General features: G+C 37.0%; 2 protein-coding genes across 2 annotated transcripts in view; one reads left to right on the top strand and one right to left on the bottom strand.

Moving 5' to 3' along the window:
- The first annotated feature begins 205 nt into the window (after nucleotides 1-205).
- LOC139730611 (N-fatty-acyl-amino acid synthase/hydrolase PM20D1-like) lies at nucleotides 206-61,889 on the top strand. Its single transcript, XM_071641468.1, has 12 exons — nucleotides 206-341; nucleotides 7,361-7,678; nucleotides 11,421-11,653; nucleotides 20,813-20,899; nucleotides 21,243-21,376; nucleotides 22,411-22,533; nucleotides 24,888-24,963; nucleotides 28,085-28,146; nucleotides 33,953-34,034; nucleotides 56,615-56,686; nucleotides 57,500-57,665; nucleotides 61,420-61,889. Exons 2-12 carry the CDS (start codon nucleotides 7,417-7,419, stop codon nucleotides 61,650-61,652), a joined length of 1,530 nt encoding a protein of 509 aa, XP_071497569.1. The 5' UTR covers nucleotides 206-341; nucleotides 7,361-7,416; the 3' UTR covers nucleotides 61,653-61,889.
- A 32,336-nt stretch (nucleotides 61,890-94,225) lies between these two features.
- Nucleotides 94,226-144,179, bottom strand: part of LOC139730618 (6-phosphofructo-2-kinase/fructose-2,6-bisphosphatase-like) — a 148,974-nt gene continuing 99,020 nt past the window's right edge. Inside the window, exons 7-16 of the mRNA XM_071641474.1 lie at nucleotides 141,871-141,992; nucleotides 139,997-140,058; nucleotides 132,315-132,388; nucleotides 128,096-128,314; nucleotides 123,506-123,610; nucleotides 121,454-121,495; nucleotides 119,909-119,996; nucleotides 115,514-115,576; nucleotides 112,833-112,897; nucleotides 94,226-94,972 (exon numbers count right to left, since the gene is read on the bottom strand). Coding sequence (XP_071497575.1) covers nucleotides 94,823-94,972; nucleotides 112,833-112,897; nucleotides 115,514-115,576; nucleotides 119,909-119,996; nucleotides 121,454-121,495; nucleotides 123,506-123,610; nucleotides 128,096-128,314; nucleotides 132,315-132,388; nucleotides 139,997-140,058; nucleotides 141,871-141,992 — 990 coding nt within the window. The 3' untranslated portion in view covers nucleotides 94,226-94,822. The remainder of the gene's footprint in view (nucleotides 94,973-112,832; nucleotides 112,898-115,513; nucleotides 115,577-119,908; nucleotides 119,997-121,453; nucleotides 121,496-123,505; nucleotides 123,611-128,095; nucleotides 128,315-132,314; nucleotides 132,389-139,996; nucleotides 140,059-141,870; nucleotides 141,993-144,179) is intronic.

The raw sequence follows: 144,179 nt of genomic DNA on the forward strand, positions 1-144,179 counted from the left end.
CCATGCTATGCTATTTTGATGGCCCTGACATATACTAGCACCAGGAGCGGACCAGGCTCGCGCCTGGCGCTGATTGAAGAGTTTATGAACGACAGCAGCGCGCCTGGCTAGAGCCAAAGGTCCTTGCGCGGTCAAAGGTCACAATTACCTGGCCATCCCTTACGACAGAGTGCGCGTTCAGTTACCATGGTACTAATCCCTTACGTGGCCAAATTTGTGAATGGGTCCTCATAAAAGTAGCGCGGCTCTGCTATAATTACTGAACGCAATTTTTACTGCCTAGCATGGGTAAATTAGCTCGGGCAAGGAGCTGGCCCAAAATGCATGAGTTACTGAAAGGGGTATGAAGTATTCGGCCCCAAGGTTTGTTGATTAAATTTAGACATGCTTTTAAAAGTAATATGTGTGTCTTTAAAATGTAGCACAGCAAGATATGAATTTATACATACATAGGGACCTACATGTACATACATACACAGTATACATACATTACAAACAATACTGTACAAATATGTACATATAGCTGCCTACCAGTGTACAGTATGCACTTAGTGAAAGCTGTCTTAGTACCAAGTACTCTGTCATGGAGGCAGAATGTAGAATAATAATAACATTCACACAGGTTACTGACCAAAAGTTCATCAGTAATTGCTACTCAAGGTTTCATCTAGCCTGCCATATATGATTATGTACAGGTATGGTCTGGTCTGGATAGACTCACTGGTCATATGATAATGATCTAAATTTAGCTTATACATTTCTTTGCTTTGAAGCTTCCCATGTGGCATGATCTCTGATATATAATTCAATTCTATTCAAGTATATTTGATTTCCATCAGTAAAAGAAAATATATAATACAAAGTGACACATTTGTCATCAATTGTTAAACAATTTGAAAAAGGACAAATCATTAAGTATAATACAAAATATATTTACTCATGATTATGTAACAAGATAAAGCACAATTTGCAACTGTAAAAAAAAAATGAATAAAGCAATAGAAAAGAGTGATCCACTGAGAAACACAGCTAGTAGGACGTGGATCACTATAATGTGATATGCTCCGCATGGGTTCTTTATGTCTTTCTCCTTTTCTCATTTCATTGAGTCCTCATGCATATTAAAAAAAATGGGAGATTTCAACTTGTGTGTATGTCAGGCCTGCACACTTTTATTGCAGCAAAAAATTCCACAAAACTTTCCACAAAATTGACTTTACATTCAGAATCAGAGCTACCTTTCCCATGACTGCCCTCCCAGTTAAAGGGATGGTACAGTATTGGTGGAGATGAGAATTGGGCTTTTATCTTTTTGCGAGATACCAAGAAAACACTTATGATATAGTACAGAGTATACCATTTTAAGAGGAATTCAAAGTTTATTTGATGAAAATCAGGTTTGGAATGACTGAAACATCCAAAAACAAAGTAAAACAAAGCGATCGTAATAAAGTGTGGGTCCCACGCTTATTAGAATCACTCTTTTTTGGATATCTCAACCATTTCAAAACCAGTTTTCATCAACGTTGAATTCCTCATAGAATTACATTCTCTTCCATATTTCATAAGAGGTTTCTCATTATCTCACCAAAAAATGTTAGAAACCTGAAATTAGGTCTCAACCAAAACTATACGATCCCTTTACAAGTTTCAGACTCACTCCCTCCAAGAAAGCGAAACCCTTTACAACTTTAACATCAGATCCTACAGACAAGGTCCATTGCCATGAAGTTGATCCCTACTGTCATTGACTATGTACCAGTGTGACCGGCGATAAACCTGGGATTATGCTTGAAGCGGCCTAAAATTACTGTAAAACGAGGAATGTTCGCGTGCATTTTGATTTTGTGAATTTCGCAAGCGCCAAGATTCGCGCAAATAAAATGCACGCAAAAGTTATTGTCTACACTGCATGCATTGCACACCAGTGGCAATTCGTGAAAATTTCATGCCACAAAAGAGGCCGTCGGCTCAAATTCGCAAAAATTTCATGCCGCGAATATATCATGTTCTACAGTATGCTAAATTGCCATGAAATTATGTCACATCAAGTCCACTGATTGTGGTTCCTCATCAGCTGACAAGCAAGGGTTAGGCCATTCATTTCAAAACAATGTGATCTCTGGCCTGTGCACATGAAAACTTCCATGGCCATGCACATATGCAAAAGAGCTCTTGATCCCTCTTAACGCATGTATATATACACAAGAACTATTTAATTCCTCTGGGAATACAACTTTTTTTTTTTTTTTTTTTTTTTTTTTTGTTCCATATCTTGACAAATCCAAGAAACAGTGCAATCCCCGTAGTCAACTTCACCAACAATCGCATTCCTACCAAATCAAAGAAATGGTACAAGCTGAGAGTCAACTTTACTAACATGATTTAAAGCTTCAATCTTAGTTTCCTATGGGCAATTTGCCCACTCTAAAATTCAGTTGACAACCTAACTCTACTGCTTCTTTTCCACAGAATTGTGATTTACTACACTAGAAAAACAGTACATCTCGATATAGTTTATGAAATTTATCTATGAACATCTTTTGCTATTTGTGATAAACACTCCTTGATTTCTGCTTTTGACCAAATTTTCACAAATATATTGTGCTTATAAAATTTTATTCCCCCTTTTCTAACTAACATATAACTGGTGTGGAATTCCCCTTTAATTCTTTAGTATGAAGTCAGAATGGCAAACCCTCTTTCCTTCAGATGTAGTTATTGTATTTTATCAACTCAACAAAGATGATAGAAAAGGGATCAAACTTTGCTGAATAATTGTAAAAAAGAATATATATTATTTTGTTATTTTTGTTCATTTCATTTATTTATTTTTTTTATTTACACTTTTTATATATCCCTTATGAGGAAGATGAATAAAGAAATTATGATATGGATTGTTCACCTGCTTTCTCTCTTTTTGAAATGAAAAAGAATATCATCCCTTTTCAGAATAAAACTTTGTGATTTATTGAGACCATGATACATGTTTTCATTGTGCTATTAAGTACAGTTCATTTTTGTTATAGAAATCAATATTTTGCAAGGTATTCATCATGCGAACATCAGTAGATGTGCCAAATTCACAATATGAAAACAATGATATGTACCACATACACAGTTGCATGCAATGTTGAAATAGATTATTGAGCTTTTTAGAGTTCTGACAGAATTTGGAAAAGTAATCAAGGTCTGGCAACAAAAAAAAAAAAACTACATCTTGGTAAAGCTCTATTCTGATGGGTGGGTGGCTGGAATCGGTAGCTAAAAGCCAGCAACAGGGTTTTCTCGCATGCGTAACAAGTGAAATCCTCTTGTACATGGTGTTACTATAGGGCTCACACGGGTAAATAATTCCCCATAGAGACGTGTGTTAAAATTCAAATTTCAAAAAATTCTGTAAAATAGCTGGGAGAAATGAGGTGTTTTATCTTCACTAACCTGAATAAGTGAGATATTACCTTTCATCCATCAGATTGCCAGGGTGGGTTGTTCTGCTCTAATTCTGTCCAGGGGTCCGCAAAGCCAGACTACGAGTTCTTGTCACTCAAAAAATCACCTATTTTCCGTACACGTACCCAATGAAATATAGTCCCCTCAAATTCCATCAGAAAAGCTTTCATCTTCCAACCAAAATGCAGTTTGTAGAGGAATTCATACTCAATATCTACAGCTATTCAGTTTTTAGCCAAACTACATCATTGATTTTTAATTATTTTTTTTCTTCATTTATTTTGGTATCTTTGGTACGAATTTGTGAAGGGGTCTGGGACAGTCCATTTTATTTACAGGTGTGAGCCCTATAGTGGAGGTCATATTTCTTATTTGACTTTTAAACATCATAAATGTGTTTTTTATGATATTTGCCCCTACATCATATGAGAAATTACACTTTCAACGATTATAAAGCTTCTCAAAGGGACTCTTTTAGAAAATCATGCCCTTTAGGGGTTTTTTTTAAATAAATCTTGCAGTTTTGATCAGTTCTTCATAAGATGAATACATAGATCCAGGCAGTTATCCTTGATTGTGGGTGTGTCATCATCACCTTATAGCCTACAAAGTACTTGATAAGACTTTGTTTTGTCAAACAGACTAACTTTATGTATTTTGAGCTGTTTCAGTGGTAGCCAAAACAAAGAAATACATTAAAATAACACAGTCATTCAAAGTTATGTGATACTGATGACTGACAGCTATGTACTAAGATCTAGTGACAAGAACATAATATTAAAAAAAGAAATAGTAGCAGGCAGAGTTGAGATGGGGGGGGGGGGAGTAGAGGAGAGAGGTAGAGAGAGGGGGGTAGGGAGGGGAAGGGGAGGGAGGAAGAGATCTGACACAATACAAGATACACAATACAAGATTAACACAGTCATTCAAAGTTGTGTGATACTGATGACTGCTATTTACTAAGATCTAGTACCACAAGAACATAATATTAAGAAAAGAAATTGTAGCAAGGAAGAGTGGGGGGGGGGGGGGGGAGTAGAGGAGAGAGGTAGAGGGAGGGGGGGTAGGGAGCAGAAGGGGGAGGGAGGAAGAGATCTGACACAATACAAGATACACAATACAAGAAGTCATTCAAAGTTGTGTGATACTGATGACTGCTATTTACTAAGATCTAGTACCACAAGAACATAATATTAAGAAAAGAAATTGTAGCAAGATAGAGTTGGGGGGGGGGGGGAGTAGAGGAGAGAGGTAGAGGGAGAGGGGGGGGGGGGGGGAGTAGGGAGGAGAAGGGGGAGGGAGGAAGAGAGATCTGACACAATACAAGATCAACATAGACCAGCAGAGCTGGTATGGGATGAATACTTCCCATAGACTTGCATGTATTGCGTGCATTCTCTATAGTGGCGGTCATATTTCTTATTTGACTTTCAAACATCATAAATGTGTTTTTTATGATATTTGCCCCTACATCATATGAGAAATTACACTTTCAACGATTATAAAGCTTCTCAAAGGGACACTTTTAGAAAATCATGCCCTTTAGGGTTTTTTTTTAAATAAATCTTGCAGTTTTGATCAGTTCTTCATAAGATGAATACATAGATCCAGGCAGTTATCCTTGATTGTGGGTGTGTCATCATCACCTTATAGCCTACAAAGTACTTGATAAGACGTTGTTTTGTCAAACAGACTAACTTTATGTATTTTGAGCTGTTTCAGTGGTAGCCAAAACAAAGAAATACATTAAAATAACAGTCATTCAAAGTTATGTGATACTGATGACTGACAGCTATGTACTAAGATCTAGTGACAAGAACATAATATTAAAAAAAGAAATAGTAGCAAGGCAGAGTTGAGGAGGGGGGGGGGGAGTAGAGGAGAGAGGTAGAGAGAGGGATGTAGGGAGGGGAAGGGGAGGGAGGAAGAGATCTGACACAATACAAGATACACAATACAAGATTAACACAGTCATTCAAAGTTGTGTGATACTGATGACTGCTATTTACTAAGATCTAGTACCACAAGAACATAATATTAAGAAAAGAAATTGTAGCAAGGAAGAGTGGGGGGGGGGGGGGAGTAGAAGAGAGAGGTAGAGGGAGGGGGGGGGGGTAGGGAGCAGAAGGGGGAGGGAGGAAGAGATCTGACACAATACAAGATACACAATACAAGAAGTCATTCAAAGTTGTGTGATACTGATGACTGCTATTTACTAAGATCTAGTACCACAAGAACATAATATTAAGAAAAGAAATTGTAGCAAGATAGAGTTGGGGGGGGGGGGGGAGTAGAGGAGAGAGGTAGAGGGAGGGGGGGGGGGGGAGTAGGGAGGAGAAGGGGGAGGGAGGAAGAGAGATCTGACACAATACAAGATCAACATAGACCAGCAGAGCTGGTATGGGATGAATACTTCCCATAGACTTGCATGTATTGCGTGCATTCTCTATAGGGCTCACACGGGTAAATAATTCCCCATAGAGACGTGTGTTAAAATTCAAATTTCAAAAAATTCTGTGAAATAGCTGGGAGAAATGAGGTGTTTTATCTTCACTAACCTGAATAAGTGAGATATTACCTTTCATCCATCAGATTTCCAGGGTGGGTTGTTCTGCTCTAATTCTGTCCAGGGGTCCGCAAAGCCAGACTACGAGTTCTTGTCACTCAAAAAATCACCTATTTTCCGTACACGTACCCAATGAAATATAGTCCCCTCAAATTCCATCAGAAAAGCTTTCATCTTCCAACCAAAATGCAGTTTGTAGAGGAATTCATACTCAATATCTACAGCTATTCAGTTTTTAGCCAAACTACATCATTGATTTTTAATCAATTTTTTTCTTCATTTATTTTGGTATCTTTGGTACGAATTTGTGAAGGGGTCTGGGACAGTCCATTTTATTTACAGGTGTGAGCCCTATATCATGTCTTCTTTAGTACTGTATGGTAAAGTCAGAACAATATTCCTTACTCTTCATGTGAAGTGTTTCAATTCTGGATACCCTTCTCCTTATCTGTAAAAATTGTCTTGTTAACTGGAGGATACCTTTGCATCATTCTGTATTTTTAACATATTACAGCTGTTCATATCTGTATACAGTATGTGTATTCCTGTATATCAGTATAGCTGTACAGCTTTATTTATCTGTAAATCTTTGTTTCTGTATCTTACAAATTACAGCTTTTTATCATTCAAAATAAATAATCCAAAGATTTCTCAAAGAATTGTGCCATCTACATGCACTTCAAAATCTTGTCAGTCATACATTTTAGACTTGGCATCTGTGTGTATAGTATGCCCATGATTTTTCTCATGGCTACTTCTGAAATACAGAGTAATTGGTGCTTATTTACATTGATGAAGGGCAATTTGTCATTAAGTTTCAATAAACAACTCGACACTAGAGGTCATTAATTTGAATGAGCTGTGTAAAGCTAGTGTACTATGTGGGTGCCTGTGGGATGAGTTACAAAGTGCAATGAACAAGATTGCAGTACACAAATGATGCTGAACAGTGGTGAAATATCCTGTAGGAAAATGTTTTCTAAGCACTGATCAGCATTACAACTAAAATTTGTGTGTTGCTCTCCCACTTTCAGCCTTCTCTAACTATTTCATTAAATGTTGCCAGGAACTTATGATTTTCAAATTTTACCACTAGTTAGACAGACATTCCCAAGCTAACCAACTGAAGAAAATGACATACTTCCTAGTAATATCTTAACAGATATATATAAGTTGGCATAAATAAGTAGCGCAATTATTAAGCGTGTTTACACCTTACAATAGTCCCATATTTATGATATATTGTACTACATGCGATACACAATGAAGTCTATATTGTGATAATGTTTGTATTTCCAAGTGACCTCGTGAAACATTCTTGTAATACATTTTTGTTCACAGATTTATAGATCTTGTCACTCATCCATCAAGACAGTGAGGTGAAGCTTTCAGGAATCATGGCTGTAATATGGCGGATCTGCAAACTCTTGGGACTTCTTGTCCTTACACTTGCTGCCATCTTTCTAATCAGAACAGTCACATTCCCATCAATGCAGCCCCAAGTGACGAAGTGCACCCCTCTAGACACGGACTTCATCCAAGCTGACTCTGGCCTGAAGAAGCGGTTTAAGGAAGCCATACGTTTTCAAACTGTTACATCTGGCATGAATCAAACAGACCTGAAAGAGATAACCAGGATGCATGAGTTTTTAGAAAGAAGCAAGTAGTCATAATGTGGTATACCAAGATGAATGCAGGGAAAAACAGTAGTGACAGGCTTATTTATCCTGGTCACCTATTTCCATTAGCTGATAAGTATGATGGTAGCATTCAGCCATTGTCATGAACTGATTATTAAAATATCTTGTTAGCTAGCATCCATGAACCTAGCTGTTAGGGTTTTCCACCTGACTGATATTGTCAAGAAAGTTGGAAAGTACTGCCATCCAATATTGCACCGTGACCACTGGTCTGTACTATTAGAGGTTAAAGAGAATAATGGGAAATATGTCATACAGAAGAAAAAAAGATAAACTGAAACCTGATGTGTATGACTTGTTCAGCTCTATGGGCTGTCAACCTGCAAATTAGCAATGTATTGGAGCATATGTAAAAAAGATATGAACACATTTATGTCCAGTTCCTCATTCTTTAAGTGCACATGTGCTCTATTACATTGTATGTTGTTTTAAGAATGATGACTCAGTACTGTGTTTTTCATAGCAATAACTATATTCCTGCTACTTGCTCTTGTGAAGTTTGAAGATGTCTCTTCTCATACTTTTATTAATCTTGAGGGATTTTTAATTGATGGAAAGCTGGTGTTACTTGCACTTTATTTGTAAAATGTTTTACTGATCAAGCAAAAATCTACACCATGCTCCAGAAAAGGAAATGCATTTCTGTGTTACCCAAGCCCCATTTGAATTGTGGAAATTAGGCTAATTTGTGCATATGAATTGTTGAAATGCTTCATATGAATCCAAAGAACAGATGAAAACATCTTGCAAGAAAATTACTAAATTGAGAAGCACTTTGTAGATTGAGTTGATTGCTGTACAGTGCACTCCTGTTACAACGAATACAGTTATAAAGAAATTTCGTTATAGCGAAGTAAAACTTCTGGTCCCAAAATTATTACCATTAATGTCTATAGTACAAAATTTGCATGGTTATGGCAAAATTTTCGTTATAACGAAGTCTTTTCCGAGAGCCACTGACAAAGAAAAACAAAAGAAATGTGCTCCGTTATAACGAAATGCAGATCGCTGTTGATAATATGTAGCAGAACAAGCATTTATGGCGTCTCTCCATGGGCGAACGCTTCACATCACTGTGTGTTCGCTCCGTTTGTCACGCACAGTTTCCGAGGGGAATTAGCGTTGTTGTAATACAATAATCTGAAATTAAATAACTATTCGTGTTATTGAGGTTCTGAGGTTCTTTATTACAAAACACACAGATTCTGATACACCTAAAATGTCCGTTAGTTTGGAAATGCAATAGGGTTTGTCATTACAAACATTTTGGCATTATTCCAAAGGTTCATTATCAATAAGGTTCATTAATCCGACAATGAATTGTGGTTCTTATTATGACAGTTCGTTAGTCCGAAAATGATAGAAATTCCAAACGTTCATTAATCGGAACATTTAAAAAAAGTTTCGTTAATCCAAAAGTGAAAAAAAGGTGAGTCCACTAACAAAACTTAGAAATTAGAAACCTTATAATCATCTTAAAACCAAACTTTAGAAATAACTAACCTTTTTCACTTTTTGATTAACAAACCTTTTTCAGAATAACGAACCTTATTTCATTATGCCTCCGCCACGAAGTGGTGCCGGAGGCATTATGTTTTCGGGTTGTCCGTCCGTCCGTCCTTCCGTCCGTCCGTCCGTCCTTCCGTCCGTCCGTAATGAATTTTGTGGACAAGGTAACTATCAAAACCTGTTGAGGTATCCTAATGAAACTTGGCATGTATGTGTATTAGGGGGTGAAGTTGTGCCTATCAACTTTTGGGTGCACATGCTCAAGGTCAAAGGTCAAAAGGTCAAGGTCAAATACATAAAATTTCACCATTTCCACCATATCTATTGAATGCCTGAAGATATTTTCTTGAAACTTAGTGTACACATGTATTACCCAATTAAGATTCTCTGGTGGAAGTTTGGGTCATGAGGTCAAAGGTCAAAGGTCAAAAGGTCAAGGTCAAATACATAAAATTTTACCATTTCCACCATATCTATTGAATGCCTGAAGATATTTTCTTGAAACTTAGTGTACACATGTATTACCCAATTAAGATTCTCTGGTGGAAGTTTGGGTCATGAGGTCAAAGGTCAAAGGTCAAAAGGTCAGGGTCAAATACATAAAATTTCATTATTTCTACCATATCTATTGAATACCTGAAGATATTTTCTTGAAACTTAGTGTATACATGTATTACCCAATTAAGATTCTCTGGTGAAAGTTTGGGTCATGAGGTCAAAGGTCAAAGGTCAAAAGGTCAAGTAAGAATATTAAAACTTCTTTTTTTTTCTCCGTACCTTGGAAAATTGTTCAAGGTATCTTTATAACACATGTACTGACTGGAAGTGATTATCTAGAGAATGTAGAGTTCATGGGGTCAAAGGTCAGGGGTCAAAGGTCAAGTGCAACACTGCAAAATTTTACTATTTCCTTCATATTTATGCAATGCCAGCAGGGTTATTATTTTTTTTTTTTTACACTTGGTGTATGCATGTGTAACCTAATAGAAATACTCTGGAAGTCTTTTTTTTCTTCTTTTTTTGCCTTAAAGGTCAAAAGGTCAAAGATCAAGTGAAAGTGCTGAACTAACTTTTTCCTCCATATCTCGGAAGTGGCTCAAGTTATCTTGAAACTTAGTACATATTATGTATGTTCTACCTGAAAGTGATTATCTTATGAATTTTAGGGTCAAGGGCCAGATGAAAATGGTAACAATTTACTATTCAATTCAGAAATTGCACTTTTTCTCCACACCTGTACCTTGAAAATTACTCAATGCCTAAATGTATGAATGGGTCAAAGTCAAGTTAAAGTCCTTAAATCCCTAGATACATGCTCTCCTATTCATCCAATTAAACCTAGGTCAAGGAAGGTGAACATTCAACACATTTGTGACAAACTTGTCATTTCAATATTTTGCCAATTTTGTGAAAATGTAATCACACATTGTCCACATGTACTATCTAGACCTATTGGGAAAATCATGCATTATGGCGGAGGCATACCAGTCGCCAGAGCGACATTTCTAGTTTTCAGATTAAAAAACCTTTGGAACAACGAACCTTCGGATTAGAGAACCTTTCTCAGTTTTTGATTTACAAACCTCCGAATGACGAACCTCATTTCATTTTCCGATCAATGAACCTTCGGAATAGTGAACCTTTCTCAGTTTTTGATTTACAAATTTTCGGAATGACGAACCTCATTTCATTTTCCGATCAACGAACCTTCGGAATAACGCATCATCGGAAGAGCAAAGCTTCAGGTGAACAAACCTTCAGAATCCTGGGAATGGCGAAACTTCGGAATAAGGAGCCTTCGGAGTAACGAACTTTGAAATGAACCTTTGGAATAGCGAACTGTAGCTGAATCCTAAACCATCATTTTCTATACATGTGTGACAATACAAACAACTTTATGCTCTCTTTTAAACGTAATATTTAAACGAAATTAAAAAGGTACCATCCCATTTCACATAGCTTTTGCAATGTATGGTGTGTATTCATCAAACAGAATGTGATATACCCAGTGGCTTCCTTGTTTTCGTTATATATTGTATTTGTTCGGTTATAATGAAATTTCGTTACAACGAAAGAAAATTGTCGGTCCTGAGCATTTCGTTATAACGAGAGTGCACTGTATTTGTTCCAGGCAGCAACGTTTTTGTGACATAACATGTGATTGGACCTTCTCTCCCAATCCTTGGCTTCAGGTTTTCCTTTGATTCACTCCTCACCACTCATCACCAAAGAGGTTATTGGAGGACACAGCCTTCTGTACATGGTCAAAGGTAGTGAGCCAGGGCTGGCTCCCTACATGCTTGCAGCTCACCTGGATGTAGTTCCAGTTAGCAACCAAAACTGGGATCATCCCCCATTTGAAGGAAAGGAGATTGATGGCTACATCTATGGGAGAGGTACCATTGATGATAAGCACTGTGTCATGGTAAGATCAAAATAGAGGCCTGAATTGCACATACAAGTGTCAAGAGCAATTGAAAATGTCTCACCAGACAATGATGAGCAGATCATTTTCTTTTTAGTTATACCTCTGCCAAGAAGTGTCGCTGGAGGCATTATGTATCCGGGATGTCCATCTGTTTGTCTGTCTGTCCATCTGTCTGTTATCAGTGTCCTTGTTGACATAACTTAAGAATCATTCATGGTATCCAAATGCAACTTGGCACATATGTATGTATGAGTGGACAAAGCTGTGCCTATCGACTTTTAGGCACACATGATCAAGGCCAAAGGTTACTTCCCCTCATCTCTGCAATACCTGAATGTGTTTTCATGAACTTAATATACACATGGATGTAATACCAAGTAAAGATTCTCATGATGTACAAAATATACATTAATCTTGCTCATCTTTTGGCACAGGACTATAATATCAAGCAGGTTACCCAGTCGATGAGAGCCATCCAACCACATTCCTATCAGATATCATACTCAAGAACTGAATCGCATCGTCAGTTGTTCTTTCTGAGAATAAGGAGCTAGAATTCCCTGTCCTCGGAAATTGTTGTAGCACCATCTGAGGGAGCCTTTTGTAATTGACTGACGGTTCATGATAATAGTGGCTAGTCTTTCTTCTTCATTCTATCTAATGTACATCTATGTGCAAGCTTGTAAATATCTGTAAATAAACTGTATTATGATGTACTGTAAAACGAGGAATGTTCGCGTGCATTTTAATTTCGCAAAGTTCGCGAGCGGCAGCATTTGCGAAATTAAAATGCACGCGAAAGTTTTTGCCTCACACGGTATGCATTGGATACCAGTGGCAAGTCGCGAAAATTTCATGCTAAGAGAAAAGCCGTCGCATCCAATTCGTGAATTACCAATTTTCATGCCGCGAGTATATATATCATGTTTTACGGTACAAATAACATTCAAATGGATGTGAATTACGGCAAACACACACTGTCTGCAAGAATCTTCAGCGTATTGAAGGAGGCAGACCTAACTAGAAGAAGAAGAAGTGGCGGGTCATGGGGTCAAGGTAAAATGAAAATGCTTAAATTTCACTTTTTTATGACATATCTTGGGGTAACTTCGTTATACATAGTACACATACATGTAATGCCCAACATTGATTCTCTTTGGATGTTTTGGGTCAAGAGATCAAAGGTCACCTTCATTGCCAAAATTGCACAGGAAATGACTGCCTCTATGTAGTTACTGTTTTAATTAGACTTTGTGTGTGTATGCATACATTACAACACAATGATTATGTAGGGAAAGTTTTAGGGCATGTTGTCAAAGGTCAAGTGAAAGTGCCAAAATTTTACCTGCATTTTGCCATATTTTGAAAGTGGCTCTAAATATTGTTATAATGATAACTGGTTTATAATGAACCTGTTCCTCCCACAATTCAGTGCTCCCAGATGAGATTAATTCCTTTTTGCCCATTGAAAAAGAATAAACAGGTTGGTACTCCACATGTGCTAAAATAGTTTGTACATAAAATTGTGAAATTTCAAGTTTTTCATTCAAACGCATTTATGCCCGAGGCTCAAATCCTCTTATATCTATCTGATCACTATTCTGAAGTTATTCATCCAGGAATAACATCATGTTTCAGACTTCAATGGCAGAAACATTGAATTTTTTTTTTTTTTTTTTTTTTTTTGTTTTGCACACTATCAATGGAAAATTGTGAGGGTACGACATGGTCAGCTCACTCATTTGCATATTCATATCCACTGTCCAAGAACTGTTTTGCAGAAATTAGCCAAACTTCAAAATGTCATAACTTCCTTATTTTTCATCCGATTTCAGTCAAATTTTTACCGTTGAACTTATATATGGATTGAACATGAGATATGGATAGAGCGTGCGCTGATGAGCTCACAAACTCTTTTGTTATGCACCATAAGGGTACCTGAATGAGATCTGCGAAAGTCAATTTCTAGTGAGCCCAGCCTTGATTGCCATGTACATTAATGTGTACATCTTTATATGAATTTTATAGCAAAACAAGTGCACTGCTACATTGAAAAAAAAAAGGTAAATTAGACAAAAATACATGCTGTTTTGAAACAAAAAGAACAGGTAAAGGAAACTCTATCTTGCGATCAAAGTCAATATGCTGGTATGCATAGAACAGATAATCATAAATTTAGGCTACAAATGCTGACATTCTTGTTGACATTTGGGATCATGGTATACCAGGTCAAACAACTAACTTTGAATAAAATTGTGCTAAAATATTGTGGATTGAGCTAACCTTCTAGGTTTTGGAGCATTTGAGTTGATATTTGGCACATGTGACCAATACAATTTTTAGATGTGCACATCTTCTATTAATGTTGAACAATGCATTGCCCTGGTAACAGCATTTTTGTGCATCTGTGTAGCTGGAAGTATTTGGCCTATGTTTTGGGGTTGTCCATCCATCTGTTTATCCATCTGTCCTTCTGTCCTTCACTTCATTCACCCTTCCCTCTGTCTGCCCATAATTGATTTTATGGACAGCATAACTTAAAAATCAGTATGGTTAAGCTTTAGTGTTACCGTACTGGCATACATATACTAAACTATGTATTTTAACATAGTGTTTGCTAAATTTCGGCAAATTGATCTCGCCACTGACATTTTGTGCATAAGTTGTTTAATGTCATGTGTCATGCTTGTGTTTTGTACTTGCATATCCCATTGTGGCGATTGAGTTAATATAGTAAAGAAAAGAAAAGGAAGCTAAACTTAACTATTAAAACCAAATCAGCTTGTCAAGAGAAAACTCAGAGACTTGGGATCCATCACATGGCTGCTGCAGCACACTGTAAATACACTTAGCAAAGAAAGAAAGTAAACACTTTTTCAAGTTTATATTTCTCATAGAATATTTATCTTAAAGTTAATGTATTATGTACCATATGAAAGGCTATCAACCTGGTAGGTCAATAAAAAGGTAAACTTTACGCATGAGTGAACACCTTCATTTTTCTTTTCAAAGGCACAAAAGTAAAAATTTGCAAAAAATTAGCAAGTTTTAATTCATGTGTGCTCTTCATAAGAGCTTTTCCATGTAACAATAAGGGAAAAGAGACAAATTTAAGACAATAAAAAACATGAATGAAGTTACATATATTATGTAAAGCTGTAAAAAAATGAGGAAAATGAAGAAGTCTTCTGCCAAATCCAGATTCAACAGAAATGAGAGAAGAAACAATGTAAACAAAAATGGTAGGAATTTGAATTGATTTCTCTTATCAAAAAATGTAAATAATATTTGACTCTTAAATTTGTCGCATGAATTCTCAAATTACTGAATTGATATAATGAAATAAAGATATTCTGTTTATTTAATCATCTTTGTGCCCTTACTTCCTATGTCATTTGACATTTGAGTTGACAGAAAATTCTTATTTTTCCCTTAAGTTTGAAAATTTGCTATTGTTTGAGGTAATAAAGACATAAAGAGATTGAAAACTTATTTTTGCTATTTCATTCATGTCTCTCATTGTGCTAAACTGGTCATTTGTTATCATTGCTATCTTAGAGGGCATTTCCAAATGAAAGATAACATCTCAATTACCTTTGTGCTTTGGAGGACAAAAACATATGTGTGCACCCATGTGTAAAGGTTCCTTTTATATTAACCCACTAGTTTGATAGCCAATTAGATTAGCTTTAATATGGTACTATATAATACATTAATTTTCATCAAAAAGTATTCGCTGGTCATTGGTTTCCTGCACTCACCATCCATTGGATTGATGCTATGCATGCACTTTCCTTTGTTATATCATATGCTAGTGATACGGAAGGCATATGCTCGTCATTGGTTTCACATAGGTCTTATTGTTGGCCAGTTTGCTGAAAACCAGGTCTTACCTGAGAATTCAAGCGTATCTGGATGTTGCCAAATTTGGCCCCCAAAATCGTGTATGCTAGGCATATACCAGGTACTAGCTATTGCACTATAATGTGTCACCTAAACCACTTGCCATCATCTGTTAAAAGGGCGTTCCAGACGATTTTCATAATATCACATCATGTAGTATATAAATCGACAGCTCCATGTATAAATTCGTGGAATTTATTGTTGTCCTTGAGCAGAGAAACCAATAAACTGAAAATCTTAAACAAATTACACAGAACAGTGTTGATGACATCAGAGCCTCACATATTTCAGAAATGTAGCAGTGTAATTCCATTACGATACTGCTTAACAAGTTCACCTGTGAAGAATCTATGCATGCCTTATTCTTTTGTTCTGCTTCTTTGAGCCCCAACTCATGCATTCTTATGGCGAGGCTGCCATGTCATCATCCTTGTTCATTGCAATTTGTTATAAATTTTGAAAACATTCTCATTCCTCATCCCTATCACTATAAATTCTGAAACTCCGTACTCAGTTTAACTAATTTATAGTTGTTCAAATGTAAAAGTTTGAAAATCATCCGGAGGTCTCTCCTTTTTCTTTAATAGACAATGATGTGATAGTATCTGACACATATTTTGGGTTAGATTTCACTTTTGCATTGAACTTTACTAGAATCTATTTGACTATTGAGAATAGGACATGCAGGGAAAAAAAATGTGCAAGGTATTGGTAATCTGCATTGGGGGAAAAAAGTTATAATTTTTTTTTGGGAAAAACCCACCTCTATGACACTATATACATGATGATAATGATAATAATAATAATGGTGATGATAATAATAATAATAATGATAATAATAACAATAATAATAATAATAAGAATGATAATGACAATGATGATGATTATGATAATAATGATAATAATAACAATAATAATAATAATAATAATAATAATAAAAAATTAATTAGCAATATGCATAATGCATTTTTGTGCGTGACGAAAGAGCCGAGCGTTTCAATATTCACGGTACCTGCGCTGGCCTCCTGCTTTCTCGATCTTCCATCTTTTAGCTTGCAGAGACACTGGGAGATACTAAAGATGATGGTGCAGCGAAATCTCTGACATCTTCCGGCGGACAGGCACGCACACACACAATGTACCTCGCAGAACTCTACACACTCTACACTGTGTGTATAGTTCTGTGATGTACCTTTGCCTCCGCCTGTTACGTGTACTGAATGTATTGACGATGGTTACACGAATCTGTGTGTGCGTGATGATATGGACTACAAGGGCATTTACGTACAGTTCACCATTATTGGCGTCCCCAAATGAAAACAACGAACGTTGTTATGTAATTGTATTTTGCACAACTGCAGAATACTATATGCAGCTCAGGTACGTCATTTAGTTTGCTCGCCGTTTGCTCTCAAGTCCGATGTCATTGTACGCAGACTGTTTAGGACGCGGCTAAATATATTTGCCGATCGTACCCTTCCATATCAGATTACACTCGCAGCTGTGTCCATTCGTTTACTGCAGAGCTGCTGTAATCATACATATTCATAAGATGAGCGGACGTAGAGGAAAACCTCGCTTTGCCGACCGCCTATTTTTAAAATTGCAAGTGGAAATAGAATGTGTGGTTCTATGGTCTATCAAACCAAGTTTTGGTGACAAAAAAAAAGAGGGAGCAAATGAAGACGAATGCAGTGATGTATATTCTTCTTTCTTCCATAACATGGGAAAAATATTAAAGAAAAAAAATATGAGGTCGTGAGACCCTACTCCCACGGGTGGCTATTAGACCTGATGACTATGATCTCCCCCTCCCCAAATAATAACAATAATAATAATAATAATAATAATAATAATAATAATGATAATGATAATAATAATATAATAGTAACTGTAATAGGAGCAATAATTGTAGGCCTAATATTGATTATGATAATGTACAGTCTGAAGCAGATGTAGTTCTATATGATATATCAAGCCAAGTTTTGCTGATTAAAAACAAAAAGGAGGGAGCAAAATTATGAAGACGAAAATATCTTATTTTTCTCTCATAACGTGGGGATAAGAAACATAAAAAAAAACACAAAACAAACCGAGGCCTTGAGACCAGCCGTGGATTCCCGCGGGTGCCCGCGTGGATGCAAGAGCAGGGGGTAATCAAAGTCATAGTGTTAATATCTTCCCGTTTCGACGGGAACAACCTGTGGGCAGAACTTTCGGGGAATCTCATTTGCGTTTTTGGTAATTTTTCCCTGAATGTTTTTGTTTTTTGCCCTGCGGAGGTGGAAATGTGTGTGTGCATGGGGGGGGGGGGGATGGGTGAGGGGCAACAAGACAACTGTTGGACTTCAACGGGTGCAAATAACCCCTCGAAACTCAAGTTCTATAATAAAAGCAAGTAGTGGCGGGAATGATCCCTACCAATGGACCGTATCGCCTAATAATAATAATAGTGATAATACAGGGTACTTATAATGTGCAAATTCCACATGACTAATGTGCTCAAGGCACTGTAGGAAAAGTGAATTATATAATACAAAGATCATGTCACACAATGTACATGAAAATGAATAAAACAATAATGATGCCCCCTCCCCCCCCCCCAAAAAAAAAAAAAAAAAGAAGAGAAGAATTACATAATGTACAATTCTGCCTTGAACTTTAAAGGAGTCAACATTTGAAGTGTAATGGATAGCTTGAGGCAACATAGGAGAAATATACTTATATGGGCTATACATGCTCATGCAATGTGCTTGTACCAGGCCCAAATTGATTCTGCCCGGCACCAGCATGTATCAGTACCCATTTGAAGGAAGCATCAGGCACCACCAGGTACCACCATGATATTCAGGAAGGGGATTATAATTCATTTTCATCTGCAGAAATGTGCCAACCAATGAAATTTCATAATATGAAATGATGTGTTCATTATTTTTCTGTTACTCAAGAATGGATACCATTAGGATAGTTTGTGTGACAGTTTTCTTCACAGTCTTATTTTCAGGTACAAATTGTAGGTACTCCCAAATTTACACTGGTGTGCATGTTATCACACTGGAGAACACAAATATTCAACTTGAGCACTGTTTCTTGATAAGATTTAAAACAGTGATATGGAGCACGTGCAACAGGAAGGTAGCATTTTATACATTCACTCACACAATACACTGACACAAGTGCACACATACAACAAATGTATTTCTAGCATCTACAATCCATATAAGTCCTCTTGACCTTTGATAGGCCCATATATATCAAACATGCTTGTGCATCTCACCATCTCATAGAATCTCAAAATGGTGCAGTCTTCTACTGTTTATTTGCTTCAAGCAAATTCATACCTGAACAAATCTGCGTGAACCCTAAAAGCTAAGAAAGACAAACTTAACTCTGTTTGTAGAGAGAGAATTCCCACAGTGTGCAAAATCTTAAAATGCAAATTTGTCCAGACACTCACGCATGCATTCTATATATCGCTATCTAAATTAGTAGGTATAAACTTGTCTGTATTGTGCAATATCAGGCCCACGTGAGGATTGTCAAAGATTGTTTGCTGGGGTTGACATCTCAGGAAATGTAATGACAACAAATAAATGTCAGTGTAGGTGTGCATTTTTCTCACTTTTCTTCATTGATTTCAATTGTCTCATGTTTATTCTCTTTATGTCATCAGGGATGCCAAGTTCAAAAAGATGTTATGAGTGAGATTTTCATGACTCGGCATCTCGGCATGCAAATGTGCGCGCGACCGAGGGTGTGGGAGGGGTTTTTTCCCCCTGTGGCCTCCCACGGTAGGGAGCTTTTTCAATTTTGAGCTCTTAATGGTCCGATCAGGTGCATACTTAAGTGACTATTTTTTACTTATTTTGAAAGACAAAAGGGAAATATACCTTCAATTGCAACTATCACTTAAATCTTTTGAGCTATGCTCATTATTATAGGCCCAAGTTGCAGACTTTGCCCGATGCGTGTGAAAAATGGGTGTCATACGTGAGATCGTGAGATGGCCCCTAAATGCTTGAGTCTCACGCAGAATGCGTGAGACTTGGTAGCTCTGTGTCATCTACCTGTCAGCTTGCAACAGCTTGCAAGATGAAGTGTTTGAGTATTGTTAGCATTATACCTTATAAAAACTTAATATGTATCCTAATATGTGCATTCTCAATGAGATATTTTCTTCCTTTTTTTTTTTGAAAAGGGAAAGCTGTCCTGAATCAAGGTACCTACATATAGCTACTTTTACCTATAGAGTAAAAGTCAATCTTAACTCTATTTGAATGGAAATATGTGACCCGCTACAACAAAAGGATCCTAAAGTCGCTGACGGGCGAGCCAAGCATGACCCAGAAAAATGCTGTTTTTCAGGCCTTTCCTTTGATCATTTAGCTTCGAAATTTCGGCAGATGATAGAAGATACATTAGACTACAAAATTATGTTAAAAACAGAAATTTGAACGTTTTGACAGATTTTGCTGATCTGACTTCAAACCCGATTTTCTCGGCTCACCCGTCAGCAACTTTAGGATCCTTTTGTTGTAGCGGGTCACATATGTCCTGTCAAGAAAAAATTGCAAGACCATCTTGTCATGTGTACATAGACATAGTATTGAGGATATGGTTACTGAAAAAAAAAAAAACAGAGCTGTGGAAATTTGTTATGATTCATATATAAAGCAATTTCAGTGTACTGTTAAATCTATTATTTTCACGAGGGTTTAATTTTCTTGAATTTTGCAAATCACTGTTAGGCCAACAATTTAACAACACATTAAATTATGAATGGAGAGGCATCAGTGCAATTATGATAGCCTCAGTTAGAAAATCATGAAAACAATACCTCGCAAAAATGTCGATGACCTCATTCATGAAAATATCTGTATGTGAAAATAACATCTTTTACAGTAATATGTAAGCAATCCCATAGTTACATGATAAACACGATGGTGACTTCTTTAATATACCTGTAGGAGGCTAGATGAACATCTTTCTGACATTCAAATGACCCAGACTACTTATATCCAAGTGTGCTTCAATATGTACTGATCTAGCTTACAGGTTGCAATTGTGTGTGTGTGAGTGTGTGGGTGTGTTTTCCCAACAAAGAACACATTGTGTGGTATAAAGTCTCTCATATTTTATTTGCTTTAAAGAGTATAACATAGCAAGAATGCATGCAATTCATTGTTTACACAGACATGTATTTGACATTATGGACCTACACTGTAATTCTATTATTTGTTCCTCCATCTACAGGGTATTATGGAAAGTCTAGAATTTCGTCTCCAGCACAAGCAAGCACTCAAACGATCACTCTACATAGCATTTGGACATGATGAAGAGGTATTAATAATTGAACATGACATATTTCTTGTAAATTATGCAAAAGGACACTAAATATTCTTTAATCCCAACAATTAGCAAAACTTGTAAATGTATTATGTATGTGACAATTTGCCAGCAGTACCGGTCTCCAGTCATGTAGTGCTAGTGAAAGTTGTAATCTTATTAGACATTTGCTTACTTAACTCCTCCATATGCCTTGGTCCTCTTCTCATTTCTTTCCTTAGAAAGCTCCAAACTTTCTAATTCACAGGAATAGATCATGATAGTACTGCTCTTTCTGCCAAACAGCAATAGTTACATTTTTCATCAATATTTGTTCCATGTCTGTGTTGTTTCACAGGGATACGGTAACAATGGTGCAGCAGTTATAGCTCAGAAGCTTGAGGAAAGACACATGAAGTTTGACTTTATTCTGGATGAGGGCACTATTGTGGCACACAATGTTTTCAAAGGTCTAAATACACCAGTGGGATTGTAAGTAGATGTGGCATTGTTCATTTTTATAAGAAAATAAACTGACCAGACAGACATTCTTTGAAATGCTTCAAATCCAAAATTTAGAATTGTATTTCTACATTATCTTGAAGAAGCGATGCTACATAAAGGGGAATTTCCCCTTTTTAGTATGCATTGTACTTGATAAGATATGGGTAAGAATGATAAAAGCAACAGATCAAGCACAGTTTGCTGTGCTGTGCCAGCTAGCATATGACCTATGCAGTGCATAGCACTATTGTTCACCTGTTCTATACTGAATTCTGAAATTCCCATAGACTTAGTACGCAGGCCAACAGGTTCCCGTATGGAACTGGTTAAATGACCTTTATTGGCCAAGTACAGTGCATTGCATATTTTATCTATTCATTTTCTGTCTCTACTCTTTTTTTTTTCTTTTTGGAAAGAATTCTTGGTTTACCCATGATAAAGACAGTTTGTTCTTTTCCTTCTGTGACACGAATGAAACAATTGCTTTTTGCAAGTTGTTTTGAAAGTTGAAGTTCATAGCATTAAAAAAGAAATAGACATAAGATCTTGGGGAAAAATGGGGAGCATTTCCTGAAATATGACCATTTGCAATACTGATGTGTGTAACTGTAAAAATTGATGAATCATATCATAATCATCAATCATATCACTAAAGATTGCAAAAAGGGGCATATTGGCTGAACTTACACAGCCTAATATACACTGTATGTCGGCCAAAATGTTATTCATATGTATCTACCAAGGTGCCTTCTTAACATCATGCTGAAGCTTTTATGTACAACAGTACAACTATAGTTTAATCAGAGTAAAACATAAGAATACTTTCTAGGTAATATTGCAGAACTTTAAAAACTTAATTTCAGCTATACACACATAAATTTACATATTTGCTGTAAACATCTCATCTTAGCATCATTGTAGACATAGCTTGTGTGTATATTTTGTTTATATTGAGCATATGACGTGTGCACAAATGAGCATATTTCTTTTCAGATGTACATGTATACAACTTCACTTTTCAGGATCAGCGTGGTGGAGAAGGGCATAGTGACCCTGAACCTGAGTGTGGATGCTGTGCCCACTGGTCATTCTTCCATGCCAACACCAGAGAGTAATATTGGTATTTTAGCCAAAGCTCTTGACAGGTAGCTGCCTTTACAAATTGTATACTGGTAATGGTTTTATACACCATATTTCAAGGTGTTTTTATTTTCAGTACTAACATGAGTTCTCTCTTATTTGCAAAGTAAAGAACTTGTGAAATATTGCTGTGTGGAACAAATATGTATGCCAGAGCAATGTGCAATGCCAGAGGGGGAGAGGGAGACAGCCAAAGGCCCAAATTAAGGACTCTTACAAATCTTCTTTTCTCAAATCATAAGTGATAAGCTAAAGTAGTGGTTCTATGTGTAATTTGAATTTGTGATGGTTAATTCTATTTTTAGCTCACATGAGCCAAAGGCTCAAGTGAGCTATTGCGATCACTCTTCATCCGGCGTCCGGCATATATGCGTCGTGCATAAACTTTTTCAGTTTTCATCGTCTTCTTGGGAACCCCATGACCGATTTTCACCAAGATTGGCAAGTAGAATCCCTAGGGGAATAGGATCTCAATTTGTTCAAATGGGCACCATGCCCCACCTGGGGGGGGGGGGGGGGGGGGGGGGGGGCAGAGGGGCCCAAACCCCCCAAAATTAAGGAATCTTACAAAATCTTCTTCTCTAGAACCAGATGTAATAGAGCTAAGTTAATACTATGAGTTGGTACATTGATGACTGTAGTTTCGAGTTTGTTCATGGCAGAATCAGTGGTGCCCCCCTTGGGACCCAGGGGAAGGGGGTGGGGAGGGGTCCTAATGGGGCCCAAATTGTACATTTTTATCTTTTTCTTAAAAATGCCGTCTCACCAAACTTGGCAGGTAGCATCCCTAAGGGGGATAAGATCTCATTCCCATCATATGGGCACCATGCCCGACCTGGGGGCCCCAGAGGGCTTAAATTGCGGCATAAATTGTAAATGTTCATTTCTTTCTTGAAAACCCCATGATGAATTTTAACCAAACTTGGCAGGTAGCATCCCTAGGGGGATAGAATCTCAATTCCATCAAATGGGCACCATGCCCCACCTGGGGGCCTCCAGGGGGGCCCAACCCACCCCCATAAGGAATCTTTAAAGATTTTCTCTAGATCAAGAAGTGATTGAGGTAAGTTAATACAATGAGTCAGTATTGTTGTTTCATGTTTGTTCATGGCAGAATCAGGGTTGCCTCCCCCCCCCCCCATGGGATCCAAGGGAATGGGGTGGAATGGGTCCAAATATTGATGTAATTTGTTCATGTTCATAATCATTGAAAACCCTCGATTAATATTCACCAAACTTGACTTGGGGAGGGGTGTGGGGGGGGAGCGATCAAAAGAATCAAAAGTGATAGGGCTTTAAGTCTTTTTTTTTCTTTTTTTTTGCATAGTCCAACATTCTATAAAGTACAGTGTACCTTGCAAGTATGAGTTGCAGTGTGATGGAATATGCAAATGGACACCATGCCCCCATCTCTCAAAGCTACCCCACCACAAGTCTCCAATGTTCTCAGGTAAGAGCCTGCCAGAATGCATGGAAGGTGAACTTGCGATACTCAGGTGAGCGCAGAGACCCCTGGGTCTCTTTTTTTTTTTTTTTTTTTTTTTTTCGGTGGCAGATCGGGGGATGAGGGGGGGGGGGGGTGGGAGGAGACCAACTTGAGGCAAATCTTCACATTTTTATCTTCTTGAAAATGCATGGTCAAATTTTTACCAGTGTGATGGAATATGTATTTGGAAACCATGCCTCCATGGAAGTCCTCAAAGCTGTGTCCCCCGCCCCCAATATTAGTACTCTGCTAGAATGCGTGTTTGGAAGGTGAACTTGAGATATACTCTTGTGATGACCCTTGAAATAGCAAGCAAACTGCATCCATGTCTCTCATGATCATAAGTTGATGCTCTTTTTTATGTTACTCCATAAACCAAGTGTTTACCCACATGATGCAGAGTCAAGTAAAATATATGTAGTGTTATTCTGCTTTGATCCTGAATTAGGATCATATAGTAATCAACATCAAGTGATAAGTGTTCACTCTAGAACCTCTGATGTTCATAAAGAGCTTTATGAACTGCAACTGCAATTGATTCTGTAAGCTTCTTTCAACAAAGTACCACCCAGTTGATAATCCAGGGATCTAGAGGTTCCAAATCAGCAAACATAATATCCTGCAAGTGAAAGGAAGTTGAATATTCGATATACAAATTAAGATTTGTAGGTGTGCAGTGGCATCTTTGTTGCCTAAATCAGGTGGTTAGATATAGGTTAAAATGCTTTTTTTTTCTTTGATATGGCCCATAGTACAGTGTAATTCCTTTGCTATATAAAATGTTAACCCTATAGGATAAAAGGGAATCCATTTCATTAAAATAATCATGATGAAAGATTAGCAGACTGTTTCTGCCGTATTATGATCTAACAGGATTGAAACGCAGAGGCAGCCCATCATGTTTGGATATGGGCCAGAGAGAGAACAATTTGAATATCTGGCAGATGAAGTAAGTTGCAGTTTATCCCTGTAAATGATAGTGAAAATGAGGTTTATGAGATTATTTGATGATGATGATAGTAATGGGAATGATAGTGATAGAAATAATGATAAATTTGATAATGAGCATTTTTAAAGCACTACATTATCTACTGTATACGCCGTATGTTTAGGAAGTCTGATTTTTTGCGAATCTTGACTTCCTGACAATTTCGTGAGTGGTTGAATATGTGATTGTGGAATACGCTAATGAATGGAGAAATGTAAGCTTGCACATCATATTCATGTAGGAATCGGAGTAAATATTTTTGCCCGTCGTTGAATTCGGGAATAGCCTCTGACTAGCAAAATTTATGAAGTTAAAAATCTCACAAAATATATGGCGTATACAGTACCCGTACTCCATGCTAAGATAGTTGCACACTGTAGTGTGTACCCCAATTATGAATTCATGGAAAAAAAAAAGAATGGAGATCAAGTTAGAGGTCAAAATACGGAAATGCGATACTTAATTATATGCTTCTTTGAACCAATGCAATTAGATAAAATTGTGTTTCTGAAGAATCTATCATGGTCCCTTTTTTTCTGAATGAACCACAAATATATCCAGTGTATATATATATATATATATATATATATGTATACACTGGATATATTTGTGGTTCATATATATATATATATATAGACAGTCAACCTCGCGTAAGTCGACATAATCGGGACTGAGCAAAACACGTCGACTTACGCGAATGTCGACTTACGCGTAAGTCGACATTTTGTCGACTTATAAATGAAAAGTAATTTCCCCTGTACGGAGTAAGATTTGGATCACGATGCGGATCGCTACCCAAATCTCCTTTTGCTGTCAAAACAAGCCTACTGACATCAGCAACAATTTTGTTTTAGTTCATGCATAAATCTCACGCGGGTTAGTAAGGACAACGCACAATTCCCAAATCTCTAGGGAGATTTTGAGAGAGTGGGATCAGAAACCTAGGCCCGTTTCTAGACACTTTTTGTTTTAAACTTGATTTGAAATATCAAACGTAAATTCCCCAAAATTGCATTAAACTTTGCGATTTAAATTCCAGTGCGTTGTTGCAAAAATATGTGTGTGATTTCGCATGATTCCGTCGAGAGAATTTGTCAGTGCCGACTGAGTTGAAATATGCATGATTTTCCTTCCCTAAGTCGCCATATTTGTTCTGCTTAAATTTGTATTGCTATACTCTGAAAAGAAATTGTTCTCGTGCTCCGATTCGCAACATTACCGCTCTGTACGGCGCGGGCCCGTCTGAAATAAAGGAAGAAGAAAAGTTTGTTCATCCGAAAACGACATCTTTCGGACTACTGTAACCATCGTAAAAACAAACATCTTTCCATTGTCGAACTAATTTAACTTTAGACTGAGATTTAAACCTTCGGCATAGCTAAATTTGACAATAATTCGTTGTCATTTTTTCATTGACATTCCGTGAAGAAGCATGCGTTTCGGTAGTTTGAAACCTGTAAATGTTGCGATGTCTTTCCCCTGCAAGTGCAGACTAAGTTCGGTCACGGCGAAAGTTCCGTTACGAAATAAACAATAATACAAGCCTTTTCAACAATAACGCACTTTCGTAAATTCTTATGCGTTAAACGCAGTTTCTACTTTCGTACAAAAACCGCAAGGCTTTTCTGCAACTCTCTTACGTTTAAATACAGCGTTGCTTGTGGTTTGACGGACTTGCATTTGGTTTTTAGAGTTGCATTTAAACGCAGTTGAGTTTCAGGTTCGTACAATCATTTTCTAGTTTCATATGATTATCAAACGCAAGTCTTTTCAGCAACGCACTTGTGTTTAAATGCAATAGTTGCGTGTGATTTTATACACCTGCATTTGATTTTTTTGAGTTGCATTATTAGTTGCATTGTAATAAATTTTCTAGAAAGGGCCCAGGTTTTCATACCGCTTGAGAACTAATTAACGTTGGAATATTCGGATTTACAAAAACGCCTATTTCATGTTCGGATAATGAATACCTACTGGGACATAAGTGTACAAAATTTGTGCGTTTTGAGAAAAACGAGAGGGAGAAAAGGGGTAAAGTGAACTGTCTTGGGTACTACATGTAATACTCCAGTGTAAATGAGTGTATGCCCTTTCTATGTTCTGGCATACAAGACAATGGATGCATGGCGCGAACGCTACCACGCCGTACACTAGCAAATTACCAAGTAGAAATGCAGTGAATCGGAGTGGGAAAACGATTCTTTTTCAGAGAATGGCGACAAGATTTTGAGCAAAAAATTACGTCGACTACGCGAGTTGTCGACTTATAAATGTCGACTAAGACGAGGATATTTTCAAGGAATAACAAGGGCAAAAATCGGGACTTTTTTATTGTGTCGACTTAAGCAAGTTGTCGACTTATGCGATGTCAACTTAGGCGAGGTCTACTGTATTTATATATATATATATATATATATCTTTATTTGATAATGCAGCTCATTATTGGGCCTATCAATAGAGAAAACTAGCCTAATATGAAGACTTTTATCTTACTGTAATTATCTTAACATCTTATGTTGTATGCCAGTAAACAAGCATGTTCCCACGCACACATACATAATGTACTAAATGTTGTCTGAGGAGAAATTACATCACTGTACATGTTAAGCATATGATGATGAGGATTGTTTACATGCTTTGTGATACCAAGGGTGAAAATAAGATTCTGGATATATCTTTTGTACTTTGTTCTGACCAAATGAACTCATAATATTAGTACTAAGGTATGTATTGACAGTCTGTGATGTAAAAATGCAATAGTCATGACTTTCAGTTTTCTATTAAAACCAAAAACAAATGAAAAAGGTTTAACCAACTGCATGACAATTTCTAAATCTATAGAAGGTTCAGATAATTTAGAACAGCTTTTCTTATAGTGTGATTTATTACAATTTGAGAGTTTGGAAACACATGACATTATTAGCAAGTTTCCTTGTCGAAAGCATTTTTTGAATCAAAGTCTGTATATTAAATCAGTTTATGGTGAGTGTCTGAATCAAATAGGGTTTCATTTAGAAAAGACTATTTAGATTTTAGGTTTGTAATAAGCTCTATATCCATGCATTTGTTTCTGTGTATCCAGGTTCAGTTTCCTCTGCGTGTAATAGTCACCAACCTTTGGTTCTTCAGACCCTTGTTGGGTTGGTATGTATACTGTCTGTTACACTTCACAGCTCACTGTTACACTTCACAGCTCACATGACTTTAGCATATGAATCGGCAGACAACTCAGTTTGTTTATGTGTTGAGGCAGTGCATGGCAATCTGAAGATCACTCTGTTTCATTGAAGTCTGTGAAGCTGAACTTCTTCAGAAGAACTTGTTCAGCAGAACACAGATATGCTCGCGTATGAGTAGTACCTATCACAAGGCTCGACATCAAATTTTTCTTTTAATGGCGCTGCTAATGTTGAACCCTGCCTATTAATAGTGTCAGACATGTCTTTGATCGAAACCTTGCATGAAGAACAGCAGTAAAAGAGTTGCTCGATAAGATATTTTATGTATGTAAGTTTAGGTTAACTTTCAAGAGATGAGATTATCAGTTTTAAAAGTGAATCGCATCAAATTTATTTTCCCCTTCCACGATAAAAGAGGTAACATGTACAATATACATGATATACAACATTTACATACAAATGAAGATACAAATTACATGAATGATTGAAAAAAAAAGTTAACAATAAGAATGGAAAATGGATGGATCTTCAGATAGTAATAATATATCTTATAACTTGAAGATCCAATGACAATCATAAAGTATAGGTTTTAAAAGAGCACGACAAACAAAGACATGCACATCAAAGACCACAGAGACATTTACATTACACACACACAATAAATCAGCCTAATTTTGAAAACTGTATCAGACATAAACTTTTTACTTTTAACAGCACTGCATTCCTAATATTCTTGGGTGATATATTCCATAATTCAGGTGCTCTGCTTATGATATTAGGATTTGTAAAGGAAGATCTTCTCTATTGCACACGCAAATCATTTGCACATCTTGTATTTTAATTATGAACTGACTTACTTTGCACAAACAAATTATCAAGTAATTCTGGTAACATATTAGTATATGCAAATACATGAAACAGATCACTTGATAATCATAAAGGAAAGATACTGGCAATACTGTGGACTCCTGTTATAACGAAGTCTTTGGGACCGGCAGTTTTCTTTGGTAGTATCGAAATTTCGTTATAAACGAACAAGTAAACAATAAAAATACATAGAGTGGATAAAGTTGCGGCCTGAAATTTTCCTTCGTTGTAATCGCAATTTCGTTGTAACCGTGTTCCTTTTAAAGGGAGTGCACTGTACATGTACTGCTCTTTTCTGTAATAGAAAAATATGATGCAATAAATACACATATTTACTACAAGCACCCCAAACAATAATATTATATAACAAATAAGGAAGAATTAGTGAATTGTTTATGGTTAAAAGAATACATGTCGGCAAACACAAGTTTGATTTACTCATAACTGCGATGATCTTTAACAGTATTTCACTCACAATGAGACTTCCATTTCATATGACAGTCGATAAATTATAAATAACTCATAAGAAAATAAAACATGCATGAAGCAGGATCACTTTGAATGAAAAAAAAGCTTTGAAGTTTAAGGTCTGTGTTGAGGCACACTAACTAGCTCTTTATTGTACACACTCAGACAACGAAAAAAAAATGTAAACTTATACGGCCAAGTAGAAAAAAGAAAGTAGTTTCTTGTCCTCGCTTACATCCGATATTGGTGCCCCATCAATTTTTGTACTATTTACTGTTTTTCAAAATGCCGATGAAAATATAGAAAATTTGGGTTTCCATTTTGCATCTTTTTGAGTTGCCACATCAGCTTTTTGATACTTACTACGTATAGGTGGCTTAAAAACATCTGAAATTCATGATGCAATGCATGCATTTCATTAGAATCTCTGATAATGGGTATTCACTGTCGTACTGCTAGCCAAGAATCCTACAAACCACCGCAGCCACTATGTGCTACTATGGGCTTGGACGGTGCAGTGTTAAGAACATCAGCTGGAATGAACGTCGTGAATGGACAAGTCTCAGCACAAACTTGCACTCATGAGTGTTTGTATCATGAGCCTGGTTTGGTTTCAAGCCTTGCACACTGCTATTGAACTAGGATGCCAGTGCAATTTCTTACCACAAACGTGTAGAAACTCACCCTAAATATTTCACAGCCTAAATACACTTGCATTTGAGTCTTTACGGTATCATACCCCGAGTACGATCATACCCCGAGTACGATCATACCCCGAGTACGGTATCATACCCCGAGTTGCAGCATTGTGAAGCGCTATCTCGTATTCTGAAGACATACAGTTAATACATACTGTTATCGTGGTGGCCAAATATTAAGCAATGGCAATCGTGATCCCAATGCCAATTCATCCCTGTTATGATCAGTGTGTCTGTCATAATCACAATGGTAATCACACAGTGATGATGATGATATTAATGGTAATGATAATAATGATGATGATGATGATATAAATTATTGTTATTATTATTATTATTATTATTATTATTATTATTATCATTATATATATATAATAATAGATTGAATTATTTCTTTATTCGAGACAATGTTTAACATACATAACCAGGTCAATTATCCATTTAGATAATTGCAGGTATACATCAAAACTTGGAAACACAATTTTAAGAACATACTATACTACAGGTAACATCTGTGAAATTAATATGCCGATATCAACAATAATATGTAACGCTAGCAATCATTAAAACAGTTTTATCAAGTTTATAAACCCCCAAAATATATTGATACAAACATGCAAACTTTAGAATATTTCCAGGGAGATTAAATATTATGGATCTCCATGTGAGGTTTTCTTCGTCAAGCAGTAATAACTCTGAAGATTTTCCTTGGCAAAGGAATGGCTCTATCTTTTCCTTCCAACATTTTGCAACATCATCTTCTAATATTTTATGTATTGTCTTCCTCACTGTAATAATAATAATATTAGTAATAATAATAATGATAGTAATAATAATGATAATAATAATGATAATAATAATAACAATAAGAATAATAATGTTACTTTTGAATATTTTTTTTTCAAAGATTTTATTATCACGTCAGACAGTGATTCAGAAAGAGGTCATAATCGATAAGTTTGTCCTTAAATTACAGGATTCATTTGATGTATTAACATTTATTTACTGTGTTTGAATTCAGTAAAACAAGCAAATTTCTTGCATATAACACTGAAAATTACTTTCACCCATTTTTGGGTAACTCAGATCAGTACCATCCCCCCCCCCCCCAAAAAAAAAAAATGATATATGCACATACACACTCACACACACCGTATGTGTGAATAAATATATATATACACACACCAAATACAGCATCATATGTTACATACACTAGTGATGATATGCCATATGTATGATACTGAAATACACCAGTCTTCTCAGACTAAATTTTCCTACAATTCAATATACAAAGTCAATGTCAAAAGAAAGTGGGGGGTTCTGATGATGTTTTGCTTTTTTTTTTCTGTAATCAGACATTGCAATTTGTGTTTGCCACCTCTAAACCCCAAATAGGATTGCAAATAAGTCTGCAGGGAATGTATATGCACTGCAGATTTGGGATATGCAGCATTGTTATCTCTCTGGTGCTTTGTCCCCTGGAGAGAACAAGGGTGTGATCACATATGAACTCAGTCAGATTAATTGGATTTTGTGCCTCCTTTGCAGTGAGTTGCACTTGGACTAAAAAGGAATGGACAAAAGATGAAACTAGAGAAGCACTCTGAGAGTGAGAGTGCAGACCTCTGCCAGCGGCAGCTCATTTCCACCACTGATCTTCTTCCATAGAGATCAGTGATTTCCATCCATCCATATGCGTGCTGAAAGTCACCCGATTTCCCAAATAGAAGCCTTCTGTTACATCATCAACTTCCAGAGCACACACTTTCGTGCACATATGAAAACCTCAAAAATGTGCAGCTATCTGCTTGAACTCCCAAGTTTTTTTACCCTACCTGCCAAATATCAAAAATCCATCATAGATCCACAAAAATTGCCGATCACTACCAAAATTCATCTGTTACTGTAAAACATGATATATTCGCGGCATGAAATTTTCGCAAATTGGAGCTGACAGCCTTTTTTTTGGCATGAAATTTTTGCGAAGTGCCACTGGCGTTCAATGCATATAGTGTAAACAAGAACTTTCGCAAATCTTGGCGCTCGCGAAATTCACGAAATTAAAGTGCACGCAAAAATTCCTCGTTTTACAGTACTTTCGTCATTCTCAACCTTTCCTGTAATTCTAAATAATCCAAATCCGTTACAACTTTTTGAGTTATTTTGCATGTGGACATACAAACAAGCAAACGAACATACAAATGCCGAAGAAAACATAACCTCCTCCCTTCGCGGGGGTAATAATATGATGGGAAAGGAGTGCATGAGTGGTCAGTTTTGTTTTGGGTATAAGACAGAGGTCAGAAGTATGCGTTTTGGTAGTGGTATGCGGGAACATATACGTATTGCAGATGAAAAATTGATGGCATAAGAAATGGGACACATGTGCCCCCTGCATTTCATAAGCTTTTTATACCTTCTTGGTTGTGAGATTACTGTGCTGCTAAGGATAGCTGATGAAGGTATGTTGTAATTTTTAGCTATACATGTTTGTTTAGTTACTCCTATTTGTGATTTTTTTGTCCCCGCCAAACGAGTTCGAGCAGGGGACTATGAAACGGGCTCCGTACGTGTGTGTGTCTGTGTGTCCGTCCGTCTGTCCGTCTGTCTGTGTGTGCATCCGTGTGTGATCAAAATGTTCAATTTGCTACTTCTCTGTCATTTATGAGCCAATTTTGATTCTGTTTGCTTTATATGATAGCACTACATGGAAGCTTTGAAACTTCTACACAGAATTTCAGTTGTGACCTTTGACCTTGACCTTTGACCTATATTGTACATTTTGCTTCAAAATGCTACTCCTTCGCCATTTCTAACCCGATTTCGATTCCGTTTGCTTTATGTGATGGCACTAAGTGAGGGCTTCAAAACTTCTACACAGGATTTTGACCTTTGACTTCTTTGACCTTTGACCTTGATTTTTGACCTATATTGTACATTGGCTACAAAAATGCTACTCCTTCGCCATTTCTAACCCGATTTCGATTCCATTTGCTTAATGTGATGGCACTAGGTGAGGGCTTCAAAACTTCTACACAGGATTTTGACCTTTGACTTCTTTGACCTTTGACCTTGATTTTTTACTTATATTGTACATTTTGCTACAAAATGCTACTCCTTCGCCATTTCTAACCCGATTTCGATTCCGTTTGCTTTATGTGATGGCACTAGGTGAGGGCTTCAAAACTTCTACACAGAATTTTGACCTTTGACTTCTTTGACCTTTGACATTGATTTTTGTCCTGTACTGTACATTTTGCTACAAAATGCTACTCCTTCGCCATTTCTAACCCGATTTCGATTCCGTTTGCTTTATGTGATGGCACTAGGTGAGGGCTTCAAAACTTCTACACAGAATTTTGACCTTTGACTTCTTTGACCTTTGACCTTGATTTTTGACCTATATTGTACATTTTGCTACAAAATGCTACTCCTCCGCCATTTCTAACCCAATTTCACTTCCGTTTGCTTTATGTGATGGCACTAGGTGAGGGCTTCAAAACTTCTACACAGAATTTTGACCTTTGACTTCTTTGACCTTTGTTCTACTTTTCCTTGTTTTTTTTTTAGACATGCAGGAGCATAGGCCAATTGCTGCAAAAGACTTCAATGTAGCTTATGATATACATACATTGTACTGTGATTACAAGATATATTCGTAATGAAGAGAGAGCTATGTGTAGGAGCAAAACTCTGATGGTGATCAAGTAATACAAAATTGATAATTATATCTTGCAGGGTATTGACCAAACTGGGCCCCAGTACGAATGCCTTTGCAAGAACAACTACTGCTGTTACCATGATCAATGGTGGATTTAAGGTGAGTTTCTGTATTTTCCCTGAAAGTTGCTAGTAAGTGAACCTGATCAGTTTAAGCATGGATTAATGCTCTGTTATTTTTTCTTTTAACCAAGGTACTCATTTATATTTGTGAAAGAAAGCTTTTAACATTCATGTTCTACTCTTCATTTCTTTATTTCTAAATCACATCTATTGTGCTTGTTACCATCAAAAGATGAAAAGAAGCCCTAAATTGCTAATAGTGAGCCATAAATGAGATTCATTGCAACTAATGTGTGCACTGAAATAGACAGGCACACATGCACACCCCCCCCCCCCCCCCACACACACACACTCAAATAGAAAAAGTTCTTACAACATACCAATTGAATATGAAATTGTTGAATTACTGTCCATGCTTGGGAGCTAAAATGAATTATGTGTTTGTAGAAGTGATTTTTCAAGCCTGTAGATATTATTGGTATGTACTTGTAGCAAGACTGACAGAGATTTGTGTTGGACTTCAGTTGACTTCAGGTGACTGTGTAAGGGTAAGCAGTTGCAGAAGAGCGATGACAATCGGACATTGAATGGCAATGAGGGAAAGAATTCCAGATGTTTTGCTTTAAAGAAGGAGACATCCTGTAATTGCGTTTCATTATAAAGTGCTTAATTTGTATAGCATGGGAGTGAGAACCTTGACCTGAACAAGATGAGGTGGTGATATGGCTTCACCGTTCTCTCAGTGATGAACACACAATTCCTCATTACATGATGCAAACATTTGAATGCCAAATTTTACATGTGAAAACTCCATATACTGTAAAAGTTGATATTTTCATGTGAGTAATTTTTTGCACTTGGCCGGGTAAGATGAATTAATTTCATGTGTTTTTAATTCTGTGCGATCAGGACATCAATTATTGGAACATATGGCATGCAAAAAATATTTGTGTGCTACTTTCATGCTATCTTCAGGTTTGCGCAAAATGTGTCAAAATTTCAACACAGCAAAAATTTCTGCTTTTACAATGGATGAAATGGGTCAGTCTAATCAATCTGTAGTTTTTTATGTTTTTTCTGAAAGAGCAACTTTTTTGTGCATAATTCTAAAATTTGTGATCATTATGAATGGGAAATTGTCACCTCATGCTTTTTACAGTTTTCCTAGAACAGTTATAGAATAGTGTATAGTAAGTCTTAGAAGCCCCTTTACACACTCTTTGCTAGCCATGAAGGGAATATATTGCTGATAGAGTGCAAAATTTCAGCTGAATTCGATAGTCCTCACATTATGGTTGCTATATGGAGTTTTCCATCCTGCCTTTGTCCCATTCATTGCACATAGTACAACTTGGTGAGATTAAGCACGTGAATAGACCCTAAACTTCAAAACCTCTTTTCCAGTGAACACTTTTCCAGAGTGTGTACTTATGTCTTTCCATTGTTTAGATACATGTAGGTTAGAAGAGTCTTATTTGTATTGAGTTATACATCATATTGAAGCTAATGCTATGCTCCCACTTACCTGAGTTATAGACGTCCTGTGGTACTGTCCTGCGGACAGTGGCATATCTAGGGAAAACGGCGCCCGGGGCAAGCGCGAAAATTGCGCCCCTAATTTCTGAAAAATTGTTCCACCCCAATTCCATCTCGGTAGAGTCTTTAAAAAAGTCCACATGATATGTTTTTTCGAGCACTTAAAAGGAATCTTTTGAGCACAGGGTGATTTAAATATAATAAATTTTGATAAATTTTGGCGAGCGAGCCGAAAATTTTTGTATTTCAGCTTACAAAATATGGAATTCTTGTCATTTTGGTTATTAAATCTTACAGTTCTAATCAAGATATAGTGATGGCCTTATAGATAACAATTTATGCCAACAAACTGAGGACTTGAAAAAATACTCTTAATTAGAACGAGCAAGTGAGCCGAAATTTGTATATATCCGCGTCATCATTACGTTTTGTTCTTATCTTGTTTGATTTGGGTTTTTTTGCGCCCCCCTCCCCCGTACGTTCGAAACCGTTGGCGTCCTCTTTTGATCCATTCGGCGATCGCTTCAGAATGAAAGAAATCGCAGCCGCTGCTCTGTGTAACATTTTGCCTGCTAAATATAAAATGATATGTGTGAACACAATAGACATTGTCATTTTGTCTGTGTCATCATCACGTTTTGTTCTTATCTTCTTTTTCTTTTATATGAATTTTGGCGAGTGAGCCGAAAATTTTTGTATTTCAGTGTACAAAGTACAGAATTCTTGTCATTTTTTGGTTATTCAATCTTACTATTCTAATCAAGATATAGTGACGGCCTTATAGATAATGGTTTATACCAACAAACTGAGGACTTAAAAAATACTCTAGATTAGTACGCACCAGTGAGCCGAAATTTGTATATTTCCGCGTCATCACGTTTTGTTCTTAACTTTTTTTTGGATAAATTTTGGCGAGCGAGCACAGCGAGCGAGCCAAAAAATTCTGTATTTCACCTTACAAAACATGGAATTCTTGTCAATTCTTCAAATCAAGATATAGTGACGGCCCTATAGATAACGATTTATACCAACAAACTGGGGACTTGAAAAAATGAGTACGAGCGAGTGAGCCAAAATTTGTATATTTCTGCGTCATCATTACGTTTTGTTCTTTTCTTGTTTGATTTGGTTTTTTTGCCCCCCCCCGCTTCAGAACGAAAGAAATTGCACTCGCTGCTCTGTTTAACATTTTGCCTGCTAAATATAAAATGACATGTGTGAACACATTTTGTCCGTGTCATCATCACGTTTTGTTCTGATCTTCTTTTCTTGTATATAAATTTTGGCGAGCGCAGCGAGCGAGCCGAAAATTTTTGTATTTCAGCTTACAAAACATGGAATTCTTGTGCGAACATAATAAACATTGTCATTTTGTTAGGGTATTAAGTTGTAGAGAGTGATCGCAAGTTGGATATTACCACTAGGAATGATTTGTGAAGAATTGGTGTGAATCAGGACAACTCCCACTATTCATGGTGACAGCAGGGCATAACTTCCCTGCACTCATGTTTCCAATCTGGAGAGGTTCTAAAATTTTTAAACATGCTAAAAAATTTTTGCCTTTATGGAAACAACTCATCATAATTCGTAGTAAGCTCACACTACTCAAGTTAACCCGTTTCTTTCTGCAATTCTAAGAGTGTCTTAAATGCCCCCAAACGAGATTCTTTTTTGCCCGTCGACAGAGAACGGACAGGTTGGTAATCCACCTGAACGAAAAGCAGTCAAGCGGTACAAAATATCCCCTTTCCACGGTCAACTACATGTGCCATGGAAACAATGAAAATATCGATCTGGTGCATGGTATGAATAGAGCGTGTGCTGATGGGCTCACATACCCTTTTTGTTCTACACAAAAACCGGGCACTTGAATGGGATGACTGGGGTCAGCGAAACACAGATCTAATCGAGCTCAACTTCGATCGCTTGTGTACATGTTTCATACGAGTTTTTATAGCAAAGCAGGCGGAAAACTAAATCAGAAAAAACGGTGATAATGCTGTGATATACACATTTTTTCCAACAGAAAAGAGAAACATGTGGTGATAGAAAAAAAACTCTTATCTTTTATCAAACCCATCTTTCTGGGCATTACAACCCAAAGACACATGAATTTAGGCCACAATAGTAGGCACTCTTATCTTCATCTTGGGAACCTGGTATGCCAGGTTCCTGTATATCAGTTGCTCCCACGGGAACCTGGCATACCAGGTTCCCGTAAGGAACGGGTTAAACTCGCTTATACTTGCACTTCTGGAGTTAACTTGAGTACATTGCGAGTGTCAAAGAGTAGAGTGCAAGCTTTGCAAGTACAATGCAAGTTAAACAGACTCTGAAGTGTTTATGAGTTTTGTGGAAGCTTAGGAGTAGTATTTCATTTCATTTTTATTTTCAATTCAGTATAGTGAGTAAAAAGAAGTTTAGCACAAGCCTTCCTGAAAGAAAACAAGCTTGGTATACACAAGAGTGCTTGACAAGTGTAATTTTCAGCTAGACATCCAGTATTTTCATCACAAATTGTATTTTTCGGTCTAGTGTGGTACAGTATGCTATGTATGTATTTCAACCATGTAATACCAAATTTTAATGATACTGGAACCAATAAGTACTTTCAACCACTTATACAGAACTTCATAGATCAGTCATGTTAAGAATTTTTGTAAAGCAGCCAGGTGCATGTACAGTGGTTGTATTCACTTGTTCCCACTCCATTTCTCCCAACCCTGATAGACCCACTTCACAGACCATCTGACGTCATATACATGTGCATGTATATGCCTGTTTTTATATTGCTTAAGCGGGGTTCCCACTATCGTGCGATCCATTGCGAACGCCACGATTGGACATTCGTAACTGATCGTGGAAAATTTGTTGAACTCGTTTGAAATGTCACGTTTGGATACAAGGTTATGCGAGTCAATACGTGTTGGTACGCTTAGATGCGATATGGTCATCACGACTGGTCTATTTCAAGCGATACGATCTGTCACGATCTGGTCTGCCGTTCAATACTATCCGACAGGATTGTCCTGATTGAGTTCACGATTGGTACCGATCTAACATGACCATTACGATCAGGATCCCCGATCTGGTACGTGCAGCAATGTACTGGTACGTTCCAATACGAATACCGCGAACCAATACGGGCTGCTGAGATAAGATACGATATCTTTTACGATCGGGATCAGAAGCGACCCCCATTTAAGGCGCGATTGAACCCGAATGGGAATATTATAGTCCGGCTGACGATGGATTTCATTGTTTCCCTTAAATCATGCAGAGTGATTAGGCCTATTAATTTTATCCACAACAATTGATGATGGCAAGGCTTGACAGGTTGACGATGATGACAACGTAACCTTTGCAGTATTGCTAATGATGATTATGTTATCAGAGAGAAAGCAGCACCCAGGCCAGCCATAACCTCAGATATTCCCTCGTCTAATATTAAACGTAAAGAAATTAATAGATTATTAAATCGACATGCTCACCCTCCCCCCTCACAAAAAAGAATGAAATAACGAACCCAAATACATAAGATCAGATGATTACCCCTCTTCCCCAGAAAAAAAAACAAACCAGCAAGACAAAATGACCTTTCTCTCCAATACATGAAGAAAATAATTATATGATGAAATGGAAGCTAAGAAAGAGGATGGGATCATTTTGAATGTTATGTAACATAGTATTATGTGATATATATGCTCGATATAAGAAAGTTGGCCAAATGGATAGTATTGCTTATGTGTTCGATTTCATATTCGCAAAGTATATGTATCATATGCCTTTTTATTTCAAAATGTCGTTATCTCATGGGTTATTAAAAGTTTGGTTTATTCGGCTTGATTTAGTGTTTTACTTAACAATGTTTAACATAACTGATACACACACATAACAGATAAGTGACTCCCTAATATCAATGATGTAACTTTTTAACAAAAAAGGAGGTTTTACGCCAAATTATTTCGCAGGGGTATATTGCTACACTTATTGAATAACTAACTTTGAAAAATAATAAGAGTGATCTTCATTGTCATAATCATACGGGTGATCTCACATCCACGACAATGGTCACTTTTACATTTGCAGTAATAATGAGAGTTGAAAATAACCATTTTCCTCTAAAATTATGCTCTACCAAACATACAAAAAAAGACATTGAAAAGTGTCAAAATAGATGTAAAGGGGTGAAACGATGGCTGATGAAACAACAACTCTTAATTACTATGTACAATACACAAACAGCAGGATACTGCACCCCCCCCAAAAAAAATACTTTGTAATATACTTTTAAAAATTAACCATTTGCCTTTGATATGTACCCATTCAAGCACGATTCATTAAATTGTTCTCATCTTTGTACTGATGTTAGTCAATATGTGCAGACATACAATTGCCATTTTATTTTTGCTCATTTTTTGTTTTCGTTACAAAAGTTATCCCATATCCTGTTTTGTGTGTCTGTATAATGGTAATAACAACTCATTAATGAAAACATCATTAACATAATGTATGAAAACATCTAAAAATCTGTAATGCAACTTTCATTTTATGAAATCATTAAAAAAATGATTTTGATAATGTACCTTAAAAATTACGACAATTAACCCCACACTGTCATACAATTTACCGTTTTGGAAATAATAATCTAAAGATGCAGTCTACCACCTATCAGAATACAAAATAAATTAATTTATGAGTAAAATAAGGGCAAATGGGCAAAAAAAAAAAAAATAATAATAAGCGGAAGTGAAGTGAAAAAGTCGATCCCTATCAACACGATTAAGAAGCACGATTAGAAGAGATTTGCTGCGTTTGGATACGATCCTAGACGATCTGATGCGATGATCACAATCAAAAACTAATCGTGTTAATCGTAGAAAATTTTTGAACCGTCCAAAATTTTCCTACGATTAACGCGATTGCCACGATTGGCCTTAAGATCTGATACAATCTGATAAGACCATCACGCTTGCTGCATGATTAAGACCACGATTTCAATCGTGGCGCCAAGCGTGATAGTGGGAACCCCGCTTTAAGGCCCTGTCCCACTATGTAGGGATTTTCCAGCATGCAGGATAATTTTCTGCGAGTGGACAATGACACAATGAACATGGAACAAATACCCAAGCCTCAAAATTTGTAGAGGGAGACAAATTGAAGAAACTTGCATCTGAACCTTAACCCCTCTGAGTAATATCTTTTTTTCATTTGATATGCCTTGTCTGCCTTGCACTACTTAACATAACAGCATCGGAATTTCGGAGCTTGGGTATTTGTTCCATGTTCATCATGTCACTGCTGGCAACCATGGACAGCCTGGTGGTAGTGTTGCTGCTCGGAAAGCAGTAGATGACAGGTTCGAGTCCCCCTTGTTCCTTTTTCCGACATGTTTGTTAATTTACAGATCAGCAGTTGTGATCTTAACAAATTTAATTTGTAGAGGGAGACAAGTTGAAGAAACTTACACCTGAACCTTCACCCCTCTGACTAATATCTTTCTTTCATTTAATATGTCTTGTCCACCTTGGACTACTGAACATAACAATGTCAGAATTTCAGAGCTTGAGTATTTGTTCCATGTTCATTGTGTCACTGTCAGCAACCAGGGACAGCCTGATGGTAGTGTCGCTGTCCGGAAGGCAGTAGATGACAGGTTCAAGTCCCACTGGTTCCTTTTTTCGACGTGTTTGTTAATATACAGATCAGCAGTTGCGATCTTAACAAATTTAATTTGTAGAGGGAGACAAATTGAAGAAACTTACACCTGATATTTCCTCATTGTTTTCGGCATCAGCTTGCATTTAAGTACTCTCAAGGATAAACTCCATATATCCTGAGATAGTCATTCAACTGAGGGTCAGTTCATTAGAAAAGTATCAAAAATTCCAATCCTTGTTCTCAAAACCACATTAAGATGAGAGACAGTGGCAGGGTCTGCCAATTTAAGTTCTCAACTCAGTAATTTTACCAGGTGGAGGATAAACTGAACTTCGTAAGTTCTTGCCAGTCATAAAATTGTGAGTACACTTGTACTACTTATCATCAAAAGAAAATTCCTTCAAATATTTCTTCGCTCATGATACAAGGGTATCCTGAATTATATTTTCATAGTGCCTGTGAATACAGATTAGATTTCTTTCTTTTTTTTGTGGAAAAGGATCTGCTTTCAAGTGCAGTTTTATTGTGATGACAAATGCTGATGTACTCCATCCTCTTTACTCAGCCATAACTAGGGGGCTTCAGTTCACCTACTAGTTCTATGAATTACAGTCTGTTATTCCGAAGGTTTGCTATTCTGAAGGTTTGTTATTCGAAAATGAAATGAGGTTCATTATTCTGAAGGTTTGTCAATCCGATGATATCAGGTTCGTGATTCCGAAGGGTGGTTAGTACAGTGTGCACACCATTTTTGTTTTTTCCATTTTTGGATTTACAGACCTTTGGAATAAAACCTTATTTCCATTTCAGATTAACAAAGTTTTGATTATTGAATGCTTTTTCGTATATGGATTAACAAACATCTAGGTATAGGGGATTTGTGTGTTTCAGAATAACGTACATCATCCGATTTATACGTCGACATAGCAATGCACCTGACTCAGCACATAAAATCATCTTACTCTTTCTTATTTCAGAAGCCCCCCAGTTACGTTCTGTTTTTTTTTTAAAATGCAAGCGTCAGGAAATTTCACTTTTTTGCTTCATATCTCAGAAATGGCTCAAAGTATCTTCATGAAACTTAGTACATACGCATAATATTGCCTTGCAATGATTCTTTTGGGGAATTTTTGGGTGATGAAGTCATAGGTCAGGGATTAAAGTTTAGGTTAAAATGCTAAAATTCTAACTGTTTTATGCTGAAATTACACTTTTTCTCCATAGCTTTGAGATTAGTAAATGCTTGAACTTAATCAAACTTGGTATATACATGCATTACTGTACAATAATTCTGTAAGGAAAGACTTTGGCTATGGGGTCAATGGTCAGGTGAAAATGTTCAATTGTTAAATTTTTCCCACATTTTGAAAATAACTCAAGGAAGGTCAATGAAAATGCTCATACTTACTTGCTTACTTGCAAAATACTTGCTCTCTTAAACAATTCAGCCATCAATCCAAATGAAACCTAGATCAAGGAAAGTGAACACTAAACAAATTTGCGAGAAACACTTCATTTCAATTTTTTGCCAATTATGTGAAACTGCAGTACACTCACATTGTCAAGACCTATTGAGAGAACCACATGATATAGCAAAGGCATACTAGTTCCCATAATGACATTTCATTTCAAACAGCTGTCATACTCTTGTGTAAGTTGTAGCACTTCCCAACAAAGCTGACTTTACTCGCATTACTCTCTAACTCATATCACACTCATTCTTAGGTCTATCACTCAAATTCCATTCTAATTTACTCGTACAAATGACACATACACTCACAAAATCAAGCTCCGAACACTGACAGTTTGCTATTAAGTTTTCAAGAGTTTCTTGCAAGTTGACCCTCATAACATGCTTGCCACAAGGGCCTACTTGTAACTGCAACTCAGCTTAGTGGGAGCTTAGCTTTAGAGTCTGCTCTTTCAGAATCTGCCCTTAACTAAAATTCCATGTCTGGCAACTTTTTCATGGTTTTGTGATGCAAGGTCACATACTGGTACTTCATTTTCTAACATGAACTCAAGTAGAAAAACCTGTCTTTGTGTCTGATTTTTGTTGTGTTGCACCAACCCAGATAATTTTGTGCACAAACCAGTGGAAAGGTTGATAAATTGCTGACATCATCACCTCAGCTAAGTTGTATTTGTGGTTGTAGCCATGCAATGTCACTATTTGATGCAAATGTGTGTAAGCCATGGACTGACTAGTCTTATTGCCCTTTGCACTCAACAAACAGTGATCTGAAACCATTGTGAGATTGACAAACTTGATCTTCACTTGAAATCTTATCATCAGTAGGCCTACCTTTCACAGATCTTAGTAGCTTTTGAGACTAAACTGATTTTTGATAATTGTCTCAGATCTGAGAATATACACACTTATACTCTCAGATGACACTTTGGCATGCATTTTTTATGTAGGCCTATTATATAAGCCTGGATCAAATGGCTGGTAAAGCTTTGTACCCATAAAATATACTTTATCACAACATGTATTCACTGCTGAACACTTTTTAGAACTGAAAGAGGTTTTTGTCCCCGCCGAACGAGTTCGAGCAGGGGACTATGAAACGGGCTCCGTACGTGTGTGTGTCCGTGTGTCCGTCCGTCCGTCCGTGTGTGCGTCCGTGTGTTATCAAAATCTTCAATTTGCTACTTCTCTGTCATTTATGAGCCAATTTTGATTCTGTTTGCTTTATATGATAGCACTACATGGGAGCTTTGAAACTTCTACACAGAATTTCAGTCGTGACCTTTGACCTTGACCTTTGACCTATATTGTACATTTTGCTACAAAATGCTACTCCTTCGCCATTTCTAACCCGATTTCGATTCCGTTTGCTTTATGTGATGGCACTAGGTGAGGGCTTCAAAACTTCTACACAGAATTTTGACCTTTGACTTCTTTGACCTTTGACCTTGATTTTTGACCTGTATTGTACATTTTGCTACAAAATGCTACTCCTTCGCCATTTCTAACCCGATTTCAATTCCGTTTGCTTTATGTGATGGCACTAGGTGAGGGCTTCAAAACTTCTACACAGAATTTTGACCTTTGACTTCTTTGACCTTTGACCTTGATTTTTTGACCTATATTATACATTTTGTTACAAAATGCTACTCCTTCGCCATTTCTAACCCGATTTCGATTCCATTTGCTTTATGTGATGGCACTAGGTGAGGGCTTCAACACTTCTACACAGAATTTTGACCTTTGACTTTTTTGACCTTTGACCTTGATTTTTTGACCTGTATTGTACATTTTGCTACAAAATGCTACTCCTTCGCCATTTCTAACCCGATTTCGATTCCGTTTGCTTTATGTGATGGCACTAGGTGAGGGCTTCAAAACTTCTACACAGAATTTTGACCTTTGACTTCTTTGACCTTTGACCTTGATTTTTTACCTATATTGTACATTGGCTACAAAATGCTACTCCTTCGCCATTTCTAACCGGATTTCGATTCCGTTTGCTTTATGTGATGGCACTAGGTGAGGGCTTCAAAAAACTTCTACACAGAATGTTTGACCTTTGACTTCTTTGACCTTTGACCTTGATCTTTTTGACCTACATGTATATAGTACATTTTGATACTAAAATGCTACTTCCGGCAGGGGACATATTTTTACGCACCGCGTAATTTTCTACTTTTCCTTGTTTTATTTTCTTTTGAATGATGCATCATTGAATAATGAAAATTTTTCTTCTTCCTCCCATGCCATTTTAGTTAGAGTGCTACTTTATGTCAAGCACACACACACGCACATGCACACACAAGAAAAACAAAACTTTGATAATCTCACTTATCATGATACTCAGGTGGCAGATGATTGTCTTATTTGATTGAATATTGTACATCAGAACCTGTTATCAAGGCAAACTCCCTCAATGGAAGGTAGCAGTTCATTTACAAATTTGCAGGGTTATTACAAACTTCATAATCTTAAGTGCCATGATTTAAAAAAAAAGTGAAGTGATGCTAGTATGTGACCTATGGAAGTTAATGCCATTTAAAATGGAAGTGAGTTGCTTGTACTTTGGTCTTGGGAAACAGGAGAGTCTGCCTAGCCCAGCACTTTTAGCAATATTATAGTGGTTCAGGTTGTCTATTTATATGCTGTAGCTGTATACCTTATGCATACTCTAGATGGAAGACACATTATACACAGGCTCATCCTTGACAGAGAAAGGGGGGGGGGGATGGGAAGGGGGATGAGTTAGTTGCACACTCACACACATGCAGGCACACACACACAAATTAGGGCATGCAGTTTTGTACATAACCTTTACTGTGACCACCATAACAACATGATTTGCATGTAAAATAAATCAATTGGCTCAATTTTGTATTGTAGCAACTACAGTTATGACTCTTGCCCTTTTTTTTTACCATGTACAATGGTTCCATATTCATAGAATGACTGTAGGTTTTTCACAGACATGAACAGGTTTATGTGCTGCAAATGATTTCACAGTCACTGATGCATAACTCCTAGTAGTTTCAAGCTTTTACTTGAAATTAGCTGGACAGCAATAAAAAATCCTTTTATGGTGTCCACCCCTTCATCAACTGGCTGCTCACACAATTTGCATAGCACATGTATTTCTTTGGAGCTTCATGCATGATATGTAAAGAAGACAAAAGCATATATGAATATATACTTCAATATATATACATGTATATATATATATATATATATATATATATATATATATATATATATACATTTATATTAAGAGTACAAAACAGTCGTATAAACACCACAGGAGCCAAAAAATTGGACTGACGTTTCGGTCAAAGACCTTTATCACAGTAAGTCTGAACATAAACAATTTGATGCAAGAAACTACGAGGACGCATAAGTTTCCAAGATACAAATAATAATAACAAAAGGCTGGCTGGACACCAGTATAAGCGCTAGGGAGTGACGCCACAAAAGAAAGAAAGAATAAAGTGCAATTTAAAGCAATAAAGTGCGAATGCTATTATGACGCAAGAAAACCTAGGCACGTATTAAAGTAAGCGCATGAGGCAATAAAAGAAAGTATGGATTGATGCCAATTTAAAAAAATTGAAAAATTAAAAAAATTAAAAATTAAATAAACAAACAAATAGACAAAACAAAATGCATGGCATCACAATTAAAGAAAATAGAAAAAGGAGAGGTCCAAGATGAGAAGCGTAAGAAAAGCAACAAGCGCGTCTAGAGAGAGACGTCATAATAGTAATAGCCTTCTTCACCGACCGAGGTTACCCCGCTAAGATTGTTGAAGAGGCAAAGGCTAAGGCTAGCAGGATTACCTGACAACAAGCTCTCACCAAGAGTCCCAACACTTCCAACTCCCGTACCCCTCTGGTCATGACGTACAACAAGACAACAGAGCGCATCGCTCGTGCTGTTCGTGCCAACCTGAACATCCTAGGTTCCCACGAATCTACAGAGAAGGTATTTGGTGTGGATCCTATTGTTACTGCGTACAGGAGAGATCGCAACCTGAAAAAACATCTGGTCCGCTGTAAACTTCTAGCCAACCGAGATGACGCTTCTCCCGGCACCACTACATGCATGCGACCCAGATGCAAGACCTGTGCCCTTGTCTCTTCTGATGATGTGATGGGTTTCAAAGGTACATGGCACATTTGAGGGCAGTACACTTGCGTTACAAGCAATGTCATAATAGGATTGACGTGTACTCTCTGTGGCATGGTGTATAACGGCGAGACGAAAAGACGACTGGCAGATAGGGTCACCGAGCACTTGATGTCTATTCAGTTGAACACCCTTGGACTTAATTCTCGTTGCTCGTCATTTTAACCTCGCTAACCACACTTGCAACGATGTCAAGGTATGTGTACTATGAACCTGCCTTGACGAGAGAGAAAGATGATGGAGGAGAAAATCATCTTCAACCTCGGAACTTTCCAGCCTCATGGGATCAATGCTACATTTTGATCTTTCAAAATTAATCAGTAAACTTTGATTCCACGAACTTTTCACTATGCTCAGGACTTAAACATTACTTTATTATTTTCATATACTTTTTTTTTCGTGATTATCATTATTGTTTGTGTATGTATGCGTGAGCGCATCTCACGTCTTTTGTAATTATTTGGAACTTTATTTTCTCCCCCTTTTTTTTCCTTGCTCTTTTTTTTCCTTTACTACTTTGGGTCATTTTCTTTTTATGACGTCTCTCTCTAGATGCGCTTTTTGCTTTTCTTACGCTTCTCATCTTGGACCTCTCCTTTTTCTATTTTCTATTGTGACGCCATGCATTTTGTTTTTTGTTTGTCTGTTTATTCATTCAATTTTTTTATTCTTTTATTTCTTTATTTTTTAAAGGCATCAATCCATACTTTCTTTTATTGCGTCACGCGCTTACTTTAATACACATCTAGGTTTTCTTGCGTCAGATTTAGGTGTTTATTCCTCGGTCTTTTTGTTCCTCTCTACCGTCACACAGTACACGTGGTATCTAAGTCTATGCCTTGTACCAGGTAACCATACCAATTATGTGCACAAACAAGATGAGTAACCCGATTTTTGCTTCTTCTCTGTGAATGAACTTGGCGGCTGAGGGTCAACCGCAGCAAGGTCGAATGATGAACCTGGGCTTATTATTTTTTTTTATTGTTGTATTCTTGTCGGCGTCATCAGCTTATCATGATGAAGGGCTGCAGTGTATGACTCAAAGCAACTTACTGACAGCTGATTATTTGTCGCTAGAGGAACTACGAGTAGGAATTTGATCTCGATTCTATGCTAGGTTTTTTAGGAACGATATGGGACCTATTGTCATCCCCTATTTTTTTTCTTTTTTTTCTTTTTGTCACTTCGTTCCTCTCTCATGTACTTGAATGCAAAGTCAAAACTGCTAAGCCGGTGGACGCTGTGACCTAATCTTGGTTAATAAATGTATTTCAGCAGCTGATCTTTAATGTGATATATCAAATCAACTTTGCTGCATTTTTACTTTTGATAATTATGGTATGCAATTTTATACGACCGCTACACGGGCCATGACACTACATGGCAACATAATTATGCTTTTTGATATATCTAGCCATTTTTTTCCTTTTATCCTTTCACATACCTGTAATTTGCAGCATCACTAACATCGACGTTGCCATGGTTGTTGAATCATTTATATATTTCCGATAGGTCAATACAAATTTTTCTTTGGTATTTATTCCACCAGTATAATTTTTTTCCCTCTTTTGTATAATTATAGAAATGTCCATGCACCCTTATGTCTAAATTAATACTCTTTGATATGTGTCAAAGGGGGTGGCCAGAAAGAGGAAGAGGAAAAGTGTATTAACCATCTTATTTTATTTTTTCTGTGTATCAGTGTAACAAAGAAACCCGAAATGAATTATTATGTGGGTTTAATGACTGTGTATTTGAAAATGTGGGCAGGGTCGTCGAGTATGACGCTCTGATACATTTTGTATGTATTCAGTAATAGCTAAGCTTTTTTTTAAAGTCCTCTTTATTGGTATTATCCATTACTCTCTCCACACGGCATTCCATTTCGGATATGCCTGTTGCTGGTAACCACATTACAAGTTTTAGTAAATGATCATATCTGTTTGTATACTCTAGGCACCTAAAATGCAATGTGAAATTTTGGTGTTACGTTTCGGTAGACGAGGGAGCTACGCCTGGCCTCGTTTTCTTTTAGTTTTTTTTATGTAACATTGTCTCGTATAATACTTAAAATTGAAATCAAAATTGATGTCGATAATTAACTGGTTTAACCACAGTTTTTTGCGGATACTATGGCGTTGTTGGTTAATCTTATACGTGAGCTAAAGACTTATATCATTCATGAGTGGTATTTTTACTCATGTGTTTCAAGCACGCCGGGAGCTCCGCCTTGTTTGACGTCTGGGTTTAGTTATGTTCTGAGCAATATGTGTGCTTTTGTTGTTTTGTCTGTGTTTTGTTGTTTATGTTTTGTTGTTTATGTTGTCACTTGTCATGCTATCTCTCGTATTCACACTCAGCTGTTAATCTATTTCCAGTCCATGGTTTGGTCCCGCTCTGCTTATGTAAAGTTTGTTATTTTCCAATTAGGAGCCTATGCTCCATATCTAACACTTAATTTTGGTTGTTAATAATGGCGCAGATAGATAATTTTTGCTTTTCATTCTTTAGGGAATGAAGATTTGATTGACGTTTTTGAATCAATCAAAAGGATCAACAAAGTAAAAATACCTCATTTAGATATGAATGCCGTGCAGCAGATACCATTAATTCTATTTTTGATAATTTGAATGTGAATGAAGAAAATACATTATATCAAGGTTCTGATTATCTAACGATTAATCAGTTTCAGTCTTTAGAGATATCGAATGATGATTTTTCCATTGATGCACTCTGAATGTTAGAAGTTTAAATAGTAACTTCGAACATTTACAATCTTTATTAGAAAATCCTATTCAATTTCATTTTCTGTTATTGGGCTCACTGAGATGTGGCTTACTAAAAATTCCCCTAATTCTTTTGCATTTTCTGGTTATGATTTATTACAAATAATAGAACTAATAAGGTAGGAGGAGGGGTTGCATTTTATATTAAACAACATTTTGATTATTTTGTACACACTGAACTTAACTCTATGAATGAAATTTTAGAATCTTTGGTTGTTGAAATAAAATATCCCAAAGTCTAGGAATATTTTGATTACATTGATATATAGACCTCCAAACTCCAGCAGTGCATTATTCTTAGAAGCTTTACAAGATCTCATCCGTACCCAATTTTTGTTAATAAAGAATGCTTTATTATGGGCGATTTCAATGTAGATATTTTTAAATGTCACACAGCAAATGCTTTTCAGAATTTTCGTGATAGTATGCTTCAGGCTTCCTTTATACCACTTATTACTAAACCCACCCGAGTAACAAATAATACAGCTTCACTTATTGATAATATATATTGTAATGTTACGCCCACTCCTAAATCGAATATTATTTTATCTGATATATCAGACCAGTTCCCAATTTTCACATCCATCCCAGTCACCACGAAACCAATTAGTCCCACAAGAGAAGTATTCAGAAAAGTTACACCGGATAATTTACAGAATTTGAAGAATAGTCTGAATGAAGAAACTTGGGGTGAAGTGTATAGCACTCATGATACGGATCTATCATTTGATGTTTTTATGAATATTTTGAATTCTCATTTAGAGAAATATGTTCCTTTGGTAGAAGTTAAACGTGATTACAAAAAGTATCCTAGATCACCATGGATAACAAAATCTCTTTTACGATCTATAAATTGGAAAAATAATTTGTATTATGCAGATAAAATTAAATGCACTGAACAATCTCACACCGTAAATATATTATGTATAAAAATACTCTGACAAGAATATGCCGTTAGGAAAAAAGAAGTATTACACTGATCAGAAATCTTTTTTGAAGTATGATGTGAGTAAGACTTGGAAAATAATAAACAATGCTATAAATAAAAAAAATGATAAGTTTTGTATAACAAAAGTTGTTTCTGATGATAAGGAAATAACAGACCCTGTGTCGATTGCAGATGCATTTACTTTTCTCAGATTTGACATGATCTTGCCAATAAAATCCTACATGTCAAAAGAAATTCTATGAATTTCTTAAATCACCCAATTCAAATTCATTCTTTTGATCCGAGTATTAGCTATGAGGTAAAGGATATTATTATGAGTTTGGAAAGTAAAAGAAGCTTGGGACCTGATTGTATTGATAACGTCATTTTGAAAAATATAAATGAGAATATTGTTGAACCTTTAACTTATATTTTTAATTTGTCATTAAGTACTAGTAGTGGTGTTGTTCCATTACGAATGAAAATTGTCAAAGTAATCCCAATCTTTAAGAAAGGTAACAAGGAAGATATTAGTAATTATAGACCAATTTCATTGTTGTCATCATTTTCAAAATTGTTAGAAAAAGTTGTTTATTCTAGACTCCTTAAATTTCTTGATTTTTATGATATCATTTCTGATTCACAATTCGGTTTCCGCAAAGGACATAGCACTTCTCAAGCAATTCTCTTCTTTATTGAAAAAGTAGCCAAAGCAGTAAATAGGGCTCATCACACAGTGGGTGTCTTCCTGGACCTCTCCAAGGCCTTCGATACTATTGATCATAAAATATTACTTCATAAATTATGTCACTATGGTATACGTGGCAAGGCCTTGGAGTGGTTCAGGAGTTACCTTTCAGATCGTAACAGTACATTTTCTTATCTGGTCAAAACTCCTGCAACCAATCTGTCAACTGTGGTGTTCCTCAGGGTAGTTTACTGGGACCTCTTTTATTCATTTTGTATATAAATGATATATAAAATGCTTCTAATATCTTATCTTTTGTACTTTTTGCTGATGATTCTAATGTTTTTCTTTTCTCATTCAGATCCTCATATTTGGTGGATTTGTTAAATTCTGAATTAAAGAAATTGTTATGTTGGATAAGGTCAGATAAGTTGTCTATAAACCTTCTTAAAACTAAATGTATATTATTTAGTAATACTTTAAATAATCTCCCTGATATAAGAATAGATGATATAGTTATTAGACTGAAGTTTCATCAATGAAGTTCTGTGGGTTTGGTTATTGACAATAAACTTTCATGGAAGTCACATATTGATAGTATTTGTCACACAATATCTCGAAATATTGGTGTTATTAATAGAGTTAAATATTATTTTCTCCCATTCCCACCCTATTACTGTTATATTCAGCTTTGATTTTTACCTTATTTTAATTATGGCATCATGGCTTGGGGGAACACACAATCCAACCTATCTCGACAGACTTTCCCGTCTCCAGAAAAAAGCTCTTTGAATAATTTGTCATGTATCTTGGAGAGCCCACAACCGATGTTTTATTCTCTGAAAATTTTTTTTAAAGATAACCGATATTTATTATTATTGTCTTGGCCAATCTATGTATAAACTCTCTAATAATTTTTTACCATCTGTTTTCACAAGCATGTTTGCGAGAAACCGCTCATTCCATAAATATCCGACTCGTCACTCTGATGAATTCCATCTGCCTTTAACTAGAACTATTTTTACACAATCTACATTTGCTGGGCCTAAGTATTGAAATCTTTTGTAACAGTTTAAGGACATCACCAAGTTTAAGTTCTTTTAAGAGTAATCTGAAGAAAAATATTTTGAACAGTTATAAGAATTTATCTAAATATCATTATGAAAATCAATATTTTGAATATTAATTTTATTGAATTGAAAAATTGTGCTGATTCTTTATTGGTTGCAAAGAAGTGTAAATTCCAACCTTATATTCTGTTGAAATCACAGCTAAGCGGCTTCATCCATCCACTACCTCTCGTCTTCTATTTTTTTTTCTTTTATCTTCTCTCCACGTAATAAGTTTCTTTCTTTCCCTCTCTCTCTCTCTCTCTCTCTCTCTCACACACACACACACACACACACACAACGCACACATCACACAACACACTCTCACTCTCTATTTCTCTCTCCCTCTCTGTCTCTCTTTCTCTCCTCTCTCTTCCAGCATGACAGCGACTTAGTGTAGGGATAGTTATAGGTCTTTTGTCTTAGTTTCTTTGTTTCATCCTTTTCAATGTATATCAGTCAATCAATCATATGATTACTTGTATTACGTGTGGGGGGAATGCACCCTACAAGCCCAGCTTTTTAGCATTCCTCCCCATTTCCAACATTTTCGTATACTTACAATTTTTCTGTAAACTTATCCTTTATTTTGTATTATGATGAAATTTATGTACTTGTATTCAATTTCTGTAATATATTTATATGTTTTTGTTGGAAATGAAAAATAAATGAAAGAATGAAAAAATGAATAACCTTCGCACTTTGTTGCTTTAAATTGCGCTTTATTCTTTCTTCCTTTTGTGGCGTCACTCCCTAGTGCTTATACTATGCGTCCAGCCAGCCTTTTATTATTATTATTTGTATCTTGGCAACTTATGCGTCTCGTAGTTTCTTGCATCAAATTGTTTATGTTCAGACTTACTGTGATAAAGGTCTTTGACTGAAGCGTCAGTCCAATTTTTTGGCTCCTGCGGTGTTTATACGACTGTTTTTTACTCTTGATATCTTTTTATTACACACTGACGCAGAACTTTCATATTTTGATATATATATATATATATATATTTCAATAATTAGGTGATCCGAGTATCCTCTCGGATCACCTTCTGTATCTGTACGGATTCTTTCTTCTTCTTCTTCTTCTTCTTTCTTTATTTCTGGACAAATTTTGTGTATCGATTAGCTCAGAAAGTATTCTTCCTATCAATTTCAAACTTATACCATATATGTATCATGTCCCAAAGACGACGGGTCTAATAAAATCATAGTGATCAATTGACCATGACGTCACTATGACGTCATTATATGAAAACACATTCTCAATCATATCTCATCAAAGGAATGGAATTTTTCAATGAAATTTACGTCACATATATTTCAAGTTATGCGCATTCTACTCATATTCTCAAAATTCATATTTTCTCTTAAAACGCGCACGTTGAAATATGTGTATGCTCAAATTGAGCTCAAATTTTTTTTGCACACGTTTCAGACCATTTGGAGCATTTTTGGAAAAATTGAAAAAATTGGACGGACGCGTACGCGTGCGCACATATACGCACGCACAGCTCATATGCAATAGAAATTTCCCGTTTTTTTACACTTATCGGATGCCTAAAATGTCAAGGAATATTTCTACCAAGTTTCAAGTCAATCTGACCCAATATGACGTCATACGGGCCCGTCAAAGTTGAAATTCCGCGCGTAGCGTCAATGGGGATATACAGTGCAACGATGCCAAAAAAACGCCAATTTTAAATCCGAATTTACTCGTCAGGATGGACGGTGACCCCCCATTTTCTTTACATATTCTGAAAGCTGATGAGTTGGACATGTTATTTCATGGGTTGGCGATGCTGGCAAAATGATTAAAAGATATCAAATTTCTTAATAAAGTAAAAAAAGTAAATTTTCAAAATGACGTCATCAAATTTCAAGTTCACTCGAGCGTATCTCACTTATCCTTTTCCAATTTACACCCAGATTTCAGTATGTTGTAGCTTATTAAATGATCTTTCATTAATATAGTTACAACATTTTGATTGGATGATGGCATCACCTCGTAAAAATGGATTGAAAGTAATATTGTCAAATTTGACCAGTTTACGTGTTATCTCTATGGGAGTGCAGTTTTTCTGGAAATGAAAATTGACATGACTCTCTTTTTCGAGCACTAGCTCACTTATGCTTCGGTGAATTTCTCCCAGATTTTAGTATGTTGTAGCTGAGACTTTGGGCTATCGTAAATGTGCCCTCCTTTTTTTCATACGATGTCGGCATCACGTCGAAAAACTTGGTTGAAAAATGGCACGAGGCTTCGATGCAGCGCCATTTTGCTTGATACACAGGGCCTATGGAGAATGAAATAGGTCATTGCGTAGCGCATCCGACTCGTAATCCTACGGTCCTTGGTTCGAGGCTCAACCCTGCCAATATTTTTTTTTTAATTTTTTTAATTTTTTTAAACACTTTTTTTCTTCTTTTTCTTTAGTTAATCATAATCTCCCTTTCCTTACTTTATCTTTTTCTGATTTTTTCATGCTTCTCCTTCAAATTTCTATAAAATAACAATTTTTTCCTTATTTTTCTTTCTTTTTCTACTACTTTCTGTGCAATAGATGAGTAACAACAATGGCTATCAATCCCATATTTTGCACATGTTTAGTACATGTCACGTACATTATTTCATAAAATAACAACTACTTGATCGGACACCATCTTGGGTATGTAAATTGGGGTCAAAGGTCATAAATGTTTCATCCTGTATCTTGGTGAATACATGTCCTATCTTTCCCATATTTTGCATACGTAAAGACCATGTTACAAAGATCATTTCACAAAATAACCACTTTTTGCTCAGATGCCATCTTGTTTGTGCAAAGTCGGGTCAAAGGTCATATGTACTTCTTTCTTTATCTTCGATATGACGTGTTATCTTTACTGGAGGGAATTTTTCTAGATGTGGAAATTGACATGACTATCTTTATCGAGCACTTGCTCACTTAAGCTTAGGTGAATCTCTTCCAAATTTTAATATGTTGTTGCTGAGACTTTGGCTATCATTAGTATGCATTATGTTTTTTTCTTACGATGTCGGGATCACGTCCAAAAACTTGGTTGAAATTAAAGCTTATCTTCGATGTATTGAAATATTTCTTCTTTTTGCAACTTTCTTTGCACAAACTCAAGAAAAACATAACCTATCACCACCATATTTTGTACATGTTTAGGTCATATCACGTACAGTATTTCATGAAATAACAACTACTTAATTGAATGCCATTTTGGGTATGTAAATTAGGGTCAAATGTCATAAATGTTTCATTCTGTATCTTGGTGTATACATGTCCAATCTTTCCCATATTTTGTACACGCAAAGACCATGTTACAAGAATTATTTCACAAAATAACCACTTTTTGTCCATATGTCATCTTGGGTGTGCAAAGTGGGGTCAAAGGTCATATGTACATCTTTCTGTATCTTCGTTATGACGTGTTATCCTATGGGAGGAAATTTTTCTAGATGTGAAAATTGACATGTTTGTCTTTATCGAGCACTAGCTCACTTACCGTTCGGTGAACTTCCCCCAGGTTTTAATATATTGTAGCTGAGACTGCGCTATCGATAACGTGTCCTCTGTTTTTTTTCGTACGACGTCGAAATAACGTTAGAAAACCTCGCCAAAATAAATGCTTATCTTTGATGTATTTTCATATTTCTTTTTTTAACCTTCTTTGCAATAATTCAAGAAAAACAGCCCCTATATCACCTCAATATTTTGCACATGTTTAGTTTATGTCATGTACATTATTTAATAAAACAACAACTACATGCTTGGATCAGACACCATATTGGGTATGTAAATTAGGGTCAAAGGTCATAAATGTTTCATCCTGTATCTTGGTGAATACATGTCCTATCTTTCCCATATTTTGCACACGCAAAGACCATGTTACAAGAATCATTTCATAAAATAATCACTTTTTGCTTAGACGCCATCTTGGGTGTGCAAAGTGAGGTCAAAGGTCAAATATACTTCATTCTGTATTTCCGTTAGTGTATACGGAATTCGGTACCAAAGATGGCAGGTCTCACTCCCTTTTCTAAATGAGAATCCAAACATCACACGGCCAATGTCCCGTCAACACAGATGAAACCTGTATGGTCATGAATATTTGGATCAGGACTCAAATCATTGATTTTCGAAGAGATCGGATCACCTAATTTGTCAGTGTTGACAAATTCCGGTTTCTAGTTGAAATTGTATCAGATATAAAGCATGTCTATATTGTATTTTATGTGATCCTGCCTCCAGACAAATGTGCTGCCTCCATCAGCATGGGCCATTGTAAATCATCGAATACATCCATCTCAGACCATAGCTCAGGTATTATCAATACTAGTTGTATTCGTCCAGTCCATAGAATAATTTTGTGTGTATGGCCCCTTGCATGTATTTTTTTGTTTTTTTTGCTTCATTGTTGACAATGAGGAAAATGTAAGCATTATTTGATGCCACCAGGTATCACTTGTAACATGAAAAGGGGACTACTAGTAACTTAAATCAACCTATCACTTGTTGATATTAGTGGTGTTGATGCTACTATCGAACCATGAATCAAACTCTTTATTAATTATAGGCACCTCATTTCCACCAATCTTTACTTGAAGGTAGCAACTGATATCAAACTTGCATGATAAAAACATAGATTAAACTGTCTTCTGGTCTGCCAAGACGAGAGGTAATATTCTGCGGCATTTTTTTTTTTTTTACTTGCGTATGGAAAAGTTCAAATGGCCATGAAATCACACTTGGTGTGGGGTATTTATCAATGTTTTGCATTGACTACTACAGCCTACAGTATATCTGTTGTGACATATATTCTGAGGCAGATCATGAACCACATCAAATGTATGAAGTTGATGAAGAACAATGAAGACAAAAATGTGTTACATTTTTTTTATTAACATAAGAAATTAAGCTGAGACAGTGTCACTGTCAATATGTTCAATTGATGGGGCATGCTATTGTCATCTGAAGTACATTATACACTTGTAGATGTGGGATTATGTCATATGATGCTTATTGGGTATAGTAGGCCTACATCTTAGTTACTTGCCCTGCAATAGCCATAGATGTACATACTTATATGAACACCATGTTAATGTTGCAGTGTGATTATTTTTATTAATATTACAGGTTATGGAACATGATAGAAATGTGATCAATGACAACAGGGTGAGAATGTCTGTGATATCTGGTACAGAGCCATCACCCATCTCGTCTTTCGGAGAGGACAGTTTTGGCTTCCAGGTTGTGGCACAAAGTATACGTCAAGTCTTCTCACCAGTCCTTGTAACTCCAAGTGAGCAACACTATATATGGTATAATTTTGTCTGCAAGAAATAAGTTGATATTTCTCATAGAATATTTGGCTACAAGTTAATGTATTATACTACAGTGAAACCCCGTTTATAACGAGGTCCATGGGACCGGCGATATTACCTCGTTATAACCGGTACCTCGTTATGACCGTACGCATCAAAAACAACGAAAAACATAAGCACGACGTCATATACCCGTCAAAGAACATCCTTTGCGTTGTTATTGCACAATTATGAATCATTATTATTGAGAGAATAAATGGAAATTATTTGTGAATTGATAAAAAAAGAAGAAAAAAAGTAGGGATTGTAATGCGTTAATTCCTTATTTTTCTTCCGAAAATCTCTTTGCATAGTAGTTGCACATTATGTTCTTGACAAGTAGGCCTATGTCAAATTCGTGAGTGTTTCTACACCTACCTCTTCCTCTTATATTGAACCATTCTGAAAGAATATTTTTCGTTTTGTGAAATACAGTATAAAATGACAATGAACAAAATCAGATTGTATAAAATGCGTTTGTTCAGTTTTTCGAAACACCAGCGCAAATAGAGTAACATACATGCGTTGTTTACTGCAACTTTCAAGATATTTTACGCTGTTGGTTCCCAGCAGGAATGCGATGATTTCATGAATCATTTCGGCTGTAATCTTATACAATGTATGATCGTTGCGCCCGAAAGGATTAAAAATGCATTCTTCATTTTCTTCCGAAAATCTCTTCTCGTTTTGTACATCCATTCTTGAAAAATATGCGACAGGGAATTTGGAAGGTTGTGATCCTTTTTACGCAAATCTGTACTTCGTAGACCATTCTGAAAGAAAGAAAAATCTTCATTGTGAAATGCAGTGTTAAATGGTAATGAACAAACCCAGATCTATTCAAACTGTTGAATGCATTTGTTTCTTTTTCTGAACACCGACTCTAGTAGGTTAGCATGCGTTATTCAACTATTTGTTTACACTATTGTCACCCGGTGGGATCGCATTGATTTCATTAATTATTTCGGCTTTAATCATACACACTCATATTTACATTATCATATGTTATATGATAATGAACAAAGCCAGATCTATTCAAACTGTTAAATGTTTGTTTGTTTCTTTTTCCGAACACCGACTCAATTAAGTAGATTAACATGCGTTATTCAATTATTTTTACGCTACTGTCACCCGGCGGAATAGCGATGATTTCATTAATTATTTCGGCTCTAATCATACACACTCATATTTACTAGCCAGCAAAACAAGTGAAAGTTGGAAAAGTTGAACAACATGCATTATTCAACTATTTTTACGCAACTGTCACCTGGCGGGATCGCGATGATTTCATTAATTATTTCGGCTCTAATCATACACATTCATATTTACTAACCAGCAAAACAAGTGTAAGTCGGAATAGTTGAACAACATGCGTTATTCAACTATTAGTTGAATAACTAATAGTTGACAAAATAGTTGAATAACATGCTTTATTCAACTATTTTTATGCTACTGTCACCCAGCGGGATCGAGACGATTTCAACAATTATTTTGGCTTTTAATCGTCAAACTCACATTTACTAACCAGCAAAACAAGTGTAAGTCGGAACTAAAAATGGAAAGGATATAATGATTAGTTACACACGCATTCTAAAATTGTCCATTTTTGGCCACGAGTGTCGCTACATGAAAAGTTTTTGAATGTGTTTTTTTTTTTTTCTTGTTGCGGTGTGGTCTGACCTGTTACACATGCGTATCTCGTGAAAAAGAAAATTGAAAGAGTATATTCAAGAACTTAGTCGGAACATCGGAAGGTATTCCTGTGTCTTATTGCGTGGGTTAGAAGAAAACATCGAAGGAACGGTACTCTGCAAAACGGGAAAGAGACATGGATAGCGTGAATTCGGTTTTCAATGTTTTGGAACCTCGTTATATCTGATCAAATTGCTTATGTTTTTCTTTATCATGATGCACCGAAATTGTCCTCGTGATAACCGGAATCTCGTTATAATCGAACTCGTTATAACCGATTCGCTCTGCCATAGGTTTATAAGCAAAAGAAAACGGGACCGATGCGATCACCTCGTTATAAGCGGTTCCTCGTTATAACCGAACTCATTATAACGGGGTTTCATTGTATATAAAAGGTAACTTTGGCTATCCCCCCATCAATAAATTGGGAAACTTTATGTGTGTGTGAACATCTTTGTTTTTCTCCTCCAAGGCACAAAAGTAAAAATTGCAAAAATGATCAAGTTGTCATTCATGTGTAAGTGTTCTTTCATGTAACAATAAGAACAAAAGACAAATTTAACGCAATAAAAAAAAATAATTAGGTTGCAAAAATAAACCTTTGATCTCCTATGATATCTTTGAAGCCCAAAAGATCAATAAAGGCTAAAAATAGGAAAATAAAAACCTTCTATGGAATCCAAATTCAAATGAAATGAAAGCGGAGGCAATATTTAAGAAAAAAATGGTAGCCATTTGAATTGATTTCTCAAATTAGGAAAATAATAAGTAATATTTGGTTCTTCAATTTGTCTCAGGAATTCTGGAATTAATAAATGAAAGAATGAACTAAAAATGTTTAATCATCATTGTGCCTTTACTCCCTATTTCATTTCAAGTTTGAGTTGACAGAAAATTCTTATCTTCTGCCTTTAGTTTCCCACTTTGATTTTGTTTGAGGTTATAGAGTATGAAAACTTATTCTTACTATTTCATTCATGTCCCTCATTGTGTTAAACTGGTCTTTTGTTATCATTGTTATCTTGAAGGGCATTTGCAAATAAAAGACAACGTCAAATTTTGCAACTTTTACAGACTGTACTTTTGTGCATTGGAGAACAAAAATGAATGTGTTCACTCACGTGCAAAATTTTCCTTTATATTGACCTACTAGATCGATAGCCAATTACATTACTTTTAGTATAATATATAATACATTGATTTTCACCAAAACCTTCTATGAAAAATATGAACTCAAAAAAGTATTTACTTTAAATTCTTTTTAATTGCTGAGTGTATGTAAATGAGAAAAGACTGCAGAGTTTCATATCCTTTGATCAGACTTTTCAAAACCTATGGTACAGTCTCTAATTCATGCCCTTCATATTAGATGCCTTGTTATACAGCACTTTTTGAGTACTTCCAGGGGTAATGCAATTTTCCCAAAGCCCATACTTTTTCATCCACATTCAACCTGGTCTGTAACAATTAATTACTGTTAACTACAAGTTTACGTGTGCATGACACTTTCACAAACTTTGTGAGGAGTCAGGATTCCAAAAAGTGAAATGCACATGAGTTTTTTGTCCTTACAATGCATTGAATGCCAGTGGCAATTTGCGAATGTTTCTGGTCTTAAAAAGTATTCTCTCATTTCGTAATTGTGACATTAAACTTGCTTTTCTAAACAGTCTAAAATTTATGAAAGTTTTAGGAGCCAATTATTTTGGGTAAGATTTAGCAAACTTCTCTAAAAATGCTGCATTAGAAACATATCCAGGCAATTACCCCCCCCCCCCCTATAAATACTGGTTAGTGGTAAGGTTAGAGTAAAGAATAGGGTTAGGGTTATGTTTAGGGTTAGGAGTTTAGGTTAGGGTTAGGATTGGGTTCAGGATTAGGATTAGGGCCAGGAGAAGGGTCCGGGTAATTGCCCTAGACCCATTAGAAATTGTATGCAAAAGTGACATCTTCAAAACAAAAGTCTCTCAAGTTATGGTACCGTATTGTTCTTTGTTGAAGGTGTCATGATAGGCAACACTGACACCAGGCACTACTGGAACCTGGCTGATGACATCTACCGCTTCGCACCAACTATTGCAATGGGACCAGAGGATTTGAAACGCTTTCATGGGATAAATGAAAGGATATCTGTCAAGAATTATGAGAAAGCTGTCAATTTCTTCTACCATGTCATGCACAATGCTGATCAGATAACTTTGCATCCCTCACACAGCCATTCTGGGGAACTGTAATTTGTTGTTAAACTACAAGTGTACCTCATACCAGACCTACATGGTGTATCTTAGAATGTCCAGCTACACCCACTCACACAGTTGGGGTGTTCAAGGGCTGCGTTTATCAACTTTCCCCTGTTTAAATAGCTTTCCAAAGCCCTTTCCAAAGCCCTGTACTATTAATGTGCCGCTTGTTTTCTAAAAGAAGGGACGGCGAAAAGCAATTACCATCATAAAGACATATCTTCTTCAAGAGTGACGAGTCATGATGCAATGCCACATGAATCAATTGTCTTCATATCTGTGAGGCAGCTCCAGTTTAGCACATACTTCAAATATTTCTGAGTGGCGGCATGAGACTTTGGCTTCGTTTATCAACTTTCCCCTGTTTAAGCGGCTTTCAAAAGCCGTTTCCAAAGCCCTTTAGAGACGGCTTCCAAAATAGTTGCGTTTATCAACTCTTTGTGAACACGATAACTGGCCTGTCACTGCACAGCTGCATTGCGCAATTCGACCCAAGGAGAAGAGGTCATAATAAGGCGTGCATTGTTCATAACTGCAGTACAATACTAAAAGCCGTTTCAAAACAGCTTTGCATTTATCAACTTCAAAAGGCTTTTACAAACAGGTTTCTGAAAACCTGTATAGGAAACCTGTTTGGAAAGCCATAAATTTGCGGCTTTCGAAAAGGCTTTCCGAAAGGGCTTTTACAAACAGCTTTGCGTTTATCAACTCGTAAAAATTCCTTGAAAGCTGTTTGGAAAACCTGTTTCTGCCGAGAAAAGGAGAGTTGATAAACGCACCCTCTCGAAAAGGCTTTCCGAAAGGGCTTTTAAAGCGGCTTTGCGTTTATCAACTCGTAAAAATTCCTTGAAAGCTGTTTGGAAAACCTGTTTCTGCCGAGAAAAGGAGTTGATAAATGCACCCAAGGTCAACCATGAGGTTAGATACATAATGTACAGTATATGACTGACAATGAAAGCCATCATCTGTAATATGAAAAGTGTCAAATGATATCACCTGTACCTGATGCCAAGCAAAATAGCAAATTTCGCGTAGTGTAAACCTGGAACATGCTTGTCATTTAGATTTCAATGTGAAAAAATTGTTGTTGACAAAGAGCAGTTACAAAGTGTGTTATACTTACAACTGATGGAGTCATGCAGGTAGTTGATTAGAGTCTTTGTTTGGGTATTGAGGTGGATTCAGGTTTTAACATATTTTTGCATGATGTTAACATCTATGCTTCTTTGACTTTTTGCCCAAACCATATGCAAGAGCACTCTGTGCAAGGGTTCTGGCGGTGACTAATTGGCATGCTTGGATGTGAACAGGCATATGAAGTTTTTAGGATATGAATACAGTGTACTCTAGTTGATCTGATTGGAGACTGTATCGTGGTATCTGATATGTATGTATCTTTATTTGGACACTTCTGGTAGAACTGTAAATGATGTTTAGATATCATACAAATTAGCTGTTGTCATTACCAGAATGATGATGATAATGATGATTTTTATCATAATAATTTCTGTGGTGATGATGAATGATGGTATCGCTAATAGTTCTTGTTATTTATCATCATAATTATCATTTTCATTGATGAAATGATGGAATGTGCATTATGTGTAGCATTGCAACAGCATACTCAGGAAAGCAGCAAGCTCTGTAAAAGTCAAAAGTCATAGCTACATTGATATAGCTATAAAAATGCCATGGTCTTTCCTTCAATTGTTTATGCATGACTTACTGATGATTTTGCCATAGCGAGGAACCCAAGCTCTGGATTGCAGGAAAGGACAGGGTCCCCATAGGTCCAATATTAAGGAACCTTTTAAAACTTTTTCTCTATAACCAGAAAGGATTGAGTCAATGCTTTGAGTAAAAACATTGGTGAGTGTACTTTCAATTCCTCTATGGCAGATTAAGGGATGGCCTCATTGGTGCTGCGACCAATTGGGGGCAGCTTTCACAATTAGATTTGTTTTTTAATGGTATAATACTTTCTACAAATTTGGCAGATATAATTGCCAGTGTGATGGAATATACAAATGGACACCATGTCCCCTGGAGGTCCCCCAGAGCTCCCCTCCCCCAACTTCACTGTATTCTTCTAAGCTAACAATATACAAGTCCCAGAATGCTTGGAAGGTGAACTTGTGATACTCTGCAGATGAGCATGAAACCCACTAGGTTTCTTGTTTGAAAGATCAAATATTCCAGTTTGAAAGATAGGAAACCAACATGGGCAAATTTCAGCATCACGGAAAGAAGTTTTTAGGAGGACCTGATTTTCATTTCACTTTAAATGCACACAATTTGAGTAGAAATGTACCCAAGAATTGTTTCCTAAACTTTTCTTAGCAAATTCTTTTATTTTACCAGTAATCCAAATTTTATGTCAAAATACAGCTTAAAGTTCATGGAAATGTGGAACTTTTTCCCCCTCATATTTTGTCTCGGAAATAGAGGATCAGAATGGGATGAAAGCCTTTACAAATACTGTAGGTGGATTACTGTAATGCTTTAGAACCCATCAAACATGCATTTGCATGGATTCCAAACAGTTTCCACTCCCTCTATCTGTAATACTTCACTGTAACAATGCAAAGGTTGTCCTAATGCAACATACATTAAAGGCGAGTTTAGTTGCGATATATTGCTGGGGCATGATGTGGGTGTGTCGTTATGTCATTATGGGTCATGTCCCTGTAGTACACTAGTACCAGATGTAAGCAGACAGTATGATAAAATACATGCATACAGTCAAATTTGTACTATTTCATACCTCATTTGATGAATTCTTGATTCTTATTGGGCGCAAGGTACAGTATCAATTTCCGCTATACTGCTCAGCAGTCAGCTAGTGGCTTTTTGAGATGTGCATAAGTGTATCCTGCGTGCGCATTACACTGTATATTTGCGTATTGTTGCTCATTGTGTATTCCACACATATCAAAGCAAAACGTCCGTTTTATGCAATTTTCAAGAAGTGCTTCATCTATAAAGCAGATGCTTGCAGGAAGCAAGCAATTGCTTGTACTTGCTATCAAAAACTTTTGCTTGCACAAGCAATTACTTATTTTTGTGCATACACATATGCAAGCAAGAGATTAGCACATTCAAGCAATGGCTACTTTTTATGCATACGGCCCATTGACTGAACATTTCTTCTGTATTATCTTAAGTGCAATCAAGCATGTCTTAGTGATAATTTCTGTCTACTTTGTACATACTGCCAGAACATACTCCATCTGAGAAAGCATGTTGCAGACGTCAAAAATAAGAGCCATAATTGTGCTATGTCAGTTGTCATGCATTATTCTGGCTATCCTATTTGCATCTAGTTTGAACCATTGCCCAACATCCAATCCAGCATACTGGATAATGTTTTAGGCCAGCCTTCATTCACATAAAAAGGAGACAGGGCACTGGAGCTAGCTTGTTTTCTTCTTAGCCTGTGAAAGTATAGTTGACTGTCAGAGTGTGAAGAGAAGACAGGTTATGGTCCAAGTTCTCTGGAGCTTCTTTTTATTAGTTTTGGAGATGATGAGAGCTTACGTTTGTTGAACTTTTTGTGTACCACCTGTCTGCAGCTATGAATTCAGCAGACAGTCAGTTAACTAGAGTAGCTTTGGACAAAAGGTATGCTTGTACAATGTATGGATGGAAGACCCTTTATGTAAAACAAAGAGCACTCTGCTGGAAGAGCTGCAAGCATCTGGACTATAGCAGGAAACCAGGCAGACTGGTGCAGGAGCAGCTCTGGGGCTATAGTCAGGTGCTGTCGAAGCCACGTGTCTGAAATGAGGTGGGCACATTTTGTTTTTCATCATGTCATATACAGTGTATAAATAAATACTAACTGTAAACATTTATTTGCAAAGATGATAGGAGAAATGCCCATTGAATTAAAGTTTAAATTTGATATGACACTCATGTACTTGTTGTTATCAATTCTTTGTTGCTGTTGTTGTTGTTGTTGTGTATTTGTGCACACAAATGGCAGTCAAATTAAGAAAGAAAGAAAAGAAAAAAGCTCACTCTGGTAATTACAACCTACCAGCCACCAGCCACAGGATTTGCCTCATATATTCAGTAAATTTACTTTGAGTAAAGAACGAGAACTCCAAGTAAAACAAATTTATTTTGTGTTGCTGAAGTAAATACATGTGCAATGGGAAATTGTCTTTGAACACAATTTCTAGATATATTTTCGTTGTATGGTCGCTGAAAATTATGTGCATTTTACTGTATACTTGCCTTCTGTGCAGTGCCCAAAGCTTACTCTGTGTAGTGACAGTAATGTATACCATTTTGTCTAATAACATATATCATGCCTCCTCTCTGAATGCCCATCATTTGTTTACTCAGTTTGCAGGCATGTCTTTGTTACGGGTGATGTTCGTTCTTCCAAAGGTTCATTAATCCGATAATGAAATAAGGTAATTTCTTTTTAAGATTCGTTATTCTTCAACACACAAAATCTGTATACTTATGTTCATTAACATGAAAATTAAATAAGGTTTGTTATTCCTAACAAGATATGTGGTGTTATGCTAAAGGTTCATTAATGATCCAAAAATGAAATAAGGTTTGTTATTTCAAGGTTGTTGTTGTTGTTTTTTTATCTGAAAGTGAAATAAGATTCATTATTCCAATGGTTTGATAGTCCAAAATTGAAAGAAAGGTTCATTAATCTGAAAATGGGGAGGGGGGAGGACGCATACTGATGAATCTTCAGAATAACAAAATTTTAAATCTTTCATTTTCACATTAAATGAAACTGTGGAATATTAAACCTTGTTTCATTTTGGACAGACAAAACTTTGGACGAGTGACCTTTTGGAATAAGGAACTGCAGCTGTTTGTTACTAAAGCAATTAGGTACCCATTTTTCGACCGCCTAAATTGCGGAAGCAAAATAGCGTGCATGATTCGAACGCCTGCACTGCGATCATCATTCGAACGCCTGCGCTCATTGTTCGACCCCATATGTCCATGCTTCGATTTCGCGATGTACCGCTGTGCGCCGCCTATGAATGGATAAGCGCGCATGCCGTCAACTGCACGATCGCGACGAAAATTCACACACACGTTGCCTATGATGTAATCTAAAGTACCATGAAGTTACATTTTTAAAAATTATCATCTATGCTTAATTATGCTAATTTATGCATAATGATGCATGAAATCAGACAATTTGGTATAAATCACTAAATAAAGCTCAAAATGGGCAAATTTTTTGTGTAAATATTCTTTTTAGTGTCCTGAGCAAATATAAGAGAAAAAAATTGTGCCATCTGAAAAAATTTCTTAAGTATTTTATTGTTTTTGTGAATTTCTTATGTATTTCTTTGTTTTTTCGACTTTATGTTTTTCATTGTTTTTGCGATGAAACTTGTTCGCGACATTGTTCCGAACAAGAAAATATGTTATTAACTGATTTTAATCTGTAAAACCCCAAAGTAATCATGCTTTTATGAAATTTGCCTGTAAGCAGTTTGCATTGAAATTGCACACGAATTCACGTTTTTGAGCAATTTTTGGTCTGACATGCACATACATATTTATGCGCAACTTCGGAACCGAGCGCCCGGGCATCGCAAATTTGGTATCAAAAGATGCGGGAGACTTGAAAGAGAAAAGTCGTGAAACGTCGCGGCGTTAGCTTTTCGCGTTAGCGATACATCGCGCGAAACATCGACGGGGGGGCCTCGGAGGCCCCCCCCCCCAGCCTAGTTAGGGTTAAACACATATCCCAGCACATTTCACGACGCTTAACCTGACAAGTGCTAACAAGTGCTCATGTAACATTAAAGACAACAACTCTAAGGTCACCCTGCTGAGGGGAAGAAATGAATTGCGAATAAGTTGGCTTCTGTGTACTTTGACATATTTTACTGGGTCCCCATTTACATTTGTATGTCAGCTTGGGTGAGGTTGCCTGTACATAGGAATTTCAAATACCATGAACAAGTTTGAATGTTGTTTTTTTTTGTCACTAAAAAGTATCTTTATCAAAGTCTGCAAACAAAAATCAGAACACTAACGAAACGAATGGCACTAATATGATTTTTTTTTTTCAATTCATATGGCATTTGCACGGTGCTGTTACCCAAGAGCTGCAAAAAACTCTGTCCAAAAATAAAACACGTAAAACGAGCACTTGAATAAGAATTCAATTACAGTGAAACCCCATCATAACGAGGTCTGTTTGACCATCGATATTACGTTGCTATAACTGGTTCCTCATAACCTTATACACTAAAAACAAAACAAAAACAGACATTAAGTCATATACCAATCAATCAAACCTATGAGCAGTCTCTACATAGTTATTACACAGTCAATTACAGATCATTATCACATGTATTGGGGAAGAATAAAAACAAATCTTTGTGTGTGTGTGTGTGTGTGCGTGTGTGTGTGTGAATTCATATAAAAAAAGAAAAAGAAAGAAGGGGTTGAAAAATGCAATCTTTCAATGCATCTTCCAAAATCTCGCATGTTGTACATGTAGGCCTACATGTGTTCTTGAAAGGTACACAGCAGGGTTAAATTCATGATCCTTTTTACACCTATGTCTTATTTCTCATGTACTGAACCATTCTGAAAGAATGAAAATATTCATTTTGGAAGTAGTGCAAAATGAAAATGAACAAAATCAGATCAAAGTAAATGCATTTGTTACTCTTCATGAACATTGGCACAAGTAGAGTAACATGGTATTGCATTATTTATCTGACCAGATATTCAACAGTTTTACACTGTTGCCACACGGCGGGATCGTGATGATTTCATGAATTTGTTTCACCCGTTATCCTTTTTTATATAATGTATGCACTAGAAGGGGTTTCAAGTGGATTCTTTACTTTTCTTCGGAAAATCTCATCGCATTTTGTATGTGATCTCTACAAAAGCAGGGTTGAATTGGCGATCCTTTATTACAGCTACCGTAGGACTCCTATCTCTTTCTCATGCATTGAACCATTCTGAAAGAATGAAAATATTCATTTGTGAAATACAGAGTAAAATGATGATTTAAACAAAAACAGGTCATAGTAATATGCATTTTATTACTCTTTTGGAACATTGACTCAAGTAGAGTAACAAGCATTATTTCAGTTATTTACGATCAGCTGTTGTTGCCTGGTGGGATAGCCATAATTTCATGATTTGAGCTTTAATCTTTGAACTAATGTACGCACCAATGTTTACTAGCCAGAAAAATACATGGAAGTCAGAAATAAAATGGAAAGGATAAAATTATAAACTGCTCATGCTTTCCAAAATCATATTCTTCCACTTTTTATCACTAATTCATTTCATTAGATGAAAAGTTTGTAGATGAGTACTTTTTTGTTTTTATGTTACAGCTGGTTAGAGCTAATATCACACACGTGTATCTGAAAACGGCAAGACAACTGAGTCTAACATGTTTGTTCCTTTTTCCCCGCTTCAGGGAATTTATGAAAGGCAGGCAGCATGAGGATTGCTACATGTCTACAATGGACCTATGTGTGTGAACATACAGTGTCTGTTGATGGAAAATCCAACATCTACAAATGCTTTGTTTGAGAAGAACGGTTCTAATGTTGAGGGTCTGTCGATGCATACTGACACATTTTTGACATAGATTATAAAATTATGTCAGGCAAAACAGGATTTAAGATTTCATAACAATACTGTGAAGGGTCAACAACAGTACTGGTATTCTAAATGTTGGAATATTGGTACTTATTGAACCACATTCTATATGTAATCATCGCAGGGAATCATTGCTGCCTGACTGCGAGTGGTGCCAGTTTTCTCGGTCACTTTCACTGATCTTACACAGGGACTTGACTCTCCAACTTTTGGTGGGTGATCTCCCACTTTGATGCCATTTTCTCAAAATCTTCCTCTGCCTGCTTAATAGGGAAATTCCACCCTGGTGGTATGTTTTTCTTGTTTGAAAATAGAAAATTCAGAGAACTAAATCAGTGGAAATTTGGAAAAACAATTGGACCCATAAAAAAGTTAAAAACTGTGAATTTAAAGTTTAGAGAGTAAGACAAACCGGCAACTCTGCGTGATCTAGGTATTGAGCAGCTCTCCACATTTCACTAATGTTCATTTTTCTCATGTGTTTGGACACAGACAAAACTTATCCACTGAAAAGGGCATGCAAAAACATATTACTCATATACCAAGAACAGGTCTGAAGAATTCTTTTTTCCTTGGAGAAAAATGGAATTTGGTGAATTTTGTGTGTAAACCAAATGAAGAGCATCTCACTGCCTATGTCATACATAGTTACCAATTCGTCATACCCTCTAAACTTCATAACTTTTTGTGTGTCTGATTTTTCCCCAAAATTTTCGCTTATCCACTTCTCTGATTTTTCTGCTTTCATACAAAGCAACATGATGTCAGGATGGGGTTTCCATGATCCATGCATCCACTGAAGTTTGAAGTTCTCCCACTCTAGCTGTGTCTCCCACGAAAGATGTATTTGCTCCCATTTAAAATCTAGCTTTCTTCAGTCTTGCTCAACTTTAGTTTTGTCATATATGTTCACAAATACAGCTAACTCAGCACCAAAGAGCAGTCTTAACCCTAAAGGGGCCGGGCTTTTTTGGCTATGCTCAGACTGGGGGGGGGGGGGGGGGGGGGGGGGGTGGATTCCGCCCCCTCCCTCCCCCCCCCCCCGAGATCATAATCTACAAGATTGTATCATAAGATTTTTTGAAACGATCAATTTCTAGTTTTAATTAATTAATTATTCAAATTAAGCTCAAGATCATATTTTAGCCTAATCAAAAGCATTGAGAGTGGATTCCGCCCCCTCCCTCTCCCCCCCCCCCCCCAGATCTCAGCCATTGGTGGTGCGATCGCGATGAAATTTTGCATGCGTGAGACCCGCGTCATAATCTACAAGATTGTATCATAAGATTTTTTGAAACGATCAATTTCTAGTTTTAATTAATTAATTATTCAAATTAAGCTCAAGATCATATTTTAGCCTAATCAAAAGCATTGAGAGTCTAATTTTTGATCTGTACATCTGTTTTAGCATATTCAACAATTGTACATCACAAAAACTTCCAAAACTCATTTCAATTCTTATGTATTTTATTGTTTTAAGAATTTCTTATGTATTTCTCTATTTTTCAACTTTTGTTTTTTCTTTGTTTTTTCATTGGAAATTGTCACTGACCACTTTTCTACCATAATTAGCACAAAACTAATCAATGAAAGTGATTAATTGTAAAAATAATCAGGTTTTTATGACTTTCATGACAGAGCACTGTTTTCCATAGGAAATATACACAAAATCACAAAATTGCGCCTGTTTTGGGGCGACATTCCGTTACAAAAACGGGTGTGGCTTCGCAAAAGTATGCGCGGACGTCGCAAATTTGGTCTCAAAAGTTGCACGAGACTTGAACAAACAAAGTCAAGAAGCCTCGCGACGAGGCCTTCTCGCGTTACAGAATAATAGCGCGAAACGTCGAGGGGCCGAAGGGCCGAAACGCCGGCCCTTTTAGGGTTAAGCGGGCCTTGGAGCCGCAAGTTACATCACACTACAAGGTCTTGATATATGCTACAAGCACACAATATTATTCGTGCAGACAGAGTCTCCAGTTCGTGCTAGGAGGTCATTCAAGCAGGAGACTCTCCTGTTTCAGAGATGCTTGGGGTTGAGTCTCTGCTTACAGCTGGTAATGGAGTAAGCACACGATTCTATGAAACTGCAAACACACCACTATTGAATCTTATCTCATGCTTCCAAACTTCAGATCAAAACACAAGATTACTTTCAGCTACTTTAAAAATGGAAATTTCCATGATGTGGAAATTTCTGCGCATTTCGCACTACCAGAAACTAGTGTGAAAATAAAGGCACGGAAATAGATTTTTGCTTGCCATGCGTTCCAGAAGTTAATGCCTTGATTCTGCCAAATTAAAACCAAGCGAAATTCACATTCACTGGCTGAGTGCAAAAAATTACTCAGGCAAAAATATCCACTTCCATACAGTATTAGAAATAGTGAAACAAAAACAAAACATAACAAAAACAAAAACAAAAACCTGACCTTCAGGGATAGCAGATGTTTGTAGTGCAGAGTGACAAACATGGACAATGAAAATTCAATATATTCCTGTTTTACAAAACTTTATTGTAATTCTGGCCAACCACGAAACTCTCAAATCTCTAAAATCATATATACTTTTCAGTGCATATTGCTATTATATATCCCAGTGTACATAAATTACAAATTACTCCAGTCATCACACTTCAGGCATATGAATGATACATCATCAAAAATAATTCAACAAATCAATAACAAATATATCATGTACATAGTTTTAAAGGAACCTAGTACAGACTGCTGTGATTTAATCATTGTACAGCACAGGGTTCCTTATAACCTTTCCAATTTTGAATATACATCAGGTGTACAGAAGATAAAAAGTTATATTCCTCATGTTGCTTTATCACTGATTTATTTACTGCATGCACAAGAGTATATTATAAGCCAAAGTGTATAACTGCTACATTTTTAACTGAGTAGAGTTACAGAATATGCACTGCTTAATCACTTTTGGAGCATGCAGTAAATACTCAGAGGTAAATATGAGATGTTAGCAGTGGAAGGTCACTGAGGTTAGTATAGTCTTTTTAGAAAAGTTCAAATGGGGTGACTTGCCTTCATTCATTTTTCCCCTATGGCTAGTAACTGATCAGTGGGAATCAGTGGGAATGCTGGGGGAAGATCGTTCCAGTTCTTGTGGGATTCATTTAAGAGTACATTATCTATCTATTGTTGTGTGAAAATTATTTGCTTCAGAATGGTCTCATATTCAAGTAATGTGCAGTTTAATGTTTCCAGGCTAGCATGCCAGTACAGTGACAGGACATTAAAATACACATTTTTGATAAAAGTCCATTTTTTTAAATAAGTCGCACACTCACTGCATGCATTTATGCATTTCCTGCGCAAAAAGTTACGAATTTATTGACACACTTTTCAAAAAATTTTGGTGGCCCGAGGTGGGCCACCAAATTTGCCCTTTTCTGAAATTTGGTGGCCCGACTTTCATTTTTGGTGGCCCCGGGCCACCGGGCCACCGTTAGTGTCGAGCCCTGGTTATACACTATTGTATAATTTTACCCTGCAAATAACTAGCCAAATCTCTACTGGCTATTGTTCTAACAGCCAACTGGGTACAATGATAATAGAGTAGTATTCTACGTGGCATCCCCCAACCACCAAGAGGGGATATACGCCTTTGTATACCTCCATCTCTATGTGTAAAATGGGCTGGAGGCATAATGTTTACAGGTTGTCAATCTGTCTCTTCCTCCGCTGCCTCGGATCTCATTTTTGCAATTTATGAGTGGCTCTATAGTGGATTGTAAAAAAAAAAAAGAAGCCACAGACATCACTAGTATACAACATGAAGTATGGGTGTCCTTATTGTATTCTGAGCAAAATCTGTCAGGTCTAAGGACTATAAGGTCACATATTTTGCCCCAAAAATGTCATTTCCAATACATGATATTGATTATGAATAGTTCAATTGTAATATTGGTAGGAAGGAATACAAAAAGTTAAAGATACATAGCATTAAATGCGGATGGATCAAAGGTTAAAGGTCAAAAGCAAATGCCAATGAACTTTTGCTTACGTATAATTTTTTATCCATATTGCCAGCTATGCTGAACGGTTGGGAATGCTATTTCATAAGGATAAAAATAAATGGGTATATGGTGTTTCTTTCTTGGAATGGGACTAAAGACCAATCTTCAGGTTTGACAGTCATGATGAACCATGTGATATGGCCCTATGCTCGTGGCATAATACAGTGATTGGGTGAGAATAACAGACATCCCTGCCACTGACATGACAGTCAGAGGTCATTTGTTGTTAGTTTTAATGCTCATCTTATTACTGCAATTTGAAAAAAAGTACAATAAATATGGAATTGTTTATAATACTTATCTCTATAATCTACAGAATATCTGTTAACAGCATGTTCATATGTCAGTGTCATATGCTAACATTAGTTTGATGATATATAATTATACCACACACACATACATACACACATATACATATCTTTGATGTACCACTTGTGTGTAATGAAGCTTAAATAAAACATGATGAAAATATTGACTGCTACTGTGATGTCTTGGAGAATATACATGAACAGATCTTTTGCACTTTGGATATTTCAGGCTAGTGTTGTCTCCAGTTGCATAACTTCTTTATAACATTAAATTTTTAAACCAACTAGTGATCTGAAGCATTCATAATACAACTAGCTGATAGTTGACCTATGAACAAAAACTGGTATTTCCTGGCAAGTAGAAGACACTACTGATTCAAAATGATGCATGTGCATCTCAGTCTCCATGTCACCATTCATAAGGCTGGCAAGTCTCAAATCAACCCTGAAGAGAGTAGGTCTCTCCTCAGCTTGTGTTCAGGGACCAGATTAACATGCTGATGATCAAGGTATGAGCAACTCTGTATGTCACCCTGATTTATGAGTTTCCAGTGAAAAGTTGCAGATTTATGGATTAACGAAGACCTCATAATCATATCATTAACAATGCGACGAAGACCTCATATAATCATATTATTATCAATGCGACCACCAATCCCTCCTAGCAAAACAACAAAAATGACAAAGAATTGAAATTCACTTTGTGACAAAATTGTTCCCAATTGCTCTATGATTTTCAGTGGGCAGGGGCAAGTATTGCATAGAGATCAGGCTCCATGCTAATTTCAACCTCACTATGATGACCATGCACCGCGAGAGAACTGCCAAATTAAGGAATGAATTTACCCAACAATTTCATCTCCAGTATGATGAAAACTTCATTACAATGACACAATCAATTATCTATAGGGTCATTTTTGGAATGTTGTAAGGCTACCACACATTATAGTGCAACATAAGACCCGGGGTGTCTTGCACTCACTCGAGTATCGCAATTTCACCTTCCATGCACTCATACAGACTACTACTAAAGAACGTTGCAAACTTAGGGGGGCAGCTTTGAGGATTTCCATGGGGGCATGATGCACATTGCATATTCCATCACACAGGTGAAAAAAAACACCAAGAAACCCAAGTATATTGTAGGCCTACCTGTATTTAGGAAATTTGATTATGCACTTCAAAAACAAAAAGTGAAACTGTAAAACTGTGCCCCCCACCCATTTGACCCCTGCCAAACCCCTGGGTCTACCATAAAATAAAATATCCTTGAAAGTGCCTTCACTTAAAGGGATCATATAGTTTTGGTTGAGACCTAATTTCAGGTTTCTAACATTTTTTGGTGAGATAATGAGAAACCTCTTATGAAATATGAAAGAGCATATAATTCTACGAGGAATTCAACGTTTATTTGATGAAAACTGGTTTTGAAATGGCTGAGATATCCAAAAAAGAGCGATTCTAATAAAGCGTGGGACCCACACTTTGCAATCACCTATCTACTTACTGATAGCACTAACTTATCTTATCACTTCTGGTTCTAAAACAAAATATTTGTTAAAATTCCTTGATTAGGGGTCTTTGTCTTTTACTCCCCATCCCACCCCCACAGGGTATTCTGCCCCTGAGGGACCCCAAATAAAGAATTATACCCATTTGTATGAATATCACTCTAGCAATAACACCTGTCAAGTTTGGTGAAAATCTGATCATGAATTTTCAAGAAGAAGACGAAAATAATCTGCATGAACAAACCAGAAACTAAAGTTACCAGCCTACTTACTCGTAACACTTACTTCATAGCTTATCTCTTCTGGTTCTAGATAGAAGATTTGTAAAGTGTTTTTAAATTTGGTTTTGCCCCCCCCCCCCCCCCCCCCCCTTCCCTGGGGCATTGAGCCCCTTGAAGCTCAATTGGAGCTCCCATTTGTGCAGCTACATCACCCTGGCGATAATACCTACCAAGTTTGGTGAAAATCTGACCATACCTTTTCAAGAAGACAAAATGTGTAACATTGGCACCAATTTGCCCCCCCCCCCCCCCATCTGATCCCTCCGGTCTGACACAAACAAACTCAGAATTATAGTCACTTAATCTAAATTACACATGCCACAGTAGGCTTATCATTTACAGTTTGAGAGAAAAAGAGTTGTAAAGATTCCATAATTTGGAAGTTTTGTCTGTCTCCCCCTCCCCCCCCCCCCCCCCCCCCACCTACCTCAGGCATTGTTCTCCAGGGGAGCTCCAGGTGGGGAATGGTACCCATTTGTACAAATATACATGTATATATTCTATCACCCAAGCACTGGTGAAAATTTTACGAAGCATTTTTATGAAGAAGATGAAAATGCACAATTAAAGCCCCAATGAAAGGGCTCCAAGGGGGGGGGGGGGGGGGGGGGAATTGGTGGCCAGTTGAACACATTGAGATCCTATCCTCCCAGGGATGCTATACCTGCTAAGAGGGGCACCCCTGTATCCGCCATGAACAAACTTGAAACTGCAGTCATCAATGTACTTTACTCATATCATTAAATTAGCTCTATCACTTCTGGTTCTAGAAAAGAAGATTTTTAAGGATTCCTTGATTTGGGGGGGGGGGGGGGGGGGGGTTGGGCCCAGCTTGGCATGGTGCCTATTCGAACATAATGAGATCCTATCCCCTTATAGGGATGCAACCTGCCAAGTGTGGTGGAAATCCGTCATGGGGTTTTCGAGAAGAAGATGAAAATGTAAAAAGTTTACGCACGACACGTGACTCCGCTGAACGCTGCATGATGAGTGATCACAATGGCTCACTTGAGCCTTTAGCTCAGGTGAGCTAAAAATGGCAGTCATATGCAAATGGCAGTGCATGTGAAAGCCTCTGGCATACATTAATGTGATATCTACAAAGTTCAGATTTGTTTCATGTAAGGTTTGGTTTGGGGATTGCCAGTTGCTTATGACAGTCTTATTAAAAATATCTCCATTTTTTCCGCAGTCTAAAACATACATATATGCATTTATGTGTAATATAATTACATACACAATTACACAATAATGTACACTACTATATAAATGTACATGTATGTATATATGGGTGACAACGTTGAACGATGTACAATTGGGCAAATCAGGGGTCAAAATTAAAAAAACGTGACTCACTGATATAAATATATCTCAGTCAAATGTCATTGATATCAGCTTTCTTGCAAACCCGATTATACTGGGATATCTCCAAGGGTGTTGTTTTTATTCAAGGTTAGATAGAACTGTGACATATTGGCGAACGTCTCTGACTAAAATAAACATTGTTTTAGTGAAAATTGAAATAAAGGGTAGAAAAACATTCAAATGAAAATATTTTCATCTTGTTCATGGTTTTGAAGACTGTGTTAATTTGTTCCTAAAATATTGTTTACCTCCTTTGAAGTTTGCAAATGCTAATACACACGGAAGTTAAAGTAAAAGTGGAGTTTTTGTCATTTAAACAGAGATTTTTTATATTCTTAGCTTCACTTTCATCTCATTTGAACAAAACATATAGCAGGGGTCTTATTTGTTTAAATGTTAATGTTCAGTAGATACTATTAATGAATTCAGTGCATTTCCTTTGGTCAAATCCCCATAAAAGCCCTTTACAGATGCTGAAAGTAAGCCATATATTGATCAGAGACGTTCAGGTTTCACTCATAGACGTTCCTCAGACATAGACAATACAAATGATGTCCTTTGATCCATAATTACGAGGCTTGTGAACAATTAACATTATCATTTTATTAAATACATGTTTATCTTTTGTCAACAATTCAGAATGGTAATTTCAACTTGAATTATTTTTCATAATAACCGATTGTAACTACAAACCTCCAAATTGTAAGAGGAATTTCGATTTCTACACCAAAAATCAACAACAAACCTGTCCTTGTTATATTATTCATATCTTACAACACTTTTGAATGAGAGACAAATAGAAATTACATGAAATACTTGCAATTTCGACTACCTTACCTAAATTATTTGTTTATATCAGAGACATTTGCTTTTCCATCAGGGACGTTTCGGCTGTAAGTTTCCACTAGAATTAAACACCAAACTCCCTATTTTAAAAGATGCTCGTAACTCAACATTCCACATTCATTGAGAAACCATTTACCTAGGCATATATGTCAAGAAATGTTTTTGTTTATGATGACCACTACTTTGTATTTCTTCTTCCGGTGTATACGAAGGTGTGCCCACATGCTATCAATGTTGTATATGTTTTCTTTCAAATGTAGTCCAAATCTATAACAAAGGTAAACACGAATTTACTAATACTATTTAAATTTGACCACTATACCTCAAATATGATTATATGTGTATGTCAGGCCAGTTCGGATTTTTATTAGGGACCGTACCTGGGCCACTGTTATGATGACGTCTCAGAAAGTTGTAAGTAGCCTATACTCATCCTAGAAGCATCAAATTCCGCTGTGCTCTTTTGTATACTATGGCAGATATAAATTGTAAACGCCAAACTCAAAAGAATATCATCGGTGTGGTACAGCAAACGTTTGACCAAAAATGAACTGAAAACCTCTTTCAAGAGGTTGACAATGATAACATTACAATATCACATTTTACCTGTCACATCGGTCATAGGGGATTACCAATCCTTCTTTCTTCTCGAAGGCGATACATAAGTAGTGTTGTAGAGGAAACTAAGTAGAGGGACATTCTTAATAGACGTTCTCTTGTTTCATCACAGATGTTAGTATTTTTCCTTTTCTCATGTATTTTGCTTACAAACCTCAAAAATAATACCACTAGAATATCTCGCCTTACTTCTAAGAGAAAAAGAGTCATCACAGGGAAAATTCAGCCCAAATATGAGCTAGCTGCTGATAAGAAAGAATAAATTATACGCAGTTCTCCTTCAAAAGCTTCCTTTTGCTGTAATGATTTGAAACATTTCACCTCATAACCTGGGTTATTTGTTATCTGACATATGTCGATCTTGTTAGATCCATTTTCTGTAATCTCTGTTGTATTTTTGTAGTGTTATTTGTCTGTTTCGTTTGACTTTTATGAATGAGTTTGTGACACAGGGCCTCTAGGGAGAACAGTGCATTGACTACTGATAGGGCCACCCTGTATAAATATGACTAAATAAATGACTAAATAAATAAATAAATAAATAAATAAATAAATAAAATCTTACGGGCTCAAGAAAAATAAGGAAGTTATGACGTTTTGAAGTTTCGCTAATTTTTCAGGAAACAGCTTTTGAACGGTCATAATGAACATGCAAATGGCAAATTGAGCTTGTCATTCCCTCACAATTTGCAATAATGTTTGCACATAAACATTTTGAAATTTTCAGTTTTTCATTCAAACATAATTATGCCCGAGGCTTAAATCCGGGTATATCTAACTGATCACTATTCTGAAGGTAATCAACCAGGAATAGCATCATGTTTCAGATTTCAAAGACAGAAAAATTGAATTTTCGTACACGATCTTTTGTACACGATCAATGGAAAATTGTGAGGTTATGACATGGTTAGCTCACTCATTTGCATATTCTTAACAACTGTACGAGAACTTGTTTGCAGAAACTAGCAAAACTTCAAAAAGGCAGTTAATTAAGGGTGCAGTTAAGCACAATTAAGGGTGCAAGTACCGTATGTACCGCAGGTGTGCTGCTATTGTACCGTATGCACCGCAGGTGTGCTGCTATTGTTACAAATTAGGTGCAAATTTGAACATTTATTTCTTGGCGTGTAAGCCTCAGATTTTACAGGCTCAAAAGCAAACGTAGTGATGTGCATTAAAAACAGAGTCCGCATTATAACATTGAATTGTATTTCCCCTCCACTTGGTATTCAATGTCCTCAATCAGTGCATGGTACCGACTGCGTTGCTTGCTACCTGAAACAGGGGTTGGGATAGTCATTAATTTGTAAACAGATGGCACCTCCAAGATGTCCGTCCGATTTTGCCAGTACCACGGCCGTTGTCTGGAACTTGTGGGTTACATGAACATGACTGAGCCTAAAGATCCTGAGCAGGACGAAATTCTAATATTCGGAGCATTTAAAATCCATCCGGTCTTCCCATCTAGCTGCAAGAAAAAAAAAAGATAGAGTTAAAATGATATTAAAATAAATTTATCATGCACTGGAAGAACAATGTGCGCACAAATGAACGTCTCTGATCAAAATTATAAAATCAACATTGTTTTTAGATTGCGTAAATTACCTAGAACGATGTATGTATACGAGGGCCACATACTGTGGAATAATGAAAAATCTACTCCTTATTGTAGTAGTTGAAAATATGTAAAACGTTCAGCGTAACGTCTCTGACGTAAACATCTTTGCTTATCAGTACTTAATGGGTTTGATTTTTACAAGATATTGGTATTATATTTGGATTGAGGAACCCATGTGCTACAAACATAGGCACCAATTCGCCATGATGGGTCATTGATATTGGTTTGAGAGCAGATCCTATTTGTTCAGAGAACGTCTCTGACCTAAACCTGTTTTTCTTACATTTCTGCCTCTCTCACAAAAAATACGTAAACTAAAGTGACTACTACATAATAATCATAGACTATTGACCTATCACTAGTCATAAAACATTGTTTCTGTCCTGGCAATGTGTTTACACTTGCTCAATCAACAGAAAATCTTAAATTTGAAACTCTTTTACATATTTTCAACATCCTTCAGGAAGCTTCATTTTTCTTAATATATTAACACGCCCGTGTTAACTTGGTTCTACTTGTTCGTATTATACTAACTGAGCCCATCCAGACATAAATTTACTTTAATGTTCTCATAATTTGTATAGTGGATGTCTTTTTTTCATGAAACAGTAATTTTCAGAGACGTTTTTCATTTTGCTCAGAGACGTTCGGTCTTTGATCTTCGTGCAGATTCTTACATATTTACTGTCTATGCTTTTTTAATTTACCTCTAATCCAAAGATTAAAATACATAATTTCACAAATGATACTGATTGGCAAATGTACGGAATGATAATTCTAATAAATTGGCATAAACACCAGGAAAGTTTTTGTTATTACTCACATTTTCAAGATTTTGGGCATATCTGTCGTTGAACTGTGCTGACTCGATTCCGGGATGGCTCGTCAGTGCGTAAAATAAGCACGCAAATAAAGTATCATGCAGTGCGAAAGTGTCAGAAGAGGAAATATCCCTTCAGAGACTTTCAATCAGGGACATTCGTTTTGATCAGAGACATTCGCCAATTCGGGTTTTCAACCAGAACTCATTTCTGTGGACAGTATGCTACTAAAGCTGCCAATCATCATAGTCGCCTGGCTCGCACTGATATACTGATAACCACTTTTTATCTCAAGCATAATCTACTTTCATCAATGACACCATTAAACAACTGAACATCTCTGATGGTTATTCAGTTTAATTTTCTTTAATGAGCCACCACACGACTATTTCACACAGCTCACTCACAAATTTTGATGGAATGGTAGTATGGATAAGACGCTAGATAAATATGACCTTACATGTTTTCATAGTCATCCAGAATTTTTGGCGTCAAGGAAAAGATAATTCATTCAGAGACGTTCTTTTTCAGACATAAGTGAATTCAACATTTCCTGATAAGATGAATAATACACACGTTCAAGGCAGAAGTACTTGATTAAATAGTTGAAGTGTGTGGGCTTCCTCACAAGGAAAAACAAAGCTGTAGAATTGCATTAGAACAAAAATTAAGACGTGTGATTCTGGGATTTTTTTGCAAAATATGCATTTTTGTCAATTTTTTCAGCTTCAAGGCATTATTTTTTAAAGAAAATGCAGTAAGAACACTACAAAGTATGTATTTTCTGAAAGGTACAACCCTCCACTACCAAATGATACCCAAAACCATGAAAAACACCCCCAGGTGACAATTTTACAAGGGTTTGAATATTGAAAAGCCTGAAAATGGCCAATTGTACATCGTTCAACGTTTTCACCCATATACATGTGATAATACACAAATACCGTCTCAAGAGTATCAATCATATGATTTGCTGTGATTCTGATGATATGCCTCAATTCTATCATCTGATTTAACGATCTGCACCCTGCTCTTACATTATGGCGATGACAAACAGATGACCAGGTGCACATAGCACATCCAGTTTTTCCAAGCAATAGGTCAACCATATCATAATAGCCCATATTGGTACACTACAATCAAACCAGTCACACACTTGGCCATAGGCATATGATTTCTGAACAACGCAAAAGCATTACATGCCGAATTGGCAGAAAGTGATATGTTCGACAGATTCTCAATGTACAATGAAAAAACTATAAATCTCAAAACCATTTTTTCAATGAACATAATCAACAGAGCACAGGCAGATATCTACTTTACCTTTGTATCAGTCATAAACACACAAGGCTTTCCATCCACTCTTTCATATTGCTCAGGTATAAACTGTATGTGCATTGTTCTTAATTAGTGCCTTCCTATTTTTTTATGTATAGTAATATCAATGGTACATTCATTAACATTTCAAGGCAAAGTCATACAAATTACAAAATATTCTTCTGAATTTGAAAAATACGACTAGTATTGCTATACTACAGACAAACACACTGCAATCCATTACAGAGGAAACAGTTTATAATTTCATGCACATTGATTATCTCACTATACATGTGCAATATAAAACAATGCTGTTAATGAAACATAACCTGTATTGCATATCTTACACACAGTACACTTTCATCTGTCCTAATTCTACTGAGTTGGAAATGGCAAAGCATTTTTGCTATCAATCTTATAAAGTTTAAAGGATAGACTCATGATGTGATGCATTTATCTCATTCACGCTTAAAATCATATTCAACCTGAACAACTTTCAGCATTTCAGGCAGGAAGGGACAATCAATGAAGGCTCCAATTTCCCAATTCCACACCAATTCAGTATTTTTTCATTTTACATTTTATAATTTATATTTCAAGTGCCACACACTAGGAAAATTTTGTGGAAATGAGAATGCCTTTGGGAGAGGAAGTCTACCTTTGCAAGCACATTGTATTCTCAAGATGTGCTGATCTATTAAGCTAATGGTGATTAATATGACTTCATGTTTTGGTTTCTTGGGAACTTGAAAAAAAAATGTGCTGGAAGTTGTGACCACTTAAATATCAAGTATTGTAACATATGCTACCCTTTAGCAGCCAGGGTCATGTGACCTTGAAATCTCTTTGGCAGTCTCTTTAACAAGGTTTGTAACGTTACAGCTTAAGTCACATTTTCACCACAAGAACATTTCCTGATCCTGTCTTTGATATAGACATGTGCATTATCATACATTCCTCAAGCAAAAGAAGTTGCCTCTTTTTATAAATTCCAGGATACTCAAAATCTTGGAAAGTTGGTACGTGTGCAACAAATGAGGCCTATTATGCAGAAATTTCAACATTGCATAACTAATAAAACTACCATTCTTATGTGCATACATGACATCACATATAATGATTAACCAGCATCTGATAGTGAGTAAATTTATGTTTATGTAAATATATCATTTCCTGGTTTTCAATGGGGCTAATAAGTGCATTTGCTCATAGGAAAATACACTGAACCTGACAACTTTTTGTAACAAGACACAATACCATTTCAATACACTGTAATATTATGCCAAATATACAACATATTAGCAAAAAATGTGAAAGCACTCACTTGCAGGTTCAACATGGCAAATTGCACAAACTGCTGGAGTAAATAACTATAAACAGCAATCATCATAAACAACATAATGAATTTTCCCTTTTATGACACACCAGTTTACAGATAGCCAGTAACACTCTCTAACCTTTGACCTGAAAAGAGGGTCTCCATCTGGGGCAAGAAAAGCGAGTATCACAAGTTCACTTTCCACATATTCTTGCAGACTTATTACCCAAGAAGAGCATAGAAAATTTGGGGAGTTTTGGGGGACCTGCAGGAGGGCACAGTGTCCATGTGTGTATTTTATGACATTGGCAATAATACCTGCCTTTTACTGCTTTTACAGTTTCTGGAAGTCAAATGATGCATTGATCAACAAAATTTGTCTCTCATTCATCATACGTGGCTCAAGTATGATGAACGTTAAATGGGAGTTAAATAAGCATGGATGGATGGAGGAGTCCAGTTGGAGCAGTTCAGTGAGCAATTTAATTTGCATACGATTGATTGACTTGCTGACGTGCAGCTTGTCGAGTCGAAAATCCACGGAGGAAATCTCAATGCTGTCCGCTACATCTCTATTGCTGTTATGGAGCAGGCATGGCAGGGTTTCGGTGGTGGAGCACACCCTACCATGCACCCAGCCAGCCGGCGCAGCCAGCAGCAATTGGAGCATACAGGAGACGCACGCAGTATGCGCAGCTCATACCTGTAGAGAGCAAGGTGTTAGCTAGAACAGCATGCATGAAACTAAATAAGAAAAAAAAAATCAACCAAAGTTTTCAGGAAGAGAAAATGACCTGTGTTTTGGATGACCAATTGGTATCCAACCTGCACTGAGAATTTCAGAGTTGATGGATCTTCCTGCAATGCTACAATATTAGTAATCTTCTCATTGTAAGTTCTGCATATTCGGTGCGTTAGAGTCTGACTAATAGCAAATTATGTTGGTATGCAATGCAGTCAAATGCAAATTATATTGCATGCTGCTTTTAATTTAGCGTATTGTATGCACAGTAACTTTTTGATCTAACTCTGGGCTGCTCCCTTGTGTAGTTCGAGTTTGTCGCAGTTATTCTAGATCACGACTGTATAGAATAGACTCTTGATCTTCATTGTAAATTTATTTGGAAACTTTTTTTTTCTCTTTTTTTTTTGCGGGTGCCTTCACCTTCGATCACGTTCCCCATCAACCCTTCACCTACGCACACGATGATCTCAATTACCTCCTTGCTCACATAAAATGACAAAAAACCTCAAAGATCATCTAATAGTATTTTTTTTTTTGTCTGAATTCTACAGATTCAATGACAACAAGATTAAACTGCTTATCAATTACCACAGACGGTAAGCATCATTGTGGCTGAGAAAAAACACTGTAATGCTTGACACCGGGTGTAGATAATGACACTCTTTGGTATCATTAAGTTTTCCATTAACTTTCATGTGTGAGTCTTTGATGCACGACATGTGTTAATCTGGTCAGCAACTTACTCTCCTGGAAGCAGCTGATAAAAAAACCAAAAAACACAACCTTAAGAGTTAGGATCTTGGAATCCTCTGGAGGTGCCAATTTTTATATCAGAACAACATTTAGTGAGTTATCATCACTGTTATCATACTTTTGTATGGTTTTCATCATTGGACTCAGGAAGATACCTTTCAAGCCATAACAACTTGTTTTTATCAAGTCCTGGCAACAGGTGTTTGTGCCCTGGACAGCTCACACAACATGCACTTATCCAGCCAGCTGCGACACAAACCACCTTTGTGACATCACCCAGGCTAAGGAACTCTAAACTTTGGAAAGGACAACACCACAACACTGCTTTTCATAACGATAGTAACAGGCGCATACGTTAGAAACATACACAACAAGTGCACATCAAGTCAAGAAACCTCCTTGTGATGTCACCATTTACAGTCAACGCAGTGTTGTCATTGATTCCTAGTAACACGCTATGGGAACTTAGTGTATAAGCTTTTAGTTTTTGCGTACCAGTACAGATATTTTCGCGAATGAGCAGATCACATACATTTTTGCAAGATGTTAATTTTGGGAACTGACACCGAGGCTATTGTACAGTGCACTATTACACAAATGATGCACAGAATAGAGTGCGTTAGTGAAGGTGCGGCGCACTCAGAGTATTGACAATGGGGCAACATGCACGAGGCGCAGCCGAGAGCATATTGCACCATTGTCAATACTCGAGAGTGCGCCGCACCTTCACTAACGCCACGAAATAATTCTGTGCATCATTTGTTTTATAAAATGGGTCTATGAGTTATTTTTCACTTAGATCTACCTTTATAAAGCTCAGAAGTCAAACGTCGACCAAATTCAAGATGAACAGTGAAGTGAAGTGAAGACTAAACACCAACTCATGTAGAAGTTCCAATATAATGTCATTGGCTTAATTGTTGTGGAAATGCACCTCACTGTGGAAATGGAAGTGAGGTGAATGAACACGAGGCGAGTTCTGTCTTGAGCTCTACAAGAATTGCCTTGTAAACTCTATTGCTTTTTGGAAATGTGCTTTTGTCACAAATGTCAAAACCTTGTTCGTTTAGATATATAGTAACGCTGTCCTGCATACCTGATTGTCTGAATACTACATTTGCTGTACGAATACGATGTACCGTCCTCCTTTCTTGCCCCAGCGAAAAATTTTGACAGTAGCTGATCCAAATTTTCACGGGAAATATCCGTCAACGAAGTCTTGGTAAATTTCACAAAGGCCTCAAATCTTTGCTATCCGAATTACAGAGATCGCTTCGTGCTCACCGAATCAGTTCCATTGATTAATTCATCCAATTCCTCGTCATTCAACAGTTCAAACTGCGCCTGCAATGGATCCGAGCTGGAGGCAGCCATTTTTTTGTTCGTTTCGCTGGCAATCGATATCGCGATATCAACCTTTGCATATACAGTAAGCACTGCATCCAATTCAAAGGAGCCGCACGCACAGACGATTGGCAATTCACCATAGGATAACACGCGCATTGCAATGGTACTAAAGTAAACAACGCCCACGTGACTCATTTCAGCGCTTCCGATTGGCTACATTCTTGAACCCATTTTATAAAATAGCCTAGCGCATGGCGACATTTTCGCATGTTGTAAAATTTGTGGTCCAACAGTGATTCAAGAAATTTGTGAAAATTAATCCGTTGCGAAAATAACAGCTTATACAGTACTCATGATATGATCCACGCAGTAGATAACACTTTATGACGTCATCACAGCAATTCATCATCACACGCTGGCTGGAGCTCTACACATGGCACCACCTACAACTACTAGTTCTACACCTGCCCCCGACTCTCACATGTGGCTCCTATGAGTAGCTGTTTGCATGCAACAGTAACTATGTGAGGGATACCAACGGGTCTCAAACTCTTGGTGAAATAGAGCTTGTCTACCTATGCATGCGAAGACTGGATCTGACGGACTACACAGAGGAAACCATCAGATTGGTTCAACGGACAGGAAGGCGAGGATACAGCACAACGTTGTGAATCGCAACAAGGGCACAGTAAGACACGTAAGACACTAATGGCCATCCATTGCATCCTGCCGTCTTGATTAAGTCTTGCCACGGAAAATAGATGGGCTAGGACTAGTGAGGCTGACGACCCTGCACAACTCTTCCTCACTATAATCCAAATCGCGCACAAGTCATAACTTCACTCATTATCATCCTAATCATTCCAAAGATGATACCACTAATCATAGGCGCATGGAATGTGCACAATTGGTTGGACCATACCAGGACTGAAAGACCAGAGAGAAGGACGGCACTTATTGCTACAGGACTAGCAAGGTACAGGGCACAGATTGCTGCCCTTGGCGAGACATGCCTTGATGATGAAGGTCAACTGCCAGAGGTATATTGTACACACCAGTTACACATTGTTCTGGATCGCCCGCAAACAAGATGAATGTCACAAGGCAGGAGTAGGATTTGCCATTTAATATAACCTAGTCAACAAGTTGGCAGTGCCCCCAAGGGTATCAACCATCATCTAATGACTGCCCAAAAAGCAGTATGCCACAATTATCAGTGCCTACGCATCCACAATGACCAGCCCTGATGCTATCAAGGAAAGGTTCTATGAGGACCTGCAAGCGACCATTTTCGCCGTGCCAAAAGCAGATAAACTCATCATCATTGGCGACTTCAACGCTAGGGTCAGAAACCGACTATGCATCGTGGAAAGGAGTCCTAGGGAAAAATGGTCTGGGCAAATGCAAAAGTAATGGCTTATTGCTACAGGAAACCTGTGCTGCACACCAGCTACTCATTACCAATACAGTCTTTTGTCTACCCAACCATACCAAGACGACATGGCTGCATCTTCGCTCCAAGCACTGGCACTTGCTGGATTACATCATCTTCAGATAAAGTGACAGGCAAGATGTTAGAGTCGCCAAAGCCATGTGCGGTGCAGAGTGCTGGACAGATCACCGTCTGTTGATCTTAAAGCTCAGCATCAGCATTCAACCACACAGACATCCTCAGGGATAGAAGGTATTGAAATGTCTAAATGTCTCAAAGATGGAGAGAGATCATGTCAAGCAGTCACTCATTAAAAAGATGGACAGCAAGCTGCAACAAAGTTTCAACTCACTGGATGCTGAGTCCGACTGGATTCTCTTCTGCAGCATTGTCTATGCTGCTGCCTCAGAGACGGTGGGTCCCATCACACGAAAGCACTAGGACTCAGAGACAGGGTGTGGGAGAGAAGATGAATAAGTCTTCAGACCAAACTAAAGGTGTACCGCACAGTCGTCTTGCCCTCTCAACTATACGCCTGCCAAACATGGACACGGAGATACTTCAGAGAGCCCAGATGGAGAGTATTCATGCGATGCTCAAGCACTCCCAGCTAAGATGGGCAGGGCATGTACTTTGAATGTCCGACGAACGTTTGCCAAAGTGACTGCACCATGGTGAATTAATGGAAGGTAAGTGCTCTCAAGGAGGCCTGAGGAAGCGCTACAAGGACACACTAAAAGCTTCCATGAAATGCTGTAGCATCAACTTGGACACATGGGAAACAACGGCACAAGACCGATCTGCCTGGCGGTCCGTGGTCAGCTCTGGTGTATCAGGCTACGAAGTGAGCTGTGTGGAGGAGCGACGAAAAAGCAGAGCGACCTCTCAGTCTGGCCTACCTCCGGCATTTTCATGTCCACACTGCACCGGATATTTTAGGGCAAGGATCAGACTGATTAGCCATTTTCGCACTCATGGAATGTAGTGATACTAGAAGTTGTGGTCGTCTTCACCTGGGAAGGACTAACATCATCATCACTGCTTTAAAAATTGGAATAAATCATGGACAAAATATGTCAATAAAGCACACTCAATTTCAGCTTGTTCTAATAATCCCTTCATTGCTGTTGCTCCATTGGTTTACATCCTGTTTTTTGTTTTTTGTTTTTTTTTGTTTTGTTTTTTGGACCCATTCATTGCACAGCTAGCACGGCTTGGTATAAGATTAAACGCTTGAATAGACCTTGTACTTCTTAGCCTCTTTTCTCAGTTCACACTTTTCTTGAGTATGTGCTTTCTTTCCAATATTTATATAGGCTAAGAGGGTCCATTTGAATTGAGCTAGACATAATTTTAAAGCTTAAAGTCTGCTCTTAACTAAAAATCCATGTCTGGCAACTTTTTGTTGGTTTTGTGAAGCGAGGTCACATATATACTCACAAATATACCTTGTATTTACTCCAGAGTATTTTGGTTTCATAGAAGAAAATGTTAAAAAAAAAAAAGTGGGGGTGCTGGCCCCCTGGTGACCCCCAGGTAGGACATTCTGGCAATTTGAACACATGTATATTCTATCATCTTAGAAAAAAATACTTGCCATGTTTGGTGCAAAACGGATCATGCATTTTTAAGAAGATGATGAAAATGTGAAAATTGGGCCCCAAATGAGTCTCCCTGATCGGTCATAAACAAACTTGAAACTACAGACTTAAATCTCATAGACATACTCATAATTTGCGCAGTTTTAAGGACACTCCTCTCTTACAAATTCCAAAACATAAAACAAAAGTAACATTGGGAGACACAGCATTTGCCTGTGCAGCTCCCAAACTCTGGAATGATCTACCACTAGAAGTCCACAAATCCCCAACTGTAGCAGTCTTTAAATCACGACTAAAAACACATCTTTTCATTTAACTGTTCATTATCATCAAGCTTATCAGAAGCTTTTGCTTACGCGTAAGTCGACATTTTGTCGACTTATAAATGAACACTAATTTCCCCTATACAGAGTGAGATTACGATGCGGATCGCTACCCAAATCTTACTCCTTTTGCCGCCAAAACATACCTACTGACATTAACAACAATTATGTTTTAGATCATGCATAAATCTCGCGCGGATTAGTAACGGCAACGCAAAATTCCCAAATCTCTAGAGAGATTTTGAGAGAGCGGGATCGGAAACCTGGACCCGTTTCTAGACACTGCACGTTTTAAATTTGATTTGAAAAATCAAACGCATATCCCCCAAATTGCATGCAACTTTTCGATTTAAATTCAAATGCGTTGCTGCGAAGATATGCGTGTGAATTCGTATGATTCTGTAGAGATAACTTTTCAGTGCCGACTGAGTTGAAATATGATGTGTGATTTTCCTTCCCTAAGTCGCCATATTTGTTTTGCTTAAATTTCTATTGCCATACTCTGAAAATGAATTGTTCTCGCGCTCCGATTCGCAACATTACCGCTCTGTGCGGCGCATGCCAGTCTGAAATAAAAAGAAGAAGAAAAAGTTTGATAAAAAACGACATCTTTCAGATTACTAACCTTCGTAAAAACAAATCACTTCCCAACGTCAGACTAATTTAACTTTGGTCTGAAATTCAAACCTTCGGCATAGCGAACTGTAACAGTAATTTGCTACTACATTATTTTCATTGACATTTCGTGAAGCAGCATGCGTTTCGGTAGTTTGAAACGTGTAAATGTTGCGATGTCTTTCCCCTGCTAGTGCAGACTAAGTTCAGTCATGGCGAAAGTTCCTTTACGAAACAAAAAATAATGCAAGTCTTTTCAACAATACGCACTTCCGTAGAGATTTTTGTTCGTTTAAACGCAGTTTCTAGTTTCGTCAAAAAACCGCAAGTCTTTTCTGCAACGCTCTTGCGTTTAAACACAGCGTTGCGTGTGATTTGATGGACTTGCATTTGATTTTTAGAATCGCGTTTAAACGCAATTGAGTTTAAGTTTCTTACAATTTTCTAGTTTCGTATATGATTATCAAACGCAAGTCTTTTCAGCGTTCCGTATGATTTGATGGACTTGCATTTGATTTCCGGGGTTGCGTTCAATTTTTAATTTTGCGTATACGGAATAAAATGATGCAAGTCTTTTCAATAATAACGCAGATGATTAGAGATGCGTTTAAACGCAGTTTCTTATAGTTTCGTACAAAAACTGCAAGTCTTCTCTGCAACGCTCTTGCGTTTAAACACAGCGTTGCGTGTGATTTGATGGACTTGCATTTGATTTTTAGAATCGCGTTTAAACGCAATTGAGTTTAAGTTTCTTACAATTTTCTAGTTTCGTATATGATTATCAAACGCAAGTCTTTTCAGCATTCCGTTTGATTTGATGGAATTGCATTTGATTTCCGGGGTTGCGTTCAATTTTTAATTTTGCATAAACGAAATAAAATGATGCAAATTAGTCTTTTCAACAATAACGCACTTCCGTAGATGTTTAGAGATGCGTTTAAACGCAGTTTCTTATAGTTTCGTACAAAAACTGCAAGTCTTCTCTGCAACGCTCTTGCGTTTAAACACAGCATTGCATGTGATTTGACGGACTTGCATTTGATTTTTAGAATCGCGTTTAAACGCAATTGAGTTTTAGAAAAAAGTTCCCTAAAATTTTCTAGTTTCGTATGATTATCAAACGCAAGTCTTTTCAGCGTTCCGTGTGATATGATGGACTTGCAACTGTATTTGATTTTCAGAGTTGCGTTTAATTTTTGATTTTGCGTACGAAATAAAAAAAAAATGCAAAACTTTTCAACAATAACGCATCTCCTTGGATGTTAAGAGAAGCTTTTAGACGTAGTTTCTAGTTTCTTACGAAAACCGCAAGTCTTCTCTGCAATGCTCATGCGTTTGAATACAGCGTTGCGCGTGATTTGATGGACTTCATTTGATTTTTAAAGTTGCGTTTAAACGCAATTGAGTTTCAGGTTCGTACAACTATTTTCTGGTTTCATATTTACGATTATCAAACGTAAGCCTTTTCAGTAACGCACTTGCGTTTATGTGCAATGTTGCACGTGATTTGATACACCTGCGTTTGATTTTTAGTTGGATTTAGTTACATGTAGTTGCATTTTAATCTATTTTCTAAAAATGGGCCCAGGTTTCTAATACGGTTTCGATATACATGTAATCAACGTAAGAATATTCGGATAAACGGAAACACCTATTTTATGTTCTGATAATGATTCTCTGCTAGGACCTATAGGTTTACAAAATGTGTGCGTTTTGAGAATAACGAGAAGGAGAAAAGGGGGAGAGTGAACTACTTTCGGTACCACATGTAATTCTCCAATGTATAGACTAGTAAATGAGTGTATGCCCTTTCTATTTTGCGTACAAGACAATGGACGCATGGCGCAAACGCTACCGCGCCGTACACTAGCGAATTACCGAGTAGAAATGCTGCGAATCGGAGCGGGAAAACAATTCTTTTTCAGAGAATGGCGATAATATTTTGAGCGAAAAAATTATGTCGACTTAGACGAGGGAATTAACACGTATTTTAGCTCAGTTGGCACTCAAAAATCAGGTCGACTTACGCGAGTTGTCGACTTATAAATGTCGACTAAGACGAAGAAATTTTCAAGGAATAACAAAGGCAAAAATCGGGACTTTTTTATTGTGTCGACTTAAGCGAGTTGTCGACTTATGCGATGTCGACTTACGCGAGGTTGACTGTATGTCTATAGGTCTTGCGATTTAGAAATTGATATATTATATTATATTAAATCATATCATGTTATATTATATTATATTACTATTATATCATATATCATATCATATCATATTATTATTATACCATATCATATATCATATCATATCATATTTTATTATATTATATTACACTATATCATATTATATTATATTATATATTACAGTCACCAATGAACTAACTCAGCACTAAACTCTAGCACTCCTGATTCAAGAGAAGAAGAGTTTACAGATTGTTAACCCCAAACTTGACTCTGCAGTCATCAATGAACTTGCTCATAGCACTAACTTAACTCTATAACTTCTGGTTCTGGAGAAGAAAATTTCTAAATATTCGGGGGGGGGGGGGGGGGGGGCTTCTTGGCCCCCTGCAGGCATCAGGGGTTGGGGAGGGGAAGGGGCAGACATGGTGCTTATTTTAACATATTAGGATCCTATCATCCTCAGGATGCTATCTTAGAAGTTTGATGGAAATCTGTCGCAAGGTTCTCAAAAAGAAGCTGAGAATGTGAAAATTGGTGAAGATCCATGATAAGGTTTTTCACAAAAAAAAAAAGATGTAGAAAAGTTATGCACGACGCATGCCACATGGTGAATGATCGCAGTATAGTTTCCACTGCTCTTTCTGTTCTACCCTACATTTCTTTATCCATTCTTTTCAGTACTGTGTATACCTGTGGCCTAGAACTATGAAAGCATGATAGAAACACTAAACATTGATTCACAAACTTTGGTGTCTTGAATTTCTACACGCTCATGTTTACAATGATATATAATATGTCTTACAAGTTGAAAGAAATGCAATGAGACGTGCAACAAGATAATTACAATCAATGTGGAGGATAAGATCTACAATCAAGCTTGCTGGAGACTTGGCAATAAACACAACAGGTCAATTAATACGCTTCATGACACCAAGTGTACAGTTCAAAACATCACAAGACCATAAAAAAAAACTAGAAATGTCGCTATGGCGACTGGTATGCCTCCGCCATAATGCATGATTCTCCTAATAGGTCTAGACAGTACATGTGGACAATGTGTGATTACATTTTCACAAAATTGGCAAAATATTAAAATGACAAATGTGTTGAATGTTCACCTTCCTTGACCTAGGTTTAATTGGATGAATAGGAGAGCATGTATTTGGGGATTTAAGGACTTTAACTTGACTTTGACCCATTCATACATTTATGCATTGAGTAATTTTCAAGGTATGGAGAAAAAGTGCAATTTCTGTATTGAATAGTAAATTGTTAGCATTTTCATCTGGCCTTTGACCCTAAAATTCAAAAGATAATCACTGTCAGGCAGAACATGCATAAATATGTAGTAAGTTTCAAGATAACTTGAGCCACTTCCGAGATATGGAAGAAAAAGTTAGTTCAGCACTTTCACTTGATCTTTGACCTTTTGACCTTTGAGGCAAAAAAAAAGAAAAAAAAAAACTTTCCAGAGAATTTCTATTAGGTTACACATGCATACACCAAGTGTAAAAAAAAATAATCCTGCTGGATTTACATAAACATGAGGGAAAGAGTAAAATTTTGAAGTGTAACCCTTGACCTTTGACCCCTGACCTTTGACCCGATGAACCCAAAATTCTCTAGATGATCATTGCCAGTCAGTACATGTATATACATGTTCCATGAAGATACCTTGAACAATTTCCAAGGTACAGAGAAAAAAGGTGGAGTTTTAATATTTCTACTTGACCTTTTGACCTTTGACCTTTGACCTCATGATCCACACTTTCACCAGAGAATCTTAATTGGGTAATACATGTATACACTAAGTTTCAAGAAAATATCTTCAGGCATTACATAGATATGGTGGAAATAGTGAAATTTTACGCATTTGACCTTGACCTTTTGACCTTTGACCTTGAGCCTGTGCACCCAAAAGTTGATAGGCACAACTTCACCCCCTAATACACAAACATGCCAAGTTTCATTAGGATACCTCAAAAGGTTTTGATAGTTACCCTGTCCACGGACGGACGGACGGACAACCCGAAAACATAATGCCTCTGGCACCACTTCGTGGCGGAGGCATAAAAAACTGGATAGGAGGTGTCACTTTTTGTATCTGTGAGCAACTTTTACATTCTAAGTTGTTGTTTGTTTGTATTTTTGGGTAATTCACTATTACTTGGAGTTTCTCTTTCAAAGTAATGGGGCACACACAACCTGCATACTGGCCCAAGACAGAGTTATAAAGTTCTGTTACATTCCATAACAAGAGAGGACTAGATGTATTGTGGCTTGTTTGATGTCATGGGGAAGAGAAGATGCATGCCAGTATAAAGCAGTCCTCAATTTTGTGATTTGGAAGTGTCAATTACACATGAATCCATTAGTTTGGCATTGTTATAATCCTGTATGTGGTACTTTACACGGGCTATTCTCTGTTGGTAGAAGAAATTCCAAGCTGCAATGATCCATATCACTCCAGTACCTCTCTAATTCACTTCTGTACCTAGCTGAGCCAACCAGCCAATCCCGACCACGATGTGTAGTATTTTGTCTTTGCACTGATGTATACATCATTTTCCCCCAGTCCCTCTGCAAACTCTGCATCTGGAACAGTAGCAAGTGCCTCCTGTGAGCTCCTGCTTGTGTCACAGACCTACAATACACAGTGCATGAAAAGTGAGATAGGAATCAAGAATGTCAGAGCAAAACACACAAAAAGTCAATAGATTTGTGTATGGATGGAGAATAAGCCAGTTCGGAGATAGCTCATGTGCACATGGGTGCAAATGACCTTTCATTTTTCTCAGTTGATTAGGCACTTCACTCAATTCAAAGCGACATGATGCAGCAGCTTGCCCAACATAGCAATTTATGGAACTCGTATTTCAACAAAGAATGAACCTATGTAGACGAAGTGACCAGAATGTTTCATCAATCAATGCTTTGGCAAGCATCTACAGGGGCGGATCCAGGGAAGACCGCAACCGGCGCACGCCCCCCCCCTTTTTTTTTGTTGAAACAAAGGATATAAAAAGATAAAAATCTGTTATTTCAAGCATCAAATTGTTTCTAAATTTCTTTCCTTCTCACCACAAATCATTGCTGAAATTACAAGCTAACATTAATGATTTGAGAATGAGTCTTAACCATGGTAAAATTATTGTTGACCTTGAGCTACTATCACTGTAATATTCATGCAAATAACTGTGATATTCATGCAAATAACTGTTGATAGATTTCTATTGTCTACCAGCTTTACATCATCCCTGGACATTCCTACTGTAGCTGAAGTAATGATGGGAAGTGGCTGTTTTTTCTGTTCATGTAAGTTGTTGTATGTTTGTGGTTTTTTTTATTAGTGGCCCTTTGATACTGATCTTTGATCATTCACCATTGCACTATCAATTCATGGCTACAATTGCCTATTTCTACCATTCCTACCAAATATACTGCCACTGAACATTCGTACATTTAGTTACACCTGGGGCGGGGGGGGGGGGGGGGGGGGGGGGGGCTTCAGTGTGTCTAACAACAGTTGATATATGCAATGACATAGCAATGCACCTGACTCATTGCCAAACCCATTGAATTATCTTTTCTTATTTTGGAAGCCCCCCAGTTACAGCCGACATTAGTTGCAGTGTTTTAAAATTGAGTAGGTTTATACATGTCTATTACTGTAAAAATGGAAACGTTTGCGGTGTTGAAATTTTCGTGCATTTTGCGCAAACAAGAAGCAGCATAAAAATAAAAGTCCACAAATATTGTTGCTTGCCACATGTTCCAGGTAGGTTAGGTCTTGTTTCTTGTCTTTTTTCTTTCTTTCTTTCTTTCTTTCTTTCTTTCTCTGTTATCACTTGTATTGTTTTGCAAATGCCAAATAAATAATAATAATAATAATAATAATAACAAAAAACCCATCTTACCAGGCCGAGCGCAAAAAATTACGCCCACAAAAATATCCACTTTTACAGTACTTTTATGTATAGGTCTCCTCTTTTGGATATTGTCCTTTATGAAGACTTCCTAAAAAAGACTACCATAATCTGACCAAAGAAAAGAATAAATAGAAACACAACTTTTGAGCAGCAGATCAGCATTAGCTGAATACGACCAACAAAAACCTGATTGAATTCTGAGTGTACTTAATGACTAAACTGCAATCTTAAATCATAAGCAAAGCAGGTTATCTTTTTTCACTTAATTTCATTATCATTTATAAAATTCTTTGTTGTATCTGTTAAGAATATCATTCTCTCTATAGCTTATATCCATAGCATAATGTATCATCTTCATCCCTATTTATCACTTTTTTTCTGCACATCTTTACAAAAATTTCACAAACAAATATTTATGTCCTGTCATAACTTGCACATAAAGCAAAAAAAAGGAGTCATGTCATTTTGATTTTAACATTCAAAACACACAAATGCCCATTAACACTCACAGACACATACACACAAGATACCCTGAACCAAAAGGCAAACAACACATAATTCAGCAGTACCATTTCACACTTTTTTGAAATCTGCATGATTACACTAATTACAAAAGCTACCTCACATTCACTACAGATAATTGACTGCTAATTCCTATCAATGTTTTAGTCCAGAATATGAGAGATAATACAAGCCATCATGTTAATTTGTCAATATCCTCCACCAATATGAGTGTTCATGAATTGCCTTCTTTCTGTCAATTATGCAGTATTTTTCACTGTAACACTGAAGAAAAGTGTGTAGAGAAGAAGTAAAGAGAATCTCTCCTTCATACCCATGCTCCATGCCACTGACAAGTTACGTGCTCCTTCACAGGTGTTAATAGATTGTTTTGATGAAACGCAGTACTTTTGTTAAAGAATACATCATTCCTCAATAACAACAAACCTAGAGAGCAGCAGTTCACTGACCCTCTTAATATTTTCAGCAGCAATCATTCAGTAAGCAGAGAACAAGGCAAGCAAAAAAAAAAAGTAAAAATTGTACTTCTTTAAGTGTACAATGCTACTATCTTTTATTTTTTAATCTAAAAGATTTAATATTCAGATGCTAAACCTGGGGAACAAAATTATGCACAAATGTGCACAAGATATTTAAATGTTAAAGGGATCGTATAGTTTTGGTTGAGACCCAAGTCCAGGTTTCTAACATTATTTGGTGAAACAATGAGAAACCTCTTATAAAATATGAAAGAGCATGTAATTCTATGAGGAATTCAATGTTTATTTGATGAAAATTGGCTACGAAATGACTGAGATATCAAAACAAGAGCGATTCTAATAAAGTGTGGGACCCACACTTTATTACAATCGCTTTGTTTTACCTCGTTTTTGGATGTTTCAGTCATTCCAAACCTGATTTTCATCAAATAAACTTTGAATTCCTCTTAAAATGGAATGCTCTGTACTATATCATAAGTGTTTTCTTGGTATCTTGCAAACAGTTAAACGCCCATTTCTCATCTCTACCAATACTGTATCATCCCTTTAACTGTTTATGAATTATGAATTATATTTGTCTTTTCTTTTCTCTTTAGTCCTGAGGTATTAGTAACAAGAAGATATGAAGAAAACTGGAAAGATTTATTCCATATTACCACCATGTTCTAAACAGGATGTCAGCATTTTTTAAATCTGAAATACAGCTAAAAAGTTGTTAAAATCAAGAACATCTTCTTTGGTCTCAACATTCAAACTCTATGGGAGAGAGGCTTGGAGCATAGGACATCAAAGCCAGAGGAAATGTAAACCATTCAATTGTAATGGTATAGAACCTACACATAAATTTGCAGAAACTGTGAAGAGATTCCACTTCTTCTCTTTCTATCAATTCAAATCAGTTCAATTTCTGTTACTTCCATCCAACAAAAGGATGAAACAAAATACAAAGTAAACCAAATACCAAGCACCTTGACATTCAACGTGCACAAACCCCTGAAGTTTGTTTCAATCCAACCAATATCTTTAGTCACGACTCTACTGGAGTCAACCTAACTAATGTGATTTGTTTTTATACCTCATGATTTGGTGTTGGTGTGATGTTTATATTGTTTGTATAATCTAGAGTATTATATAGCACAGATGCAAGTTGGCTGATGCCTACAATAACTTTTATTCCAATAAACCCCTTCATTTCTTATCTGTCAGACCACTGGTATGTAATTCCCTGCGGATGGACAATTTCTATACTACAACAATAAATCATTTGACTGAGACACCCTTTGTTAAAGATAATATAAAGTTTTGGTACCTCAAAAGTTTTCCTGAATTTCCTTGTCTTAGTTTGTTTTTCAGGTTAAAGTACCTTTCATATAACTAACACTGTGAGACTTACTCGCCCCAAAGCGCTCATCACATGCGCACAAATTTCAAATCCATGAACAGATAAGATGTTTGTGTGCGCATGCGCTGGCCGTAGTATTCAGTAGCTCTCCCAAGGTCCACTCGAGCGAGTCACATTCAGTCATCAATTTGAACAGAAAGGGACTATTGGCAGAACCAAACGTTGCCCGAAGCCTGTTATCAATACTTAATTGGTAAGTCTTCAAATTGAAGAAATTTTTGGATTTTAAGTTGATATTTACCCGCGATACTAAATCTGTCACGATCCTGAATGTTACAACGCGAAGCCCCATTACGCTATGCGTATGGGGCTGCTGGTCGCAGTTAATGGCATGATTACTGAGACATGAGAGCACTTTGGGGGAGTAAGTTTTACAGTGTTAGTTATATGAAAGGTACTTTAACCTGAAACACAAAAATTCAGGGAAACTTTTGAGGTACCAAAACTTTATATTATCTTTAAATCAAACTGGGCATTCCAAAATTGATACCAGGTCAGTTTTCCTCAAACATTCACTGTTTGTTGTTGTTGTTGTTGTTGTTGTTGTTGTTATTGCTGCTTTGTTTTGCATGTGTGTGTGTGTATTTTGTTTTTTTTTTTTTGGGGGGGGGGGGTTGCTATTAAAATCAATGTTCTTCACTGCTAAAACCTTGAATGGACTACAAATCATGCTACAGTCAGAAAGCATGATGCCACCAAAGTGTGATGTATACCATACTGTAATAAACACATTTTTACATTTACTGCCAACTATATGTATTACTGTGAATAGTTGTTCTTACAGTTGTGAATTTCACGAGAATATAACAAGTCATTTCATAATTTTGATCAGATGCCTTTCCATGACTCTGAAATGAGTGCAAACATCCTTGGCAGGGACCACAGAACACTTGTTATTTAGAGTATGCCTCCATGTGTGTCCATTGGGGGGGGGGGGGGAATCAAGGGTAAATGTTTTTTATCCACTGTATACATCTCTTTGTTCTAGTCACATACCATATCGTAAGATTAATAGTCAATATATTAAAACAAAATTGCATTTTACACCATCTTGACTCGACATACTCTAGTCTTGGCATCTAAAAAAACAAAACAAAAACAAAAACAAAACAAAACAGAACAAAAATCCCATCCACTACCATACTGTAAATGCTGATATTTTAGCAAATGGCCAATATGTTAAATTTCCATGGCCACATAAATTATTTCCATCCAACACATTGTCTATTCAAATTCACGTATAGTAAATGCCTTCAGACTGACACAGAAGAAATAACAGACAGTGAGAAAAAAGTCCACATCCACAATAAAGAGTTGAAGACACATGTTACTGTTGTGATTATCTAACTTTATGAACATTTATTTCACTCCCAGTATTCCAAGCACAATATGTAGAGACAGACAATTCATGAATTTTCTTGAATACTTACTATTCATTTTCTAACAATGCCCTTAAAATATGGCCTTTGTGCAGCATGAATAAAAAAATTATCACGATGTCCTTGTAAATTTATGTTGGTTAAGCACTCCTTTCCAATAGTTGACTGCCAAGGTAAACCTGCTTTGCATATATTGTCAGTCCCACTGTGAAACTATGCACACTACCAATTTCCATTTTCTGCAAAGAGCTTTATCTTGTAAGATTTCATACAGATAAATCCTACACAATTATCATTTTGTCAGAATGGAAATGTCCAAAGCCATGTACAAACAATAATTCACAACAAATCAAAATGAACTGTGGAGGACTCATTGGCTTACACTTTATGACTTGGGCATAAAGTCTGAGGCACATGGAAATCAATTAACAAATGACAAGATCAATTCATTAAATATGACTTGGCTTTGACAAGACTCCTGAGTACTGTTCTCAAGAAAAGACTTGAGTATCATTGGCCAGGAATCTTGTCAAAGAAAGGTCATATTTAATGAGACACAACATAAAACTACGGTGTTAGCATGTTCCACTTTTCATTACAAATTACTCATCCTGGAACGTAACATGCTTTCAACATTACTGTTTCATCCCAAATAGTCTTCTCACAAATTTTTAGAGAAAAACCATAACAATTTAACAGCTTGACACACCAGAGTCTTCCTTTCAATCAATGTTTCATTTTTCTGTCTGTTGTAGACTGTGTTTAGGCACTATGCTTACAAACACCATTATACAGAATCCTTTACATATATCAAAGCATTATCAAAGCAGCATCATCTAAAAAAAAAAAAAAAAGGTACAAATCATTCAATAATATTCAATGGCACTGCCACTCTCACTGCTTTCTTTTCATTTTCAATTCTCCCTCTCTGATACCCATGTCTTCAATAAACGCTGGATGTTACATCCTCTCCCATCATCTGTCTTTTGGCTGAGAAAGCAGATATACATACCATTTACTTTCTGTTCTGCCCATTGCTAAATGGGTTTTACTACCACAGTCTCATTGTATTTTGGCACCAAATGAGTTCAGAAAACTCTTGTGTTACTGAGCACGCAGTGTGGATAAATATCTTTTGTTTTATACTGATTAAATGGTGGAATTTAAAAGATTATGTGTTTCTTTAAAAGACGCTGAACAAGAAACCTGAGGGTTTTGTGCTCAACTAAGTATCAGTTCTCCTTCCACATATTCTTGCAGACATTACCCAAGAACACAAACTTGGGGAGCTATGGGGGACCTCAATGAGGGCATGGTGTCCATTTGTATTTTCTAACACACTGGCAATAATGCCTGCCAAGTTTGTGGAAATTTGACCATGTGTTTTAAAATTAAAGGACAAGTCCACCTTCATATACATAAGGATTGAGAGAATGCAGCAATATTAGCAGAACACATCAGTGAAAGTTTGAGGAAAATTGGACAATCCATTCCAAAGTTACGAATATTTTAAGTATCTGCGCAGTCACTGCTGGAAGAGAAGACTACTGGTACAGTGTATGATGTCACATGCGTACAACTATATAAGGAAAATAAAAAGAGAATTTCACAAAACTTGACTTTTTGAATAAAGTGCACATTTCTTCGACTTGCTACTGACGTATGTTAAGGGTAATATTATTCCCCCTGCCTTCTGAAAGAGAGAAGTCGAGAGTTCTTTTGTTATGCGAGAAAAATGGAAATATGTTGAATTTTCTTTATGCTTTCTTTATATCGTTGTACTCATGTGACATCACAAGCTATAGTAGTCTTTTCATTCAGCCGTGACTGAGCAGAAACTTCAAAAATTCATAACTTTTGAACGGATTGTCCGATTTTGCTCAAACTCTCACTGATGTGTTCTGCTAATATTGCTGCATTCACTCAACCCACATGTCTATGAAGGTGAACTTGTCCTTTAAGATCAATTTGTGATAATTGGCCCTCAATTTTGTCTCACCCTAAAGGGGCTACCCCCGGATTTGCCATACACAAACTCGAAAGTACAGTCCCCAATGTGCATTGTAATGTATTCAGGTCATTTTTTATTTAAAAAACAAATAAATAAATGAATATTTTTTAGGGCCCTGGGTCCGCTGGCTGGACCAAAGTTTGGCTATTGGGCTCCTTCGGGGGCCAGGGGACAAGTTTGGTGGAAATCCGTTCTTAAGTTTTTCAAGAAGATGAAAATGCAGAAATTAGGCCCCACTTTGGGTCCCCCCGCCCCAAGGGGAGCACCCCCAGATCCATCATGAACAAACTTGAAACTGCAGTCACCTAGTATGTACTGACTCATAGCACTATTAAGATTTGTACAGATTTCTTAGTTTGAGGGCTTTTACCCTCTCCCCATTTGAACAAATTAAGATAATATCACCCTAGGCGTGTTACCTGCCAAGTTTGGTAAAAATCCGTCATGGGGTTTTAAATAAAGAATCTGAAAAAGTGAAAAGTATACGCAAGATGCAAGATGGACAATGCATGCTGGACAATGACTGCAATGGCTCACCTGAGCCAAAAGACTCAAGTGAACTAATGATAAACCATCCTAATTACAATATAGTATACTAGTGTAATTGTATATTTATCAGACATACTCTTTTTTCAGACTATAGCATGAGGGAGTAATGCATCTTTGAATACCACAAGTTCCACACACTTCATCATTATTCATCAGATATTACTGGAATGTCACTTACAGAAAAAATACTGGCTATGACTGTAAAATGATAAATCTATTGCAATTTTCGTGATACAGGCACAAACACTGAACAAGATCAAAAATGATAATGTGAATGAGGTATGTAAAACCTTGATACCGTAGCTCACAGGTTTTTGCAAGGCATCACTCAGGGTCATGTACACTCATATGAATCTTAAGAATACATGATAACAACCTGCCTACATACAAAGTAGATTATACACCAAGCAAGATTTTTTCCAAAAAGCCAATACTGAGCTTTTCTTTTAGAATTGCGGATATCATGTAACATTTTACATTGACCCTCCTACTCTCTTGCCATAAAAAAATCTCCCAAACAAATTCCTATCCAATTCTATTCACAAATATACACTTGCCAGCCAGGAAAGAGACTTCTTCTGCAGTGGAGCACGAGTGTCACGGCAACCATGTCATTATCAACAAATTACACACAAAACAACATTCTACAATTTTGCTTAATCAAATATACTCCTGCTAACACTACAATATCACAGGGTAGATGTATGAACAGTCCTCAAATGGATACAAATGTAATGCCAGGACATACATCTCATGTAAAGCAATACTCAATGGTATCTGTAGATAGAAATAAAGGTCAGTATATATGATATACAGTATATACATGGAGTAACAGCTGGTTTCCAAGGTTAATGCTAATGAACAAATATTCAGCAATAGGTGGAATGCCAGACAGAAGCAAGAGGCACTGTATACAGGGGTCTGGTGCTTACACGAGGGTCTCAAGTTCACCTTCCATGCCTTCTTGCAGACTGTTACATAAGGCTATTACATAAGGACATAGCAAAGGGGGAGGGGGGGTCTTCGAAGGCCTCAAGGGGGCATGGTGTCCGCTGTATATTCTATAATACTGGCAGAAATACTTGTACCTGCCAAGTGTGTAGAAAATTTGACCTTGCCTTTTCGAAAAGACAATTGAAATGTGAAAACTGGCCCCCAATTCGGTCCCAGTCCCGATGGTACATCTATACTCAAGAATATTTATTGGTTTCATACATTTTTTTTTCATTCTCTAATTTGGAGGGTTTGGGATTCTCCTGAGGGTTCCAAGTGGGGTAAGGATATGGTGCCCATTTGTGTAAGTACATTTGTATATATTTTGTTACCAAGTCTGCCATGATTGGTGACAACTTTTGACCATGTGTTTTGATGAAGATGAAAATGTGAAAACTATAGGCTTCAATTTGGTCGCTAACAAGACCCAACCCTGGATCTGCCATGAACAAATCTACTTCAGTTTATGTACCATACTCATAGCACTAAACTTAGCTTATAACTTCTGGTTCTACAGAAGAAATTTGAAAAGATTCCTTAAGTTGGGGCTTAGTCTCCCTCATCCACGGGGAATTAAGCTCCTGGGGGCTCCTAAAGTGGGGAATGGTGCCCATTTGTACAAATATATAATTCTCTAGAAATAATACCTGCCAACTTTGGAGAAGATTTAACCAAGCATTAAAAAAAAAAAGATAAAAATTTGAAAACTGGGTCGCAATTTGGTTTACCCTCAGCCCATCCATTAATCTGCCATGAACAAACTTGAAATGACTATGACTTGTTGTAGAGAAGATCTTTAAAAATTGCTTAATTTGGAGGCTTGGACCCCTGAGGGCCAAGGGAGGGTGGGGGTGGCAATGCTGCCCATTTGTACTAATTGAGATCATATTACCCTAGGGATGTAACCTGCCAAGTTTGGTGAAAATCTGCCTTGGGTATTTGAAGGAGATGAAAAGGTAAAAAATTAACGCACAATGCATGACAAGCGATGCGAGTCGATGCACGTTACATGATGAATGATCGTAATAGCTCACTCGAGTCTTTAGCTCTGGTGAGCGAATTTCAACAAGATGATATTAGTAGCCTCCTGAAAGAATCACAATGTGCTGGCTATGTGATATAACTGCTGACATGGCAAAATGATCAAAGGAACATGCAGATACATATGTGACCTACCACAACAAAGGATCCGAAAGTTACGACAGCTGAGCCAAGAAAATCGAGTTTCAAGTCAGATCATCAAAGTTGGTCGAAAACATCAAATTTCTGTTGTTGGCATAATGTTGTAGTCTAATATTTCGTCTTATCATCTGCCAAAATCTAATTAGAAGCTAAATGATCAAAGGAAATGCAAGAAATTAGAGTTTTTCTGGGCCATGACTTTCTGACTTGCAAGGGAACAGAAATGTGTCTGAAGATTTGGATTAAGTACTGGTGATAGACTGCACCCCTAGCAATGAGGGAGGGATTTTATTGGTCAGTGCGTGGTATCCTGGTTTCTGATTGGTCATGTGAAGACTGCTGGCGGTAAGCTTGAGCGAACATTGCAGAGGTTGCTATGAGCGGACTTTCTATTGTCAAGAGGTGAAAACTGTCTTACCTCTCCTTGATCACGATTGCGTCGGAAGGGAAACTTTAAAGGTTGCTTTCTCGAAACATTGATTTCCTAGACCACTCAACATGGTCTCATAAATCATCAATATCTTCACAACCAAGTACTTTTATGCGTCGTGTTATAAATGTTATAAATGAAACTAAAGTAGATGAGTAAGGAATAATGTTATGTCATTTTCAGAAAATTGACCTCCCTCGACTTTCGGATCCTTTTGTTGTAGCGGGTCACATATACACGTGTACTTATATGTACTTCGGAATGCATCACCAACAAATTTGTAGGTAACTGAAAAAATAGGGAAAAAAAGAGTTACAAGCATGCCAGATACCACATTAAAAACTGTAAATGGGACTCTCATTGCCCAAGATGCTGGTTGGACACAGCAGCAACTTTGAAAGGAAAGACCTTTACAAATCTATGGGACTAGTTTCATATATCAGACTTGGCTACAGTATCTTAAGTTCCTGAGGTGTAGTCATTTGTACTCTAGTATAACTGTAAGGTAATTTTAGCAGGAGAAATACTTTGATATACATGGTACAAAGTACGAGGTAGATGTAAAGAAATGAGTTGGGAAAAAAAAATTGAGGTTGCAGTATTTGCTTTTGTTGTGACAGTGTAGAGAAAAAAAAAAACAGAATATGTGTGCTCTTACATTTCTCAAGCTCTCAAATCATAAGGTGAAGAACACCAGATGATGTAACATTGTAGTTTAGTAAATGTATGTTCTTGTCAAGTAAGAATTACAAATGTCAGTTTCAAACATTTTGCTATAATGGTACTGAGTGCAACTTTGGGCTGATATAGTCCAGAAATTGCACACATTCTGTGAATGGGATGACCCAAGTCTGGTGGGGTCACTGGCCCACTAAACTTAAACCATAAACTAGCTTTAGTGTATAGGAAACGTGTACTGAGCATCATCAGCAGTAAAGCATGGATTACATATGATATGATATACAATGTAATTGGAAACGTTGAGACACAACAAGAACTATCACTGAAGGTGATTAATACCCCCGCTCCAGCAGCTCAGACTCCTATGAATAAGAATTGAACCAGGGTTTGTCTGGTACAAACACAAAGGACATTTTGCACAAATATACCTAAAGATCTTCATACACACTAAATTTGACCTTATTAGCTTGAATGCTTGTTTGAAACAAATGTGTGGTTGCCATGGCAATGTCTTTTTTCTGATACTAACACATTAGTGTCTTACATATCTACACCTATAGATCATACATACTAGATTCGATCTTCATTGCTTGAATGCTGTGGAATATAATTCACAAGGTTTTGGTAAAATAGTGGTTCCCATGGCAATGCTTTGTCTTGGCAAACACAAAAATCAGGTCTCCACATCTATGCCACAACACCATAATGTCCACCAAATTTGATTTTAGTTGCTTCAAAATTGGGGAAGAAGTTCACTCCACAAAATTTTTAATAAAATATGCAGTTGCCATGGCAATATCTTGTCAGGTACAAACAAAGAGAGTGTCTTGCATAACTACACCTTAGATCATTATACATACCAAATTTGAAATAAATTGCTTTAATACTGTGGAAGAAGTTTGCTCCACAAGGTTTTGGTAAAATTGTGGTTACCATGGCAATGCTTTGTCTGGCAAAATACCAAAAAAAAAGTTCTCCATGTCAATATCATAATGTCCACCAAATTTGATTTCAATTGCTTCAAAATTGTGGAAGAAGTTGACTCCACAAGATTTTCAAGAATATATGCAGTTACCATGACAATGCCTTGTCAGGTACAAACACAAAGAGTGTCTTGCATAGCTACACCTTGAGATCATTATACATACAAAATTTGAAATAAATTGCGTTAATACTGTGGAAGTAGTTCACTCCACAAGATTTTGATAAAATTGTGGTTACCATGGCAATGTTTCCTCTGACAAAAATTAAAAACATGTCTTGCACATCTACACCTCAATGTCATCATGTATCCTAAGTTTCATCTAAATCACTTTAAAACTGTAGGAGTTTGCGACGCACGAATTGCGACGGAGCACCCAACCGCCCAACCACATGCTGATTCCTATATACCCCTTATACAATACCTTGTGTATACAGGGGTATAAATATGTCTCCTTAATGTCTAGTGTCTCCTTATTCTAGCTTCAATAAGCATGTGTACGCAGTGACTCCCTCCGGTGACATCTCCAGTCATATCTATATATTATAGATATAACTTTGAATGTCAACATTGGGTGAAACACTACTTGCTTATTACACTGGTATCACTACAACGTCAAGCACGCAGCGCCCATTGGGTAAAAGCTGTGTGTGATGATTTGTATGTCTACAATTTAATTTTGTTTATTCTGTTGGTAATATCATAGGTAAATTGTGTGAGTTTGGTTGGAGTTTTAATTGAGTTTGAAATCACTTTGCTAACATGCCCAGATGATAGAGAAGTCTGGATAAGAGATGGCTGGATAATAGAGGTCGACTGTATAATTATATATGCACACACTTTAAATACTTCTGTGTGTTAGCTCATTTACTGTATAAGCTGTTATTTTTGCGAGGGTTTAATCTTTGTGCATTTCGCGAGGCACTGTTACACCACGAATTTATCAACACGCAAAAATGTCCCCATACACTAAGGTAATAGAGCACTTATGAGAGCATCATTGTCAATTTGTAAAAAAAGACAACTTCTCTCAAAAATGTCTGTGAACTTTTCATTCGTGAAAATATCTGTATGCGGAAATAACAGCTTATAAACAAGAACTTACATACTGTTTTACAACTGCAAGACGTCTACTCACGAGCTGTAAAAGATGTTCCCTGACAAGTACTAGGCTGCCAATGTTGATATTGAAAGAAGAATATTATTCAGAGGGGTGAAGGTTCAGGTGTGAGTTTCTTCAGTTTGTCTCCCTCTACAAATTAAATTTGTTAAGATTGCAACTGCTGATCTGCAATGTTGATATTTTTGTCAAATTTCCAAGGGCAATAGCAGCTCATAACATGAAAGGCGTTTTTTAAATGTAAATTACAATTAGTTACCTATGTAATTGCTTTGCAATTATCTGTGTTTGTGATTAAAGGGAATGTAGGATATTGGTCCATCTAGTTGTTACCAGTTTATATTTGTACCTTCAGAATCCCTAAAGCCCTATCTGTCTATCGGAAACATGCATTACTTCCTACACACATGCATACACACATGTACTAGGTGTTACAAAAAACATTTCCCACTTTTGATGTTTAATAGCTCGAAAACTATATATCAGATGAAACTGTCATTGATATGAGTACTAGCTGAATAGTGTACAATTTAGTTGGAGGTGATTTGAATATGAAAACCTATATCAGTTTCATGAAATCCATGATTAATTTCAAAGTTAGGTTCCAGATTTTGGTTAAATTTTTAACCCTCTGAACAAAATCTGAACTTTACACAGGAACTAATGATGTGTATGTGAGTGTGTACTTACAACGACCCTGAACAATGGACCTGGATACCACCTATTCAGAGTTCTGCTCAAAGGCACATGAATGCCTTATTAATTATCAATGATGGATTGCCCTGGGCACTGCTAGTCTGAATTCCTAGCAAACGGGGAAATGCATGCATATGAAAAAAGTAAGCCCATGTTTTCATGTGCTTCCATGCACCACATTTCAGAAAGAATAAAGACTAGCTGTGATAGTGAAATTCCTCATGAATAAATAATGGAGCATTCAAATTCTGGTCATTGTCCAGGACCATTGTCTGGGTGTCAACTACACACTCCCATACACATCACCTGACTTCTGTGCAAAGTTAAAGTTTTGTACAGAGGGTTGAAAATAGAGCAAAATCTGAAACCTATCTGAAAAATTAATGTTTAATTTAATGAAACTGAATTATGCTGTTATTTTAGAACTGCCTCCAACAAAATTGGACACTATTAGGCCATTGCTCATATCAATGTCAGTATTATCTGATAAATAGTTTTTGAACTATTAAGGATCAAATGTGGGACATGCTTTTTTGTAACACCCAGTACTTTAAAAACAATTCAAATTTGTGATGTTCTTCCTTTTTAGCATTTGCCTAGGAATAGGTTTTAATGAACTGATGGCATAATTTTGTGTGGTGGGCTATGATCTCATCTGGCATCATTTGCTGCTTTCAAAGGTCTAATACCATGTCGACTTCTGCTGATGTGAACAGGTTTGTCTGGTCGTGTTTTCATCAAAATATGTATCACACATTTCTATTCTCTGTATTCACTAAACTTTCTTAAAAACATCAGTCTTGCCAGTTGTGGTGTCATCAATAGTAAAGCCAGCTGCATTACACATCACAATGCTTAATTTCATGCATCATGCCTTGACTAGCACACAAACTCACCATAGCTGCGTTCAGACAGAGGCAGTTTTGGTCGGAGTAACTTCGGAGGAAGGGTCGGAGGAAACATGGTCGGGGGAAGGTCGGAGGAAAGGTCGGAGTAGTGCCCGTCTGAACAAGGTCGAGGTAACTTCCTCTGGTCGGACGAACTTACCACGACCTCTTTCTCCGACGAAGATACTCCTGAGTTTTTTCAGGAGTATCTCGCTCCCACGACTAGCCAATCGGAGTAAACTGCCCGTGCCGACAAGCCCTCGGAGTACCTATGACCTTACAAACCTTACATACAACCTAGGTAAAACTTCAGAGTCAAATGCGAGTACACGTGCGCACGCAATACTCTAACCTAGTCGATCGCGACGGAGAAGCTAGCGCTCAGAAATTCTCATCAACAAGAATGGAGAATGCCGCTAGTAAAAAACAATGGTATGGTTGATGTGCGCGGCGCTACCACTTCCGGAAGTTACACAGACCCTCCACGGTGATCCCCACGAAGGCCGTGGTAAATTGGTCGGAGTTTCTTCCCACGACCGTCGTGTGGACACAGGGTCGTGGTAAGATAAGCATATATTTGAATTCTAATTGCTGCGCCATAAAATTTCACTCGGACTACAAATACGTCTGAACATGGCTAATAGCAAGAAAGGTCAATAATGATTGTTGTTGCTACGTCAAAAGTGTTCCTGGACTGGGTCTATGGCAAGAAAAGGTGTGGAATAGCACTGTACATAATCTATATAAAACCTGTCTTGCTTTTATGAACTGGTGTGCCTTGTTATAGCAAGGACACACTGGCACCATCATGTACTGTTACGCTTAGGCCAGCTGACTTTACTGATGACAAGTTGAGTTTAAATGGTACAAAACATCTGGAAAATCTGATCATAATAAAAGACATTTCATATATAATTTGCTAAAATACATGCTGGAATTCACATCAGCAGACATAATCATGAAATGGGACTTGACAGATTCACAACTGGCTTTCAGGAAGCCTTTAAACATTGTATCAGATGCATCTGTAATAACATGCCAGATTACAAACCAAGGAAAAAAAGACTGCTTACATAATTATGCAATGTCACAGTAGTCCTCTTTAACATTGGGCACTTTGAATTTAACTCCTCTTTCCTTTTTTGTCTTGTGAAAGCTAGTACAATTGTCTCCGCATAATGAAGTAGTGTCAGGCAAAGCATTTAAAAAAAATCAAATTAAGAGGTATACCTGATTTACTGTAATGCCACATACAACCAGTAATGATGCATCTACATCTGCATCACACACACAGCACAGTATGCCTCTACAGCCAATGCTGACAAAGAGAAAAGTGAGGGAACGCTTCCTAAAGGATGCAGTCTGCACTAGACCAAAGGAAGAAAGCATAACTCATTGAGAAGACAGAGAGCATTTTAAATCTTGTTTCACAACCATTCAATATCTAAATCATTACAATGTGTATGATTAAAGAGCAGCACCATAACTATATTAAGATGCCTATAGTTGTCATGTGGTTAGTGGCTACATTGGCTGGCTACAGAAGAATGATTCAACTGTTGTTTTGATCTCCTGTTGCTGCCTAATTGAGGAAGCCTTCTTGGGTCACTGATTATCAGATGTCTCCTTTGGAATGGATGGGACTTTCTGTTTGGGGGAAACAAAATTGGAAAATGAAAATTGTTAGAATCTTTTCATGTAGGGAGCTCTTGCATGGTGTCACGTTTGTGCACCCTCAAACATGTTTTTTTTTTTCTTTCCCCCAACTAAAAACACACAACAGCTGCTATTAAGTGTATCTTGTCCTGATCTCAGCACTCATTAGAATTTGGGTAAAGAGTTGCAAATGGATTACATTAATGCAGGTTGATATGCCCATGGATTTTTCCTTTGGACACCTCAATGATCCCAAATGATCCAGGAGATCAAAACCATATTCACACCACACCAAATCTGATACACAATATTTCCACCATCTCATTAACATCCACCATAACCATATTGCTGTAAATTGAGGAATACTGTATACGCCATATATTTTGCAAGTCTAAATTTTCGCAAATCGGAAATTCCCAACGATTTCGCGAGTGCTTAAATTCGCGATCGCGGAGTCCTGTACTGAACAGAGAAACGTACATGCGTACGTAACATTCACATCGGGATTAGAGTCAATGTTTTCGCGTGTCTTAAATTTTGCGAATACATGATGCAGCACCCGACTTGCATAAATCACGAAAATAAAACCCTCGCGAAATATTCGACGTATACAGTAGTGCATTCTTCTGGCACTGTGCTCCAAGCAGGTGGGTCCATCAAAGCAGCAGGACTGGCATGTCCAACTAGACCAAGGTAAGTGTTTTGCAATTTGTTGCCTTAAGATACATGTTGGCTCTGCATACTAGGCATACTGTCAGGTGACAGGCAGAAGTGATATACACACCACAAATATGCCTGATTATGCTTCAACTATGATGGGACCAAAATAAAAGCTCAAAGAGGATACATGCATGAAACAAGATCATTCAAAGAGTTAATCATTTTTTACTCTTTTCACAAATATTCAATTTATAGTTCTATTTTTTCCCCCAAAAAAAATGGTTCAGTCAAATTTGCTGTCACATGCTAACTGTCTCTTGTCCCATAAAACATTGTTTGGACAATCTGGCATTAAAATCCTTGTCACACTGAAGAGAAACATTAACAATCTTAACTTGATAGCACTTGCATATATTGATCACTGACCCCAAGTAAAGCCAAGGTTAACTACTGTCGGTCTAATCTGTGAGTGAGATAACATATATCACCAGTCTCAATCTTTTGTGTACATGTGTTTATGACTATGAAATATGAGTTAAATAGAAACACAGCTGAATTCCAGAATATGCCCAATATATCAAATGCAGTGCAAAGAATAAGTATTGTGAACTTGTTTAAATGTCAAGAATGAAGTCATAAGACAGAGGATTGTAACAGAATTTGAGTAGAAAAATGGGCCCTCCACCAAGAAAATTACAACCCCCCAAAATGAATACATATTATATATATATATATATATATATGCATTAAATAAATGAATACTTTAAGTAAATGACAGCATGATGAAAGATGGAAAGTGCAAACAAAATAAAAAGCATGACAGTACTACATTTGCTGTCTTCCTGCTGTGGACATACATTTCACACTCCTTGCTCATATCTTTAATGCAAACTCAAAGTTTAAAGCTAAAAGCAGCAAAGAGTGCTTGTTAAGATAATAATCTCACCTCTGGTCTGGGCCTGTGGGTGTCAACTGCTGGAACATTCAGAGTTACTGTCTCCACTCTGCAACCTGTCATAAGACAGTAAACATTTTTCTACAAATATATATTTTTTCATTTCTGACAGTATACAAATGACGCACAGGTCTAAGCACATCAGTCGGAATTGTGTGCATAAGGTAACTATGGAATGCTTAACCCACGAGGCGAAGCCGAGTGGGTTTAGGCTAAATTCCATAGTTACCGCATGCACACTATATTCCGACTGACACACGAAAAGACATGTGCGTCATCTGTTTTATAGAATGGGTAATTTTCTTGCCAAAAACCCATTTTTCTATCATGTTACCCGATTACAAATTTACTAGATGCATTTCCTTTTGGCTCGCCGGAGACGAGAGCCCGAAAACCATGCATCAGTTTTTACTGGACGCATGGCCAACCATGCATCAGTAAATACTGATGCATGGTTGTTTTAACCAATAGGCGTCTCGTACTGAGTGCGTGAACGCTTGCTTAATGCACGAACCTTTGTTACAAGTGCGCGATAAACATGTTTACCACTATGACTCAGCATGCAGCCAGTATAAATGAAAACATAGCTCTCGACCAATGAGATCGCAGGATTCTTGCTACCCGTTCTATAAGAACTGATGTTACCACTTTACTTTCCAAACTACATTGGAGACTTAAAATTACATATAATGTAACTTTTAACCCAGAGACTGCCAGTGGATAAAGTACTTCAAATTGAGCAATATTCAACTTTCACAAGAGTTGCATGTTATGCATAACTGGACTTGCATTTGTCAATGTAAAGTATACAATTCCCCACATAAAGGAGTTCACACATTTATCTGTCTGTGTGTGTTATGTGGGTTACTGTGGTTTAACAGGGCAATATACAATAGCCAGTACTGATAAACCATTGATTCAGCAGTAACACCAGTCATATCAACTTTGCTAATATGACAAATAATTGTAGATGTAAATGCCAGAAAAAAAAAAATACTGAATACACCCAAGCTGTTTCACAGCAGCTTTATCCATGAAAATGATTTATTAACTTCGAATCGGTGGAAGAGCATACACTCAAAACCATGGTTTGGGCTTTGTAACAGGACTGACTGGCCACATCACCTAGGACACCAGATATGTACATATACAGAGAAAAAAAAAGGAAATTGGAGCTGTATGGGGGTAAATGTGAAGATACAACAATGAGTTTTGGTGGTGTGATTTTTTTTTTTTTAAATAAACTCTGCCACTCATGCCAAATATCTGGCAAAATTAGAATTATCACTGAAGGTGATTAATACCCCCGCCCCTAGTGTTGCTTTATAGTATGTGATGTCATGAGGGCAATGACATTAATACCAAATTTGTGCACTTGTCGAATTGGGAACAGAATAATTTTAGTTTACTGTACAATTACAGAGTTGACACCGAGTATAAAACTTACAGCAAATGGAAACATGCTTTCCCCCAGCATCACTACACGTAAAGACCATCATACACATCAAATTTGACCTTCATAGCTTGAATAGTTTATTTTGATACAAAAATGAATGGTTACCATGGCAACACATTTTCCTTAAAGTAACACATTGGTGTCTTGCAAAACTACACTTCTAGAGCATGACAAGCCTACATACTAAATTTGACTTTAAGTGCTTGAATGATGGAAAAGTTATTCGATCTGCAAGGATTTGGTAAAACTGTGGTTACCATGGCAACGGTTTGTGTGACAAACACAAAAATTATGTGTTCCACATCTATACCTCAGGGCCATAATGCCTACCAATTTGGTTTCAATTGCTTGAAAACTGTGGAAGAAGTTCACTCCACAGGATTTAAAAAAAAAACATGCAATTACCATGGCAACGCATTGTCCGATACAAAGGACATTTTGCAAAACTACACTTAAAGAGCATCATACACACCAAATTTTACCTTCATAGATTAAATGGTTCAATTTGATACAAAAATGAGTGGTTGCCATGGCAACACATTTTTCTTATATTAACACATTGGTGTCTTGCATAACTATACACCTTCTGATCATCATACATACTAAATTTGACCTTAATTGCTTGAATGATGTGTAAGTTATTCAATCCACAAGGTTTTGGTAAAATTACGGTTACCATGGCAATGCTCTGTCCAACAAACACAAAAATTATGTGTTCCACATCTATGCCTCAAGGCCATAAAGCCTACCAAATTTGATTTCAATTGCTTCAAAACTGTGGAAGTTGTTTACTCCACAAGATTTCGAAGAAAATATGCAGTTACCATGGCAACGCTTTGTCAAGTACAAACACAAAGAGTGTCTTGCATGTACTATAGACGATCACAGATACCAATTTTGAAATTGATTGCTTAAATACTGTGGAGGTTATTCAATCCACAAGGTTTTGGTAAAATTATGGTTACCATTGCAATGCATTGTCCGACAAACAAAAAAAAACATGTCTTGAATGCATGGGAAGAAGCCAGGATCTTTTTTATTTTTTTTCAGGAGGGGGGGGGGGGGAGAATTTTCCACAAAGGTAGATTACAAATACCAATTTCTTTCAAAGTATCAAGAAAGCACTTTTTCAGTTTTACATTATTGGAGTTATTTACAACATAAAAATAAGATCATAAGGAACATATCTAACTCCACATTTTTTTTTTTCACTCACCGTATGCTACAGGTGTCAGTTTGATGACTGTGTGGAGTGGACATTTCAGGTACGGAAGCTCCTCTGAATACAAATAAATTCGAAAACATGTAACAGCTTAATATTGTAAACATGTCTGGAAGTTACCAGGCAAGCCAAACCCAAGCAGCTAAAGCACAGTTAAAAAGAATAGTTTGACTGTAGTGTAGTTGACTGGGGTGTGACTGCTTCTCATGCAAACACTACAATATGCTATAAGTACATGATTCTTCATTTCTATTTCTATGAAGATAATTGATCTTGATGACTGACAACAGATCAAGCTTTTAACCATATCAGCACAAAGACAATTTTGCATTTTTTTTTATTTCCAATACTCTAAACAATATTACTTGTCTTAGCCAGTGAAAGTATATGTATGACCAGAAAAATGGTAGTTGAACTTACATTTTCTTATCTTTGACCTTGACCTTTGATCCTTAACCCCATTTCAGGCAGCCAATTGTTCTTTTATTTCTAATCTTCTCAATCAATCTTTTCCTGCTGCTCATGTGGCATCATATCATTAGCTGACTACTGCCATACCGCATTCACATTGGTCATTAGATTTAAGCCGCGACTGATGTGAGGCGGTGTTCCGCACTGATCTAGCATCAGTCGAGGCTTAAATTGTCTTCACATTATGCTCACTGTCTCGCACAGGTCACACACCAACAGCTTGTTATACATGTTCACATTGAAGTTGATTAACACCACACCAAAGCAGAAGTGAGGGCAGCATTAAAGCTGATCATTCTTCTGTTTATTTACATTGTATGTGTGTGCACAGCAGTTAATGTTATTTTACCTAATCGACTTTTATGAAAATGTAATTTAACTTTAAATCTAATAGAATAAATATACAAGAGACCTGGGGATCTTGTGCTCACCTGAGTATCGCAAGTTCACCTTCCATGCATTCTTGCAGACTCTTACCTGAGAACATTGGAAACTTTGGGCAGGGGCAGCTTTGAGAGCTGGGGGCATGGTGTCCATTTGCATATTTTATCACACTGGTAAAAATACCTGCCAAGTACACTGTACTTTATAGCAGGTTGGACTATGCAGTGTGGAAGAAAAAAAAAAAGACTTAAAGCTCTATCACTTCTGATTCCAGAGATGAATATCATTGAGAGTTCCCTAATATTGGGAGGGGGATTGGCCCCTTAGGGGCCCCAAAGGAGAGCATAGTGTCCAATTGAACAACTTGAGATATTAACATCTTGGCATGCCACCTTCCAAGTTTGGTGAACATTCATCAAGGGGTTTTCAAGAAAAATATGAACATGTACAACTTAAGTCCCCATCTGGACACATCCAAACCCACTCCCTTGGTCCCAAGGGGAGGGGGACACCCCCGAGTCTGCCATGAACAAACCTGAAACAAGAGTCATCAATTTACCGATTCATTGTATTAACTTCTTCTAAAATCTTTGAAGATCACTTACAGGGGGGGGGGGGGGGGGGTTGTAAATTGTTGGGACTGATGTAGTGATTTCTACAAGCTGCTGAGCACAGGCAGTTCAAGGTGCTGAAAACATGAACACCTCATGTAACTGCTGATACAATGAAACTTTATACTGGGTAATACAATACTATATTCAAATTGTACATGCTGTGCAATTTGTTATGTCTGTAGCTTGCTGTCACTGCGACGACTTCTGAGGTCAGCAGATTTCATGCACAGTTTTGCATGGGACTGTGCTGGGTAAGAGAGACAGACGCTACAGAAGGAAAACACTGGAAGCTGATCTTTATTGGTTACTGTGTTTTAACCACAAATGGGGTCCTTTTTCTTTATGCAAGATTTAAAGGTTAAAATGCGCCTTTTTCACAAGATTTTGAATTTGTATGTAGTGATACAGAGCATAATTGGTATACAGTTGAACCTCTCTTATCCGGCCTCCCTTTATCCGGATCTCTCTATTATACGGACGCAATCTCGCCGTGATTTTTTTTTGTGATAATACGGGAGGAAAGGGGGATTCCCAACTCCTTGAGATCTCCTACACAAACACAATGAATTACATATACTAGATACATTTCTTAATAATTATTTAGGTAAATCATCCCAAGAATTTATAAAAGAAAATGATTTCATTCTTGCAAACACGAACCTCTATTTTGGGGTCTGTTACTGAGTGTAACAATGAAAAGGTTGCAGTATACACATTACTACATGTGGTACTACAATGGGCTACATCAGTACATGTGTATGTATGTGTACATGTATAAAGCATTGAGTCTCCCATATCCGGCCAAATCCCTTATCCGGATGAGCCCCGGTCCCGACTTGTCCGGATACGAGAGGTTCAACTGTATTGGGATTTTATTATTAATGGTGGAGGCATGACAGGATGTTAACACTTTGAGCATTAATCCATCAGATGTCTAATAAAGTACAGAAAATAACTAGAGCAAGTCAACTGCAGCACATAGTTGACTGGGTTGTAACTGCTTCGTCACTTCATCCCAATATCTGCCATAAGTACTTACTCCATACATCCATTTTGAAGTTTTCTGATCTTGTTCAATTACACAAACACACAAAAATTGACCTTTTATCTCTTTCTGCATTTGATAAACTTTCCAAACCTATTTCTATCACACCAAAGCAAAATTACTATAAAACTAAACTGCTTATCCAAGACATCATAGCAAAGCTATTGATGTTTCACTGGAATGAATCTTAAAAAAGGGAAAAGATACCAGTACTCTTCCTAGCGTGGAGGTCCCTTTTAAAAGTGATCTGGATGTACAACAAATGTAGATTTCCACCAAGATGCTAGTGCAAGTGGAGAAAGAATCCAAATCTGGATCACATCTGTATCATATAATATACTTAATTACATGTTGATTATGATTTTTTCACTCTGCATCTATTGTTGTTAATACTGAAAATTTACATTCACTCTGCATCTATTGTTGTTAATACTGAAAATTTACAATATAGTTTAAATACGGCTTGCAGCCAAAGGGTTCAACTGCACATTCACTATGAATATTTTGCACACTGTACACCAGTTCACTTAGTTGACATCATGATGCATAACATCGCAATCAATTATGCTAATTTATGCAAGAAATCAGACTTTTTTATCTAAATCAGTAAATAAAGCTCCAAAAGTGCTCATTTTTGGTCTAGATATTCTTTGTAGCATTCTTAGCAAATGTACTAGAAAAAAAATTTGGTATCAAAATTAATTTCTTATTTATTTTATTGTTTTATGAATTTCTTATGTATTTCCTTGTTTTTTCGACCTTTTGTTTTTGTTGTTTTTTCAGCAAAATTTGTGGCAGACCCTTTTTGAAGCATAATACTACTAAAACAAATTGATTTTAGCCATTGAGAGTAAAAATAAGCATATTCATATGAACCATGTGATAAAACTCAATTTGTATTGACTTTGTACACAAAATCACATTTTTGAGCCATTTTCGGTCTCACGTGCATGTACAAAAAGTTATGTAACTTCAGAACCGTACCCCCGGGCGTCACAAATTTGGTGTCAAAATGTGCGGGAAACTCGAAAGAAAAAAGCCATAGAGCATCGCGGCGAGAGTTAATAATGCACGCAGGAAGCATGAACAGCAATGTCACAGAATAACAGAATATACTCTTAGTGCTTATGAAAACAGTTTTACTGTAAAATATGATTATTTGGCCAAGACTAGTGAGGTCTACCTGCAGGTACCTTACACCTCTCTTACATATCTGCAAAATGTTTGTCAACTGATTTTATATTGTTACCAAATTCTTCGTGCAAGTTTTAGGCTTGCAGGGACTGGTCTACAGAATGATACAATGACAAATCAGCAGAATCATATACAATATGACATTATGCACATTCTGACTCGAATCTACTCCACTGGCCCATACTATTGGATTAGGAATTTTCAGCAGCTTTTTTAATGCCCTTACGAATACTTCATAACTAGCACATAAAGGGAAACTGACAAGATATGAATGTAATTCATTAGTGAAAAATTGAGGAAAGAAAATGGGATTCCACCGGGATTCAAACCCAAGACCCTGTGGATTGCTACTGGTGCTCTACCAACTGAGCTATAGAAAATCCTAGAACAGCGTTCTCTCTTTAAGAGGGGCAAAATCACTTCCATTATAAAAACTGTGGCGGTAGTTAATTCCACACAGGTTTGAACTGAATACATGGCCAACAACCTGATCTCTTTTTATCAAAGAGTATGGTCAAATATCCCCTGGGACAGGTGAGGACCAGAATCAGTGATATAAGAGGGAAAAAAAAATCTTGCTTTGGTCAGTAGGAGTCTCACGGTATACCTATACAGATATATTACCATACCATGAAAGTCCTCATAGCATGAGGAGTGCATACACTTCTTGTGAGTTCTTACCAGAGTTCTTATCAAGGAAATAGGCCAAGAGGCACCTCATGACGCCTTGGTGACAGATGACGAGAACATTTTTCTGCCTCTCCAATTCCTGTATCATGGGGACACATAAGTTATCATTCTTATGAGTGGACAGACCACAATTATTTTGTACATAAACACACATTTATACCATAAAAACATATGATCCTCTAGTTGCATGATTTGTGAATGGAGCCTTGACTCGCACTTATCAGTTTGATTAAATTCCTACTACAGAGTAAAATCTTCAAACAGTAATGCTGCCATATGTGCCTTCTCAAGCCAAGCTCTACCTAAGTTGTGTATTTTTAAGTATACAACATAACAAAACATTGATTTTTGAAAGATTTGCTCAATGAAGTGCCAAATATGAAGAACATACACATCTAATTATAGGAAAAGGATTACATGCAAGTTTATATAATCTACACATTTTATGTAATCATATTAAGAGCCAGAACCCAACAGTGAACGTTTAATACTGGCTTCGAAATTTTGCAGCAGGTAATCTTACTGAAGATATCATTTTAAAATATACTATTACAGTAAGCTCATCCAAGTGTCCTGCTATATAACTAGAGTATGTTCCAAGTACAGTTGATATTAAAAAGATACATTCAATATAATAGTGGGATGCCAGTACCTTAGTATTTTAAACTCTACAGGGATGTTTCTTTAGAAACCAAATAAATTGAACTACCCATTTTCAAATAAAAATGAATGATTCAAACCAGTACCAAATATATTCAAAGTTCTTTATATCACATTTATCAGTTTCATCATCATTCCTGTGTACACAACAAAATCAACAGGATGACTACATGTATGCTTAAAAAACATCAGTACATAACTGAAAAGCACACTTTAGTCAAATAATCAAAGACCAAATCCTACATGTGTTCAGGTGAAGTCCCCAGGGCACATCTACCAGGTAATGAAATTATTCTCTTGGGTTTAAAAGATGCAAGTGTAACTACATTGTCTTAGTCTGTGTTGAAACTATTTGAAACCTAATGTCATGCTATGTCACATTCCTACCCTATTATAGCACATTGTACAATCATTCATAAAACCAAGTACCATCATGTAGTCATGGCTCTTGTTTTGTCAAATGTAGCTTCTCAAAATATGCTTTCTAGTCTACCATGCAACAAATAAATAAATGCTTGAAAAGTGTTGAAAAGGCAGCTGTATTCATCTGAAACCATTTCAAGTGAGTGTCATGCCAATATCTCAGAACCTTTGCAGGCTGCCCATCAATAATGTGCAAGTACACTAATATGACATATGGCTAAAAGAGAGATTGATGTTGTCTTGCAATGTACACTGCCATCAATCCTACCCCTTTCAAATCTATACACCATCAAAAGCACAAGAAGCCACAGAAATGTTTTGCCAAAAACAAAACATAGCTTATATTAGCTACAATAGCTACATCGAAATGTCTACATGCATGTTTGTATTTATCTACAGTAAATATCACATGCTTTTTCAAAAAAAATAAATAAATAAAGCTGGACAACTCACCATAATGACAGGTTCCAATCTTGCGACCAAGTCTTGGTACGACTGCAATAACATAAATGACACATTCAATGACAATCTGAATGATCTATGCTATTCACAACTTGTGCACCAGTCCCTTCAAAATGAGAAAGAACAGCCTTTTTCACTGAAAAGTCTTTTTCACTGAAAAGCTTACGGTGCATACTGAACTGAAATTGACATTTGTCAACTACATTGCTTGCATTTTTAGATTGTATTATCTAAAGTAAAGCTGACTTTCCTAAAGAAAAACCTTTAAAGCATGCAGTATGGGGTTTTAACTATGCAACTCTTCTCGGTTTGCCATTATTCAATAAATTAAAAAATTGTGACTGATTGACAAACAGCCCTTCATTGACAATCAATCAATCAATCAATCAATCCATCAATAAATCACAATCAATACATCAATAAATCAATAAAAACATCAATAAATCACTGGCATACATACTTAGGTGGAATTAAAATCCAGAACCTCCTAATTACCATACAGGAGTTTTATCTACAAGAATTTGAGTTTCCAGCTGATAGCCAGTAATAGTTCTGATCCTGTTTAAGGTAGTCAGTACTCTGTTACCCACAGGTAATCAACTCAATGCAAGAATAATTCATATGAATAAATGGAAAAATGTGCTCCTATGGGAAAACCATACAAATGTTCTGCTATCACACCCTTGTACTCATCCAGCTATGAACTGGTATTTGCCCAACCCATAATTAATGTAATCTATTGAGACATGGCATATGGCAAATTGCACAAATGGAGTTGTTTTCATAGTAATGTGCCCATTTTAAATTTTGTTCCAGATTGTCGGTGCTCTTGTTAAAGTAAAGAAGGGTACTGTGTTCTCACACAAGAATACAAAAGCAATATGCATGGCAAGTATTATATAGACTTGAAGAGATAACAAATGAAAGAGAACCTAAGAATGGCCACACTTGAATAGTTTTATCAAACAAGACTATGATTATGGCATAAACATTTCAAGTTTCAAGTTTCAAGTTTCAAGTTTATTTAACCAATTCATTAAACATTTGACATTTTAAAAAAGGATACAGCATTAAGAATAATGAATGGTTTGGGACCCCAAAAGAAGCAGAGCTTGTAAAAAAAAGGGGTCCCGGATAAACATATAAAACAAAAAAACTAAAGTTTTAAACTTTAAACATATTAACAAGAAGTATAATAGTAACATATTTACATAGGACAGATGCAACACAAGCACACACACACACACACACACACACACATTCCATCACACAAACACGTGTCACAAAAACGCTCATGCACATACATGTAGTTCACATGAAATTGCAGAATGATACTTTATATTTTACTATACTTTTAAATTCAGCTTCCCTGATCAATTCTTGTTTTACAAATTTCCCTCAAAATAAATGCGACATGTACGTTTAAAGTTGGATAGTGTTGAGGCTGACCTAATTCTCAATGGCAAATTATTCCATTCTCTAATACAAACATATACAAATGAATTTTGGGCAGTTTGAGTTCTTACAAAGGGTTGATGAATGAGATTACTTTTACGCGTATTATAAGCATGAACGGTAGAATTTAACACAAACGCATCCTTCATGAAAGATTTCGGATCACCTTGTGTCTTAAACATAAGAATCAAGCAACTCAAGATAACTAATTTTTCATATGGCAAAATATGAAGTTGAATAAACAATGGCAAACTTGGACTTCTATAGTTTGAATTTGTAATATACCTTACAGCTTTTTTCTGAAGAACAATCAACTTATCTATATGATTCTTTGTAGCTGAACACTAATATCCTACAGATCCATGACACAAGCAGATGATAGGAGCTCAAATGTGAAGAGTGACAAACTCATACAACATCTAAAGGACCCTCTCCTTAGCAGAAGAAACATGGTTTTTCCTATCTCTTAAAACATGATCTGGATACAAGCAAACACTAATTCTGTATCTTGGTGCCTTACACATGTTCTCTAACTTTCATGAACACATTGTCATAATGTAGCAAGATAGACAAGTACCAGGTACCAACCTCTCCCATTGGGTATCTGTAGTGGTACTTGTCTTGATCCCTCAAAGCAAATTCCTCTGGATGTCTAGACTGTATCTCTTCATATGTCAAACCATCACACACACCCTGTAAAGTCGGGAAAACAAATAACCATACATTTAGAAAAAATTAAAGTCATGTAAATCTGTCCTCAAATTTCCTTTTACGTATCCACAAACAGATATCAAAATATAACATCTGAATTAATGTACCTCTACTTTAGGATTCTCCATGCTACAAATTTGTTTTTCTACTACAGTACTGAATGGAAATCATTGCATGTGTACCATACGTATTTGCCAGCATATAGGCCACACCTGTGTATAAACTGCATCTCAACTTCAGCACCTGATTAACATAATACAGGCATGACTAGAAATGTCGCTAAGGCGACTGGTATGCCTCCGCCATAATGCATGATTCTCCCAATAGGTCTATAGTACATGTAGACAATGTGTGATTACATTTTCACAAAATTGGCAAAATATTAAAATGACAAGTTGTCACAAATGTGTTGAATGTTCATCTTCCTTGACCTAGGTTTAATTGGATGAATAGGAGAGCATGTATTTGGGGATTTAAGGACTTAAACTTGACTTTGACCCATTCATAAGTTTATGCATTGAGTAATTTTCAAGGTATGGAGAAAAAGTGCAATTTCTGTATTGAAAAGTTCATTGTTACCATTTTCATCTGGCCTTTGACCCTAAAATTCATAGGATAATCACTGTCAGGCACAACATGCATAAATATGTAGTAAGTTTCAAGTTAACTTGAGCCACGGAACTGAGATATGAAAGAAAAAGTTAGTTCAGCACTTTCCCTTGATCTTTGACCTTTTGACCTTTGAGGCAAACAAAAAAAAAAAGAAGAAAAAAGAAAGCATCCAGAGAATCTCTATTATGTTATACATGCATACAACAAGTGTAAAAAAAATAATAATCCTGCTGGCATTGCATAAATGAGGGAAATAGTAAAATTTTGAAGTGTTGCCCTTGACCTTTGACCCCTGACCTTTGACCCACGAACCCTAAATTCTCTAGATAATCACTGCCAGTCAGTACATGTAGGCCTATATATACTATGTTCCATGAAGATACCTTGAACAATTTCCAAGGTACGGAGAAAAAAGTGAAGTTTTAATATTTTTACTTGACCTTTTGACCTTTGACCTTTGACCTCATGACCCCAAACTTTCACCAGAGAATCTTAATTAGGTAATACATGTATACACTAAGTTTCAAGAAAATATCTTCAGGCATTGCATAGATATGGTGGAAATAGTGAAATTTTATGTATTTGACCTTGACCTTTTGACCTTTGACCTTGAGCATGTGCACCCAAAAGTTGATAGGCACAACTTCACCTCCTAATACACACACATGCCAAGTTTCATTAGGATACCTCAAAAGGGTTTTTAGGTACGCTGTCCACAAAATTCATTACGGACGGAAGGACGCTACGACGGAAAGACGGACGGACGGACGGACGGACGGACAACCCGAAAACATAATGCCTCCGGCACCACTTCGTGGCGGAGGCATAAAAACTGATGTTAGAAAAACCACCGAAAATGTTTTGAGAACCAAAGCGAGGGAGCGGAGCGACCAAGCGGGGGGAGGGTGGCTTGCCCCCCTCCCACGGTGTGGACTTCTTTTAATTTGAGGGTTTGAAATCATGCAATCTGGAGCATTCTGTAATAAGATCTTTAGCTTCATAATATATTCATTCAATGATACATGTATGTATGTACAAACATTTTAAAGAAAGCAAGAGAGAAATGCATGCACATAAAGTCATTTGGATTTTGGAGAAACAAATGTGATATGTCACTGTGCAGAGAACAATAATTTCTCAGAATTCCATCTAATCTAAGAGGGATTTTTAGAAATAAGATCAATAATAAATTTTCTCAATACTTATTCCATTTTATCTCCACTTCAGTTTGAAGAAGTGACGAAATGCACAATGAAAACTGAACAGTAAAAAATAGAACTATACCATACACAATGTGTTGAATTTACTAGCTCAAACAACCAGAATTACCCTTATAAAGTCCTCTGCTTGCTTTGCTTTGTAACTTGCTTGATATGGGATAATCTGGAGCGCTTTGTTGTCTCTGCAGTGTCCTGCATAAATTTCCACTTTGATACTTATTACTAGTTTCTTCTCTGCTAGATTTAGTTGTGATGGTTTCTGACTGCGCTTTGCTCTTACTCGTTCTTGTACCTCTTTCTGCATTTTTCAGGCATTTCTGAAATTCTTACATACAAGGGGATGTATGGGAGCTTCTTTGAAGTTATTTTTGTGGAAATACTCTCTTAGCTGTCTTACTGGCTGACTGTAAGTGATATCGTACCGTCTGGGTAGCTTCAAATGATCCAATGGTTATGTTAGCTGAGTGTGGATCAATTATCTGATTCTTGGCGCTGAAGGATGACTCAACCTGAGGTCAGTTTATCACTGTCTCTTCCAACAATGTCTTTCCGCGAATAACTGATCGGCAAGAAAAACCCATGTCTGAGCACTAGTCCCAACATGTCTGGATAGGAGAAGTAGGACTGTGTTCATGTGTTAGGCAACTTCACTCCTTGCTACGACAAAGTGTATAATTTTACACAAAGTATCATCTTTTTCAACCTGTCATGGATTTAAAACTTAATTCCATAGACATCCTATTTCTCCTGTACTGAATTCCCAATGTCCTAATACCAGAGCGATTATCACTATTGCTGTACAGTGTGATGTGTGAAACAGATGCTTGCATCACTTGTGGCGATGTGCTTCCAGCTTGTTGTTACAATGAATGCATGTGACGTGTGAATATTCACCTGACAAGGTGATCTACAGGTGCTACTTATGAGTATAAAAACTAGTTAACTGTTGATCACAAAAGCAACTGAAAAAGCATTCAGACTAAATACAGAGATGAAAGTTAGTTAATTGAAATTTTAGCGCATATTCTTTTTGTACATGTATTTTACATTTGACATGCAATTTAACTGCTCTTATGATTTGATACATTAAGCGTTTAAAATATCAACTTTTAAGACACATAACTAAACCGCCTTTATTCTTGCTTTGACTATGTAAACTAAAAAGAAATCAAATTGTAGCATTTTTAATAGTGTATATCCTTTACTTTAGGCGACCTTCTAGATAATTCTTTGCTCTTACCCACGTTCTGCAGAAGGAGTTCATGAACTTGTGGTACTTCTTTTTAATGTTCTGTTTGGCACTTCAAGCCAAAACATAGTTCTGGTACGCCTGCAAAAGTTGTCAAATTTCGCTCCCAAATGTGAGCGTATGCCTAGCAAATGTGCGGAACAATGCTATAATAACAAGATATTCGATGGATAACGAAGAAATGCGAAATATTAACAAAAAGGTTCAGTCTCAGAATTTACCCAAATGGGGTCAGGCTAAACTTGGACTCGGGGATAACTCGGCCTTGCTTTGACGGCGGGCTGAGTTGTATTGGTTGTCCCTCTGGATTGTACAGTGTTGTACTATGGGAGCGGCCTGTATAAACTACATTGTAGCGCTTTGCGTTCTGGCTACTCGCAGTAATGGTCCGAGTTGTTACAACGCGCGCATCGAAAACCTCTTTGGCGCGCATGCAAAATTAGTGTGCACCTATCAAGCACCTCTAAAAACAATCAAAGACACTTGATAAACAACAATAAAAACTTCAAAGACCACTAGTCTCAGCAACTGAGGTGATGTGCGTATAGGCTTGAGGACCGCGCGCTGTCCATTTGTTTTGTACAGGATTAGCACGCACTTTCCTGTCTGTTCAGTTAGGCCTCGTTTGGTATTATACAGTAGAATATGGCGATCACGAACTGCATGTAAATTGTCTAAAATAGGGTTGAGTTCTCCCTGAGACCAAGTTCGTCTGGAGTCTTCTGGAATAAAAGTCGGTTTTCGGACTTTTATTATTTTTCTCAAAATACTCCAAAATGACTCATCATTCCGGCAACCCGCGTCAGCCAGGTAAGTTTCTTTGTAGACTCTTTCAATATATTGCAAGCAAATATGAAATGGTGCCAGACGGGGTCTCAAGCCCTTACCAGAACTTTGTTTTCACTTTAAGGAATGTGAGTGTGGTACAGTCTTTGGTTTCCAGAGTTCCTTCCCTCCCGCCCCCTTTCAAGTCTGGTATGGTAGAGGGCATGTTAGGCTTTTGTGGAGTTGTGTATCAATATGATACATGCATGCGTATATTAATTTGTGTGCGAACTACGGGAGTCTCCCAGCCATCTCCTTACACTGTCTTTGTGTGGTTCATAGACAATTATAGCACACATTGCAGTAAGCTCTTAATAAGAAATGGGTCATTTACCAAAGCTGGTAATATTCCCGAAAGATTGTCAGTTCCATCAGGTCATGCAGAACTATCTGTCAGATACACATTTTCATTGTAGAAAGGTGGAATATAATGCACAGTCCCATGTATGTGTAAATGCATTTGATGAACTTATGGTAGATTGGTTTGAAATGGTCATGCTATAGCTACACACAGGCCACACCAGACACCCTAGACACCCTCAAATACAGTATCACACTTACGGCATCAAGTTCATCGAGGCTCTTCCACTGCTCTAGAGGGACATCAATGCAAGACCCAGTCTGAACAGTCCTCTTGAGGCGACTGGTCCAGACCTTGAGGTCCTGTAGATTCTGAGCCTGCATATACTCGCCAAGGGCTTTGGCATACCGCTGGCCTCTCTCAGAAAGGTCTGAGTCGCCTCCAATGCGTCCATTTTGATTGTGCAAGCTCTCTCCATGCTTATTGATAGTGGGAAGAAAGGATTCAGTTTGCAAATAAAGGCAGGAGTACAACTTACAAATGAGTCATCAACAGTGTGGATATTACACTAATTGAGGAGTATTCCATTCTCACATGTATCTTGGAGCTATGATTTATTCTTGAAATATGAGACAGCTCAAGACCATGATTTGTTACAGGAGTGCTTCATGCTCAAGGAATTTACTCATGAGAAAGAATCGTCTTTATTCCTCCACATCGATGAAGTGACGGCAACACCAACTTTTACTACTTTACATGCCTGATCATCCAGGTGTATTTAACACAAACGTCCAATCAGTTCTTACACAAGGAAATACTAACTTTTTTCTACTTGGTGGCCCATTTGGGCCACCAAAATAATCACATTTCTTTTTTAGGTGGCCCCAAAATGAAATTTGGTGACCAAAAAATCAAAGAAAAACATTGAAAAAAGAAAAACATTACACACTTCTGAACTACAACTATCACTGAATGTGACTAATACCCCCTTCCAAACTGAGGGGAGTAGCTCAATCCACAATAATGTTGCATGCTTTTCAATAAAAAAAAAAAAGCTGCTACCATGGCATGTTCAACATTGACAACAGAAATATTTTACTCATTTAAAAAAAATAATTTTGTTCACATGCCAAATCTCAAGCCAAATGTTCAAAAACTGAGAGTAAGCTAACCTAATGCACAATAATTACCTCTGCTAAGGGAGGAGGTTATGTTTTCGTTACCGTTGGTTTGTTTGTTTGTTTGTTTGTTTGTCCATGTGCAAAATAACTAAAAAAGTAGTGAACGGGTTTTGATGAAACTGACAGGAAAGGTTGAGAATGACACAAATAACAAATGATTAAATTTTGGTAGTGATCTGATAATTTTTGGGGAATTTATGAAGGATTTTTGATATTTTGACAGGTAGGGTCAATGAACTTGGGAGTTTAAGCTGCGCATTTTTGAGATTTTCAAATGCGCACTAAAGTGCGTGCTGTAGTTTCTGCTAGGGCGAGGCGCACCGCGCAGCCGAGGGTTTATGACGTAACAAAGTCTTCTATATCGGGAAATCGGGCGATTTTCAGCATGAATGTACCTACAATTGTATGGGTGGAAATCACTGATCTCTATGGAAGAGCCCAAAGAGCTTTTCCCCAGTGGTGGAGAGGAGAAAAATCTCTTTGGGAAGAGCAAGATCATCAGTGGAAAGTAGCTGCTTGGCGGAGGTCTGCACTCTCAGAGTGCTTTTCTAGTTCTGTATGATTTTCATTACAAAAATGCTACTGCCATGGCAACACATTTTTGACATTGACAAAAGAAGTTTACATGTCTACTGTACATGGTATAAGGAGTCATATGTGCCAAATTTCAAGTCAAATGCTGAAAACTGACAGTCAGCTCAATCCCATTTTTAAAAATGCTTTTTCGTTTAAAAAAAGTGGTTACCATGGCAACACAATTTTAAACACTGACGAAAGAAGTGTTTTACACATCTTAAACTGCAGTGGTCATATGTGCAAAAATCTCATGTGAAATGTCCAAAAAGTGGGGGAATCGGCACAATCCACAAGATTTTTGTGATTTTATCTAAAAAATACTGTTACCACGAAAACACATTGTTTGATGATGATAACAGATGAAGTTTTCATAATTTCATATCACACTGGTCACATGTGCAAAATTTCAATTCAAATGTACGAAAAAACAGAGGCTAAATCCACAAAATTTTCGTATGATTTTTATATAAAATATGCTGTTACCATGCCAACAAGTCATTGACAATGGCAAAAGATGAAGTTTGCACATCTACCTACTATACCAGTTACACATGCCAAATTTGTTCAAAAATTTTCAAAAACTGAGGGAGATAGCTCAATCCATTCTATCTTTTTATGATTTACATATATGTATATTGAAAAAAAATATTGTTACCATGACATCTTATTGTTCATCATTGCTGAAAGTTGTGTTTTGCACATCTGAAATATAATATTGGTCACATGTGCCAAATCTCAAGTCAAATGCTCAAAAACTGAGGGAGTTAGCTAAATCCACTGGTAATTTGCATGATTTTCATTAAAAAATGCTGCTACCATTTCAACACATTGCCCAACAATGACAAAAGATGAAGTTTGCACATCTTCATGCTACAGCAGTCACATGTGCCAAATTTCAAGTCACAGGGTGCATTCAGGGGCTTTCCTATTCAAAGCAAACTGTAACGTACTGTACCCGCGCCAGAGGAGCACTCGAACGCTCCTAAAATGTACCCTACCATACAGAACTGAGTCAAAAGTGGACCACTTCCCAATGTGCTCCAAAGAGTACCAAAAGCGAGCCAAAAGTTCGCATGTGAGAATGCACGTATCAGGCACATTCATCATAATGCAACCAGTTCATTCTTTTGTTTGGGACATCTGTAAGTAGTTCAAGTACAGCGGGTGAATGACCCTTGTGCTACAAAATGCGTGACCCCTCTAAGAATAACACATGAGGTACGCTTTCTCAACAGAGTGCTCAAATGCAACCAAATACTCAAAAACTGAGGGAGTTAGCGAAGTCTGCAATATTTTTCTGTGATTTTCACTAAAAAATGCTGTTACCATGGCAATACATTTTTCAACAATGACAAAAGATGTAGTTTGCACATTAACATAACTGGAGCAATCACATGTGCCTAATTTCAAGTCAGGTGGTAAAAAAAAATATGAAGGAATTAACCAAATTCACAATATTATTGCATGATTTTCATTAAAGATGTTGTTAGAATGGCAACACCTTGTGCAACACCTTGAATCTTTTGAGTCATATTTTGAAAATTTTTAGTTAAATACAGAAGACTGAGGGAGTATGGTCAATCCACATATTTTGTATGAATTTGTATAAAAACTGTTGTTGCTATGGCAACAGATTTCTTCACACTCCCCCAAAAAGGTGTCTTGCACAATTACACATTACATTGATTGCATGTGCCAAACTTCAGCTAAATTACTTTAAAACTGCTAGAGTAGTTCAATCCACAACATTTTGTTGGATTTTTATGAAAAATTGCCACTAACAAGTCAAGGCATGGAATGTGATAATGATGTGCGGGTGGGGATATACTGAGGGAGTAGTTCCACATGTAGATCCACAAGATTGTGCAACGGACAATACAACCGCCTGACCAGCCACCTGGCCACCCAATCTAAGCATGATTCCTGTATACCCCCCTCCCCACACTATCCTGTATGTGTGGGTGGGGGCATGATCATGATAATTACATGTATGTGAAAACTGACAGGTGTGATATAAAGGCTTAAAATACCACGTACAGTGATTGAATTCACTATTACCAAATCTAACATGTCAAATATTGACTTGAGGCATAAAAACTACTTTTTCAATAGCACCATGTATTCATAGAATTATCATACTCAACAAAGTGGTATACCTACTTCTATTCTTAGGTAAATGAAATTTGGTCAAAAAATAAAGTGTGATTAGCGGGGTTCTGCAGACGTTTCTTGCAAAATCTAGCTGAAAATGATGCATTTACCGAGTTGTGAGTTATTCCTCCCTTTTCGGGACACACAAAAAAACATACTGGTACTCACAAAGTTTTGGTGGGCTGATCCAGAACATCTAATTTCTTTAGTGATGGTGGTCTGAAATACATTTCTCCTAGGCCACCAGGCCACTGCTAATGTCGAGCCTTATATGGCTTGGAATTATAAAAATACATCAGCCAGTATGCATGAAGACAAAGCATAACCTTTCACTTCACATTAGAATGATTTACAAGTCATACGTCAAGAGCTGGTCACCCTCACCTCTCAACTGTTGTTAGGTTTCTATTAACAAACTATGGAATGATGCAGCCTTATCAATCACAGTGATTGAATACACTTGTAAACCTGGGACTGAATTGTACCATACAAATGCTCCATGAGCAGCTTTCATTCATATTACATTCAAATTACAAACTTACTTTAAAACAAGTAGATGTTTTCAACTTACTCTGGTCAGGTATATGGTGCGAGGGATGATATGGATGTTCATCAGATAGTACACAACCCTGCTCTGGATGTGACCTACAACACATCAAGCAAACAAAGCACACGCATTGCTATGCAAAGAGGAAAATTGAAAGAGCTTCCATGAGACAAATTCAAAATATTTTCTTAATTCAACGATTCAGACAGGAAATTAAATCTTAACTAGAAATGTTGCTAAGGCGACTGGTATGCCTAGGCCATAATGCATGATTCTCCTAACAAGTCTATAGTACATATGGACAATGTGTGATTACATTTTCACAAAATTGGCAAAATATTAAAATGACAAGTTTGTCACGAATGTGTTGAATGTTCACCTTCCTTGACCTAGGTTTAATTGGACGAGAATAGGAGAGCATGTGTTTGGGGATTTAAGGACTTTAACTTGACTTTGACCCATTCATAAGTTTATGCATTGAGGCATTGAGTAATTTTCAAGATATTGAGTTGGGTAAAAAGTGCAATTTCTGTATTGAAAAGAACATTGTTACCATTTTCATCTGGCCTTTGACCCTAAAATTCATAGGATAATCACTGTCAGGAAGAACATGCATAAATATGTACTAAGATATGTACTAAGTTTCAAGATAACTTGAGCCACTTCCGAGATATGGAGGAAAAAGTTAGTTCAGTACTTTCCCTTGATCTTTGACCTTTTGACCTTTGAGGCAAAAAAAAAAGAAAAAAAAGAAAGTTTCCAGAGAATCTCCATTAGGTTATACATGCATACACCAAGTGTAGAAAAAAAGAAATAATCCTGCTGGCATTGCATAAATAAGAGGGAAATAGTAAAATTTTGAAGTGTTGTCCTCAACCTTTGACCCCTGACCTTTGACCCCATGAACCCTAAATTCTCTAGATAATCACTGCCAGTCAGTACATGTATATATACTATGTTCCATGAAGATACCTTGAACAATTTCCAAGGTACGGAGAAAAAAGTGAAGTTTTAATATTTTTACTTGACCTTTTGACCTTTGACCTCATGACCCCAAACTTTTACCAGAGAATCTTAATTGGGTAATACATGTATACACTAAGTTTCAAGAAAATATCTTCAGGCATTGCATAGATATGGTGGAAATAGTGAAATTTTACGCATTTGACCTTGAACTTGACCTTTGACCTCGAGCATGTGCACCCAAAAGTTGATAGGCACAACTTCACCCCCGAATACACATACAAGCCAAATTTCATTAGGATACCTCAAAAGGGTTTTTAGTTACGCTGTCCACAAAATTCATTACGGACGGACGGACGGACGGACAGAAGGATGACGTACAACCCGAAAACATAATGCTTCTGGCACCACTTCTTGGTGGAGGCATAAAAATAAAGAGCATGATATTAGATTAATTTGAATCATATTTTTCAGGTTTCTCAGAGCCTAGGAACATCAGAAACATCATTTACTATTAAAAGGCAAAGTCAAAACCTGTCGGTGCATAGAATGCAACATGGTGGTTGCTAATAGTTGGATGAAACTGGGAATGCTATATGATAGTCTAGCCCAACTTTGTCTCATGGAGGTACTTTGTCTCAAGCCAAGTATGACATGCATGCAAGACAAATCTGCACCCCTCTGTATATTGAAAAGGTTAGTCAGTGTTTTGGTGGGTGCAGTCTATGCTGAAATTTGATGTGGCCCTGCTGCACTCCACCTAATATTCAATTCAGTTCAGTTCAACCGAGATTTATCTCCATTTGTTCACCAAAAAAAAAAAATAGTAAAAAAAAAAAATACAAAGTACACATTATACGATTATACAATTGTCATTTCATCATTTTTGGGAAAATACATATCTGAAGTATCATGAAGTATAATAAACTATCATACAATTATTAAATAACCAAAATATCAAAGCACACTTAAAAATTGACCAAAAAAAAAAAAAAAAAAATATATATATATAGTTAGTGGCCCACTGAAACACTGAAAAGAAGGGCTTGTAACATGTGGGTCACTTGAGACATAATGTGTACTACATATTATCCAGAACTGATTCATATGTAACAGAAAAAAGTAACTATTTTCGAATACAAAAAAAAAAAAAATACAATTTACAAAATAAGCCACTTAGTCCAAGAGTATTAGTTTTAACCTGGACATTTTTGGTAACAAGCTGATTTTTTCAGGATAAGTCCAGAAAAATGTCTAGAATAACATACTAAAAGTCCTCATAAATCCTCCTTGAGCGTTTTCCGCAATCCAAGATGGCGTCCAAAATGGCCGCCATTTCCAGAAATTCTTGTAACTTTTCAACCAGAGAACCCAAATACAAAATTTAAATGTCTAAATATATGTTTTAAAGCATGAAGAACTCAATAAAGTACATATCAAGAGATGTTGATGCACGCAAGTACCGAAATCCAAGATGGCGTCCAAAATGGCTGCCGTTTTCTGAAATTCTTATAACTTTTCAGCCAGGTAGCCTAAATACAAAATTTAAATGTCTACATATATGTTTTGAAGGATGAAGAACTCAATAAAGTACATATTAAGAGTTGTTGAAGCTCACAAGTACCGTAATCCAAGATAGCGTCCAAAATGGCCACCATTTCCTGATTTTTTTTTTCATAATTTTGCAAGTAGATTTCAACTGTACACACTTGGAATGTCGAAATATACGTTTTGAGTCTCAAGGAACCAAATATAATACTTATTCAGAGATTTTGAAACACAAATAAAGCACTTGAGCACTTTCAGAAATCCAAAATGGTGTCCAAAATGGCTGCCATTTCCTGTTTTCCTCATAACCCTCCAACTACGTAATCGCGATACGCATTTAAATGTATAAATATATATTTTAAGACATAAGAAACCCAACGAAATACTTATTTAGAGATCATGAAGCACATAAGTACAAATAAAACCACGTGAGTTCTTCCCGAAAACCAAATGTTGCCCAAAATGGCTGCCGTTTGTTTATCAAAAATTGCTGTTTTTAGCCAGTTTCAAGAGACAAAGAAATTCAACATAATCTTCGAGATTCAACAACTCAGAAGGTCCAGTGGAAAACGGGTATAGGTTGGGTTGGATGCATCCCCCCCCCCCCCCCCTCTTCCTTGGGGAAGGTGGTGGCCTGTACAATCATTATTTTCCAAATATTCAACCTTAAGTATTTGCACTTTGTCATTCAGTTGCAATCATAAAAATGCAAAACGTCCCTCGCTCTGCCCCTTTCCATAGACTTTGTACACTTTTGAGATTAACAAATTTCCGAATCTGTCATCAAAAAGTGTGCACTAGATCTTTCACTTACAAAATGCAAAAGTTAGTTCCCTCATATTGAAGGGTAATTTGCCCTAACTCTTCAACCGCTCACTTCCCCCAATATATATATAATTCCCCTTTTGATTAACAATTCCCAAATATTCCATCAAATGTGTGTAAATGATATAATTATTTCATTTCTATTCAAGTGTAAAAGCTCCCTCGTTTCGGTGGGGGATGGGGATATTGAGACTATTATTATCTACTCTTCGAGGATGGATAATTTTCTCTATATAACACCATGGGTGCATTAGGCCGTTTAATGACGATCATCGAAATGCAAAACTCCCTCCAATCGAAAGTGACCCCCCCCCATCATCTACTAGCTCATTGCCTCGAATATAGTAGTCTTTATTCTACTTACACTTTTTAATAGAAAAAAAATGTAGTATTTCATCAACAGAGCGCACCATAAAACTCGTAATCTGAAAAAAAAAAAATATCCATTTTGTGGGAAGGTACATCACCTCATACACCTCCCCCGCATATTTCCATAAGTACATATGAAGAGTTTGTTTGCAAAAACCGATAAGTCCATTTTTGAAGATTTTGAAGTACGGTCTCTGTAATAAAGTACAAAATAATACCTTTTAAATGATATATTGGTGACTACATATAAAGGTACACTTTTTAAGTTATGGTAAAAAGAAGCAAAAATTTTCTCATTATTCTCTTTATTTTTCTTGACCTTTAATCACAAATATCTCCATTTGGCAAATATAGACTTATCGGTTTTTGCGAACAAACTCTTCATATTTTCTTACTATTAGGACAAAAACAAATCTCAGATATTTCACCAAAGAGTGCGCTAAATCTCTGAATTTCAAATTGGAAAATCCAAAAATTTCCGAGGTAAGGGAAGGAGTATTCTCCTCTCACACTTCTCCCTCCCCGACACTTTCCTGAATATATATTCTTCCTAACGTTTTCATATAGAAAACAAATATCGGGTATTTCACCAAATGGATGCAACAGCTCTTTGAATTTCTAATCCGAAAATACGAAATTTTCCCTCATGTGGGAGCAGGCAACCCTATAACCGTGCACTTCCATGATTGTATATCTTTTTGTTCCTTTTTTGATGGAAACAAAAATCTAATATTTCACCAATAGGGTGCATCAGATGTCTGAATATCAGGTCTGAAAATGCAAAATCTCATTCATGTGGGGGGGGGGGGGGGAGGGGACCCCCCCCCCCTCCCCCCTCCACACCCTTCCATTATCATATTGCCCATTTCCCTGAATACTACTTTATATCCAATTTCCTACTCTTTGATGCAAATAATTCAATATCTTACCAAACGTTTGCACTATGTATTTCACTTTCGAGTAAAAATAAGAAAGAAAAAAGGTCCCTCGTGTGGTAGAGGAGTATCCCTCCTCCATGTACCAATAACTTTACTTTTCAAAGAATTGTTTTTACTTCTCAAGTGATAACTGACAGTTTCAACTGGAACTCACCTCATGGTAGACATCAAATGCATTGGTAATAAAAAGGGGCTAGCACTAAATTTTCATCTCATGTGCTTAAGGTGACGAAAATAGACCATGTGGTAAACAGATATTGCCTTCTAGTAGGCTTTCTGTTTAGCAACAAATCTGTTGGTGAAATATTTCTCTCGTAACAAGGACACACTCCTTGAGGTTAGCATGCAAATGCTTTTATTTGTATACTTCACAATAAGAACTATATTTTGAAGTTTCTTATAAAATATATTGACATTTATTTACATAATTGTGAGATAAAATTGTGACATTTTGCACCCCATTTTCCATATTAGGAAGAGCTCGAGCGTTAAAATCAGTTCATGCGTGCGTCTAAATCTCTTAATATGTATTTTATTGAGTTATTCATGTTTCGAAACTTGTAAAGACACTTAAATTGTGTATTGGGTTCTCTAGTTGAAAGGTTATAAAAATTTCAGGAAATGGCGGCCATTTTGGTTGCCATTTTGGATTACGGTACTTGTGTGCGTCAACATCTCTTAATATGTATTTTATTGAGTTCTTCATCCTTCAAAACATATATCTAGACACTTAAATTTTGTATTTAGGTTACCTGGCTGAAAAGCTATAACAATTTCAGAAAATGGCGGCCATTTTGGACGCCATCTTGGATTTCGGTACTTGCGTGCATCAACATCTCTTAATATGTATTTTATTGAGTTCTTCATCCTTCAAAACATATATCTAGACACTTAAATTTTGTATTTAGGTTACCTGGCTGAAAAGCTATAACAATTTCAGAAAATGGCGGCCATTTTGGACGCCATCTTGGATTTCAGTATTTGCGTGCATCAAAATCTCTTGATATGTGTTTCAATGAGTTCTTCATGCTTCAAAACATATGTTTAGACATTTAAATTTCGTATTTGGGTTAGCTGTCTGAAAAGCTATAAGAATTTCAGAAAATGGCGGCCATTTTGGACGCCATCTTGGATTTCGGTACTTGCGTGCATCAACATCTCTTGATATGTGTTTTATTGAGTTCTTCATGCTTCAAAACATATATTTAGACATTTAGATTGTGTATTTGGGTTCTCTGGTTGAAAAGTTACAAGAATTTCTGGAAATGGCGGCCATTTTGGACGCCATCTTGGATTGCGGAAAACGCTCAAGGAGGATTCATGAGGACTTTTAGTATGTTATTCTAGACATTTTTCTGGACCTATCCTGAAAAAATCAGCTTGTTACCAAAAATGTCCAGGTTTAGGCCTTTTTTGACCTAATGCTCTTGGACTAACTGACAACTGCAGTTTTACAAGCTATACAGACACATGGATTGAGCCGTGTGTACTCGGAAAAGACAACACATACATGCATGCATATACAATGTACATACATACGTACACTTATACATATAATTAACACATTCATACGTAATACATAAAGAACACAACATCATATAAGAGAGAGCACAATGACATTACAAAACAGCAAATAATAAGAAAAGAGAGGACAGAAGAGAGAAGAAAGAATGGAGGAATAGAAGGTCTGTATGATAAATGCTACTCTATATTATCGCGACAGGTGAAAACAGAATTATCACATAATTGATTTGATTATACAATGTTATATATCTCGAAAGCAAGTACTTTCTATACTTATATTTGAATGTAGTATTTGTAAGGATTCTTTTAAATTGCCATTTAAATCATCCCACAATTTGGAGCCAGTATAAACAAATATATTTGAGAGTGCACTGTTCTCAATAAAGGAAGATGAAAATCATTAGATCTTCGGGTAGGGTAATCATGAACCTGGCTATGTCGGTTAAATAAATCATGAAATACTTTAGGATGTATTTTACTTATCTTCTTATTTTCAAAATGTTATGGTCAGAAAACAAGAAATCTGTATGTAATTGGGATGAAAGTTTAAAACAATTCTGAGTGTCTTTATTTGCAATAAAAGAAGTTTATCATAATGTATGATAATTAGGCCCTATTACTGCAAACTAAAATTCCATAATTCAAATAAGGCAGTATCAAAATTGAATATAGCATCATCAATGTAGATTAGGGAAAGCAATATTTCAGTCTGTTGATTACACCTACATGGTGTATATTACACAAATAATTTTACAAATATTTTTGATATGAGACTTCATGAAGGTTTATTATCAACTGAAACACATAAAAAATTCAATAGATGAAAGTACTTCAAGAAGGGTAGTATCAAACACAATGTTGCCTTGAAGGCTATCTAAAGAGTTACTAAAAACATGCATTTTGTCTTTGTATTATATTTGTGATAGTTTTCAGTGCTCTTTATTTGCTGTATTGTTTCACATTATTTTTCTTTGCCAAAACAATAGGTGATTTCAAGTTGGGTGCTAACTTGGCACTAGCACCGATGATAAAATCTGAATTTGTCGGTGTTAGGAGGTTGTCCTCAAAATTATGATGTATTTCTGGTAGTTGGTGCTGGGACTGATGTTGAATGTCATCTGCTGAACCGAGCTCCACCATCTGTGTTGCCGATTTATGTGCTTTTTCCCCACTGACCAAAACTAGCCCCTAGGGATTATCATCTTTGTCATTTCAAGTTTAGTGATTGTGTTCTCATTGCTGTGTGAGACCCACATTTACATCCATAAGTAGATGCACGTTGTATGTGCAAAGCCGATGCTAATGCAATGGTTGCCAAAGTAATGTACGCAAACACTCTGGACATGTCTACATAAATCTGAGCCTGGGAGCAAAATTAAGATCATTGTATTGTATCATAGTCCATACTTATCTTTAATTTGAGCAGAATGCTATTTTCCATGTCATGAGTAGAAATTCTTGTGTGACCAAAAAAAAAAAAAAAAAGGAGTGATGGTTAACTCTAGCCCTTTAACAAAGAATGAAGAAACCCTTGCTTACCACTGACTTTGTTGACCAAGAAGCGGTCACCCACGTTGATGATCTTGATATATGACAAATTCCTGCAACATGCAAAATGATGTCATTAATTCACATCTTATGAAAATATACGATATTGCTGGTTAGAGCTTAAGGCCCTGTTTTGATAAACCTTACTCCAATTAAGTCAGTACATTCACACCCACAGAACAAAGCTCATCACCTCAGACAATAGAACTGCAGAAGAGAGCACGGGATACCGTTTTAACAGACACACATCGAAAACCTTATCCAGGAAGGTTTCTATGAAGGGGATGTGTCCACTAATGCGACTACTATGCCTACCGGCCAGAGCCACCTTTTATTCTAGACTAGGCAATTACAATCACTGATCTCAACTACATAGATATCAGTGGTTACAATCCATGCACGTGATCAGCGTGTGGTGTGTCAATCATTCTCTGACTGCAATGTTGCCACTGCGAGTTGAGTGTATCAAAAGAATGTTACCACAGTTGTGTTCTAATAGAAGGGTTGTCAGGGTAGAATCGCGGTAATGTCAGGGTGATGCTAGGGTAGAATTTAAGTTACCGCGACAACATCTAATTAACATTTTGCAGGGATCGTTTAAACAGGCAGGGTGAAAAAAGATTACCCTGACATTGCCCTATGCCGCAGTAACTCTCGTTTGAAAAGTTCTGTTAAAACTGGGCTTTAGTTGTTGCTAAGTAGGGCAAGTCTTGGCAAGCTTTTTGGTTGTTACGGGCAACTTCAGTGAACAAGGCATGCATAGAACTTAAACACATTACCAAAATGGTCTTTTGACAGGCATGCTTAAGTTTGTTGTAGTTAGCCCTTCAATGAAGACAAAGAAGATCTCAAGCTGGTAACGAAACTCAGGGTGCATTCGAGCGCTCTAAAGCGAACCAAAGCGTACCATACCGAACTGTGCCAGATTTGAAGCGTTCGAGCGATATGTCGAGAAAGTGTACCTTACGAGTTATTTTTAGAAAAGGTCACACATTTTGCAGCAAGAATGTCATCCACATGGCGCTTGAACTACTTACAGCTGTCCCGAACATAGAGAATGATGTCTTTGCATTGTGACGCATGCGCATGATACGCGCATGCTTTACAGTGAACTTTTGGTACGCTTTTGGAGCACATCGGGAAGTGGTCCACTTTTGGCTCGGTACAGTATGCTACGGTACACTTCAGGAGCGTTCGAGCGCTCCCTAAGACCCCATTTACAGTGAGTGAAAAGGCCGGGCTCGGCCGCGGCGGAGCCCAGCCTTCATTTCATTGTAAACACGCAAAAGGCCAAATGTGGTACCAAAATTGGCCGCGCATTTGGCCAAGCTCTGGAGGTAGTCTCAGTCGCAGCTCGGCCCGGGCTCAGCCCAGACTTTTCTCACTGTAAACGCAAACTGGGTCAAATGCGGTACCAAATTGCGACCGGCGCGCTCCCAATAATAGTCGTTTGTTTACAAGCAGAGCACCACTACGACAAAATATTGAAAGGTTTTAATTAAAAGCCCGGGCCGAGCCCTCCACTGTAAACGGACAAAATTGCGGGGCCGAGTACCGGAATTGAGGCCAGGCTCAGCCTGAGCTCAGCCCGGGCTTGGCCCAGCCCTGCACTGTAAACAGGGTCTAAGAGTGTGTCACATAATCTCATCACAGAGTTACCTGTTAGATGTGTACTTGAGAATGCATCATATGATGCATTATCCCCTGTATGGGTATAAATGTTACATATTCTGGCAATTCACTGAAATGAAATGGTCAGATTAGATTGCATCCAAACTATGCAACATTCTTTAAATCCCTCAGCGTTTACAATTACAAGAAATGCATTCAACATCATTACATTTTTGTGGATCTTTGTTACTCACCTGTCATGGTCATCAGAAAGAGATTCATAGGTTTCCTTGTAGTGGTCTATTCTTTGCAGGAAATCCTTAATAGCTTTCTCCTTATCAATGTCGTAGTAGTCTGGACTGTTTAGTTTGACTTCCTGAAAGATTAACAGCAACAAGGAAGTAGAATTGTGGTACAAGGCATCAGTATCAAAGCCAGAAATGATACAAGCAAGCAAACAAGTGTTGAAGCTAAAGGATACCATCATTGTCAGCTCTTCTCTCTCATCACAAAGATGTGCTTCTGGAAAGTTCAAAGAAATAAAACACAATAACGTACTATGGACTGGCCTTTGAGGAGGATACAACATTTATTGCCTGAAGTAAAATCGCATTTCCCTTATTCATTTCCCAAATTCAAAATTTTACTTTCTGTCTTCCATAGTGTACACGATTCTGCTCCTCTGCATAATGCTTCATTAGTCAACATAATCTAATACAACCCTGTCAGCAGACTCAGGTTTACTTGTGGTTCTGGCATGTAGTAAGTCTTGGGGGGGGGGGGGGGAGTGCGCCTTTGTACGTACTGGGCCATCTCTGTAGAATTCACTACCACCTCACATAAGAAATGCATCAGAAACAGAGTTATAAAAGACTATAAAAGTTGAAAACTCATTTGCTTCATGACATTTGAACTTTTCTCATTTCTCTATTTTATGCTCAGAATGCTTTCATCTACAAGTGTGCTTCAAGCATTTCTTTACTGGAAATGGCACAATATGAGTTGTAATAATCATTATTATTACATGTCAGTACATGGTGTCTGTCCAGTGTTATGAACATTACCACCCCCCCCCCCCCAATTTTTAATTTTGGCAAAAATTTGGAAAGTCATCTATCATTAAAGTGTTCTAAAAGATTGTATGGGGGGGGGGGGGGGGAGGGGATAATGCACATTGGAAACAGAAAAGAAAACAACACCCCTGAAATGTACCCTTTTACTGTGGAAAAGCCCAGAGATATTGGAAGGATGTTCCAAATTTTGGGGCCCATGTATGAACTATGAGCCTTGGCCATAATGCATGGTTCTCCTAATAGGTGAATAATACAATGTCTTGACAATGTGTGATGACAGTTTCACATAACCGCCAAAACACTGAAATGACAGGTTTGTCACAAATGTGTTGAATGTTCACTTTCCTTGAACTAGGTTTGCTATATTGTCTAAGAGTGCAGGTACACGCATTTGGGGATTTGAGGATATTTACTTGACTTTTGACCCTTTTATAAGTGTACGCATTGAATAATTTTCAAGGTATGAAGAAAAAGTGTAATTTCTGTATCAAATAAAAAAAAAAATACATTTTAGCCTGGCCTTTGACTCTTGACCTTAGACCCTATGACTCTAAAATTCACAAGAAAATCACTGTCAGGTAGAGCATACATGAATATGCAGTAAGTTTCACGGATGCCTTGAGTCACTTTCAAGATATGGAGGAAAAAGTGAAATATAGCACTTTCATTTGAGCTTTGACCTGTTGACCCTAGACCTTTTGGCAGGAAATTTCCAAGAGAATCTCCAGCAGGTAATACATGTATATATTAAGTTTCAAGAAAAATCCTGCAAACATTTGAGTTGACTTTGACCTTTGACCCATGACCCTCAAATTCCCTAGATAATCTCTGCCAGTTTATAGTACGTGCACGTGTACCAAGTTCAATGAAGATACCTTGAACCATTTGTGAGACATGGAGAAAAAAATAAAATTTCAACATTTTCACTTGACCTTTAACCTTTTGACTTCGTGACCTGAAACTCTCACTGGAGAATCTATATTTGGTAGTACATGTATACACTAAGTTTCAAGAAAATACTTTCAGGTATTGCATAGATATGGGGGAAATAGTGACATTTTGAGCATTTGACCTTAACCTTTTGACCTTTGACCCATGACCCTCAAATTCCCTAGATAATCTCTGCCAGTTTATAGTACGTGCACATGTACCAAGTTCAATGAAGATACCTTGAACCATTTGTGAGACATGGAGAAAAAAATAAAATTTCAACATTTTCACTTGACCTTTAACCTTTTGACTTCGTGACCTGAAACTCTCACTGGAGAATCTATATTTGGTAGTACATGTATACACTAAGTTTCAAGAAAATACTTTCAGGTATTGCATAGATATGGGGGAAATAGTGACATTTTGAGCATTTGACCTTAACCTTTTGACCTTTGACGTCTTATCACTTTCACTCAAAAACTACATATTATTAATTGGCCCATCATCCGAAATCCTTGGACCAAGTGAAATGTACTTCATCCAGTCTTGAGTTATCATGT

The sequence above is a fragment of the Diadema antillarum genome, unplaced genomic scaffold (genome assembly GCF_040938485.1).
Source record: "Diadema antillarum isolate AM-2024a unplaced genomic scaffold, OU_Dant_1.0 seq00000322_RagTag, whole genome shotgun sequence".
Lineage (NCBI taxonomy): Eukaryota > Metazoa > Echinodermata > Echinoidea > Diadematoida > Diadematidae > Diadema > Diadema antillarum.

Excerpts from the sequence above, each read along its gene's own strand:
- LOC139730611 (XM_071641468.1), top strand. The coding sequence starts at position 7,417 with ATGGCTGTAATATGGCGGATCTGCAAACTCTTGGGACTTCTTGTCCTT. Across the intron at positions 20,900-21,242 it reads CATTTGGACATGATGAAGAG|GGATACGGTAACAATGGTGC; the intron begins GTATTAATAATT and ends GTTGTTTCACAG. Across the intron at positions 56,687-57,499 it reads CATCTCAGACCATAGCTCAG|GTTATGGAACATGATAGAAA; the intron begins GTATTATCAATA and ends TTAATATTACAG.